The 144,179-nt window shown below is 39.5% G+C and overlaps 1 pseudogene; it reads left to right on the forward strand.

Moving 5' to 3' along the window:
- The first annotated feature begins 7,122 nt into the window (after positions 1-7,122).
- On the forward strand, positions 7,123-9,194 carry LOC109557556 (nucleosome assembly protein 1-like 1; annotated as a pseudogene).
- Positions 9,195-144,179: the final 134,985 nt, after the last annotated feature.

Below are 144,179 nucleotides of genomic sequence, written 5' to 3' on the forward strand. Positions count from 1 at the left end.
ACATTTGCTTCCTGCCTGGCAGAGAGTAAGAGATCATCAGTAAACAGTAGGCTTTACCCTCAAGTGTTTTTCTGGACAGTGTCTCCTGCATATATTACCACATGTATGATATGTAAGATGCTATATTATAATACCCACTTAATTCTATATTCTAAACAACTAAACTAAATCAATCAATATTTAAGAAAGGGTTTGCCCTCCCCTCTGCAGAGAAGATTCAATTTTTGGAATCTGGGATAATTTATGACTAATATGGAAAGAAAGAAGGAAAAATCCTATATGTTAAAATATTTTGGTGCAGGAGAAGGCAACTGAGTTTTATTGATTTAATATCAATAATTATAAATATATATTATTACTTGTATTTTTTGTATTATCTTGGAGAAATTATTTCACAATTTTGAGCCTTGTTTTTAAAACATCAATAAACTACTAGTACCTATCTCATAAGTATATATATAGTGAGAAAGTATGTACAGATTTGATGAAAGACAATAAGTGCTCAATAAAAGCAAAGTATTATTGGTATTGGCTTCCCTGGCGGCTCAGTTCTAAAGAATTTGCGTGCAAAGCAGGAGACCTGGGTTTGATTCCTGGGTTGCAAATATCCCCTGGAGGAAGGCATGGCAACCCACTCCAATATTCTTGCCTGCAGACTCCCCATGGACAGAAGAGCCTGACATGCTATAGTCCATGGGGTCACAAAGAGTCAGAACAAGACTGAGAGACTAAGCACACAGCACACATTATTGGTATTATTGTTATTCTACAGGAAATGGCATGGAAATTGAATTAAGATGTCAGGCTAACCAAAGTTTCCTCTTTTCTTTTTCCATGTCCCTTTTTCCCCTTCTCTTTCTCTACTTTTGTCCAAGATGCTATAGAAAAAGTAATTTTTTAAGAAAATTTATGAAAGTGAAAGTTGCTGAGTCATGTCCAACTCTGCAACCCCATGGACTATACAGTCCATGGAATTCTCCAAGGCAGAATCCTGGAAAGGGTAGCCTTTCCCTTCTCCAGGGGATCTTCCCAACCCAGGAATTGAACCAGGGTCTCCTGCATTGCAGGAGGACACTTTATCTCCTGAGCTATTGTTCAGTTCAGTTCAGTCGCTCAGTCGTGTCTGACTCTTTGCGACCCCATGAACCACAGCACGCCAGGCCTCCCTGTCCATCACCAACTCTCAGAGTCTACCCAAACCCATGTCCATTGAGTCAGTGATGCCATCCAACCCTCTCATCCTCTGTCATCCCCTTTTCCTCCTGCCCTCAATCTTTCCCAGCATCAGGGTCTTTTCAAATGAGTCAATTCTTTGCATCAGGTGGCCAAAGTATTGGAGTTTCAGCTTCAACATTAGTCCTTCCAGTGAATATTCAGGACTGATCTCCTTTACGATGGACTGGTTGGATCTCCTTACAGTTCAAGGGACTCTCAAGAGTCTTCTCCGATACCACAGTTCAAAAGCATCAATTCTTTGGTGCTCAACCTTCTTTATAGTCCAACTCTCACATCCATACACGACTGCTGGAAAAACCATGCCTTGACTAGACGGACCTTTGTTAACAAAGTAATGTCTCTGTTTTTTAATATGCTGTCTAGGTTGGTCACAACTTTCCTTCCAAGGAGTACGCGTCTTTGAATTTCATGGCTGCAATCACCATCTGCAGTGATTTTGGACCCAAAAAATAGTCAGGCACTGTTTCCCCATCTATTTGCCATGAAGTGATGGGACCAGATGCTATGATCTTTGGTTTTTGAATGTTGAGCTTTAAGCCAACTTTTTCACTCTCCTCTTTCACTTTCATCAAGAGGGTCTTTAGTTTTTCTTCACTTTCTGCCATAAAGGTGGTGTCATCTGCATATCTGAGGTTATTGATATTTCTCTCGGCAATCCTGAGCTACTGTAACTGCTCTCAAAAACAGAAAAGGGAGCTCTGTACTTTTTACATATAGCTATTTCTTAATCCCAGTTGTTTTGATCACCTCTGGGCACATATTGGAGTCAGTATGCTTTAACTTTTGTTAAAATACAATAAATTTCCTAAAATATAGCTAAAACACAATAAAATCCTATATAAGTCATTATATTAGGATGTAAAGTGGTTAAAACATCACTTCTGGATAACCAAAAAAATAATGATTGTTAATAAACAGACAATTCATATGCAATAAAATACTGTAGATGCCCTTTGTTGACATTTGGTGCACTTTCCAAAAATAATACCATGTATTCTACCATTCTACCATGTATTCTGACATTCTACCTAGTATATTTAGAATATAACTTGAGAATTTTCCAACACATCATTTTGTTTAAATGTTATATTTGGATTTGGGGAGGAGGAAATGTAAATGTTTCTTATACTCATATATTCTATGTTTTGGGGATATGAAAAACCAAAATTATTTCATTTGAGAAAACAGTAACAAAAGAGATATTTTATAAATTCTAAAAATGAAAAATAAATACTCTTTGGTGAAAAGCACAAATAATAGAGGAGTTAAACAGTAAAGATACAGCTTAAAATAGAGTTAGTGAGTGTGAAAATAGAGCTGAGTAATTCAAATATATGTAGCAAAGGAGTAAATCAAGAACTGTGAAAGATGTTAAATGATATGGAGGATATAGAGAAGGACCAGTAAATATCAAATAAACATTCCAAAAAGAAAGAATAATTAGAATAGGAGATGGTTGATATTGAAAGTGATGATTTTCAAAAAGTGAAGAAATCCACTAGTTCTCAAACAAGCTAAACCCCATTTAGAAACACTATAATAAAATTGTAGAAAGTCAGAGAAAGGTGTTCAGTAATTAGAAGAAAAAAGATTATATAATAAGGAATACAAAGTAAGAGAATTCTCCAAGTAATCAGCAATAGCATAAGAAATCACAGTATCTTCATACCAAGCAATTATATCACTCATATTGAGGGTGAAATAAATAGTGAAATAGGCATATAAAAATGAAGACCGTGAGAACCAAAGACATCACTTCACCGACAAAAGTCCGTATAGTTAAGGCGATAGTCTTTCCAGTAATTATGTGAAAGTTGTATAACAAAAAAAGGCAGAGTGCCAAAGAATTGATACTTTCAAGCTGTGGTGCTAGGAAGACTTGAGAATTCCCTTGGACTGCAATGAGATCAAAACAGTCAATCTTAAAGGAAAGGACTGATGCTGAAGTCCCAAAATTTGGCCACCTGATGTGAAGAGCCAACTCACTGGAAAAGACTCTGATGCTGGAAAGATTGATGGCAGAAGGAGAAGAGGGTGACAGAGGATTAGATGTTTAGATGGCAACACCAACTCAATGGTCATGAACTTGGGCAAACTCTGGGAGATGGTGAAGGACAGGGAAGCCTGGCATGCTGCAGTCCATGGCTTTGTGAAGTGTCAGACACAACTTGTTGATTGAACAACAAAAAATAAAGGTATTATTTACTGTATAAACTAAGGAATAGAGCTGAGAGCAAAATAACAACAAAAGATATACAAAGAAACCAATAAACAGATGATAAATCTTAAGAAGTATTGGCAAAGTTAATAAATCTCAGTTTAAAAAAAAGTAAAACATCAGATATTAATAGAAATGGTGCAGTTTGGAGGAAAATTAATATGGGCTAATTTCTCTGAAAAGAAAATAAAGATATTGAACAATCTTGGACTTTGTTTTAAAATTTTAAATTGATGTAAATCTTTTTTAAAAATTTAAGTCAATCTTAAAAAAAAAGAAAAAATATATAACCTTTAAGTTAGTAACAAAAAAAGAGTAAAGAAAATTTTGTCAATTTATAAGAAGATAAGTAAAAAGAAGCAAAGAGAAAGCACAATAAATAGTGTATATTAATTAGTATGGCAAAAATAATTTCAGATACTGGTAAAAATAACAAATAAAAGATTGACCATTTTAAGTGTGAGAAAAGTAGATAAACTTAAAATAATAGCTACAATGAAATCCAGCTATATTTTTTACGTGATAAATACAGCAATGTACAGAAACATTTAAAAAAGAAAGAACAGTTAAAAGAGATGGGTAAGGTATCTTCTAAAATTTGTAGGCTGTCACAATCATATTAAAATATTATTAGGACTTCCCTGGTGGTCCAGTGGTTGAGACGCCATGCTTCCAGGGGGCACGGGTTCAATCCCTGGTCAGGGAACTAGGATCCCACATGCCATGCACAGCCAAAAAAATTAGCAAATCAAATTCAGTGGTATGAAGAAAAATAATACGTTAGAACCAAATAGAGTTTATGCAAGGAATGCAAGGCAATTTCTACATTAAGAAATCTGTTAATATAATTTATACCACTAATAAATCTTTAAAATTATATGTGCATTTCAGTATAAGTAAAACTTTCATCAATATAAACACTATTCTTTTAATTTGCAAACTATGACTAAAATAAAACTTCTAACCTAAAATAGTTTTTCTTGACCAAATGCACTTTAGGCCTGAGAATATTTAGTAAAAAATAAAATGTTGAAAAATGTAAAAAACTTCTTGGAAGAATCCATTTCTTATATGGTAGGATTTAGACATTGGACCTAATGTGACCCCTCTCCCATCCTATTTGTATAATAAAAACATTAAACTGGTGATTCTGAGTTCCTTTGACAGATGGGTTTCCTCACTCCTCACAGCTGAAATTAACCACCAATTTAGACATGGATTTATAAGTAATAAAGGAGCTCTTGGAATCTGCATCCATTTAATTGGGTTACTTATCTCCTTTGAGGGCTAGCTTTATGGTCTGACAGAAAACTAAAGTGAACACAAACTGAGTTCTGATACAGTATTATTTATAACCCTGGTGAACTGGTAAAGTCAATCTCCAAATTGAGGAAACCTTACTATTCAACACCATCACAAGTACCAGTCAATGTGATAAGATAAGAAATAGACAAGAATTATGAGATTGTAAAGGAAGACACAAAATTGTACTTATTGGCAGACAGCATGATTGTCTACATAAAAAGGTTAAGAATGTATAAATCTATTAAAATTAAAATGATTAAGATTTAAGATTCCTTTTTTCAACAGCCATATTACATATCAGTAGCGTTTTTATATGTTGGAAAAAGGGGGAAAAAACCTTATTTGCAACAGCAACAAATACTAAAGATACACAAGGGAAAAAGTTCTTAAGTGTATAGAAGACCTAATGGAGAATATTATAAATCATTAATGAAAGAAAAGAACATTCAGGGATAGAGGAAATCAATATTACACAGATATTAGTCTCTATAAACTCATATATGAATTCAATGCAATTTCAGTCAAAATTCCATAAACATAGTTTTGTGACATTTGAATAACATTCTAAAATTAACGTGGAAGAGAAAAGAACCAAGAAGAGCAAAGACGTTCTGAACAAAGACAATCCCTTGTGCCTCTTTTTAATTTCCACTTCTCTGCATTCACCCAACCTTTGCCATTCCCAGGCATCCTCTGGCATCTGCTTTTTGTCACCATAGATTCATTTGAATTTCCCAGAATCTGATACAAATTGAACCATACAGTAAGCATGTGGGTGATGGATTCATACATGCATATGAGGTGATGAATACATTCATTATCTTGACTTGGGCAATGATGTTTTCATGAGTGTGTGCATATTCCAAAACTTATTGGATCACACACTTAAAATATGTGCATTTTATTTAATGCCAATGGTATCAATAAAGTTGAAAAACATGCAAAAAATAAGAACAGGTATTTATTAGTGGAGCAACATCAAAAGGTCAGCAAACATGTAATATCATGCACAATTAAACACAAGCACATTGAAGCAACACTGGTGGAATGCTTCACACACTTAGGTTTGACAAAAGTGAAATCTTTGAAACCATCAAATATTACAAAGGATTTAGAAATCACAGTGACAGACTGTATTTTGGAGGGCTCCAAAATCACCACAGATGGTGACTGCAGCCATGAAATTAAAAGACACTTGCTCCTTGGAAGAAAAGCTATGACCAACCTAGACAGCATATTAAAAAGCAGAGACATTACTTTGCTAACAAAGGTCCATCTGGTCAAAACTTTGGTTTTTCCAATGGTCATGTATGAATGTAAGAGTTGGACTATAAAGAAAGCTGAGCCCCGAAGGATTGATGCTTTTGAACTGTGGTGTTGGAGAAGACTCCTGAGAGTCCCTTGGACAGCAAGGAGATCCAACCAGTCCATCCTAAAGGAAATCAGTCCTGAATATTCATTGGAAGGACTGATGTTGAAGCTGAAACTCCAATACTTTGACCACCTGATGCGAAGAACTGACTCATTTGAAAATACTCGGATGCTGGGAATGATTGAAGGTGGGAGAAGGGGATGACAGAGGATGAGATGATTGGATGGCATCACCGACTCAATGGACGAGTTTCAGTAAGCTCTGGAAGTTAGTGATGGTAGGGAAGCCTGAGGTACTGCTGTCCATAGGGTCACAAGAGTCGGATACAACTGAGCAACTGAAGTGAAGTGAAGTGAAGTTATTCATTACTTGGCTGCAACAACTACTGCTTAAGAGCGAACCCTCTAGCAATATCCATGTAGGATAAAAATGCATCTACTCTAACACCTAAAATTGAATATTTCTAACTAAACATGATAGAAAATTTTTTCATATAATTATTCAAAAAGAAATAAAAGAAATAGGTACAAGAATGTATAACACTTTGTAAAAGTAAAAACATATAAACAACTTAATGGAAATGGATAAACAATGTCATATTCACATGTTGTACGTTTTATATAAAACTTGAGATGAATGAACTCAAGCTATGTGTAATAACATGCATTGTCATAGTCTTTTATATCCATCTAAATTTAGAATATAATAATGGGAATAGTTCAAATGACAGGGAAAGGAGTTATTTGAACAATACATTGTTTAAAATTGGTTTTAAATTAAAAAAAAAAGAAAATCCCTAATTCACAACCACACAATAAGTTGCAAATTAATTTAAAAACTAAACACAGCTTTTTTTTTTAGCTCCATCTGCTCGCGGCGCCGCCTCCTGCTCCTCCCGCCGCCTGCTCCTCCCGCCGCCGCCCTGAGTCACTGCCTGCGCAGCTCGGGCCACTGGGCTCCCTGTGCTTGCCACCGGAGAGCCGAGCTGGAAAACGAAATTTGTCATTTTTGAAGATATTTGGCTTTTGTACAACATGGCAGACATCGACAACAAAGAACAGTCTGAACTTGATCAAGATTTGGATGATGTTGAAGAAGTAGAAGAAGAAGAAACTGGTGAAGAAACAAAAATCAAAGCGCGTCAGCTGACTGTTTGGATGATGCAAAATCCTCAGATTCTTGCAGCCCTTCAAGAAAGACTTGATGGTCTGATAGAAACACTAACAGGATACATTGAAAGCTTGCCTAGGGTAGTTAAAAAACAAGTGAATGCTCTCAAAAACCTTCAAGTTAAATGTGCACAGATAGAAGCCAAATTCTATGAGGAAGTTCATGATCTTGAAAGAAAGTATGCTGTTCTTTATCAGCCTCTGTTTGATAAGTGATTTGAGATCATTAATGCCATTTATGAACCTACAGAAGAAGAGTGTGAATGGAAACCAGATGAGGAAGATGAAATCTCGGAGGAGCTAAAAGAAAAGGCCAAGATTGAAGATGAGAAAAAGGATGAAGAAAAAGAAGATCCCAAGGGAATTCCTAAGTTTTGGTTGACTGTTTTTAAGAACATTGACTTGCTCAGTGATATGGTTCAGGAACATGATGAGCCTATTCTGAAGCACTTGAAAGATATTAAAGTGAAGTTCTCAGATGCTGGTCAGCCTATGAATTTTGTCTTAGAATTTCACTTTGAATCCAATGAATATTTCACAAATGAAGTGTTGACAAAGACATATAGGATGAGGTCAGAACCAGATGATTCTGATCCCTTTTCTCTTGATGGACCAGAAATTATGGGTTGTACAGGGTGCCAGATAGATTGGAAAAAAGGGAAGAATGTCACTTTGAAAACGATTAAGAAGAAGCAGAAACACAAGGGTCGTGGGACAGTTCGTACTGTGACCAAAACAGTTTCTAATGACTCTTTCTTTAATTTTTTTGCCCCTCCTGAAGTTCCTGAGAGTGGATATCTGGATGATGATTCTGAAGCTATCCTCGCTGCAGACTTTGAAATTGGTCACTTTTTACGTGAGTGTATAATCCCAAGATCAGTGTTATACTTTACTGGAGAAGCTATTGAAGATGATGACGATGATTATGATGAAGAGGTGAAGAAGCGGATGAGGAAGGGGAAGAAGAAGGAGATGAGGAAAATGATCCAGACTATGACCCAAAGAAGGATCAAAACCCAGCAGAGTGCAAGCAGCAGTGAAGCAGGATGTATGAGGCCTGAGGATAGATAACCTGCACTATAATAGCCTAAACACAGCTATTATTTACTTACAGCCTTATGTTTTTGTATTTTCTTGGTAGACTCAGAAGTTTTTTTTAAAGGAAAGGAACTGATATTTTAAAGACCAAATTTGTTCTAATTAGCATTTTAACTAGTTTTTCTGCCAGCTGCATCAAGTGCACAGAATCTCTCACGCATGTTCGTTCGTTGCTATATAGTTTGGTTCTTCTTGGAGTATTTTTATCATGTAACTGTTAGATTAAAGCTATGAAAATGAACAGAACTGTGAAATGAACCAGATTTTTTTGTCTTGCTAAGTTTTTTCCTGAAGAACCAAAGTATTTTTTCAGCTGGTTGAATGGGTTTAAGTTTGCTTGCAAGAGCTGTGCCTTTCATTACTTTGTTACAGAAATCCAATGACTTGCATTAAGACAATTCATCGTTCAAAAAGCAAAACTTGTCAAGACAAGTATATGGTTAAGAATTTCCAGTAAGCCTACACCTGATAATTTAGATTAACAGGTTTTTGTATGTCAGGTGACACCATTTACTATAAGAAAAGCTTATTAACTAATAGTATGGTTATTGGTTATCTTAGGGAGGTGAATAAAACCTAGTATTTTCAGAAGTTATGCCTCATTATTTTTATTTTAATTGTACTTTTAAAATTTAACCTCCATTAATTAAGCATCTTTTCTTTGTGGTAGGATCTACCTTCTGCTTCCATGGAAAGGATGAATTTACATCATTTGACAAGCCTATTTCAAGTTTTTTGTTGTTTGTTTGCTCATTTTTGTTTTTGCATCCTAAAATAAAAATGTCATATAATTTTAGTTCTCAAAAAAATAAAAAAAAATAAAAACTAAACATAAATATGTAACTTTGTAAATAAAGTGGGTTTTTTGTAATAGGTATAATCATTTGTTTATATTACTTTATGTGATTTTAAATAAAACCTATAACACAATTTTTATTCCATGGAGTAATAAGGAAAAACTCAAACAGAAAAGGTATCAGTGGGATTAAAAACAGAGAACAATAAACATGAAACTTTAAACACAAAAACTATGACCAAATAATTTTTTTTCTAAGAAGCTTCTCATAATATTCTATCTAAAGATAATTTTTTTTCAGGATTAATCTAGACAATCTGGATAATATTGTTTCTATTACCATATGTTTAATGTAATCCATTGCTTTTCCAATCTATTTTATTTTTTCTTTCCAGTTTTATTGAGATATAATTGACATACAGGATCATATAAGTTTGAAGTGTACAGCATAATGACAAAATGAAGAATATAATTTTTACAATTATTTTAGTGGCGAAGGTTTTCCTGAACCAATATTCAGAATCAAAGCAATATTGTTGAATTTGACAACATGAAAATAAAAGTTTATGGACACTTTTGTCATATAAAAATAAAGTACAAGTGGCCAAGAAATATTTAAAACATAGTATCAACTACAGATCACTTCCATATTATAAAAGAACTATACACCCTAATGGAGAATACTATAAAACAGTAATGAAAGGCAGAAAAGAACATTTTTGAGTAGAGGAAATTAATATTGCATGGATAGTCATCTCTCTAACCTCATGTATGAATTCAGTACAAACAACATTATAAGAAAAAAAAATATAAACAATCTATTGGAAAATTCCTGAAAAAAATTTTAGAAGATGAAATAGAAATAACCAATAAATTTATGAAAATATATTCAAATTTACTAACAAACTTATGCAATTTACTACCTATCACATTGTCAAAAAATTTAAAAGACTGATACTACTCAGTATGGAGAAGACAGAGTTGGAACAATTGTCCTCAGGCTTTGTTGTGGAGGTGAGAAAAGTTGGACACACAATTGTAGAGGATGATTTTGCAGAATCACTTAAATATTTAAATATGCATTCCTTTAGATACTTGCAAAAAAAATACAGGGACTTTCCTGGTGGTCCAGAGGCTAAGACGCCGTATTCCCAGAGCAGGGGGCCCATACTGGATCCCTAGTTGTGGAACTAGATCTCACATTCCACAGCTAAGACCTGGCACAGCCATGTGCATAAATAAATAAATTAAAATACACATTTTTAAAATGTAATGGTGTTTTTTTCTCAATTTGGTTATACTTTGCAAGCCCCCATATCATACAAAATGCATATTGATCTCACAGACTCTAATTAATGTAGTTAGTGTGAAAATGTATAAATATTGCAGATACTTTTATTTCATTATGGGCTTGATAGCAAATGATTTAAGCACTATTTAACACTGAGGTATTGTTCATGACCATCTTCTCTCAAAACCCTGAATGATATTTTCATTCTGTCAAAGTCCCCCCAAAAGCAAAACTTTTCTTCAGTATTCATTACTTTCAGCCTGTCCTCCATCCACTCAAGAAATATGTTAATTAAGACATTTAATCTAGTAATGTAACAAGACAGAAGCAACAATAATGACATAGAAGACAGATGTGATTAAATTATAAAGTGAAAATAGACATTCAGTCAATAAAAAAAATACATATCATGCCATTTTATATCCTTGTTGAAACATGACATCCAGCTTGATCATGATCAAGATAGTATCAAGAAGCATCATTCATAATGTTTTAGGAGAACTACAAACCGATATCTCAGGAAATCGTCAGCCGGTGCTTATAGTATGCCCAGGAATAAACTTTGCCCGGAGACCCCAGAAGAAGGACAAAAAGCAGAAAGCAACAAGGGATATTTCACAGCAGGTCAAAAATAACCAGAGTGACTCCTTTTAGTGGGGCTGTTCTTGTAACTTCTCTGAATATAGGTAAATGCTACAGTTCTTTAAAAATTATCACATAGAAGACAGCCTTCAGAATGGGAGAAAATAATAGCAAATGAAGCAACTGACAAACAACTAATCTCAAAAATATACAAGCAACTCCTACAGCTCAACTCCAGAAAAATAAATGACCCAATCAAAAAATGGGCCAAAGAACTAAATAGACATTTCTCCAAAGAAGACATACAGAGGGCTAACAAACACATGAAAAAATGCTCAACATCACTCATTATCAGAGAAATGCAAATCAAAACCACTATGAGGTACCATTTCACACCAGTCAGAACGGCTGCGATCCAAACGTCTACAAGCAATAAATGCTGGAGAGGGTGTGGAGAAAAGGGCACCCTCTTACACTGTTGGTGGGAATGCAAACTAGTCCAGCCACTATGGAGAACAGTGTGGAGAGTCCTTAAAAAACTGGAAATAGAACTGCCTTATGATCCAGCAATCCCACTGCTGGGCATACACACCGAGGAAACCAGAAGGGAAAGAGACACATGTACCCCAATGTTCATCGCAGCACTGTTTATAATAGCCAGGACATGGAAGCAACCTAGATGTCCATCAGCAGATGAATGGATAAGAAAGCAGTGGTACATATACACAATGGAGTATTACTCAGCCATTAAAAAGAATTCATTTGAATCAGTTCTAATGAGGTGGATGAAACTGGAGCCTATTATACAGAGTGAAGTAAGCCAGAAGGAAAAACACCAATACAGTATACTAACACATATATATGGAATTTAGAAAGATGGTAACAATAACCCTGTGTACGAGACAGCAAAAGAGACACTGATGTATAGAACAGTCTTATGGACTCTATGGGAGAGGGAGAGGGTGGGAAGATTTGGGAGAATGGCATTGAAACATGTAAAATATCATGTATGAAACGAGATGCCAGTCCAGGTTCGATGCACAATACTGGATGCTTGGGGCTAGTGCACTGGGACGACCCAGAGGGATGGTATGGGGAGGGAGGAGGGAGGAGGGTTCAGGATGGGGAACACATGTATACCTGTGGCGGATTCATTTTGATATTTGGCAAAACTAAGACAATTATGTAAAGTTTAAAAATAAAATAAAATTAAAAAAAAAAAAAAAACTAGTTTGTCTAGTAAAAAAAAAAAAAAATTATCACATAGAGAGCCTGATCAATGCAACCCAGGAACATGGCTCTCTAACAAACTGGCTTCTACCAAGAAAAGATTTTGCAGAGGATGCAAACAAGCAGCTAAAATTTGGCCTAAAATAAGTTTGGGTTGGCAACAATAGTGAGTGGGGAGTTAATAAAAGAAATTGGGCAATTACATATAAAAATCCAGGTTTTTCAGCAATGCTTAAAAAATTGTAAGATTTGGCAACACTGAACTCACATGGCCACAATTAGTTGGCCCTGAGTAGCACTGACCCCTTTTGGACAGGGGATAGGCAATAGATTTTACATAGCCCTCACTAGTCTGCATAACTAATTTATATTACCTGCTTGGTACCCTTAGGCATTTTGCTTGTGGTCAATTTTTAGACTATTGTGCAGTAATTCTCAGCTCTGTTTCTATAACCAAAATACCCATGGGGTTTTTTAACAATGCAGATACCTGGGTCTCACTCAGGACCTGCTAAAGAGAGATTGAGATTCTATAATGGATAAGGCTAATTATATATTTATAATAATATATAAATATATATTTAAATTTATAAATCCTCAGATCTGTATATTTTTAAACCCTCAGATTTTTAAATCCTCAGAAAACTCTGCATTTAAATAAAAGAATATCCTGTTGATGGAAATTTAAACTAGTACAGCCACTATGGAGAACAGTACGGAGGTTCGTTAAAAAACTAAAAATGGAACCACCATATGATACTACAATCCCACTCCTGGTCATTTTTCTGGAGAAAACCATAATTTGAAAAAATAAATGCACCCCAATTCTCATCACAGAACTATTTGCAATAGCCAACCACCTAAACATCCCATGACAGATGAATGGATAAAGGAGATGTGGTATACTTACACAAAGGAATATTTTGTTGTTTAGGCACTAAATTTGGAGAAGGCAATGGCACCCCACTCCAGTACCCTTGCCTGGAAAATCCCATGGACGGAGGAGCCTGGTAGGCTGCAGTCCATGAAGCCGCTAAGAGTTGGACACGACTGAGCAACTTCACTTTCACTTTTCACTTTCCTGCATTGGAGAAGGAAATGGCAACCCACTCCAGTATTCTTGCCTGGAGAATCCCAGGGAAGGGGGAGCTGGTGGGCTGCCTTCTATGGGGTCGCACAGAGTCGGACACGACTGAAGCAACTTAGCAGCAGCAGCAGCAGCAGCAGGCACTAAATTGTGTCTGACTCTTTTGCAACCCCATGGACAGTATACACCAAGCTCCTCTGTCCATGTGATTTCTCAGGCAAGAATATTAGAGTGGGTAGCCATTTCCTTCTCCAGGGGATCTTCTCGACCCAGGTTTGAACTTATGTTCTTCTACATTGGCAGGCAGATTCTTCACCACTGAGCATCTGGGAAGCCCCAGTGGAATATTACTTGGCGATAAAAAAGGAATAACATAATGCCATTTGCAGCAATGTGGATGAAAGTAGGGAATCATCACACTAGGTGAAGTAAGCCTGACAAATACAAATATCATATGATATCGCTTAAGTGGACTCCAGAAAAATGATGCAAATGAACTTACATACAAAATAAAACAAACCCACAGACATAGAAAACAAACAAGGTTACCAAAGGAGAAGGTGGGGGGATAAATTGAGAATTTGGTAGTAAAATATACATACTACTATATGTAAAACAAATAACCAACAAGGACTTATTGTATAGCACAGGGAATTATACTGAACATCTTATAGTAACCTATATGGGAAAAGAATGTGAAAAAATAGATACATATGTATGTATAACTGAATCAATTTTCTGTACACCTGAAACAACTTCAATAAAATAAATAAATTTAGAGATAAATAAATTTCTAAGACAGTACTCAATACACACTCCTCTCAATTGAGCTTCTGAGAGTTACTAAAAATCTATGAGTTTGAAAACTGCTGAGTTTGAGGCTAGGCTTCTAGAGTTCTAGGCTTCTACAGTTCTTTTTTGGTACCCCATCAGCTGTAACAGCCAGCTAAGCTTTGGGGAGACCCAGCTCCTGTTTACTATGGAACTTGGACACATCAGCATTGTGTTGGGACCAGAGGACCTTCACACTGTGTTGTCTCTGTTTCCTCCAAGACTCACACAAGAGAAGCCGAACAACACCATCCAGAAGAAATAACATCCTGCCAATAAGGTGTTATTTTATTCATTTAGTCAACACATCTATTGAACATCTCCTAAGTGCAAGGCAATGTTTAGTCACAGGGAGTACCACAGTGAAGCAGAGAGAAATCGCTGCCCTCTTGGGGTGAGCATTCTAGTGGGAGGGAGCATGATATAAATGATAAAATAGATAATATCCCATTTGGTGATGAATCACCAAGGAAAAATGAGGGGAAAAGGGAATAAATATGAAGTGTTGGGAAAGTCAGTTTGGTGGTATGGCCAGGCAGGTGAGAAGGCATTTTAGTAAAGATAAGAATGGGGAGACCAGAAGAGCATTTCAGGCAGAGTAAATACCTGTGTCGGAGCTGTCTGCAATGTCCAAGGCAGATCAAGGAGTCATTTGAAATCAACAAGAGAATTAGTATTGGAAAGAGGGTATCTGGAGACAGAAGCATCTACATGTGTGTGACCTTAACATGGTCCACCCAGGTGTGGTGGGTCCTCTCCTTTCCAAGCTTGCTTTTTGTTTGTTTTTAATTTTTATTTGGAGTATATTTGCTTTACAATGCTGTGTTAGTTTCTACTGCACAGCAAAGTGAATCAGCTATATGTGTGTATATATATATATATATATTTATTTATATATCTGGATTTTCCATGTATATATGGATTTTCTTCCCATTTAAGTTACCACAGAACATCGATCCGATAGAGTTCCCTGTGCTATACATAGGTTCTCATAGTTACCTATTTTATACATAGAAGGAAATATATATCAGTCTCAATCTCCCAGTTCATCCCACCCTCCCTTTCCCCCTTGGCTTCCATAGATTTGTTTTCTGTGTCTGTGTCTCTACTTCTGCTTTAGAGATAAGGTCATCTATGTCATTTTTCTAGACCTCACCTATGTGCCTTAATATATATTTGTTCTTCTCTTTCTGACTTCAGTCTGTATGACAGTCTCTAGGTACATCCATGTCTCTACAAATGACCCAATTTCATTCCTTTTCATGTTTGCTTTTTTAAACCCCCTTACACCTCCCATCCTCAAGAGCAAGTTTCAAAAGTAATTTGGGGAAAATCTTAGAAAAACCTTTAGGCGAATCTTAAAGGCTAGGCATTTGTTAATAAAAGCCCAGGATAAACCTTTCCACCTCCTCAGCCTAAAGTAGCAGCAGTGATTTCAACCATATAAGGGGAGCATCTTTCAACATTTCACTTTACCTGGAGTTTGTGAGTATGAACCTTAGTAACCCTTAGATCGGCTTAGGTTCAGAGTCCCTGCTCCACATCATAGTAAACATATGAAAGCACACACAAATACCATGTGATTCTTTTGCCCCAAATTTGACACCTCTATGATTTGAATTTCATATTATTTTTTATTTTGATTTGGTCTTTCCTACTTTCATATTTGGCATACTCTATTTTTCAGGGCTCAGCCATTTTCACATATCCTTGAAAATCATCTTCACATATACAATGTGCCTATAGGTTCAAAGCCCCTGGTCTCGCCCCAAGGGACTGCCCCATCTTAGAGAGACTGCTGCCCACCTTGTGAGAATGTTCTAACCCAAGAGAGAGGTGCCCTGAGAGCCAGAGAGCAAAGTTTCCATAAGTCCCCTCAACTCTTGCGAAGCTCTTGGTGACCCCAGGTGCACTATAAGGTGATGTGAAATTTTACGATCTATCAGACCTGACTCTACACTGAGAATTGCCCTCAGGAAGGTCAGGGCATTTGCAGCTTCTGACACTCCCAGCACACCAAGAGCACAGCAGTGCTTTTCAAACGTCTTAGTCTTCAGACCCCTTTATAAGCTTAAAAAGTATTGAGGACCCCAAAGAGCTTTATTATTTTTTTTTAATTTTATTTTATTTTTAAACTTTACATAATTGTCTTAGTTTTGCCAAATATCAAAATGAATCCGCCACAGGTATACATGTGTTCCCCATCCTGAACCCTCCTCCCTCCTCCCTCCCCATACCATCCCTCTGGGTCGTCCCAGTGCACTAGCCCCAAACATCCAGTATCGTGCATCGAACCTGGACTGGCAACTCGTTTCTTACATGATATTTTACATGTTTCAATGCCATTCTCCCAAATCTTCCCACCCTCTCCCTCTCCCACAGAGTCCATAAGACTGTTCTATACATCAGTGTCTCTTTTGCTGTCTCGTACACAGGGTTATTGTTACCATCTTTCTAAATTCCATATATATGCGTTAGTATACTGTATTGGTGTTTTTCCTTCTGGCTTACTTCACTCTGTATAATAGGCTCCAGTTTCATCCACCTCATTAGAACTGATTCAAATGAATTCTTTTTAATGGCTGAGTAATACTCCATTGTGTATATGTACCACAGCTTTCTTATCCATTCATCTGCTGATGGACATCTAGGTTGCTTCCATGTCCTGGCTATTATAAACAGTGCTGCGATGAACATTGGGGTACACGTGTCTCTTTCCCTTCTGGTTTCCTCGGTGTGTATGCCCAGCAGTGGGATTGCTGGATCATAAGGCAGTTCTATTTCCAGTTTTTTAAGGACTCTCCACACTGTTCTCCATAGTGGCTGGACTAGTTTGCATTCCCACCAACAGTGTAAGAGGGTGCCCTTTTCTCCACACCCTCTCCAGCATTTATTATTTGTAGACTTTTGGATCGCAGCCATTCTGACTGGTGTGAAATGGTACCTCATAGTGGTTTTGATTTGCATTTCTCTGATAATGAGTGATGTTGAGCATCTTTTCATGTGTTTGTTAGCCCTCTGTATGTCTTCTTTGGAGAAATGTCTATTTAGTTCTTTGGCCCATTTTTTGATTGGGTCATTTATTTTTCTGGAGTTGAGCTGTAGGAGTTGCTTGTATATTTTTGAGATTAGTTGTTTGTCAGTTGCTTCATTTGCTATTATTTTCTCCCATTCTGAAGGCTGTCTTTTCACCTTGCTAATAGTTTCCTTTGATTTGCAGAAGCTTTTAAGGTTAATTAGGTCCCATTTGTTTATTTTTGCTTTTATTTCCAATATTCTGGGAGGTGGGTCATAGAGGATCCTGCTGTGATGTATGTCAGAGAGTGTTTTGCCTATGTTCTCCTCTAGGAGTTTTATAGTTTCTGGTTTTGCAGGGTACATAGGTTATGGTTGTAAACAGTTACTGTATTAACAATTAAGACTGGGAAATTTTAAATGTTTATGAACTCAATGATAAATAAAAATAATGAACCCATTACATTTTACCATAAATAACATATTCTTGCAAAAAATAACTATGCAAATAAAATTCAGTGAGAAGATTCATGTTGTTTCATATATTGCTGATCTCTTTATGCCTGAATTGATAGAAAACAGATGAAATCCCACGTATGCTTCTGCATCAGCCTGTTTTACATCGGTTTAGCTGATGCACATGAAGAAGATCCGGCCTTGCAGATGTGTCCTTGGAAAGGTGAGGACCTCACGTATCATGTGAGATGCTCAGTGACCTCAGACCACACTGAGTACTGCTGCCTTAGTGACAAGGATGACCAGGAAGCAGTGCTATGCTTGTCGACATGGGCAGTTATGGTTAAGTGAGAAAGAGAGGTGGGGAACAGTGGAGACAGCTAATACTACACCAGCTCCAAAAAAAAGAAAAAAAAAAGAATGTGCACCGTTTATCAATTTCTGTGATGTAAGGTCCCCCACTCTGGCTCCCACCAAAATGGCTGTATTTAATAACCAGAAATTCCTGAAAATTATACATCAGCTCTAACACCTAGCTGGGAAGAACTAAGATCAAGAGAGTGGTGATAAAGAACTTGTCCTGTAACTGATCGCTTGAAATAATCGTGTAATTAAAATAAAAATAGCAATGAAGCATTAAAAATAAAATGGGGAAATGCAGAGTGTCGATCTCCTAAGTTTATCTCTTTTAAGGAACAAATCGGGCTCCATTTTCAGCAGGTGAGTCAGTCTGAGTTCTGATAGCAAGCAACAAAAATAAGTTGTGTTGATCTTAAAGAAAAAGGGAGCTTTTGGAAGCATATTTGTTTTTGTAGAACTGATGCTAGGACTGGAAAATAGGACGGTCCAGAGACAGAAAGTACAATTGTGCTTCAGAAAAAGAATGGTGGCAGGACATGATACAAGGAAAGAAATGTTTCCCTGAATGGAACAATAAGGGACATAGTAAGATATAGAAAGTAGAAAGGGATTATCAAATGACACTGGGGTAGATAATGACAAAGTGAGAATTGAGGGGACAGAGGTATTTCCCAAGCCCCACCTGGCTATTGATTTCACTTGTACTTGTGACTCTGTTAAAAAGACTCTATATCAACACTAAAATTCCTCTTTGTTTTATGAGTTAATTACTTTAGCTGGAAAATATACACATATAAAATATATAAATCTAAAATGTAGGCATAAATGTAAATACAAATGTGTGCATATGGTGGTGGTAGTTCAGTCGCTGAGTCATGTCTGACTCTTGTAACCCCATGGACCCACCAGGTTCCTCTGTCCATGGGATTCTCTAGGCAAGAATACTGGAGTGGGTTGCCATTTCCCTCTCCAGGGGATCTTCCTGACCCAGGAATCAAACCCTGGTCTCGTGCATTGCAGGCAGATTCTTTACCAACTGAGTTACCAGAGAAGCCCCATAAATGCATATATATGTGTGTATATACATATGCAGTGCAAAAGTAAGCAGCTTAGCAAACAGCATATAATTTATGCAGAAAGAGTTTAATATTTCTCAATCCCTCCTTTTGTGTTTTTTAATATAAATCCAACTCACCTCTTTAAGATATTGTTAAAGAAATGTATATTGAATATTTCAAGAATATGGTTCTTTTCTAATGTAATTTAATATAAATCCAACTCACCTCTTTAAGATATTGTTAAAGAAATGTATATTGAATATTTCAAGAATATGGCTCTTTTCTAATCAGTTGTATCACAGTCATACTAAGAATAAAAAGAAGTAACAAACGTTTGGGTGAGGCCAAAAGTCAAAGTGAAATCACGGGGATATAATCTGAGAGTCTTGTTTTAGTCCCTCTGTCTTAGACTTTATCAATAAGGAGAAAAAATGGAACATTTTTCTATTAAGGACCAGGGAAAGAATTAAACTATAGCTAACTGAAGGCCACATAGGTTTGGTGAGCCTAACTAAACCGTTTTAGTTTTAGTTTGGGGTGTTTTTTTTTTTTAAGTTAAGAGTGACTAATGCTACTTTCTTCAATCCAAGAATAGATATTGTGTTAAATACTTCAATTTGGTATGTTTACCAGCAAAGGGAAAACCAAAGCAGCAAAGACAAATTCAAAAGCAGATGGAAATCTTTGGAGATGGCAGAGTCCTGTGGAAAAGAAGAAAAGTGAGTGTAAAAGGAGAAAACTCAAGAGGGTGTATTCCAGATCTTCCAGGACAGAGTGGAGAATGGTCTGGGGACCACATAAGAAAATCTCGAGCAAACCTGTGCATTTAGCCTTCTCTGCATTTCAGACTGTTCTTCCTTGGAGCTGCCCACAAGAGCTTTGCACTCCAGCCTAGAAAGCAAATATACTGTGAAACAGCAATTCTTACATGGAAACTAAAATTACCATGGTTTTTTGTTTTATTTTTCTTTTTCTTTCTTTCTTTTTTTTTTTTTTTAGTTATTGGTCTTGCCTGGAGAAAATGGTATGGTTCCATCTGTATTTCTTTCTTTCTCAAAAACTTCTCTGTGAGCAGAGGATTTGCAGTAATTGGTTAGGGAGGGTGTTTCCTGAATTTCTTGGAACGTGGTCTTTCCTACACCTGCTCTGGGCTCTGGAGCTCTGCATGGAAACTTCCCATAAAGTCTTTCCATAGTGTAATCTATAAATCACCCTGTAGAGCAATATTAAACTTTAAAAATCAGCTTCGCACCTAGGAGTGCTGGTCAGATGAAGCTTGTCCATGTTCTTTCTTTGGTTGTGTAGGAGGGTGACTTCTCTCTTTGAAACATTAAACTAGAAAGAATGGATAAATGGCTCTTTTAACACTAACCTCTCAGTCATCCGCTTCATCACCACCACAAGTCAGATGAGGTTAGGACATAACTGTAAATATGCTCTTAGCATCTTGGACCTGTTCGTAGCTTCAGTCACCAGATTTCGCCATTAAATATATAGGACACTGAGTTAAATTCAATATTCAGACCAATAACAAATAACTTCTTAGTATAAAAGAGTTGCAAATATTTCTCTGAAATTTAGATTTAACTGGAAATCTTGGATGTGTCCTGGCACCTCTATGCATCACACGTTACAGTTGTCATGAATTATTTGTATAATTATGTGCTTAAGGTCTGCCTTCTCCTTAAAGTCTGTAAGTGCCATGTGACTTAGACTCTCTTGGTCTTAATCACAATCATATTCCCAGCATTTATCCCAAGACAGACACAGGCTGTAAGTTCACAAGGAATTTGTGGAGGTAATGAAGGTCAATTCTGAAAGGCATGGTCATTACACACCCCTGGGAAAACACTGTCAGTGACCAGAGTGATATTACTTTAAGATTCAAGCCAGGTGGTAGATTTGTTCAGAGCCCACTATCACCTACCTCTGAAATAGTTATCCCATTGCTATATATAAAATGTAAAAGAAAAAGATGCTGTGTTTATCCTTCCACACAAGTGAAAATAGTGAACAGCAGTAAACAGGCCCAGGGAAGGAGTAGGAACTATCTAAAGCCTTGGTGCTAGGTGAGATTAACAGGATGACGGATCTCGGTGTCTGGCCCAGCCGAGAGGAGTGATCTACCTTTGGTTTGTCACAAGCAAGTACCAGGTGGAATTCAACTTCCTGATCTCTCAGGGAAGAGTCCTGGTTGGCCCTTAGGTTGGCCACATATGGAACCAGTTTGCCACCTCCCTGTGTGGGGAGGGGAAACCTAATAAGGAAGACATAACAGTGCAAATCCAGCCAGTCCATCCTAAAGAAGATCAGTTCTGGGTGTTCATTGGAAGGACTGATATTGAAGCTGAAACTCTGATACTTTGGCCACCTCATGTGAAGAGCTGACTCATTTGAAAAAACCCTGATGTTGGGAGGGACTGGGGGCAGGAGGATAAGGGGACGACAGAGGATGAGATGGTTGGGTGCCATCACCGACTCAATGGACATGAGTTTGGGTAAACTCCAGGAGTTGGTGATGGACAGGGAGGCCTGGCATGCTGCGGTTCATGGGGTCTCAAAAAGTCAGACACGGCTGAGTGACTGAACTGAACAGTGCAAAAGGTGATGGATTTTTTCCCCATCCATCCACCATTTTATGAATAGAAGCCTCTTTGAAGTGTTGCATGAGTTAGGAGAAGTATAAAATAGTTGGATCAAGACCATGAAAGGCAGTCCATAAATTAAATATTTTGTTAACTTTCAGTTTCTCTTGGTGTAGCTAAGCAAAATCACCTCCATGGTACTTAGACAGGCTGGGACCTGGGACCCTCTGCTGCAATGTTTGCACCTGGACAAATGTCGGAGAAACCATGAGGGACTAAAACTAACTGTGTGCGTGGCAGTTGGGGCAAATTACGGACAAAAAGATACAAAGAGACCAAAAACCTAACTGCTACTTCTGAAGTTCAGTTCAGTTCAGTTCAGTCGCTCAATCATGTCCGACTCTTTGCAACCCCAAGGACTGCAACGTGCCAGGCTTCCCTGTCCATCACTAACTCCCAGAGCTTGCTCAAACTCATGTGCATCGAGTTGGTGATGGCATCCTAGTTATCTCATCCTCTGTCATCCACTTATCCTCCCGCCTTCAATCTTTCTCAGCATCAGGGTCCTTTCAAATGAGTTAGTCCTTCTCATCAGGTGGCCAAAGTATTGGAGGTTCAGCTTCAACATCAGTCCTTCCAATGAATATTCAGGACTGATCTCCTTTAGGATGGACTGGTTGGATCTACTTGTAGTCCAAGGGACTCTCGAGAGTCTTCTCCAACACCACAGTTCAAAAGCATCAATTTTTTGGACCTCAGCGCTCTTTGTAGTCCAACTCTCACATCCATACATGACTACTGCAAAAACCATAGATTTGACTAGATGGACCTTTGTTGACAAAGTAATGCCTCTCCCTTTTTTTTTTTTAATTTTATTTTATTTTTAAACTTTACAATATTGTATTAGTTTTGCCCAACATTGAAATGAATCTGCCGCAGGTATTCCTGTGCTCCCCATCCTGAACCCTCCTCCCTCTTCCCTCCCCATACCCTCCATCTGGGCTGTCCCAGTGCACCAGCCCCAAGCATCCAGCATCGTGCATCGAACCTGGACTGGTGACTCGTCTCATACATGATATTACACATGTTGCAATGCCATTCTCCCAAATCCCCCACCCTCTCTCTCTCCCACAGAGTCCACAAGACTGTTCTATACATCAGTGTCTCTTTTGCTGTCTCGTACACAGGGTTATTGTTACCATCTTTCTAAATTCCATATATATGTGTTAGTATACTGTATTGGTGTTTTTCCTTCTGGCTTACTTCACTCTGTATAATAGGTTCCAGTTTCATCCACCTCATTAGAACTGATTCAAATGTATTCTTTTTAATGGCTGAGTAATACTCCATTGTGTGTATGTACCACAGCTTTCTTATCCATTCATCTGCTGATGGGCATCTAGGTTGCTTCCATGTCCTGGCTATTATAAACAGTGCTGCGATGAACACTGGGGTACACATGTCTCTTTCCCTTCTGGTTTCCTCGGTGTGTATGCCCAGCAGTGGGATTGCTGGATCATAAGGCAGTTCTATTTCCAGTTTTTTAAGGACTCTCCACACTGTTCTCCATAGTGGCTGGACTAGTTTGCATTCCCACCAACAGTGTAAGAGGGTTCCCTTTTCTCCACACCCTCTCCAGCATTTATTGCTTGTAGATTTTTGGATCGCAGCCGTTCTGACTGGCGTGAAATGGTACCTCATAGTGGTTTTGATTTGCATTTCTCTGATAATGAGTGATGTTGAGCATCTTTTCATGTGTTTGTTAGCCATCTGTATGTCTTCTTTGGAGAAATGTCTATTTAGTTCTTTGGCCCATTTTTTGATTGGGTCATTTATTTTTCTGGAGTTGAGCTGTAGGAGTTGCTTGTATATTTTTGAGATTAGTTGTTTGTCAGTTGCTTCATTTGCTATTATTTTCTCCCATTCTGAAGGCTACCTTTTCACCTTGCTAATAGTTTCCTTTGTTGTGCAGAAGCTTTTAAGGTTAATTAGGCCCCATTAGTTTATTTTTGCTTTTATTTCCAATATTCTGGGAGGTGGGTCATAAAGGATCCTGCTGTGATGTATGTTGGAGAGTGTTTTGCCTATGTTCTCCTCTAGGAGTTTTATAGTTTCTGGTCTTACATTGAGATCTTTAATCCATTTTGAGTTTATTTTTGTGTATGGTGTTAGAAAGTGTTCTAGTTTCATTCTTTTACAAGCGGTTGACCAGTTTTCCCAGCACCACTTGTTAAAGAGATTGTCTTTAATCCATTGTATATTCTTGCCTCCTTTGTCAAAGATAAGGTGTCCATATGTGCATGGATTTATCTCTGGGCTTTCTATTTTGTTCCATTGATCAATATTTCTGTCTTTGTGCCAGTACCATACTGTCTTGATAACTGTGGCTTTGTAGTAGAGCCTGAAGTCAGGTAGGTTGATTCCTCCAGTTCCATTCTTCTTTCTCAAGATAGCTTTGGCTATTCGAGGTTTTTTGTATTTCCATAGAAATTGTGAAATTATTTGTTCTAGCTCTGTGAAGAATACTGTTGGTAGCTTGATAGGGATTGCATTGAATCTATAAATTGCTTTGGGTAGTATACTCATTTTCACTATATTGAGTCTTCCAATCCATGAACATGGTATATTTCTCCATCTATTAGTGTCCTCTTTGATTTCTTTCACCAGTGTTTTATAGTTTTCTATATATAGGTCTTTAGTTTCTTTAGGTAGATATATTCCTAAGTATTTTATTCTTTCCATTGCAATGGTGAATGGAATTGTTTCCTTAATTTCTCTTTCTGTTTTCTCATTATTAGTGTATAGGAATGCAAGGGATTTCTGTGTGTTGATTTTATATCCCACAACTTTACTATAATCATTGATTAGTTCTAGTAATTTTCTGGTGGAGTCTTTAGGGTTTTCTATGTAGAGGATCATGTCATCTGCAAATAGTGAGAGTTTTACGTCTTCTTTTCCAATTTGGATTCCTTTTATTTCTTTTTCTGCTCTGATTACTGTGGCCAAAACTTCCAAAACTATGTTGAATAGTAATGGTGAAAGTGGGCACCCTTGTCTTGTTCCTGACTTTAGAGGAAATGCTTTCAATTTTTCACCATTGAGGATAATGTTTGCTGTGGGTTTGTCATATATAGCTTTTATTTTGTTGAGGTATGTTCCTTCTATTCCTGCTTTCTGGAGAGTTCTTATCATAAATGGATGTTGAATTTTGTCAAAGGCTTTCTCTGCATCTATTGAGATAATCATATGGTTTTTATTTTTCAAATTGTTAATGTGGTGTATTACGTTGATTGATTTGCGGATATTGAAGAATCCTTGCATCCCTGGGATAAAGCCCACTTGGTCATGGTGTATGATCTTTTTAATGTGTTGTTGGATTATGATTGATAGAATTTTGTTAAGGATTTTTGCATCTATATTGGCCTGTAGTTTTCTTTTTTTGTGGGATCTTTGTCAGGTTTTGGTATTAGGGTGATGGTGGCCTCATAGAATGAGTTTGGAAGTTTACCTTCCTCTGCAATTTTCTGGAAGAGTTTGAGCAGGATAGGTGTTAACTCTTCTCTAAATTTTTGGTAGAATTCAGCTGTGAAGCCATCTGGATCTGGGCTTTTGTTTGCTGGAAGATTTTTGATTACAGTTTCAATTTCCGTGCTTGTGATGGGTCTGTTAAGATTTTCTATTTCTTCCTGGTCGAGTTTTGGAAAGTTGTACTTTTCTAAGAATTTGTCCATTTCTTCTGTCTCTCCCTTTTAATGTGCTGTCTTGGTTGGTCATAGCTTCCAAGGAGCAAGCATCTTTTAATTTCATGGTTGCCATCACCATCTGCAGTGATTTTGGAGCCCAAGAAAATAAAGACTGTCACTGTTTCTGAAGAACCAGGAGCAAAAGCAGGGTACTGCACAAGACCCCCTGCACACAGCATCACCAAAGGAGGGCAAATCACTTAAACCACCTCTCTGGTCCGATCCCTGAACACACCCCTACCCTCATTCCATTTAAGGAACAAGCTCGTCACCCCCTCCCCTACCCCAGGGAGTGAGCAAGCGAGGCATTCTTGTTCTCACTACCCACTGCTGCACCAGGGGCCCCAATAAAGCTTGCCTGAATTTCTTGTCTAGTCTCTGATCAATTTCTGTTGATTAAAGAGGCCAAGAACCTTGGTCAGTAATAGTACTAATACCTTATATCCTCAGAGGCCCCTAAGGGGTTTTTATGTCTGCTTTGTACATATGTGTATTACCATTTCCAGAGCTCTTTTTTGTATATTAATCATCTCAGTTAATCCTCACAACAATCCTGGGGGAAAAATACTAGTTCCTTTCACAGATGAGGGCACTGAAGTTCATGGACATATCTGGTACTTAGTAAACACTACTGCCTTCCTGGTGGCTCAGTCAGTAAAGAATCTGCCTGCAATTCAGGAGACCTGGGTTAGATCCCTGGGCTGGAAAGATCCCCTGGAGAAGAAATGGCAGACCACTCCAATATTCTTGCCTGAAGAATCCCGTGGACAGAGGAGTCTCGTAGATTATAGTCTATGGGGTCAAAGAGTCAGGCACGACTAGACCACCACAAACACTGCTGCAGAACTCAAACAACAGCACTCAGGCTCCCGAATTAATATCTTGCCACTCTGCAGTGCCCCTCAGCTGGTGGTCCTTCTGCTTCTTTTACTCCCATGGAGCTGGACCCAGTTGTTACAATCCAAGTCTATGGCTCCTTTCCAAGGTGGCAACTCTCTGAAGCCAATCTGAAGAATACTGATGTGTAGATTGGCTTATTAAACCCCAACCATTATCATTTGAGTATGAATTAGGTCATAGTTTTACTGGGGAAGGATAAATGCCTTTCTGTGTGGCCTGCTTGTTTTCTGTGTACTTCCCATCTCCTTTTCCATCTGCCAATCTATAGGGGGAAAGAGCACAAAGAAACAGCTCAGCTGAAGGTGATTTCTGCAGATTCTCAGATGCAAACCTGCCTCCATGGACTAAAATCCTGTGGGTGGAGGTAATAAGCAGGTGGCATGGAGTTGGAGGAAAAGACAGGGAAGAAGCAGAGTCCTTGAAGTGGGGGGAAAAGCAGGTCCTAACTCAAAAGGGCTGGGAATCAGGGAGAAGGGCCCAGCTACACTTCAACTCTGAACCACATTATGAGGAACTTGGTAAGAAATTTGGACCTGTTTGGAGATGTGAATTTTGAGAGAGAGAGATCCTTACCTCCTGCTCAAGATATGGTTGAATGAAAAGAATGAGCCCGCTCTGCTAACACAAACGGGCCACACAGGGATGGAAATTTCAAGGGTCAAGGCAGAACAGTACTTCTATCTATGTTAGTAAGAAACTACCATGTTAGTAAGAAACTGTGAAAGTCAGTGCAAGTGAGTGAAAGTCACTTAGTCATGTCCAACGTTTTGTGACCCTCTGGACTGTAGTCTGCCCAGGCTCCTCTGTCCATGGAATTCTCCAGGCAAGAATACCAAAGTGGGTTGCCATTCCCTTCTCCAGGGAATCTTCTCAACCCAGGGATCAAACCCAGGTCAACCATATGACCAAGCAATTCCATGCCTGGGTATATACCTGAAAAAAATCATAAACACTAATTCAAAAAGATACATACACCCCTGTGTTCATAGTAGCTTTATTTATAGTTGATGAGATATGGGAACAACCTAAGTGCCCATCGACAGATGAATGGATAAAGAAGATGTGGTACATATATACAATGGAACACTACTCGGCCACAAAAAGAATAAAATTTTGCCATTTACAGCAACACTGATGGACTCGGAGGACATTATGCTAAGTGAAATAAGTCAGAAAGAGAAATGCTGTATGATTTCACTTACATGTGGAATCTAATACTTACAACAAACTAGTGAATATTAAAAAAAAGAAAGAAAGAAACAGACACAGATACAGAGAATAGACTGGTGGTTGTCAATGGGATGGGGACCTCTTGTGCAAAGGAAATGTGCAGTAAGGATGCTCCCAAAACAACACCTCCAGGAACATGAGAACCAGCAGTCGAATATCTGCAACCCAGAGGACAGGACGCCTGCCAGAGTTAGGCAAAGATGTGAGGACCCAGAAGCAGAAACTCTCAGGAGAGGATGTGACCCTTTCCCCCAATCTCTCTTCCATATCCCAACACCTGAGGATGTAGAAATAACACAGAAAGATCTAGAAAGGAGGAGGAAACTAAAGTGGGAGTAGACTATAGCCCTCTCTCTTCCAAAGACCCTTGTCACAGAAGCTTGCTCGTAGGCCAGGGCGTACATGTTAGGTTGGATAAGATCTTGAAGTAGTTTTTCCCACCTCAATGGCTTTTTTTGATTATAAATGTTTGATCTTTGTAATTTATAATGCATTTGGACTTCCCCAGTGGCCCAGTGGTAAAGAATATGCCTACAATGCAGGAGACTCTGGTGAAGCAGATTTGATCCCTGAGTCAGGAAGATTACTTAGAGGAGAAAATGGTAACCACTACAGTATTCTTGCCAGGAAAATCCCATGGACAGAGGAGCCTGGCAGTCTATTGGGCAGCAAAAAGTCAGACACGACTGAGTGACTGCACACACACACGTGCACACACACACACATTATGCATTTATAATTGGGATGATAAACCAGTTTTTAAAAAAAATTTGTAAAGAAAATTTCAAACACTTCAAAAACAGAGACAATGTATACAAATGAACTTATTTTCAAAAACTTATTTTCAAAACTTATGGTGATCAAGGGGGAAAGATGGAGAATAAATTGGGAATTTGCAATTAACAGATACATACTACTATATATAAAATAAAAATAAACACAATGTATATCACAGGGAAATATATTCAATATCATGTAATAACCTAAAACAGAAAAGAATCTATGAAAGAACATATATATATATATATATATATATATATGTATATTGTATAAAACCGAATCACCTTGCTGTATACCTGAAACACTGTAAATCAACTATACTTTAATAAAATAAATAAAATAAAGGAAAGGAGAAAAGACACAGAAAAAATTTTTATGAAATAAAGACTATGAAACTACTGCCATATACTATTTACCCAGCTTCAGTTACTATCAATTCCAGCTAGTCTTCCTTCATTTACACCCTGCCCCATACTCTCCTCCCCTTTCATGACTCTCCAGTATTAAGTTGAACCAAATCCCAGGCACAATTTTATTTTGTCTGTAAATAGTTTAGTCTTTATTTCTAAAGATAGAGTCTCTAGACTAACAACTTTTAATTGGTCTGGACTGGACTGGACTCCATGGGATCTGCCTGAGGCACACACATAGAGAATGGAAAAGGGAATTTCCACAGCTAAAGGCCATGGCTAGAATATAATAAAACCATTTAATAATAGTTGTACCCCACTAAGTTTTAGGCTGTTCAATAAAATTATTACAAGTTGAGTATGAATGACTTTATGGGATTCACACAATGAGCTGATTCAGGAGCAGGAAGCTAGGAAGCTGAGGCCCTGGTCTAGGGCAACAGGGCCTTGATCTCCAAGATGGCGATGCCTGTGCTGGGGTGGAGGGAGGGTGGTTAAGAGGACCATGCCCCACTGTGGGGAGACAGCAGTAAATCTGGTTTAGGTTCTACTACTTCTTACTTTGGATTCCAAATTGACATTCAATTTTTATGTAGACATCAAAGTAGCACTATTGTATTAGGGAGTATATGTGTGTGTATGTGTGTGTGTGCACATGTGCTCAGTCAGTAAGTCATGTCCAACTCTTTGTGAGCCCATGGACTGTAGCCCACCAGGCTCCACTGTCTATGGGATTTCCCAGGCAAGAATACTGGAATGCTCTGCCATGGGATCTTCCTGACCCAAGGACTGAACACATGTCTACTCTGTCTCCTGCATTGCAGACAGGTTCTTTACCACTGAGCCACCTGGCAATCCCATTATGGAATACGTATCACATGCTAAATCAAAAAAGAAATATGGATGCAACTTTCCTGGCAGTGCAGTGGTTAAGATTTCACTTCTGGTGCAGGGTGTGCAGGTTCAATCCCCGGTTGAGGAGCTAAGATCCTACATGCCTGTGGCCAAAAAAACAAAACATAATCAGAAGCAATAGTGGAACAAATTCAGTAAAGACTTTATAAATGGTCCACATTAAAAAAAAAAAAAAAAAACCTTAAAAATAAACCAAAAAAGGAATATGGATCATTTCTTCCATTGTGTGTGATGACCAGTCAGGATGAATCGTTTGCAGTGTCCAAAAGACTTCATAAAAATTTTTAAATTCTAAGCTTGAGTCATGTACCACATATATAGGCCTTTCTCCTGTACTACCACCCGCCAGAGCTCAACTAATTATTGTATGTGGAGGAGAGGGTTGAGATTTTGACCAAAAAGTTCTCCAGAATAGTGATTCTAAACCTCAGGGTCCTGAAACACTGAGGAATCTATGAATTAGTGAATTGAGCCTTCCAATCTGTATCACACAAGCAACATCATTTTGGTTTTTATTTAAATCCAATAAAATATGTGGTGTGGAGAATGAGATTCGAGCATAAAACAATACTTTGTATTTTATTCAGTAGATAGATTAGTATCAGTAATCAGCTTTAAGTTTTATAGATTGAATAAATGATATTTTCCCACATATACCCTCCCCTGGCAGTTCTAATATATGTACACATAGTTTTGATTCATTTAAAAAAACATGAGTGGGTTCATAGAATTTTCTGAGTCAGTGTTTACTTAAAGGACACTTGTATCATACTAGGGTCAATAAGATACATTCTGATGTTTAAGGAGTATTTCCATATTAAAAAATATGAAAAGCACAAAGTTATCATGGACTTTGTGAATAAGCATAGAGGAAAAAATGCATGTACTCCAATGTTCTCCATCACCAGAAAGCTGGGAAGCAGAAGGAAAATAGAATATCTGTACATGTGAATTGTGTGTGAATATATATATATATATACACACACACACATATATATATACAGAAACATGCATAACATGCACACACATATAGCTCTATACATATATATGCACATACTACATATACACATATACATGTATATGCACATGTGTATTCATCCATATATAGGGCTTCCCAGGTGACTCAGAGGTAAAGAACCCACCTGCTAATGCAGGAGACATGGGTTTGATCCCTGGTTTGGGAAGATCCCCTGGAGGAGGAAATGGCAACACACTCTAGTACTCTTGCCTGGAGAATTCCATAGACTGAAGAGCTTGGCAGGCTGCAGTCCATTGGGTCACAAGAGTCAGACATGACTGAACTACTTAGCACACACACATACATCCACATACATATGCATGTGAAGTGAAGTGAAGTCGCTCAGTTGTGTCCGACTCTTTGCAACCCCGTGGACTGTAGCCCACCAGGCTCCTCTGTCTATGGGATTCTCCAAGCAAGAATACTGGAGTGGGTTGCCATTTCCTTCTCCAGGGGATCTTCCCGACCCAGGGATGGAACCCAGGTCTCCCACATTGCAGGCAGATGCTTTAACCTCTGAGCCATCTATGCACATATATTCATGCATGTATGATACATGCATATGTAGGTTAGGCACATGGTTCTAAAAGAAACACAATCAAGGAAACGAAGAAAGGAGCAAACACCTGGGTTTTCAGGGAGACTGGAGCTCACAGCAGTGGCTTGGAAAGCTTGTATCATTAGGAGCCCTGATGCTCCTCTTTGGAGGATGAAGGGAGTGAGCATTTTCAATGTCTGGAAAGTGTCATTCACATATTAACAGTGGTCCTCCTTGGGTGGCACAGATATTGAGCAATGTTTATTTACTTCTTAAATTTTCTGTCCTTTTTTATATTTTACAATCAGCATGCATCATTTAGGAAATTAGAAAAAAATCAATCCATTTTAATTTTGAAAAATAATTGTCTTTATGAAAGGTGGATTTGTTGTCTCTCCAGAAAGGAAGCCCAGGCCAGTGGTGGCTGCCTGAGCAGTTGGACCTCTAAAAGTGAAATTCAGGATAAATTGGGAGATTGGGATTAGTATATACACACTACTATATATAAAATAGACAACCAACAAGGACCTACTGCATAGCACAGGGAACTATAATCAATATTTTGTAATAACCTATAAAAGAAATGAATCTGAGAAAGAATACACACACACACACACACACACACACACAACTGAATCACTCAGTTATATACCTGAAACTAACAAAATATTGTAAATCAGCTATACTTCAATTAAAAAAATAAAATAATTTTTACAAAAGCAAAAGGAAGCTCACATACACCAGGGACTCTGTGTTTAAGTCTCAAGAATTTGGGGACTTTTCAAGAAAATCAGATCAACATATTTCTAACTAGTTCAAAATGTTGTTTTCTTTAAGTGTTCTCTGATACATTTGAAATCCTTTGAACATTTATTTCTTAAAATAATTTGTTGTTCCCACTGACAAAGGAAGGTAAATGAGTTTCAGTGCCATACACTGTTAGCCATGACATGAAGGATTTTTTTTCCTCCTGATTGTGAATTTCAGCAAGCATTTTCTCTGCTGCTTTATCACGTGTAGTTGAAAAATAAGCAACCATGTATATCCTATGGTAGAAAGAACAGGGATTTAGAGTGAGATGGCAAGAGTTCAAGTTTCAGATTCAGCATGTAGGGCAGGTTACTTCTCCCTGAGCCTTGGCATCTTAAAATGTGAAAATAGTTCAGAATGTTGCGGGGATCAAAGAGATTTGCATGTGAGAACACTGGGTACAGAAGGAAATCTCTGCCATTGGTGAGGACTCTGTCAGCTGCAAGTACCAAAGCCAGCTGAAACTGGTTTATGCAAATGAAGGAATTTGTTGACAAATCACAGCTGGGAACAGAGCTAAAAGGACCCCCTACTTGGGTTAAGACCTCATTTCTGTCTTCTTTGGCAGGCAGATCTTCATCATGGTGGCCCATAACCCTCCAGGTTGACATCCTACTAGCTTGGTGATTCCCCTTTTCCAAAAGCCCCAGGTACAAAGCTCTGGGCTGGCTCTTGCTGGCTTGAGTCGGGTCACCCTACTGGCTTCCCAGGTGGCTCAGTTGTAAAGAATCCTCCTGCCAATGCAGGAGATGTGGGTTCAGTCCCTAGGACTGAAAGATCCCCTGGAGGAGGAAATGGCAACCCACTCCAGTATTCTTGCCTGAAAAAATCCCATGGACAGAGGAGCCTGGCAGGCTATAGTCCATAGAGTCACAAAGAGTCAGACATGACTGAGCCACTGAACATGCATGCATCCACCCTGTGGTTTGGGGGTGTGGTTCTGGAGATATGAGGATGTGGTACTTACACTGGTCAACTCAGATCATGTGCCCACCCATTGTGCCAGGGGTGGGTTTACATGATCCCTGAGTGCAGAGGACCCCAATTCAATCAGCATGTATTACCAAAGGGGAGAACAAAAGCTGATCCACTAAAATATATTTCAATTATATAATAATTATATACAAGAATTGCTTTTTAAAGAATCATGCATAAGCAATAGATACCATAAAGCTGATGGAAAATAGAAAATACTGACACTGAAAATGTGTTTAGTTCTCCTTGTGTTGAGATGTTCAAGACCATTGAATTCAATGTCATGCCTTTGAGAACTTAATAACCATGTATGATGTCCCATCCCCAGTCAGGAATCCCAGGAGTCAGACTCTGAGATGGAGCTTGAATGTCAGAAGTTCATCAGAGCATGAGCTCAGGACCATCACTTTTGCAGAGTGAAGGAAACAAGTTTCGTTTAAAGCAGAGGTCAGCAAGCTTTTTCTATAAAGGACCAAATCATAAACACTTTGGGATGTGTGGATGGTCTCTGTAGCAACTGTTTAGGACTACTGTCACAGCACAAAAACTGCCCCCAAAATATATATAAACAGATGAGCTAGACTGTGTCCCACTAAAATTTCACTTATGGACACTGAAATTTTAATTTCATATAATCTTTACATGTCACAAGATATTATCTTCCTTTTGATTTTTTTCAACCCTCTAAAGATGCCAAAGCTAGTCTTAGTTCATGGATCACTCAACAGATAGCAAGCTAGATGCGGTCAGTGGGCTGAAATTGTTGACCTTGCTTTAGAGGAAGAAGTTGAAATTGAGATGCAGTCACAAGAGAGCCTCCATCTATCCGCTGGGGAGCCCCAGAGTGGAATGAGCCTGGAGGGTTACCCAGAATCAGGAAGTGAGTTGCCTGGAACTGAGACCTAGGATGTTCCATGTGCTTTGGGTGAAGTGGCCCTCTTAGGTATAGGACAAGTCCCAGAGAGGGACACAGCTGACAGCGGTTGTCTACAGCACTTGAAGAAACTGGATTCAATGCACATGAACTTGAGCAAAGTCTGGGAGATGATGAGGGACAGGGAGGCCTGGCATGCTGCCATCTATGGGGTCGCAAAAAGTCGGACATGACTAGGCAACCAAACAACCACAACCCACTCCAGTATTCTTGCAGAAGAATCCTGTGAACAGAGGAGTCTGGCAGGCTACAGTCCATGGGATCGCAAAGAGTCAGACACAACACAGTGACTGAACAACAACAACAACAACATTATAAGAAGATGGACCAGATTTGAAGCCTGGATCTTGAGAGACATATTGAAGAACTAAACCTGCAAGTTTGAATTCTTCTAAAGAATTCAATGACCTGTTTCTCACCACCAAATCCTCATTTCTTCACCCTTATAATGACATCTTGGCCTAACTCTATCTTTCCTAGCCGCCTCAGTCATTGGAATAGTACTTGATTTGGGAATCCAGTACTCTCCTCTTTTCCTCTCCCTAATGCAGAGTGGAGCTGTGATTGGGGTAGGGGCAGGACCAAGCTCTCCCTCAGTCTCTTTTGGGCACAAGCCCCTCTCACTGTAAGAAGCAGGAAAGGGAAAGAAGAAAAGCTCATGTCCACCCTTTGTGCTGGAGAAAACAGCTGGAGAAAACAGCTGACCCTCTGGAGCACTGGGCACCCCTGGTGATGGAGCTGCATCTCCAGCAGGAGACATTGCACCATGCCTGGGATGATATCCTGAAATCCCAAACTTTCCTATCATCCGCTGCATGTTTCAGTGTTATCCAGCTTCTATATCTCTGTAGAACTGGCACACTACTGGACTTATCTGCACTTATAACTCTCTGAAAATGACATCTCTCCTTAGGTTCTTTTACGTTCTCACAACCTTAACAGTCCAGGGTCAGCTCAGGAAGTAGACTGGCTAAGCAGTCCTACCAGGGGATGAATGGTCTCCCTGTCTTGTAGGAACTCTCTTTCTGAGGAGTTCCTGCCAGGCTTATGGACAAGGAATTAGCAGCCACTTGAAGCCCATTCCCAATGCAAGGCTTGAAGGGAGACAGTAAGCCCTCCACGGGCTCAGCCTCCCCACACTATCCCCCTTCTTAAGGACCCCCTGGTGGCTCTGATGGTAAAGAATATGCCTGCAATGTGGGAGACCCAAGTTTGATCCCTAGATCAGGAAGATCCCCTGGAGAAGGGAATGGCTACCCATTCCAGGATTCTTGTCTGGAGAATTCCATGGACAGAGGAGCCTGGCAGGCTATATAGTCCATGGGGTGTCAAAGAGTCGGGCACGACTAAGGGACTAACACTTTCAGAGTAATGATGGGGAGGTTGGTGGTAAGGCTGCCTCTCTCTCTCCTGCCGACTGTCTGGAAGCCTTCTGGTGAGAAGGCTGGCCAAAACTGTTGGCAGAACTCTGAACATAGAATTTAGGAATTTAGTGCCATTTTCCTATAATTTAGAGCTTTAACTGCAGTTCCTGTCAACAGGGAAAATCCCATTCAACATGCTCTGATACGTTTTTACTTTGTTTTATTTGAGTTGGGTTGGTTTTTTTATTGTTTGTTTTGCCTTAGAAAATAATGAGGTACTTCTAGATATTAAAAAAAAAGGCACCACTCCCCCTGGAAAGCCCATCTTTGCTTTTGTAATCCCTTCTTGGCAAGTACCTTGGATTGTATTCAATGACTGTGTTTTTTGTGCTTATCCTTGGGAAGAGCAAGGTTGTATTTACTTAGATGGTAGACATCTTTCAAAGAAGCTTCTTCTTTTGCGATTGATTTTTAATTGAAAATCACGTACTTGGACATAAAGAATAGGGCATTGCTTTTCAGAGCTAACTTTCTTAGAATTTTGCATTCTATATTCCACTCCTGGAACTGATCATTGCAGAAAGGCTAGTACATATAGTGAGGGAGTCAGTCTCTAATATGCATATAACCAAATGTCTACTAAATCCATGTCTATGTACACAGATTTGCACACACATGACCCCATGAGTGTGTTCTCAGTCTTATACTAATGTGAGTTTTAGTAGCACTGGGTTGGAAGAGAGCTTTCAATGAGAAAGCAACACATATGGGGCAAGAAGTGGAGGAGAGAGGGGAGCTGAGCCAAGTTGCTGAAAGGAAAGTTTTCCCAGAGGGATCTATAGGTTCAGACACACAAAATTCAAAATGCATGCAGACCTCTGATACAAGGGGGACTTGCCTGATAGGAAGAGGAAGCTGATGATGTTCTCCTGGATGATTGAGGACATGCAGGAATCAAAGCAGAGAGCATCCTTCTTTATCGCAGCCTGGGAGAAAGCAAGAATTCAGTCTGTTTCTTCCCTTACTCCTTCATCATATGCAGCATTGCATAAGAGAATTTATATCCATGTTTAGCATTTTTTTAAATTATTATAAATGGGCAGGGCACAGGAGATTTTTAGGGCAGTGAAACTACCCTGTATGATACTATCATGGTGGATACATGTCATTCTGTAGTTGTTCAATACCAAAAAACCAAGAGTGAGTTCAGAGATAAACTATGGACTCTGGGTGTTAACGGAGAAGGCAATGGCACCCCACTCCAGTACTCTTGCCTGGAAAATCCCATGGACGGAGGAGCCTGGTAGGCTGCAGTCCATGGGGTCACACAGAGTCGGACACGACTGAGCGACTTCGCTTTCACTTTTCACTTTCATGCATTGGAGAAGGAAATGGCAACCCACTCCAGTGTTCTTGTCTGGAGAATCCCAGGGATGGGGGAGCCTGGTGCGCTGCCGTCTATGGGGTCACACAGAGTCAGACATGACTGAAGTGACTTAGCAGCTGGGTGTTAATAACATGCCAGTGGAGGCTCATCCACTATAGCAGATGTACCACTGCGATGGGGGGTCAGGATGATGGGCAAGACTATGTGTGTATGGGGGCAAGGATGTATGGGAAATCTCTGTATCATCTTTTCCATCTTGCTGTGGATGTACAACTCTAAAAACTAAAGTCTACTAACAAACTATTACACAGACCTTTCCTTTGTAACATTGGCAAAAGCAAAACTGCCTTTGACTCCATCCAACCCACACTTAAAGCAAGAAGCACTATCACTTAAGACTTGTCTCAGTGTAGGCTTTTGTCAACAGCACCTGCGAGGTCTCTAGACAATTCTCTGCTTTGCTGTTGGATGCCTGCCCTATGCAATTGTGATATAGCCCAGAGATCTAAGAAGATGCGGACACCAGCCCAGCAAAACAAGCAGGGGGCATGTTAATAAGTCATACCCCTTGGCTTTCTCCTAGAATAAGTCTTTTTCTCCGGCCACCATATGGACTTGATTCACCTCCTGGAGAGGAGGGCTGCTGCTCCTGTCCTGCAACTGCTGGGAATTTTATGCCTAATAAAGGCTTCATTTAACACACAAGTGTAACAGACTTGTATGTAATGGCTGGGAGGTCTAGAGATTTGGCATATTTTATATTAAAATGTTCAATTCTTCCATTTGTGTTTTTTAAAAAGGCAAAAATAGTGAAAATGTGTCCATCTCTAATGATGCGTCTACTTGTACTTCTTGCAAATAAGGTACAACATTGAGGGCATTTCACACATAGATGTGGATTTAGTGAATGGGGATAGAACAGTTATGTCAAATTCTGTTAGCCTGTTATTCTTCTTTTTCTCAAAACAATCTTTGACATTGAAAGTGGGTTCCAGAAAGGTGAGTTGTTCCAACAGCACAATTTATACATTGCTAGCTGAACCTTAGCAAGAGCTGCAGGCAACTTTAAGAGATTTAAACAATATAGAGATGGCCTCAACGATGACTTCATTTTTGGTCCCAGAGAGCACTTCCACTACCTCTAGTAAGGTCTACATTTTCGTTTCCTTGAGTGGTTTGCCTCTCAGGCTCAGAAAGATGATTCTTTCTCCATTAGTTTCCACTCCCACCTCCTCATTAACCCTTCAACTTGGAAAGAAAAGAAAAATTGGCAATCTCTGAAAACATTCTGTTTGGGCTTTTGTGTGGTACTCACAGGATGCCTAAATTAGCTCAGAGGATTCTGGGCTGGCAATCCTTATTACATCTATTGTTAACTCATCAGTAGCCCAAAACTGCCTAAACCAAGTTTTCCACTCATAATTAGCCAATGGTTTCATTTGGTGGTTTCTTCCATCAACTAATTACAGCCTTCAAAAGAATGATATCACTGCCTGGCTGGAAGAAAAGTTAAGCTAATTAAAAGCCATTTTCAGAGTCGACTGAAAAGGGATAAAATGAATTTAAGCTATCAAAGAAATCATGCTGCCAGCTTTGGGGAGACAGTGAATTCACACTCTGGAATTCTAAAATTCATCTTTAACCCTGTGCTTCCTCAACTAAGCTGTAGAAATATGGAGTTAGGGATATCAACAAATATCCCTAACTTAACTTTATCAAGTTAAGAAATTTCCCTTCCCACCAAAGTTGTGAGAAAAAAAGGAAAATTTTTCTTTAAACATTTCCATTTAGCAAAACCTGGTTTTCCCAAATCCCATTCTGAATCTCATGGCCACTGAATTACTAAAGAGCTCCTCTGAAGAAGTTTTGTATTTGCTCCTTCTTGGTGCCCCAGGAGTACCACTCAACCAATTCTTACACTCATATCTTGACATGTGATTTTTCATCCCTTAAGGGTTAGGATTCCAATTCAGGTGTAGGTCCAGCAATCCAATTTCTCAGAAGGATTTGATTTTCCACATCAAATTATGGCATAGTGAGCTTCCTTGTCATCTGTCAATTCTGTAAAGGGAACTTAATATTGAGACCAAGTCAGACCCTGCAAGACCTTCCTGGGGACACAGCCTTCCCACGTCCCCCACCTCTCGTTGGTAGAAAAGCTTTACCCTCCTAAACTCCTTCAAGTTTCCGAGTTTGAAAGAGTTTGCTTCAAAAGAGCAAATTTAATCAAAGAAGTGAGAAAATGCAGGAACATAGAAAAACAAAGACAAAAAGACAAAATAATGATAGTTGAGCCATAAAACAAAGTCAAGGACCTTCAGTTCCTCCTCAAGGGCTATAGATAATATACTGACCCATATTCTTGACTCATTTTAGAGATGCTAAAACCCCCAGAAGGGGGAAGAAGGCAACCACATGCTGACCACCAACAGGTAGAGCCCAGACTGGTGGTGGTTTATCATGTTCGACTCTTGTGACCCCATGGACTGCAGCCTGCCAGGCTCCTCTGTCCATGGGATTCTCCAAGCAAGAATACTGGAGTGAGTTGCCATTTCCTTCTCCAAGGGATCTTCCCGATATAGGGATCGAACCCAGGTCTCCTGCATTGCTGGCAGATTCTTTACTGACTGAGCTACATGGGAAGCCTCAGACTAGTTTGAACCAAAAGGTTGATGACATTGACTCCTGAAATATAATACCACCCTGTTGCATTACCGCCAACCAATCAGAAAAATGTCCATAAGCTGATCAGGCACCCTGCAAGCCTCCCCCTCACTTTGCCTTTAAAACCTCTTCTCCAAAAGCTTTCTGGGAGTTAAGGTCTTTTGAGCATGAGCTGCCTATTCTGCTTACACAACACCACACTGAGTAGCTTCAGAAACCCTCACCCAACCAAGAGTCAGTCGATTGGTTATGCTTTGCCCGGGTAAGTGAACTCAAGTTTGGTTTGATAAAAATATTCCCCTTTCTCCAGGATGTTCTAAAGTCTGGGGTTCATGCAAGAACCTCCCTTCCAACTCCCATGTATGCAGGAACAAGAAATAGGAACCCTCTATGGGCATTTAAACTCAAATTCATAGCCCTAATGGAGTTACTAAATTCCAGGGATGGCTGGATAGCATTGTTCATAGCATCCTGTTCTGATGGTCAGCCCATTTCTCCTTTAGGCACACTTAACTGCAGTGGTTTTCAAACTTTTTGGGTTTGTAAATGTTTTAAAATTGTAAAATGTATTGACAACTTAAAACCTTTATTTGGATGAATTATATCTGCTAATAGTTACTGTATTAGAAATTAAAGCAAAAATACTTATTTAATAATTCATTTAAAATACCAGTGACAAATCCATTAAATGTTAACATCAATTATATATTTTTATTTAAAAATGTTTTTCCAAAAGAAACACATTTGTGGAAAGAGTGACATCGCTTTACATTTTTGCAAATATCCTTAATGCCTGACTTACTGCAAAATAGCTGAATTCTCATATCTGCTTCTCTCTTAATCTGTTGTGATACATTGTTTTGGTTGAAATATATAAAGAAAATCTAATCTCACACAAATAAGTAGTTGGAAAAAAGAGGAATGTGTTAGTAGCTTTGCAGATAACTATAGATATTCTCCTTTGATACTACACCTGAACTCAAGGTGTGATTTCTTACAGATTGGTGACAGTATGGAATCTGAAACCCTGATGATGTACCTGTCTACTCTGCAACATTAAAATATGCTTGATCTATCTTACAATTGGGTTAGATCTTGCTTGCATGATTTTATATGCTAAAAAAAATGGTTTGTTGTTTTTTAAAATCTTTATGCATTTCATTCAGAATATAGAAAAAACACATTCATTAAAATCACCAACAATCTCATAAATATTATGAAAGTTTTAATGTCACAGACCCCCAACAAGGAGTCTTTAGTGGTCCCTGGATCATTTCAAGAACCATTGCTTTAAGTGATACAGTTATATTTTATTCACCATTTCTCAGGTTTCAGCTCTTCCATATCTGCAAATTTTCCTAAGTCATAGATACGAAATCTTTTCTGTCAACAAAGAAACATGCTACAGTGAAGAGTTACAAAGACCCATCAATAACTTTAACAATGTCTTCAAGCATAAACTCTCTGCTGGTTCACCATGGGCCAGGCTCTGTTCCAGACAACTGTCTAGTGAGTAAACGAACATGAATTAAATTTATGAATAAAATAGTTTTATTGTTTTCTGTTGGAGATCTAACTTCATTTCTCTCACAATCATCCAATAACTATTGTTCATCAAATAATTAACACCTGCATTTTAAATATACAAGTTGCAGAGGGATATATAGGAATCTGCTGTGATATCTTTACAGCTTTTCTATAAATCTAAAATTACCCAAAATAAAAAGTTGATTTTAAGTTAATTAAAACAGTGTGTTTCCATCATGTTTTCTTGAGTCAAAAGGATTGCATTATGAATTCAGTTTAAGCTGGTAGCTTCTCTTTTATAAAGACATTGACTTTATTTAGAAACTTGGCTTCCAAAATAGAAAAATGATTTGGTCACAAAGGAAGAGAAGGAAATAAATTCAAACTATACTCCTATATAAAATTAAATATTAAATTAAAAAAATTAAAAAATGAATTCAGAAGAACTATAAATTATTAAAACACATATATTATATTAGTATGCATCCTATTACATTTCTCTCTTATTCTGTCAGTCTCTAAACTAAATGTACTTCTTTTAACATTTACAGTAATCCTATGCATTAGGCACTATGAGTCTCTACTCTTCACAGAGCTACTCACAAAGTTCAGTGACTTAGTTGTCAGAAACGGAGCCAGAGCAGAAGACAGTCTCTCTGAATCCAGAGCCCCTGCTTTTAGCCACTTGGCTCCACTGCTTTTACTGATGTGATTTCCAGAAGTGGAAAAATTTACAGCCATCGAAGCCATCAGAGCGAACAGAGAAATGTTTTCATTGTTGTTGGACTCAGTCCCTAATTTTCATGCTACCTTTCTCCTGAAGCCACTTTTAAGGATATGATGGTGGATGATTTGGTTGGGTGTTTGGATGGTGGTTTCACTGGGTGATAAATCAAGGTATCCAAGAGCAGAAGCCTAGAAATCCTCAGAGGGTAAAAACGAGGGGCATTTTAGATACTCTCCTTAGCAGAAGGGAAATAAAACAAATGTAATACAATTAATGTTTACTTTTAAATTTATTTTTATTTAAAATATTTTAAACATTTTATTGAAGTATAGCTGATTTACACCATTCTGTTAGTTTCAGGTATATAGCACAGGGATTCATATATATACATATGAATATACATATTCTTTTTCAGATTCTTTTTCCTCTTGTGTGTTAGTCACTCAGTCATGTCTGACTCCTTGCGACCCCACAGACTGTAACCCCCTAGGCTCCTCTGTCCCTGGGATTCTCCAGGCAAGAATACTGGACTGGGTTGCCATTCCCTTCTCCAGAGGATCTTCCTGACCCAGAGATGGAACCCGGATCTCCTGCATTGCAGGCAGTTTCCTTACCATATGAGCTACAGGAATGTCCCAGTCTTTTTCTTTTAATTATTACAAAATAGAGTATAGTTCCCTATGCTATACAGGAGGTCCTTGCTGGTTATCTACTTTATATAGAGTAGTGCATATCTCTTAATAATTTTATGTTTATTTTTGCTTACACAATGCCTGATAAGTTTTATAAGCAATTTATTCTGAAAATTTTTTTAAATTACTCAAAAACACAGAGAATAGCTATATGAGCCATAATCAGCTAAGTTAAACAATTACCAACATGAAAATAATCTTGTTTTATCATTCACTCACACACTTTTTTGGAAGGATTGCTAAAGCATTTTAAAGCAAATCCCATTTTTAATATCACTTTGCCCATAAGTACTTTGTATCATCTTAAGATTTTTTAAAGATAACCACGGTACATGATCTCATAACAAAATGAACAATTCCTTACATCATTTAATACCCAGTTTGAATTTATAGTCCCCTGATTGTCTCAAACATAACCAGGAGGAAAGGATGAGTAGGGGGAAGCGATAGGGAATTTGTAATCAACATGTACACACTGCTATATTTAAAATGTATAATCAACAAGGTCCTACTATATAACACAGGGAACTCTGCTCAATGTTATGTGGAAAGCTGGATGGGAGGGTAGTCTGGGGGAGAAGGGATACATGTATATGTATGACTGAGTCCTTTTGCTGTCCACCTGAAACTATCACAACATTGTTAATCAGCTATACTCCAATATAAAATAAAAAGTTTTTTAAAACCCATAACATTGCATGGTTAGTTTATTGAAATCAGGGTTCAAATAAGTTCCTTACATTGCATTTGACTGATCAGTCTCTAAGGATTCTTTTCATCTCTAACAGTCTCCCTTCCCCTCATTTTCTCTTATGTCATTTATTTGTTAAAATAACCAGGTCATTTGTCCTGTTGCATTTTCTACATTCCACGTTTGGTTGGTTGCTTCCCTGTGGTATCATTTAACATGTCCCCCTACTTTGTCTATTTCCTCCTAACTGATAATCAAATGAAAAGGCTTGATTAGATGTTAAGGCTTGTTTGCTTGTCCAAGAATATGTCATGAGTGTCTTATTCTGAGTGATGCTAGATGTAAGGATTGAGTCAGTAGGTTCTGGTGTGGTAAGCCTAGTCCAGCCATTATAGAGTTTCCATCAATTTTCCTGATGATTTTACCAGGCAGTTGCTAAATGGCTGCCTGTGTCCTCTTTCACATGATGGACTACAAAATTATCATCTAATCCCATCATTCCTTCTGCTCTTAGTAGCTGGATTCTACAAATTTCACTCTGAAATAGGGTTTTATTTTATTTTATTTCTCTATAAATTAATCTAAGACTTTTTGTCTTTTAATAAGAAGTCTAGACCATCTATTAATATGTTCAGTGACCTATTTGATAAGTATGATCTTTCTTTCTCTCTCTCTTTTCCTCCTTTCTCTTTCTTTCTCTGTTTGCTATATGGACTATTATTTTATTTCCGTTTTTCTTATTCAGTGTCTTGGAATGTATACACGGTAGACAATCTGGAATTTCTTCTCAGGCTGAGAATTCTTGGCATAAAAATTCATATCACACCCCTGTGAAGGAGCCCTTAGAGATGTTATTTGCACAATATGACCCTATAACAGTGGCCTGAGTTGAGTGAACAGATAACTGATTCTAACTGGGCTCATTGAAATTTTTCCCCTGGGAATTTGAAATTGGGACCTTATAGTTCAGTTCAGTTCAGTTCAGTCGCTCAGTGGTGTCTGACTCTTGCTACCCCATGGACTACAGCACGCCAGGCCTCCCTGTCCATCACCAACTCGTGGAGTTTACCCAAACTCATGTCCAATGAGTCACTGATGCCTTCTAACCATCTCATCCTCTGTCGTCCCCTTCTTCTCCCACCTTCAATCTTTCCCAGCATCAGGGTCTTTTCAAGGGACCTTATATGCAGTAGTCAATTTGGGGTTCTCTCTGTTAGTAAGAGGCCTTTCCTGGTGGCTCAGTTGGTAAAAGAATCCACCTGCATTGCAGGAGACCTGGGTTTGATCCCTGGTTTGAGAAGATCCCCTGGAGAAGGGAATGGCAACCCACTCCAGTGTTCTTGCCTAGAGAATTCCCATGGACAGAGGAGCCTGATGAGCTACGGTCCATGGGGTCACAGGACTACAGTCCATGGGGTCGTAAAAAGTTGGACGACTGAGCAACTAACACTGGAAGTAAGAAAATCTATACGTTTGAGCTGTTTTTGCATCTCTGCACCATTCATAGTGAAAACTAGGGAGAAGGAAAGAAGAAAATAGAGGTGCAAGTATAAGTAGACATATTCTAGAAGGTAGAGCAAGAGAGGACGTAAGGCAAGAGAGGGTCGGGTAGCAGGGAGAGAAAAAAGCCAGCCCGAGCCCCCAGGTTACCTGCAGCTCTTCGGGCCCTGAACCTAATGCTTCAAGGCTCTGCTGCCCATCCTCCCTTAGGTGTCAAGAGATCCTCAGCCACATTTCAGGGGAGCCGCCTGGTGTTGGCTCTGGCCAGGTCACATTTTAAGGTAGATTTTTTCTTTCAGAGATGACATGAGTTCCAATAGGATTCATCAGTTCTGACTCACTGATGTGGTGAACAGCCTGCTGCATCCTTCACTTTGGCTCCTGGTTCTCTGGTGCCCAAGCCAACTCAGAAGCTGAAGTTGTCTGTTGAATCTCCTCTATTGGGGTAGAGTCATCCCTTTAAAGAAGGGGCCAGCCTGGCTCCTTTCCTTACACACACCACATCTTATTGCAGGAAACTTGTGCCTTACACTCTAGGTAAATAGGAGCTTAGTTATTACAGCCACAGTCCTCCACTGTCCTAGGCTGCTGGGGCAGCCCTGGGCTGTCTCCAGAGGGGTGTGTGTGGGGTCAGGGTGTGGTCCTTGAAGCTTCACTCACTAGGCTTGAGGTTAAGAGAAGTACCTCCTCCATGGGAGAAAACAAAAGTCCCAGCACCCTCCCTGCTCCTGATAACATTTTGTTCAGAAATCCACTCTGAAATTTTCAAACTTTTATAAGCATCAGAAGGGTCACAAAATTAGCTATTGGCCACCTCCTTTCCAAGTTACACTTAGATGATCAGTTCTTACTTTGGAATGTGAGAATGGAAGGCAACTACTGTCCTCAGATTCCAGATCAACTGTGTATGTTTTTGTTTCTACAAATGTGATACACACATACACATAGTATTTTCTAAGTCTCATCTGCTCATTCAGAACTAATGGTTGTGCTCGCTTCAGCCGCACATATACTAAAATCAGAACTAGGAGTTATTATTTATTCAAAATATACTAAATGAATAGAGTCAACTGGAAATCTCCCAAAACTCATAATAATCTGAGCATTTATAGCATTGATTCATTCTTTGTCTCTCTCACTTAGCTTAATGTTTCTTTAAGGTTACAACTACTTAATGTTGTCATTGCTATTGTTCAGTCACTAGGCCATGTCCAACTCTTGGCAACCTCTTGGACTACAATGGTCTGTCTAGTCAAAGCTGTGTTTTTTCCAGTAGTCATGAATGGATGACAGAGTTGGACCATAAAGAAAGCTGAACTCCAAATTGATGTTTTTGAACAGTGGTGTTGGAGAAGACTCTTGAGAGTCCCTTGGACTGCAAGGAGATCCAACCAGTCAATCCTAAAGGAAATCAATCCTGAATATTCTTTTGAAGGACTGATGCTGAAGCTGAAACTCCAATACTTTGGTCACCTGATGTGAAGAGCTGACTCATTAGAAAAGACCCTGATGCAAGTAAAGATTAAAGGCAGGAGGAGAAGGGGATGATTAAGGATGAGGTGGTTGGATGGTATCACCAACTTGAAGGATATGAGTTTGAGCAAGCTCTGGGTGTTGGTGATGGACAGGGTAGCCTGGCATGCTGCAATCCATGGGACTGCAAAGAGTCAGACACAACTGAACTGAACTGGACTAATATAGCAGGTCAGGCTCCTCTGTTATCCACTATCTTCCAGAGTTTGCTCAAATTCATGTCTATTGAGTCAGTGATGCTATCTAACTATCTCATCCTCTGACACCCACTTCTCCTTTTGCCTTCAATCTTTCCCAGCATCAGGGTCTTTTCCAATGAGTCAGCCCTTCGAATCAGGTGGGCAGAGGATTGGAGCTTCAGCTTCAGCATGAGTCCTTGCAACAAATATCCAGGATTGATTTCCTTTAGGGTTGACTGGTTTGATCTCCTTGCAGTCCAAGGGACTCTCAAGAGTCTTCTCCAGCACCACAATTCAAAAGCAACAATTCTTCAGCCTTCTTTAGGGTCCAACTCTCAAATCCCTACATGACAACTGGAAAAACCACAGCTTTGACTATGCTCACCTTTGTTGGCAAAATCTCTGCTTTTTAATACACTGTCTAGGTTTGTCAGAGCTTTCCTTACAAGGTGCAAGTGTCTTTTAATTTCATGGTTACAGTTACCATCTGCAGTGATTTTGGAGCCCAAGAAAATAAAATCTGTCACTGTTTCCACTTTTCCCCCTTCTATTTGCCATGAAGTGATGGGCCCAGATGCCATGATCTTAGTTTTTTTGATGTTGCATTTCAAGCCAACTTTTTCACTCTACTCTTTCATCCTCTTCCAGAGGCTCTTTAGTTCCTCTTTACTTTCTTCTATTAGAGTGGTTTACAGTAACTGAAAGTAGGCTCTGGCTGCTTGCCACTCAAAAGCCAATAAAGAGGCAAGTTGGTGGAAAGGAAAATTTGCTTTATTTCATTTTTAACTTTTAATTTTGTTTTGGGTTATAGCCGTTTAACAATGCTGTGATAGTTTCAAGTGAATAGTGAAGGGACTCAGCCATACATATACCTGTATCCATTCTCCCCCAACTCCCTTCCCACTTAGGCCACTACATAACATTGACCAGAGTTCCATCTGCTATACTCTAGGTCCTAGTTGGTTATCCATTTTAAATATCGCAGAAGAGAAGCGAAAGGAGAAGGAGAAAAGATATACCCATTTGAATGCAGAGTTCCAAAGAATAGCAAGGAGAGATAAGAAAGCCTTCTTCAGTGATCAATGCAAAGAAATAGAGGAATACAATAGAATGGGAAAGACTAGAGATCTCTTCAAGAAAATTAGAGGTACCAAGGGAACATTACATGCAAAGATGGGCTCAATAAAGGACAGTAATGATATAAGAAGCAGAAGATATTAAGAAGAGATGGCAAGAATACACAGAACTGTACAAAAAAGATCTTCACGACCCAGGTAATCATGATGGTGTGATCACTCACCTAGAGCTAGGCATCCTAGAATGTGAAGTCAAGTGGGCCTTAGGAAGCATCACTATGAATAAAGCTAGTGGAGGTGATGGAGGTCTAGTTGAGCTATTTCAAATCCTAAAGGATGATGCTGTGAGATGCTGCACTCAGTATGCCAGCAAATTTGGAAAACTTAGCAGTGGCCATAGGACTGGAAAAGGTCAGGTTTCATTTCAATCCCAAAGAAAGGAAATGCCAAAGAATATTCAAACTCCTACACAATTGCACTCATCTCACATGCTAGCAAAGTAGTGCTCAAAATTCTCCAAGCCAGGCTTCAGCAGTATGTGAACTGTGAACGTGCAGATGTTCAAGCTGGTTTTATTTTTTATTTTTTTTAATTTTATTTTTAAACTTTACATAATTGTATTAGTTTTGCCAAATATAAAATGAATCCATCACAGGTATACATGTGCTCCCCATCCTGAACCCTCCTCCCTCTTCCCTCCCCATACCCTCCATCTGGGCTGTCCCAGTGCACCAGCCCCAAGCATCCAGCATCGTGCATCGAACCTGGACTGGTGACTCGTCTCATACATGATATTACACATGTTGCAATGCCATTCTCCCAAATCCCCCACCCTCTCTCTCTCCCACAGAGTCCACAAGACTGATCTATACATCAGTGTCTCTTTTGCTGTCTCGTACACAGGGTTATTGTTACCATCTTTCTAAATTCCATATATATGCGTTAGTATACTGTATTGGTGTTTTTCCTTCTGGCTTACTTCACTCTGTATAATAGGCTCCAGTTTCATCCACCTCATTAGAACTGATTCAAATGTATTCTTTTTAATGGCTGAGTAATACTCCGTTGTGTATATGTACCACAGCTTTCTTATCCATTCATCTGCTGATGGGCATCTAGGTTGCTTCCATGTCCTGGCTATTATAAACAGTGCTGCGATGAACATTGGGGTACACATGTCTCTTTCCCTTCTGGTTTCCTCGGTGTGTATGCCCAGCAGTGGGATTGCTGGATCATAAGGCAGTTCTATTTCCAGTTTTTTAAGGAATCTCCACACTGTTCTCCATAGTGGCTGGACTAATTTGCATTCCCACCAACAGTGTAAGAGGGTGCCCTTTTCTCCACACCCTCTCCAGCATTTATTGCTTGTAGACTTTTGGATCGCAGCCATTCTGACTGGCGTGAAATGCTACCTCATAGTGGTTTTGATTTGCATTTCTCTGATAATGAGTGATGTTGAGCATCTTTTCATGTGTTTGTTAGCCATCTGTATGTCTTCTTTGGAGAAATGTCTATTTAGTTCTTTGGCCCATTTTTTGATTGGGTCATTTATTTTTCTGAAACAATTCCATTCACCATTGCAACGGAAAGAATAAAATACTTAGGAATATATCTACCTAAAGAAACTAAAGACCTATATATAGAAAACTATAAAACACTGGTGAAAGAAATCAAAGAGGACACTAATAGATGGAGAAATATACCATGTTCATGGATTGGAAGACTCAATATAGTGAAAATGAGTATACTACCCAAAGCAATTTATAGATTCAATGCAATCCCTATCAAGCTACCAACAGTATTCTTCACAGAGCTAGAACAAATAATTTCACAATTTCTATGGAAATACAAAAAACCTCGAATAGCCAAAGTGATCTTGAGAAAGAAGAATGAAACTGGAGGAATCAACCTACCTGACTTCAGGCTCTACTACAAAGCCACAGTTATCAAGACAGTATGGTACTGGCACAAAGACAGAAATATTGATCAATGGAACAAAATAGAAAGCCCAGAGATAAATCCACGCACATATGGACACCTTATCTTTGACAAAGGAGGCAAGAATATACAATGGATTAAAGACAATCTCTTTAACAAGTGGTGCTGGGAAAACTGGTCAACCACTTGTAAAAGAATGAAACTAGAACACTTTCTAACACCATACACAAAAATAAACTCAAAATGGATTAAAGATCTAAACATAAGACCAGAAACTATAAAACTCCTAGAGGAGAACATAGGCAAAACACTCTCTGACATACATCACAGCAGGATCCTCTATGACCCACCTCCCAGAATATCGGAAATAAAAGCAAAAATAAACAAATGGGACCTAATTAACCTTAAAAGCTTCTGCACATCAAAGGAAACTATCATCAAGGTGAAAAGACAGCCTTCAGAATGGGAGAAAATAATAGCAAATAAAGCAACTGACAAACAACTAATCTCAAAAATATACAAGCAACTCCTACAGCTCAAGCTGGTTTTAGAAAAGGCGGAAGAACCAGAGACCAAATTGCCAACATCTGTTGGATCATTGAAAAAGCAAGAGAGTTCCAGAAAAACATCTACTTCTGCTTTATTGACTATGCCAAAGCCTTTCACTGTGTGGATCACAACAAAATGTGGAAAATTCTTAAAGAGATGGGAATATCAGACCACCTGACCTGCCTCTTGAGAAATCGGTATGCAGGTCAAGAAGGAACAGTTAGAACCAGACATGGAACAACAGACTGGTTCCAAACTGGGAAAGGAGTACATCAAGGCTGTATGTTGTCTCCCTGATTATTTAACTTACATGCAGAGTATATCATGCAAAATGCCAGGCTGGATGAAGCACAAGCTAGAATCAAGATTTCTGGGAGATACACAGATGACACTGCCTTTATGGCAAGAACTAAAAAGCCTCTTGATGAAAGTGAAAGATGAGAGTGAAAAAGTTGGCTTAAAGCTCAACATTCAGAAAACTAAGATCATGGCATCCGGTGCCATCACTTCATGGCAAATAGTTGGGGAAACAATGGAAACAGTGAAAGAGTATTTTTCTGGACTCTAAAATCACTAGAGATGGTGACTGTAGACATGAAATTAAAAATTGCTCCTTGGAAGAAAAGCTATAACCATCCTACACAGCATATTAAAAAGCAGAGACATTACTTTGCCAACAAAGGTCCATCTAGTAAGGCTATGGTTTTTCCAGTAGTCATGTATGGATGTGAAAGTTAGACTATAAAGAAAGCTGAGCACCAAAAAAATTGATGCTTTTGAACTGTGGTGTTGGAGAAGACTCTTGAGCATCCCTTGGATTGCAAGGAGATCCAACCAGTCCATCCTGAATATTCAGTGGAAGGACTGATGCTGAAGCTGAAACTCCAATACTTATGCAAAGAGCTGACTCATTTGAAAAGACCCTGATGTGAGAAGAGAAGGGAATGACTGAGGATGAGATGGTTAGATGGTATCACTGACTCAATGGACATGAGTTTGTATAAATTCCGGGAGTTGTTGATGGACAGGGAAGCCTGGGTGTACTGCAGTCCATGAGGTCGCAAAGAGTTGGACACGACTGAGCGACTGAACTGAACTGAACTGAATCTTCAGTACCAGGGTTGGTTTGTTCCCATTTCCTTGAGACCAATTCTCAGAATTGTGGCAGCTTATGTCATGGATACAATCTGGTCATCATGTAGTTAACTTCTTCTACCTGGTGGGGGTTTCAGTATCTAAAAGACAGCTCACAGGATATGAATCAGAATATTATTCATAGGCCTCGAAGAGTAATGAAAAAGTCCTTGATTTTGCTTAATGACTAAACCATTATTATTTAGTCTTACTAGACAGTTTTCCTTTGTTTCTGCATTTTCTCACTTCTCTGATTAAACTTATTCTTTGGCTAAATTTTTTCCACAGACAAAAGGCAGGCTGATGACATGGAAGGGGAGCAGTGGAAGAACCATAGAGAACTGCTCCATTTCAGTAACGAATCTTCCATTTGTTTATTCCTTAGTATTTACATCATGATTTCACATGAACAATTTCATTGGGTCTTTATAGCAACCCTTTAGATTTAACCTCATTACAGAGGATAAGAGACATTGATCTATTATACAGATCCAGATATTCCTTACTTTACACTGCTTCTACAGCTTAAGTCAGTACACAAATACAGTTTAAAAAAAACGACATGAAGATCCTTGCCTAAAAAAAGATTTTCATCACAAGTCATATTTGTAGTAGAATTAATTCTGTCTCAGTTACTCAGTCATATATGACTTTTTGTGACCCTATGGACTATAGTCCTCCAGGCTCTTCTGTCCATGGAATTCTGCAGGCAAGAATACTGGAGTGGGTTACCATTTCCTCCTCCAGGGCATCTTCCCATCCTAGAGATCAAACTCGCAGTTCCTGTGTCTTTGCATTAGCAGGCAAATTCTTTACCAAATAGCCTTACTTACAGTGGAATCTCAGCCCCCAGATCTGTGGCTAATGGCAGTCAGCAGTGAGGTCACTCACTGAATGGATTAAATGACCTTCTTGATGCCGATGGTGCAGGCTTCCTGATGAGAACAGAGCAGGGATAGGGAGAATGTAAGAATTTTCTTTCTTGAGACCCAAAAGGAAAGCATCCCTGTATTGTAAAGATGTCTGATTTCCCATGCTATATAGGCCTGTGAAGTTATGAAGACCACGTTCATCTCAAAGTTGTGTAAGCAGAATATGAGCTAGGAATACTCTCATTTCTCTGTGTTTCACACCCTGCCATTCCTCCTGAGCCCTTGATCTCACCCTAGCCATCCTTGGTCCCACAAACATGAGTGTGTTTACAACATACACTCAGCCTTTCCTTTCTCTACATCACTTCCAGCTGGAGTTTCCCACCCAACCCCTGTTTTGAGTTATGATGAATAAATACATTTGACGTTGAAATCATTTTTTCCCTTGTGCCTTCTCCCTTGCTCTGAATTCCAACCCCATTCTCAAGACATGATAAATACATGAATAATTCATTACCGGCTGGATTTGTCTTCTCCTTTTGCTGAACTTTTCCCATTTGCAACTTCTGAGCATTTTCCAGCTCTAAGAGAGAACTTCCTGTTCAATTCCTGCTCCCATCTAAGTCACTAACTGTGTTTTGGAAGTTCCTCCAAGTAAGCTGATAAGGGTCTAATATTCTTTAAGTGACTGTATAATATTCTATTCTGCTGATGTTCCAAAATACATTCAACCATTATTTTCATTGATTCATACTATTTTCAAGATTTTTGTCATTATAAACAGATCTGTAATTGACATCTTTTCCCCATATTGTTCTCCATATGTATGCTTATATTTCTGTGGGAGTACTGAGTCAAAAGATATGCCTAGTTTTAATAAAACTCCTAGAGGAGAACATAGGCAAAACACTCTCTGACATACATCACAGCAGGATCCTCTATGACCCACCTCCCAGAATATTGGAAATAAAAGCAAAAATAAACAAATGGGACCTAATTAACCTTAAAAGCTTCTGCACATCAAAGGAAACTATTAGCAAGGTGAAAAGACAGCCTTCAGAATGGGAGAAAATAATAGCAAATGAAGCAACTGACAAACAACTAATCTCAAAAATATACAAGCAACTCCTACAGCTCAACTCCAGAAAAATAAATGACCCAATCAAAAAATGGGCCAAAGAACTAAACAGACATTTCTCCAAAGAAGACATACAGATGGCTAGCAAACACATGAAAAGATGCTCAACATCACTCATTATCAGAGAAATGCAAATCAAAACCACTATGAGGTAGCATTTCACGCCAGTCAGAATGGCTGCAATCCAAAAGTCTACAAGCAATAAATGCTGGAGAGGGTGTGGAGAAAAGGGAACCCTCTTACACTGTTGGTGGGAATGCAAATTAGTCCAGCCACTATGGAGAACAGTGTGGAGATTCCTTAAAAAACTGGAAATAGAACTGCCTTATGATCCAGCAATCCCACTGCTGGGCATACACACCGAGGAAACCAGAAGGGAAAGAGACACGTGTACCCCAATGTTCATCGCAGCACTGTTTATAATAGCCAGGACATGGAAGCAACCTAGATGCCCATCAGCAGATGAATGGATAAGAAAGCTGTGGTACATACACACAATGGAGTATTACTCAGCCATTAAAAAGAATACATTTGAATCAGTTCTAATGAGGTGGATGAAACTGAAGCCTATTATACAGAGTGAAGTAAGCCAGAAGGAAAAACACCAATACAGTATACTAACGCATATATATGGAATTTAGAAAGATGGTAACAATAACCCTGTGTACGAGACAGCAAAAGAGACACCGATGTATAGAACAGTCTTATAGACTCTGTAGGAGAGGGAGACGGTGGGAAGATTTGGGAGAATGGCATTGAAACATGTAAAATATCATGTATGAAACAAGATGCCAGTCCAGGTTCGATGCACGATACTGGATGCTTGGGGCTAGTGCACTGGGACGACCCAGAGGGATGGTATGGGGAGGGAGGAGGGAGGAGGGTTCAGGATGGGGAACACGTGTATACCTGTGGTGGATTCATTTTGATATTTGGCAAAACTAATACAATTATGTAAAGTTTAAAAAAAAAAAAAGATATGCCTAGTTTTAATTTAGCAAATGTTGTCAAATTACTTTCCAAAATGTACTGAAACAATGTGCATTCCAAGCGTAATGGCAAAAATCTATTTTCCTACATCCATGCCAATAATAGGTGTAATTACTCATTAATTTTGACAAATCTGGTGATTACAAATGATATCTGGTTGTTATCTTAATTTGAAATTTCCCTGACTGTGAGAGAAGTGAAGAATATTTTCATGTTTGTTGAATGGATTATTGGATTATTTGTTTGTTTGGGTTTCACTATTCTATGAAGTGTCTATTCATATTACTCATCCATTTTTAATTTGTTTTCTCTATTCATTATGAATATAAAAAACTACTTTGAAAATATGGAGGTTAATCTGTCATCAAAACACAAACATATCCCTATTAACAGTAATTTATTGACTTAGTGTATCTTTTGTTGAATTTTTGTTTTTTAGTAAAACATGCTCTACTCTTTGATAGTGTATTTCTAGCATTTATTTATTTAGTCAACTGGAATTCATTTCTTGTATAACATGTGACATGAAAGTTAGTCTCTTTTTCTAAAGTACTGAGAAATTCCTTAGCAACATTTATTAAAATATTTTTTAATCAAGTGTAATAGCAATATGATTATATAAGAATCCTTATGTATTTTCAGTTCAGTTCAGTCGCTCAGTTGTGTCTGACTCTTTGCAACCCCATGGACTGTAGCACCCCAGGCTTCCCGGTCCATCACCAACTGCCAGAGCTTACTCAAACTCATGTCCATAAAGTCTGTGATGCCATCCAACCATCTCATCTTCTGTCATCCCTTTCTTCCCCTGCCTTCAATCTTTCCCAGCATTAGGCTCTTTTCAAAAGAGTCAGCTCTTCGTATCAGGTGACCAAAGTATTGGAGTTTTAGCTTCAGCATCAGTCCTTCCAATAAATATTCAGGACTGATTTCCTTTAGGATAGACTGGTTGGATCTCCTTGCAGTCCAAGGGACTCTCAAGAGTTTTCTCCAACACCACAGTTCAAAAGCATCAATTCTTTGGTGCTCAGCTTTCTTCATAGTCCAACTCTCACATCCATACATGACTACTGAAAAAACCATAGCCTTGACCAGATGTACCTTTGTTGGCAAAGTAATGTCTCTGCTTTAATATGCTGTCTAATTGGTCATAGCTTTTCTTCTAAGAAGTAAGCGTCTTTTTATTTCATGGCTGCAGTCACCATCTCTAGTGATTTTGGAGCCCAGAAAAACAGAGTCTATCACTGTTTCCATTGTTTCCCCATCTATTTGCCATGAAGTGATGGGACTGGATGCCATGATCTTCATTTTCTGAATGTTGAGTTTTAAGCCAACTTTTTCACTCTCTTCTTTCACTTTCATCAAGAGGCTCTTTAGTTCTTCTTTGCTTTCTGCCGTAAGGATGGTGTCATCTGCATATCTGAGGTTATTGATATTTCTCCAGTGCTGGGGTCCAGCCCCGGTGGATCCAGGGAATTCGAAATGGGGATGGCGTCGGCGAGGATCAGGAAACAATTGCTTAATTAGATGTTAATTAAGGATATAAAGAGTAATAGAATAAGGATAGCTCAGTGAGAAAATTTAGTGGAGAAAAGAGGCTGAATAATTCAGCCAAAAGGTGAGAGAAAGAATGACATGGGGAGACCAAGTTTCGGTGAACAAGGCCTGTACTTTATCTTCCAAAGTAGTTTTTATACCTTAAGTTATGCATAGAGGATAATGGGGGAAGGGGTAGAGTCATGCAGTAAGCCAGGCTTTCTTCCTGCAAACTTATCATATGCAAAAGTTTAGGTGATTTGCATCATCTTCTGGCCTGGAGGCCTGTTAACATTTTAAGACCCTTTCTTCAGAAAACTTATTTTTCTCTAAAGGTGATTAGTCAAGCGCCACCCTTCAAAAGCATTAGATAAAGTTGCATTCCTATAAGGCAAAGGTGTGGTGGGCTATAACAAGAAAAGAATTAACTCAAGGGTCCAAGGTTACAAACATTAAAGCTACTACTTACACCAATTATATTAATCAATACACTGCCAGGGACACAACAGGTAAGGGATATGGAAACTTAGCAGCAAACATTGGCCCAACAAGTGAAAAACCCTTCACCAATACAATTTCTAATCAATCTTTTAACTGCTCAAAGGAATCTGTATTCAGACAGTTTAGAACATCTCATGCCTCTCATGGTTGTGAACTAAAACACTCTTGTCATGCCCAGGAACTTTATTAACTGGAGCTGTAATTTAACTCTTTTTCAGAGAGAGGTGGTGGGGGACAGCCCTCCATAAAGTCAGAGGTGTAGGTGAGAGCACAAAGCAGTAAAGTAGGCAGACTCTGATTCTGGGGGTAGATGCTCGAGAATTTCCAGGGGTACTCCTGAGGCTCAATATGCCTTTGCATATGCCGAGCCTCCTTCCTCATGACTTTTGCCACGGGCGGCGTTCCTCACACAGGCTCCCGGCACTCCAGCAATCTTGATTCCAGCTTGTGCTTCATCCAGCCTGGCATTTTGCATGATGTACTCTGCATATACGTTAAATAAGCAGGGTGACAACATACAGCCCTGATGTACTCCTTTCCCAATTTGGAAACAGTCTGTTGTTCCATGTCAAGTTCTAACTGTTCCTTATTGACCTGCATACAGATTTCTCAGGAGGCAGGTAAAGTGGTCTGATAGTCCTATCTCTTGAAGAATTTTCCACAGTTTCTTGTGATCCACACAGTCAAAGGCATTGGCACAGTCAATAAAGCTGAAGTAGATGTTTTTCTGGAATTCTCTTGCTTTTTCAATGTTGGCAATTTGACCTCTGGTTTCTCTGCCTTTTCTAAATGCAGCTTTCCAGTTTCTGCATTCTTTGGCATTGTCTTTCTTAGGGATTGGAATGAAAACTGATCTTTTCCAGTCCTGTGGCCACTGTTGAGTTTTCCAAATTTGCTGGCATATTGAGTGCAGCATTTTCACAGCATCATCTTTTAGGATGTGAAATAGCTCAACTGGAATTCCATCACCTCCACTAGCTTTGTTCATAGTGATGCTTCCTAAGGCCGACTTGACTTCATGTTCAGGGATGCCTGGCTCTGGGTGAGTGATCACACCATCATGTGTATTTTAGGGCCTATTAATAACCCATTATGATCCAGTGAGCCAGGTATTTTTATAACAAATTTTGACTATTTCAAATCTTATAGGATAAGTTCTTCCTCTCCTCTCTCTTTTCATCTTAAAAAAAAAGATATATAGGACATGCTTTTTATTTTTATTGTGCTTATTGAAGTGAATTTTGGAATAATATTTTCAGACTTCATAATTTTGATTAGTGGTGTTACTCAGATAATATACACTAATTTGAGGCCATCACCATCTTTAAGATTTAGGAACAAAGCTGATTTACTTAGGCAAGTCTTCATTCAGATCTCAAGGTCTTCTTAACTTTTCTTTATATTTCTTATTAGGGTTATTCTTAAATATTTAATATTTTTTGTTGCTTAGTGACTCAAATCCCCCCTACTTTTTAAAGTACATTTAAATATACTTTAACTTTCAGAGAAACTTTAAAAGAAAAATACTAATGATTCAATGCTATGAAGCTGTAGAAGGAAATATGACTCAGAAGAGTTTGGGAAGATTTCAAAAAGTAAATCCTTTGAAACCATAATAAATGATTCCAATGAGACATCTGTTTGAATAGGCGATTGGCTAGCAGCCACCAGCGTATCCTCTCTTGATGTCTCCCCAAAATACCCAAGAAGACACAAGAAAGGTTGAAAACATAAAACAAAACTGCAAACAAGATGCACAGTTGACCTAATGTTAGAATTGGCACTAATTATATGTCAGATGACACAAGATTGAGAAAAAGACAATGAGGGCTTATCTCATGAAACATTTTGGCTTTTCTTCATGAAATCAAAACCACCTGAAAAAAGGGAGGAGATGCTTTGCATCTTCCCAAACACATATCCCAGGATTTAGGGCTTGTACCCAAAAGGGATTGGTATCATTATTCTTCTGCCTCCAAGATGCTGATCTGGAAGTTGATCAGCATCTATGCTAGCTCCTCTACTATTTACTTCTTTCCCTGTCTCTCTTACTTCAATATATCTATTAATACATATTCAAGGATCTACAAAAGTTCAATCAAACCCCAAAATATTGTTCCTTGATAATCCTCAGTAGTCACTTTGTGAAACAATTGCTGTTTGTCATCCCTCTAATCTGTTACTGATCTCTTATGGTCATCTTTCTATATTTTACCAACCAGTTGAGGGCTACATATAATCCCTGAGGAATAAGAAGCACATGAGTTGAGCACCATATTCACTAAGTCTTTGTTTCTCAGGGCATTTTCCAAACCACGGCACAAACAAATAAGTCCAAGAAATGGGTAGCAATCCAAAGGATGGGAGACATGAAGATGGGAGTTTGGGATCACTAAGATGGCTGTGATTTTGGTGTCAGGGCACTGGAGAAGAGAAAGTTGCAGAATGGAAGCTCAAAATGTCTGCTTGAAAGTATTGCTTATTTCTAAGCTGTGCATGCCTAAGGTGAGATCCTGGAAGACTCTAATCAGGAGCTGCTGAGAGGCTAAAAGCTCAACAGGGATTTTAGGGGTCACAGAGTGGGTATATATTAAAATAATTCTGGCTCAGTCAGAGTGGAAGGATCTTGGAGAACCTCAGAGAGCCCAGAAATGCCACACACATGAGAAAGGACTATGCTCCAGGACTAAATGGATGAGGTGAGGTTCCAGGATGCAAATTTACATTATCTTGAATGTGAGTTGTTCATTTAATACTGTGCTCTGGGCAACTCACTAGCCTCACCCTAGTTTTGGCCCTGCAAACAAGGACTTTAACATCACTGTCATTACTATGCTTTAAAAAATAATACACACATAGGAAAAGGATATATAAAATGGTTGAAAAGAAGAACATTTTAATATAGAATTTAAATGCTCACAAAAAACAAAAGCAATATCTGAGAATTAAAATACCTAAATAAAATTAATAGAAATCAGTGAATAATTAATGAGAGTGACAAATTAGTGAACTCAAAAACAGGTCTATAGAAAAATAGCCAAATGGAAGTACAGAGAAGAAAAAAAAAAATTTTTAGATACAGGAATATATGCATAGACTATGTCCTATGGGACATAGTCAAGCTTCTAACATATGTGTAATTGGAGTTACATATTTACTTCACATGTTTACTTCACCAAAAAAGTAAACAGAGAGACTAAGGAATTAAGTTACAATTCAAAAAAGAAAGATAAATAGGAAATCTCTTAGACATTAAAACACATTTGAGAACTTCATGAAATTAAAAGACGCTTACTCCTTGGAAGGAAAGTTATGACCAACCTAGATAGCATATTCAAAAGCAGAGACATTACTTTGCCAACAAAGTTGTGTCTCGTCAAGGCTATGGTTTTTCCTGTGGTCATGTATGGATGTGAGAGTTGGACTGTGAAGAAGGCTGAGCACTGAAGAATTGATGCTTTTGAACTGTGGTGTTGGAGAAGACTCTTGAGAGTCCCTTGGACTGCAAGGAGATCCAACCAGTCCATTCTGAAGGAGATCAGCCCTGGGATTTCTTTGGAAGGAATGATGCTGAAGCTGAAACTCCAATACTTTGGCCACCTCGTGAGAAGAGTTGACTCATTGGAAAAGACTCTGATGCTGGGAGGGATTGGGGGCAGGAGGAGAAGGGGATGACAGAGGATGAGATGGCTGGATGGCATCACTGACTCGGTGGACGTGAGTCTGAGTGAACTCCGGGAGTTGGTGATGGACAGGGAGGCCTGGCGTGCTGTGATTCATGGGGTCACAAAGAGTCGGACACAACTGAGCAACTGAACTGAAATGACTCCTAGGTCAAAGAAGCAATTATATTGGAAATTAGTAAGTATTCTGAGCTAAAAGATTACAAAAACATATTCAGAAATTGTGAGATGCAGTTACTTAGCAGGAATTTATACATTTAAGTGCACATATTTTTTAAAAAATAGAAAGTTTTAAAAATAATAACCTAAGCATTCAATCCAAGAAGTTAGAAAAGGAGAATCAATTTAACCCAAAGAAAGTATAAGAAAAGGAAGAATAAAATTAAAAGTAGAAACAAATGAAATAAAAACTGGCATATAATAGAGAAAATCAACCAAAAAAAAGTTGATTCTTAAAAAAAAAAATTCGATGAATCACTAGTAAAACTGCTCAAGATAAAAAGTGGGGAAAATTACCTGTATCATTCATGAAAAGAGAAGCATTACTACAGATCCTATAGTTATTATTATTTAAAGAATTATGCAAGGATACTATGAACAACTTTATGTTAATAAATTTGAGAATTTAAATGAGATGAACCAATTCTATGGAAAAAAATTACATAATAATATGTTTTTTATGACTTTTTTTCTGAAAAGAAAAAGAAAAATTGTGGTCAGGGATTTTTTTTTTTTTCCCCTGAGAAAGAGTGCAAGGGAATTTTCTGGGATGGGAAAAAGATCTATATTTAGATATTTGTGGCGGCTGCAAAGTTGTATACACGTGCAAACTTTCAACAAGTTGTATACTTATGATTTTGCACAAGCGAAAAATAAAAGCATATAGTGAGATTTCTCTAATTTTGTATCTTAAAGCAATTAATTTTTGACAATGTTAAAACAATTGTGATCTATTTAGGAAAGCACATAGAACTCTGCTCAGCAGAAGCATACACAAAGAAAAAGGCACAATCCTATCCAAAATTGTGGCCAATGATTGTACACTTATAAGTTTTAAGTTCCAGTCAGGGATATTTAAAAAAACAAGTTTTCTATGCCTAGGTCATGAAGACATTTTCTTATAAAAACTTCTATTAACATTTTAGTTTTATCTTTTAGTTTTGGTCTTTTATCTATCTGGAGGGTATATTCCTATGCCACTTTCATAAAGAACTTTCTGGAGTATAGTTGTTTGCAATGTTGTGTTAGGTTCTGCTGTACAGCAAAGTGAATCAGCCATATGTATGTGTGTGTGTGTGTGTGTATATATATGTATATATATATACACACCACCTTTTCCTTGGATTTCCTTCCCATTTAGGTCACCACAGAGCATTGAGCAGAGTTCCCTGTGCTATACAGTAGGTTCTTATTAGTTATCTATTTTACACATAACAGTGTATATGTCAGTCCCAGTCTTCCAACTTATTGGACCATCCTATGCCATTTCAGGCTTTCCTGGTGGCTCTGATGGTAAAGCGTTTGCCTGAAATGCAGAAGACCTGGGATCGATTCCTGGGTCAGGAAGATACCCTGGAGAAGGAAATGGCAGTCCACTCCAGCACTCTTGCCTGGAAAATCCCATGGATGGAGGAGCCTGATAGGCTACTGTCCATGGGGTTGCAAAGAGTCGGACACGACTGAGTGACTTCACTTCACTTTCTTTCATGTCATTTTAGGTAAGGATTCAATTTTTTCATTTTTTGTTTTTTATATAGTGATCAACTTCTTTGCTTCTTCTTGAAATGATTTTCTTCTTTTGTATGCATTAATTTCCATGCACACGTGGATGTGATTCCTCAGTTTATTCTACTTGTTTTTGTGCCAGGCCTACACTCCTGCTCCTCTGTGGCTTTGTGGTGTGTCTTAATATTAGAGAGAGTAAGTTTTCTCAAAGTTATCTCCTCATTAACTTAGCTATTCATAAGTCTTTATCCTTCAAAAGACATTTAGTAAATCAAGTTCCTTACAAAACTTCTGGTCAGAAATTTCAAGTGAGATTATGAGGAATTATGATTACTACTTCAACTCCTATATTTTTCATATTTTATGAAATATGAAACTGGGTCCTTTTTTATAAATTTTCAGCTTATTTTAATAATACATTCCCATAAATCCTGGAGATACTATTATGTTTATTATACATTTGTTGTTCACTTAATCTAATAATTCTCCATTTTGCAATATGTTGTTCCCACTTGATGATATTTTTTAATTGATTATGCTCTTTTCTTGTCTGTTCTTTTGACCTGTGACTTCAAGTACCTTATCCTGTAATGTGCATAGAGAAGGGTCAAAACACACACTCTAGTTCTCACCCTGCAGGTTTAGGGGAGGGTAAGGGGGTGAACCAACAGAACCCCACTGATCACCATCTCTTTGCTGTTATGCCACCAGCCAACTGTTTGGCCAGGAAAACATCCATAAACCCATCCAAACAAACAGCTCTGAGATTTAGGAGGGTGATGGGAGTGGTGAATGTCAAGCCCCAGTCTGGTTGCCATATCTGGTTTCTCAGCTCTGCAAGGCTTCTCTGAAGCTCTGATATTTCCATGTCAATGCATGGTGTACTATTGCAACAATCTTCCAGCTAAATGGGACAGGCAATAGCCTAATGTAATATCCTCTTGAGGTTCATATCTTGACTGAAGTGTGGTTTACATGGGGTATACATTTGTCAAACACTTTGAACAGTACGCTTGAGATCTGTGCATCCCACTATAAGAACACAATACCTGGGAATGACAGGACATCTATTATCATCATCCTTATTTTACTATTAGTGAACAATGACCTGGAAAAACTAGCAATCAAAATGAGCTGTAAACTGAAATAAGAACTATAAATATTCAAAAGAGGGATATAATATTGCATTTGTTAGTCCTTATCACCTTTATTCTGAACCTCCAAAAACTCATAGGAAAAAATATTAGAACTACTGAGAGTTTATTTTAGTTTAGTAAAGGAAAATGGCTGTCTGAGGAGGCCTTACAAACAGCTGTGAAAAGAAGAGAAGAGAAAAGCAAAGGACAAAAGAAAACATGTACCCATTTGAATGCAGAGTTCCAAAGACGAGCAAGGAGAGATAAGAAAGACTTCCTCAGTGATCAGTGCAAAGAAATAGAGGAAAACAACAGAATGGGAAAGACTAGAGATCTCTTCAAGAAAATTAGAGATACCAAGGGAACATTTCATGCAAAGATGGGCTCAATAAAGGACAGAAATCATATGGACCTAACAGAAGCAGAAGATATTAAGAAGAAGTGGCAAGAATACATGGAAGAACTGTACAAAAAAGATCTTCATGACCCAGATAATCACGATGGTGTGATCACTCACCTAGAGCCAGACATCCTGGAATGTGAAGTCAAGTGGGCCTTAGGAAGCATCACTATGAACAAAGCTAGTAGAGGTGATGGAATTCCAGTTGAGCTATTTCAAATCCTGAAAGATGATGCTGTGAAAATGCTGCACTCAATATGCCAGCAAATTTGGAAAACTCAGCAGTGGCCACAGGACTGGAAAGGTCAGTTTTGATTCCAATCCCAAAGAAAAGCAATGCCAAAGAATGGTCAAACTACCACACAATTGCACTCATCTCACACGCTAGCAAAGTAATGCTCAAAATTCTCCAAGCCAGGCTTCAACAATATATGAATTGTGAACATCCAGATGTTCAAGCTGGTTTTAGAAAAGGCAGAGGAACCAGAGATCAAATTACCAACATCCACTGGATCATGGAAAAAGCAAGAGAGTTCCAGAAAAACATCTATTTCTGCTTTATTGACTATGCCAAAGCCTTTGACTGTATGGATCACAACAAACTGGAAAATTCTGAAAGAGATGGGAATACCAGACCACCTGACCTGCCTCTTGAGAAATCTGTATGCAGGTCAGGAAGCAATAGTTAGAACTGTAACTGGACATGGAACAACAGACTGGTTCCAAATAGGGAAAGGAGTATGTCAAGGCTGTATATTGTCACCCTGCTTATTTAACTTCTATGCAGAGTACATTATAAGAAATGCTGGGCTGGATGAAGTACAAGCTGGAATCAAAATTGCTGGGAGAAATATCAATAACCTCAGATAGGTAGATGATATCAACCTTATGGCAGAAAGCAAAGAAGAACTAAAGAGCCTCTTGATGAAAGTGAAAGAGGAGAGTGAAAAAGTTGGCTTAAAGCTCAACATTCAGAAAACTAAGATCATGGCATCCGGTCCCATCACTTAATGGTAAATAGATGACGAAGCAGTGGAAACAGTGGCAGAGTTTATTTTGGGGGGCTCCAAAATTACTGCAGATGGTGACTGCAGCCATGAAATAAAAAGATCCTTACTCCTTGGAAGAAACCTAGACAGCATATTAAAAAGCAGAGACATTACTTTGCCAACAAAGGTCCATCTAGTCAAGGCTATGGTTTTTCCAGTTGTCATGTACAGATGTGAGAGTTGGACTATAAAGAAAGCTGAGCACCGAGGAATTGATGCTTTTGAACTGTGGTGTTGGAGAAGACTCTTGAGAGTCCCTTGGACTGCAAGGAGATCCAACCAGTCCATCCTAAAGGAAATCAGTCCTGAATATTCATTGGAAGGACTGATATTGAAGCTGAAACTCCAGTGCTTTGCCCACCTGATGCCAAGAGCTGACTCATTTGAAAAGATCCTGATGCTGGGAAAGATTGAAGGCAGGAGGAGAAGGGGATGGCACAGGATGAGATGGTTGGATGGCGCCACTGACTCAATGGACATGAGTTTGAGTAAACTCTGGGAGTTGGTGATAGACAGGGAAGCCTGGCGTGCTGCAGTCCATGAAGTCACAAAGAATATGAAATGACTGAGCGACTGAACTGAACTGAACTGAGAGTTTAGTAAGGTTGCCATTTAATCAATAAATCCACACTGATCTATAAATGAGGGCACAGTTCAAATGCTTACAGCATTTTCAACTAATGAAAATAGATGAAAGAAATAAACTGTGAGGAGTTTATGTAGTTTTTTTTTTTAATTGAGTTGTGGTTTAAACAAGTGATATAAACCTCTGTGATACTGAAGATTCTGTTTTACATTTGAAGTAGAAAAAATGAAAATTTATAAATCAGAACGAATTTATTTCTATATATTTTTTTACTTGAGGATGCTGATTTAAGTGTGAAAATAACATATGACATATTTTGTATAAAGTTATCAATATCAAGCTTCATATTTCCATACTAATATGCAGAACAGAATTCAACACTGAATCCTTCAATTGGGTGCAATATTTAATTTTATATGGTTTCATATTTCACGAGAGAAAACAGCTGCTCACAAATTTAGGAAGTTCCTAACCTAACAGAATCTTTGTACAATGCTTTTTCCATTTAGTGCAATCACATTCCAGATATTTGGAGAATTATGGAATTCTAGAGTAATGATGTAAACATGTACCACAATACTGTACTGAGCTCAGGAACTTTCATTTATAGCTGTTCATTCATTCTTTTTCTGGTAAAGAAGAAGTGAAGACTATTGGCAATTTTTCTCAAAACATGACGCTATCACCATAGGCTATGTGGACTGTTTGGTTTAAAAGTTAAGAGCATTGATTCTATGACCAGACAGCTTGAATTCTATCCAGGCGTCAATACTCAGGAAGTGTGACCTGGAGCCAATTTCTCAATGCCTCTGGGTCTCAGAATATAATCTGTAAAGTGATGACGCTTATAGCACCTACATCAGTGAGAAGATTGAATTACTTCAATACATGCAAAGCTCTTAGAACAATCCTGGTGCATGGCAAGCACCATTATTATTAAGAACTGGTTTTTTAATTCAGCCTGTATCCCACTACTTAGGGAGTGTGGTTTATGCTGGTACATTTTTATTTTTTGGAACCTGATTGTAATATAGAAAAGTGGACCAAATCCAATTTCAGTACATCTGAGGGTGTCAAATCATACCTGGTTATCTGTCTTATCAGCTCTTATAGAATGGCTTGAATGTAGGACTATCTCCTAAAGTAAAGGCTGAGTCTCTGATCAGTTTTTCCTGTGAGCTGACATGGGGCATTTTCCGTGGATGGTCTAACAAGTCTGTTCATTTCCAATCCACTGCTGAACCACTGCCTTCAAGCAGACCAGACTACTGTAATGTGTGTCGAAGTCACGAAGACAGCATTGAACCTTTGCAAGGGTCAAGCAACTTAAGCGTATCCAAGCTGCTGTGTTAATTACCCTGCATCCATTACTAATTCATTAGCTTAAGGTAAGTAAATAACGCAGAGAGTAGATAAAAGTTTGCTACCTTAGATAGAAATTTCCTGACAGGGAAAGCAAGAACCCCTAGAAGCATTGTTTGCAGGTAGGCTTACCAATTTTGACCAGTTGTGCTAAATTTCTTAAGACATAACTCAACACACAAAAATAAATTACTTCTTATTTTATGTTGTCATGGACAGGGTGCCAAAAATTTCTCTGGTGCATAAAATTTTTCATTAGCACTCTAAATTAAAATAAGTGACAGAGTGATATTATTACTTTTGTCTTATCAGCCATGATAGAAAATCCCACATGTGATTTTATTTATTTATTTATTTATTTTTTACTTTACAATATTCAATTGGTTTTGCCATACATCAACATGAACCTGCCATGGGTGTACATGTGTTCCCCATCCTGAACCCCCCTCCCACCTCCCTCCCCATACCAGCCCTCTGGGTCATCCCAGTGCACCAGCCCCAAGCTTCCTGGTATCCTGCACCGAACCTGGACTGGCAATTCGTTTCTTATATGATATTTCTTATATGATATGATATACATGTTTTAATGCCATTCTCCCAAATCATCCCCCCCGCCATGTGATTTAAATTCTCACGTCAGTTGTCCTGCAAGTCCTCAGCCATATTTTCAACATGCTAAGGGTATTTGGGGGCAAATTTCAACTTCTTCAGCAAGATGCAATGGCACAGAGTAAAAGTTTATTTCACCCTCATGTAAGTTTTAATGTGTGCAGTGTCCAAGCTGTCTGGGCTGCTCTGCTTCAGGCAGGTATCTGGAAACTGAGTTGCCATCTTCTTTTGGGTATTTTCATTGTTCACAGGTTTAAAATGGGGTTCTGAAAATCCACTGACAGGATGAGAAATTACTGAAATACAGGAAAAGCATTTTCCTTGGCAAGTGATACAGAATTGACATCCATCTCTTTTGATCACGGGCTTCCCTGATAGCTCAGTTGGTAAAGAATCTTCCTACAATACAGGAGATTCTTGGGTTGGGAAGATCTCCTGGAGAAGGGAAAGGCTACCCACTCCAATATTCTGGCCTGGAGAATTCCATGGACTGTATAGTCCATGGAGTCACAAAGAGTCAGACGCAACTGAGCGACTGTTTCTTTTGATCACATTCCACACACTGACACATTGCACAGGTGTCAACTTTACCACGTGGCCACCACTGCCACCAATGAAGCTGGTTCCTCCAGGGCCTGCACCATCTCTTACAGATTCTGTATTCCCCAAATTTAGCAGTTGCCGAGTAAACCTTTAGTTCTGTATTGAATCACCTTGCTGGCAACATACTGATATGGATGGCCACCCATTTGGAGTCTTTTAAAGAAACCAAAAAATGTCTTATCATCACATCCCTGACCCCCACCTACCTCACATGCACTCCAATATATGATGCATGTCCCCTACACTGCAGTGGTTTCAGGAAAAATTATGAATCCAACCTTATGCACATCACCTAACCTTTAGCATGTTCCTGAGGGGATGGAACATGAAGAGTGGGAAGGAAGGATGGGAGAGAGGTGAGTTTGGAGGATGTGTAACATTTGAGAGGAATAAACTCTCCAGTTTGGGTTGGGGACCGTGTGGTCCTGGGGAGACCCTGAGGACCTTCAGTCTCTGAAGGAAGGCCTCAGACTCTCTGAGTACAGTAAGTCCTCTACAAATGAACCTTCAAGTTGATGTGGTGGTGGTTTAGTTGCTAAAGTCCTGTTCAGCTCTTGCAACCCTATGGACTGTAGCCCACCAGGCTTCTCTGTCCATGGGATTTCCCAGGCAAGAATACTGGAGTGGGATGTCATTTCCTTCTCCAAGGGACCTTCTCAAACCTGGGATTGAACCAAGTCTCTTGCACAGTTGGTGATCTACTGCATTGCAGGCAGATCCTTTACTGATTGAGCCATCAGGGAAGCAAGTTACGAATGTTCAAAAATGTGAACATGCTGGCCAACCCCTGTGTGCCAGCTGTTATGCTGTACTACTGTACTTTCCAAGGTATTATACTATAAGATTAAAAATGTTTTCTTTATTTTGTGTTTGTTTTTTGTGAACATACTATTTGTGTTGAAAGTGTTACAAGCCTATGACAGTAGAGTACCACATAGCCGATTGTGTTAGTTGGGTATCTGGCTAACTTTGGTGGATTTATGAACAGATTGGACTTGCAGATGTGCTCTTGGAATGGAACTCATCCATACATAGGGGACTTACCATAGAAACGTCCAGTTGCTTGAGGTAAGCAACACAGTGGGTGTCCAGCAAGTGCAGCTGCCTCTCAGTCCCTGGCTCCTGGTCTCAAGCTTCATAGTCTCTTCGGAGTTGTCACTGATTGCTACCAGAGGGGCACATCACTGTCCTGACACACTGAGGCTTGAGCTTCTTGGAGGGAGAAGCCCAGAGAATAACCTGAGCTCATCTTTCCTCTGGTCAAAGTCCCTGTTTCCCAGCTTGGGTGTTCTCTCTGAAGACCCTTCGCATGTGGCTGCCTGGGGAAAGCCCACTCCTCCACAGGAGACCTCCTCTCTATGCCCACAGCAACCTTCCATTACAGCTTCACTGGAACACAGCCTAGGCAGTACAACTTCCGTTCAAGAAATACACAAAGTCAGCACTCATGGCAGAAGGTCAGAGCCAGGATAGAACAGCCTGTTGCAGGGAAGGGCAGCACCAAATTGGAGGGAGCAGGAAATGAAAGACAGGCAATAAGGTTATGAAATTACCCACCCTCTATCTCAAGTGAGGAACTCAATTGCCTTTCTCTCTGGAATCTTTTATAACTGCCCTATCACTGGTATGGGTTTCCCCAGTGGCTCAGAGGTAAAGAATTCACCTGCAATCCTGGAGACACAGGAGATGCGGGTTCAATCCCTGGATCAGGAAGATCCCCTGGAGGAGGGCAAGGCAACCCACTCTAGTATTCTTGCCTGGAGAATCCCAAGGACAGAATAGCCTGGTGGGCTATAGTCCCTAGGGTTGCATACGTCAGACTCCATAGAGTCAGCATGACTACACGACTGAAGTGACTGAGCACACACACACACACACACACACATATCACTGGTATAGGAAAAAACTAATCTCAGTCTGGCCTTGTAGTTCCCAGACTTGTCTGCCCATTAGCTCATCTGTAATCTTAAAAACTCCCAAAGCCCAGGCCTCATCTGTTCCAGTTAAACACAGTCCCTGGGACTGGGACCTAGGCTAAAGAAGAGTTGAGGCTCCCCAGGTAAGACCAGCACATACAGGTTTGACAACCTCACGTCTAGAGGAGTGGTTCTCAAAATTCAACATCATCAAACTCTCTTGAAAGGCTTCAAACACAAGCTGGGTCCTCTTCCCAGAATTTCTGATTCTTCAGGGCTTGGGATGTGGCCTGAGAATTTGCGTTTCTAACATGTTCTCAGGTAATGCAGCTGCTGCTGGTCTGGGGACCACACTTTGAGAACCACTGAGCCAGATAATTTAAAACTTAGTTTTCAATAATTTTAATCTACATTTGAGATTTAGTTGGCCAACCAGGGGAAAACTGTTCCATCTTTCAGATTCCTGTCTTCTGCAGAGGTGGAATTTTATGATCTATGTTGTAGGGAGGGTTCTTCCATTGGGCCCTCTGGCTCTGCTGCTCCCATCACAGACTCTGCTGCTGTCTGAGGCTTGTGTCTACCAGTGCTGAAGCTGGAATCTGTCCTGGGTTCACTCGGGAGCTTGGTGGTCCATCAACTCTTACCAGTCCTGCCTACCCTGTCGGACCATGCTGCCTTGGCTTGTTGGGGGGTCACTTTGTTTCCCCACCACCACCCCCGCTGCAGACCTAATGGCTGGCCCAAAGCAGATCAGGAATTCTACATCACAGCCTCTCTCTGCTGGACCACACTGCTCTGCCCTGTTAGCTCTGCTTGGCATAGGAGGAGGGCAAAGTCCCTGTGCTCCAAGGTCCCTCTGGACTTTGCATCCTGGAGCAGGGGATGAGAGCACCCTCTGATCATAAGGAACCGCTGGGCCAGAGGGAAACATTCTCAGTGGCTCCAGGGCTCTCAGACAGGGACCTGCAGAAGCTGGGGCTGGTGGCCTGTCCTACTCCCTCAAGTCTGACCTCTGCTCTCTCTCATAATAGTAGTGCTCCAGCTCTGCTCTCTTTACTCTGTGACCTCCCTCCTTAGAGCTGGCTCACTTCTGACATGCAGATGCTATGAAACATTCCTGTATCCTTTCTGTGAAGCACCTCTTGCCTAACCATCACACTGGGGTGTGGTTGGTGGTGCATGTGTCCAGATCACATGGGCTGCTAGTTGAGTAGCCGGCTCTCAGGCCACAGCCCTGACCTACCAAATTAGAAACTCCAGGGATGCAACATAAGAACCTGCACTTGAACGGGCAGATAATTCTATGTACACTCAATTTGAGGCCATCTGTAATAGGCTGTTTAGCTTCTGAGGACAGAAACTGTCTGTTGACAAGTATATCTGCACCATTTGGCACAGAGCACGCGCAAGAGTCACCATACTGACGGCTGGGTTCCAGAGTGGGGATGGGGTGCAGACAATGATGCTCACAAAGTGTGTGTGTGTGTGTGTGTGTGAAAGAGAGAGAGAGATTGCAACACCATCTGAATTCTGTTAGGCTCTGGAACAGATCTCTGCTTTTGCTTGAGCGGTGCTCACCAGAAGTGATGGGATGCTTCAAACACCAAAGTTACAACCTGTTGCTTACATGAGGCGGGACACCAGGAGGTTGAGACCCAGGTAAGGTTAGAGCCAGGATGCCCTTGCTGGGTTTTCCCTTCTCTCTGGGGCAATCGCTGATGGAGTGAGCAGACAAGACTGTGCTCTGCAGATGCCCTCTCCTTCTGTGGTTGCCGTCACAGAAGCTGAAAGCCCACATTACACATCTCCCTTGTGAACACAAATAGATTTTTGTTGGATTAATAAAGGAACAGCACTGTGACAGTTCATATGAACTTTTCAACAGTGCAATGAACTTTTGAAATAAAGAAAAATAGCTGTCCTGTAGATAATACTTCTCATATGCCAGATCCTGTTTCAAAACTTCTATATAAAATTCAATTAAATCTTTGATTTTATATTTTTTCTCTTTTAAATTAAATCTTTGATTTAAAAAATAAAATTTCCCATTCAACAGAGGTGAAGGCACAGAGATGAAGAAACCCTCCCAAGGTCCCAGAGGCTGGGTCTGACCCTAGGCCATCAGTTCTAGAGTCTGGGGACTGGGCTACTTCCCTCTTGGCTCTGTGAACACACATTCCAGGGGATTAGGAACATTTCTGAAGGTCTTCCTCAGCCAGTCCCCTTTTCAAGAGCATATGAGGCTGTCCCCCTGAATCGAATCAAACTAGAAAACCAGGTACAAACACTTCTGGAGACAGAAGCCGTCTTCTATGCTAAGACACGTTTCCTCAAGCATGTTTGTGCCTGTGAGGAACTGGCGGTTGGCTAGATTGAGATAACTGTCTTTTTATTTAAAAACCACACACACAAAAGAACCCCATAGCTCCTACTTAGTTTTCTTTCTCCTGCACTCTATATTTTGTTGAATTCAGGTGGAACTTTGATATTACAAGTTATAGTAAATTTTATAGCTAAATAAACACCCCAATTGCAGGCTTTACTGTGTAGTCAGGATTGTATATAAACATGAGACAGTTTAGTGGAATTATTATAATACCTGTTTGTATTTCAAGATTATAAAAATTCTGCTTAAATAAAGTAGTACGTATAACCTACATAACATTAAATTATGTCATAATCATTCTACAACACACTCAAAATTTGAGGGCATTCCACTGATAATGATGGATTGTTTCAATAATTTGTACCTTTTCCAACAGAACTAGAGAGTCTGTTTTGCTTGTTAAAATGCATAGTGATTTACAATAGTCAAAACTGCATTTGGCAGCAAGTTATGTAGAAGACAAGATAGGTAGGAAATATTTTCTTGATTAGATAATGGTTGGTTGAAATTCTTTCCAGCTTTGGTGAAACAAAAGTTAGCAATTGAAAGCATATCAGATGGTGCATCAATTCCCCATAAATAGAAGACTGTGCAACCTACTTTATTGAAAAAACCTTTATGCAGAGTTAGATTTAATCTCTCAATTTGAGAAGCAGGGCCATGAAATAAGACGTTTGCATGCAAAATCTCCAGATTTCCAATGGAAATATAAAACAAAGAAGCGTTCTGTTCCCTTGGGGATGGCACCTATCTTGAATTTGTTTTTTCTCTGATGTTCTTGTATGGTATTATCAGTGGCTTCAGGGAAGTGAAACAGCAGTTTGCTTCCTGAAGAACAAAGGCTTGAGGAATTAGAAAAAAAAAAAGCAGAAGATAATATATGAAAAGTAGTTTCCCTACTGTTCATTATATTTGTTATGGATTTCCTGAGGAGTCATCATTGTCTCAATAATTTGTCTTGAATGATTTTAATATTTAATCTAGAAACTAAACAGGACCTGGCTTTATGCTTTGTTTTCTCGGTATTTATTTTTCCTAAATCACACTTGCAAATGTTTCTTGAAGAAGGCAGATCTTTATGTGAAACTGAGAAAAGTATGGACATTCAGAGCAAACCATTCATTTTTCCTAAGGGGCTAGGTACTTTACCAAAAGTAAAAGTGACATTTTATTCGTATCTTTACATTTATTTGGTAATTAAGTATTTAGCACATGATATGTGCCTGATAAATGAATAAATGACAAATAAGACATGGTTCCATGGTCAAGGCCCAGTAACACAGTTGTGCTTGACCGGTGTATACTGCAAGCATGGTACCCAGAGAGAAAACGCATCTTTCCAGCACAGGCACCTTATCAACTATATGGCAACCATGTTGATTTCTACTCTTTGTTTCTATAACAAGACAGTCATTTCACAGTCTGTAAAATTTATTGATTTCTATTTTTAATTGTTAAATGTTCCAAAGTTTTACCTACTTATTTACAGCACTGCTTCAAAAATGTCAGGAGTGTTTCACAGTCTGTTTTTATAAAGCCATTTCTTTCTACATTCTTACCTGTGTCTTAAGAGGCAATCTCAGGTAAAGTAAGCATCATTCCTTACCAAAGTGCTTTAGCCAAACAACAGGTTAATCATCTGAAGCCATAATATTATGATGTGCCTGGATGGCTTTCACCAAATACTGTTTCCCATGTACGAAAACCAGGAAATCCTGGAGACATCTCCAATCCAGATCTGATTCCTACAATGGGAATAAATATACAAGATAAGCTTGGGTTTTCTTGAGATTGTGTCAAAAAGACAGACCATTTAAAAATGTTTCCCTAGTGAAGTGACAGTCATTCAGTCATGTCCAACTGTTTGCAACCCCATGGACTATAGTCCTCCAGGCTCCTCCGTCCATGAAATTCTCTAAGCAAGAATACTGGAGTGGGTTGTCATGCCCTTCTCCAGGGAATCTTCCTGAACAAGGGATCAAACCCAAGTCTCCTGCATTGCAGGTGGACTCTTTACAGTCTGAGCCACCAAGGAAGTCCCAAATAGCAGGACAATTTCAGCATCAAAAAGCATTGGTATCCTAAAACAATAAATAAAATGAGACAAAGAAGAAAATCAAGCCCATATACAAGAGAAATGCAAGCAGCAATATAAAAGTCTGAGGTCCAAAATAATAATTCATGTTACAGGTAGTAAGGAGACATAGAGGACATTTTAAGTTATTAGAAGTACAATTCACAATAGATATATATCAATAATAAATACTCATGTGATAATCTTACATCTGGTTTTATAAATCAAAACTGAAAATAAAACATGAGAAAAACCTAATAGTAAAAGATATTAACATATCTCTCAGCTTTTGTCAGGAAAATAGACAAATATTTAAGAAGGCATAAGAAATTTTATTAAAGTAATGAATAATTATTATTTTAAAAATAAGTTTTTATTTTTTTACCTTAAAAGCAGAAAGTATTGTTTTGTTTGCTGTGTCCATGAATAGTTTTCAGAAAATGATTTATTTTAAGCCACATATTAAGTTTTAATTTATTTGGAAAAACACATTCTCTGTCTTCAATAAAATAAAACTAGAGATAATGGTAAGGGTTTAAATAAAGAATTCCTCCAATTAGAAAGTTTACAGTGGTATTCTAAATGACTTCTAGGTTAAAATGAAAATGAAAACTGCATATATAAAAAATTTGTAAAATTTAAAATGCCGTTTCAAGAACTTTCAACAAGATGTTGAAGTTTTTCTCAGAATAAATTACATATCCGTGTGGCTTTATTAGTCTCAAGACATAGTGATGTAAATGAATGCATTATTCAAAGCTCAAAAATTAAAAAAAGAATAAACAATGTAAACTGAAGAATGACCTCAATAACTATAAAATTCAAAAACTGAGAATTGCCATCATATCTAATCCAGATAATACACAAGCATACAGAAGTATACACACATTAGGCACAAGAATGAGAACAGACAGATAAATAGAGGAGAATTTTAAAATTATATTGAAATTATACTGACTTAAAATGTTATAGCCATAGCTCATAAAATAAATCATTTACACAAATGTAAATGTCTGATAAATATATAAATATTTTAAAACCATTAAAATTAAAATGAGACTATTTATATTAACCTTGGATGGAAGCAGACTTTCTGAGCATTACAACAAATGTGAAACCCAAAGTATTAGTGTTCAAAGACTTGAGAGTTTCTCTACAGGCAACTGTGGATCCATGCCGACAGATTCAGTAAGTAAATGGAAGTGAGAAAGAACAAGTGACCCAATCAAAGACCAATGAACATTCCTTTTTTGAAAGTTCCATGCCAACCATTCAATCCAAATTGAGATGGGGATCCCATACTGGATTTGGTGGAGGATATTTCCACCAACACCACTTCCAAACACATTTTAAACAAATTACAATCAAATAGAATATACTTCCTGTGAGCCAGTCAGGTCAGCTGGCTCAGACCCAGTGCAAACAGTTGTTTGTTTTAATAGACCTTAGTGTTCAGTGCAGTTTTAGGTTCACAGCAAAACTGAGTGGAAAGTCCAGAGATCCAGGGACTCAGATGATGTCACCCAGACATGATTTGACTCCCTGCATCCTCACCTTTACTCTACTTGTGTTGGTTTCATTTTCAGGTAAGGTTTTCTCATGCATGGCAGAAGTGGCTGCCAGGTAGCATTAGGCCACACTGTGCCAGTCTTATCCTCCTATAATTCTGTTGTAATAAGGGGGGAAAAAAGTTGTTTTTTAAAAGCAAGAAAACTCCTTTTAGAGGAGAAGCAAGTCTTTGATTAGCAGAACATCTTGATGAGCCTTTGTGGATGCAGAAATACAGTCTGGGGTCATGGCCAATTGGTCTAGAAGGAAAAGAATTACCTATTTTATTATCCAAACCCAGGACACTTTGGAGACAGAAAGGGAACTCTGTTAATCACTTCCCTTGGACTACAGGTATCATCTGGCATTGTTCCCTGTAAACAAAGTTTATGCTCCCCTTCTGAAGAAATGAAGCCAAGAGGTAGCTAAACCACTGTACTTAAAAAAAAAAAAAAAAAAAGATGATATGACTAAATTTAAACTGACTGACTGACTGTACCAAATGTTGGTGTGGACATGTAGAATCTGAAACTCTCTCTCAGTTTCCACAGCTAGTGGAAGTGTGATGGCACAGATTGATATATACAAGAGAACTGCAGGCATAAAACCCAAGATTTGTACTTAAATGTCCATTGGAGTTTCAAAAACATGAACATTCAGGTACAAATCATTGGGTTTTATGCCTGCAGTTCAATTTTGTACCAGAAACGATCCAAATCCATCAGTAGACAAATGGATAAACAAACTGGCATATCCATCCACACAATGGAATGCTACTCTGCAATAGAGACATATAGCTATCGAGGTAAACACAGTGTAGACTAATCTCAAAATCATTACACTGAGTGGAAGAAGCCAGGCTAAGAAAGAACAAATTCTATGATTCCGTTTATTTAAACTCAAGAAAATACAAGCGCATCTATATATAGAGAGAAAGGACATTAGCTGTTACCTAATGGAGGTGGAGAAAAGACTGGATTAAAAAGGGCTCAAGGAATCTTTTGAGGGTGATGGAAATGTTGTTTGAGAGGTGAAGGTTTCTTGGGTGTATGTATGTCAGACCTAGTAGAATCGCACACTTTAAATATGTGAAGTTTTGTGCACTTCAACTGACCACAAAAAGTTGGAAGGCTTCTAAAAAATAAAAACAAGCAGGTTTTTTGGAAACAGAGTTGGAGCAATTTGAGCCAGGGTAAAGAGGAAGAGGTTTAGGGGGAGTGAAGGGGCCCAAGAAAAAGTAGAATCTATAATTAACAGAAGAGATCAGTGCACATTCCCGTGGTAAGGTTGGGGCCCCTGGAGCTGCTGCTGCTGCTGCTAAGTCGCTTCAGTCGTGTCCGACTTTGTGCAACCCCATAGACGGAAGCCCACCAGGCTCCCCTGTCCCTGGGATTCTCCAGGCAAGAACGCTGGAGTGGGGTGCCATTTCCTTCTCCAATGCGTGAAAGTGAAAAGTGAAAGTGAAGTCGCTCAGTTGTGTCCGACTCTTAGCGACCCCATGGACTGCAGCCCACCAGGCTCCTCCATCCATGGGATTTTCCAGGCAAGAGTACTTGAGTGGGTGCCATTGCCTTCTCCGGGGGCTCCTGGAGAGAGAATACCAAAAGGCTTCCAGATGAATGATGTCTGACAATCTGCTGTGATATTCTCTGATGTAACTGCCATACTTACACCCTTCGTCTTTGATAAGAAATGGCCTTGGATGAGAGTTGTTTAGAAGATATAAGGGAGCTGAATCTCTGTAGGTAGATTCAGGATAGTGAGAAAAGAAACATCTAAAATGTGCAATGTGAGAAAAACCTCCAGGATTCATTGGCAGAAGAATATCAGTCTGAAATAAAAAAAGATCAGTCTGAAATGACCCAGTGAAATATCCAACTTTCAAGAATCCCCACTGAGATTTGGAACTTGGCTTAAGATCACAGTACCCAGGGAATGGGGATTTGACAGTGTCATTTGATTGTTGAAGGCTGTTAGTTTCTGGCTGACACTGAGTTACGAAACTATATCAAAGGGCAGTGGTCCCATCATTTCAATCAAGTGCTGCATTTTGGGTCAACTGCTCTTTCTAAGATTTTCACCTGGGGTCAGAGAGATTGAGATCACTGGCTTTCTGCTTCTTAGTCATCAGATTCAAAGGTAAATTGCAATTCAGGGTTAGGGAGAAGTGGTGGGAAATAAGAAGGAAAAACAGTTTTCAATTTCAGTGCCCATGGTGCCTACACTGGAAATGCAGTGCGTGATGAGCAAGATTCTTGAGTCATCTATTCCTAGAGCAGAGAGGCCAGCAGGAACATAGACATGAAATCAGGAAGAGCAATGCATGTTAGCACAAAGAGAAGGGGAAGGGATTTCCAATGTGAATTACAGATAACTGAATCTGGGGGACTTCCTTGAGATATAATGAGGATGAAATTCAACAGATGAATAGGGGAACTTCCTTGGTGGTCCAGTGGTTAAGAATCCACCTTGTGATGCAGAGGGACACACGTTCCATCTCTGCGTCCCTGAATTAAGATCCCACATGCCTGGTGGTAACTAAGCCAGCACGCTGCAACTACTGACCACCAGCACTCCAAAGTTCAGGCACCACAACCAGAGTGTCTGTTCACCACAACAAAAGATCCTGTGTGCTGCAACCAAGACCTGATGCAGCCAAATAAATAAATTAATTAACAATTTAAAACGTTGAATAAGGAATGAAGCCCCACCCTCAAAACATCCTTGCAGACCAGCCCCCATTTCCCTAGTCAATGTAGTTCAGCAAGGCTGAAGACAGCTACCCTGGCGCCAACACTTTTGTGTCAGCCAAGCTGGATACTGTCCTAAGTATTGATGGGACAAAGCAACATCTACTGCTGTGACCTCAACAGTAAAATTTGTCCCTGTCTACCACAGTGGGCTTCTGTGTTCCCAAATGGGGGAAACAGGCATTGGCTGTACATGTGACCATTCCAAATCAGAGCCTACTTCCCTTGGAGTCACAGCATGGGATGGCAAAGAAGGCCCACAGATGGATACAATGGACAATGGCAATGTACTTACTTTCAACTTCCAGACTGAGTCGTAGAATTTCGCTTCCTCTTCTGTTCCTGTATACAAATACTCAGTCATGAATCCAACTATCAGGAGCATTTTTGTCTGGTTCTCTAACTCAACTGCTCTTCTACACGGTAGTCTGTGCTAGACTGTTAGCTGGTGGCCCCCAGTAAAGCATGCCTCCTGGTACCCTCATCCCTATGAAATTCTTTCTCTCATTGATTCTGGGCATCACCATCTGACTTACTTGGACCAGTGGGACATTAACAAGAGTAAGGCAAGCAGGGGATTGATGAGCACCTGTCCACTAGGTCCTGTCTTCCTGAACAGCTCCCTCTTGGCATCCAGCTACTGTACTATATATAGGGAAGGTTTAACTCTTCTGTTGTGAAAGAGGGACCTCGGGGAGAAGAGCTAAGGCATCACAACTCACAATCAGCACTGAGACCTCAGGTGTGTGAGAGAGGCCTCCCAGAACCTTCCAGCCCAGCCTAAGTACCAGTTGGATGAACAGACAAGATGGGAAGAAGCCCAGCAGAGACCAAAGGAGCAGAGAAACCACCTAGCTGATCCCTGCCAATCCACTGGGCAATGAAAGAGAATATACTGTTAAATTGTTTTAGACTTATAAATAGTGCTTGCCTCACAACAACACTTATCACATAGATGTGACTCTCAGAGCTTTTATTCTCAGACTTGGTCACAATGAGCCACCATCAGTTTATCAATGACAACTCAGATTTTCCTACCTGGGTGCTGGTTCCCATGGGCCTTTCTATTCATGGTCCGTACTCTAGTAAATTGTGATTCTATGTATCTACCCATTTAGGTCTCCGATTTGGGGGGCAGTGCTTTCTCCCTGTGACCGCAATTTTCTGACAGATGTGAAAAGAGTTGACTTTTAGTTTTTCAGCCTTTTACTTGTTGTTAGGATAGAGTGATGACTTCCAAGCTCTTTCCATGCCAGGTTGGAAGTTGGAAACTTAACACTTGGTTTTTAATTCAGATTATATTGAAAACAGAATCAAACTACTCATTTAACATATTAATAGTTATCATTTTTCTGTTTTTGTTCTTAGAACAGTTTTCCTGTAGATGCTGTAGGATGCTCTTCTGATAAATGCAGTGTCTCCCAGACTGGCAGGTAATGCTCTCAATTGGAAGTGATCTAAGGGGCCCCCTTGTCACAATACCTATACAACTCTCCCAACCAGAAATGGGCCTCCTTTGCAGGAACAAAACAGAAGTAAGTGGAGATGGATTCTACTCTTCACCTTCCCCAGCTCCACTAGAGGCTATACTAAGAAAGTTAGGCAGATTCAGTCTATCCCTTGTGTCTTTATTTGCTCCACTCCTTCCCCAACCGATTCCATTGATAAAAGTAGAATCTCAGAAAAACTGTAGAAATAGAGGTGCTGATGACAGCTGTGGTTTCACATATGCTTATATCCATTCTTTTTAAAATTCTTTTCCCATTTAAGTTATTACAGAATATTGATTAGAATTTCCATTCTATAGTAGGTCCTTGTTGTTTATTTTAAATGAAATAGTGTATACATATTAATCCCAAACTCTTAATTTATCCCTTCCCCCTCACCTTTCCCCTTTGGTAACCATAAGTTTGTTTTCTATGTCCATGAGTCTGTTTCTGGAAAAACAGCTTTTTAAATGTTCAAAGGGCAAGAAAAGGCCCTAGATCCTAGAGCCAGACATCTCACCTAGAGCCAGACATCTCACCTAGAGCCTACAGCCAGACACTCCCCTAGAGCCAGACATCCTGGAATGTGAAGTCAAGTGGGCCTTAGACGGCATCACTACGAACAAAGCTAGTGGAGGTCATGGAATTCCAGTTGAGCTATTTCAAATCCTGAAAGATGATGCTGTGAAAGTGCTGCACTCAATATGCCAGCAAATTTGGAAAACTCAGCAGTGGCCACAGGACTGGAAAAGGTCAGTTTTTATTCCAATCCCAAAGAAAAGCAATGCCAAAGAATGTTCAAACTACTGCACAATTGCACACATCTCACACGATAGTAAAGTAATGCTCAAAATTCTCCAAGCCAGGCTTCAGCAATACGTGAACTGTGTGCAGAGTACATCATGAGAAACGCTGGGCTGGAAGAAGCACAAGCTGGAATCAAGATTGCAGGGAGAAATATCAATAACCTCAGATATGCAGATGACACCACCCTTATGGCAGAAAGTGAAGAGGAACTCAAAAGTCTCTTGATGAAAGTGAAAGAGGAGAGTGAAAAAGTTGACTTAAAGCTCAACATTCAGAAAACTAAGACATGGTATCTGGTCCCATCACTTCATGGCTGATAGATGGGGAAGCAGTGGAAACAGTGTCAGACTTTATTTTGGGGGGCTCCAAAATCACTGTAGATGGTGATTGCAGCCATGGAATTAAAAGATGCTTACTCCTTGGAAGGAAAGTTATGACTAACCTAGACAGCATATCAAAAAGCAGAGATATTACTTTGCCAACAAAGGTCCATCTAGTCAAGGCTATGGTTTTTCCAGTGGTTATGTATGGATGTGAGAGTTGGACTGTGAAGAAAGCCGAGCACCGAAGAATTGATGCTTTTGAACTATGGTGTTGGAGAAGACTCTTGAGAGTCCCTTGGACTGCAAGGAGATCCAACCAGTCCATCCTAAAGGAAATCAGTCCTGAATATTCATTGGAAGGATTGATGCTGAAGCTGAAACTCCAGTACTTTGGCCACCTCATGAAAAGAGTTGACTCATTGGAAAAGACCCTGATGCTGGGAGGGATTGGGGGCAGGAGGAGTAGGGGACAACAGAGGATGAGATGGCTGGATGGCATCACTGACCAGATGGACATGAATCTGAGTGAACTCCGGGAGTTGGTGATGGACAGGGAGGCCTGGCATGCTGCGATTCATGGGGTCACAGAGTTGGACATGACTGAGTGACTGAAATGAACTGAACCGAACCGAATAAGAGAATGGGTTAACCAAATGGGGTCTGGGTGGTACCTACACTGAAATTTTGTGCATTTTAACTGTATATAAATATTTTTAGATCTGAATTTTTTAAAAATCAGGTGTATTGAGGAATAGTTGAGGTACAATTTCCCCTTATTGTTCAGTTTCATGAGTGTTGACAAATGTATACACCATTATAATCAATATATAGTATATTTCCATCACTCTGAAAAGATTCCTTATGGCTATTTCTGGTCAATACCTTCCTTCCAGCCCATGGCATCCACTAACCTGAGTTCTGTTTCTAGGGTTTTGTGTTTTCTAGGTTGTCAGATAAATGGTATCATACTTTATGCAGAATTTTGTATCTGGCTTCTTTCACTCAGTGTGGTGCTTTTCAGATTCAGTTGTAATGCATTTATCAGTATTCATTCCATTTTACTGTTGAGTACTGTTACTTTGTGTGGATTTAGTACACTTTGTTTATCCATTCACTAGTTGATGTTAGAGTTGGACCCCAGCATCACTCCTCTCCAACCACTAGCTGATCCCAGAAACCAGAGTTCAGGGGAAACCAAGGTGAGGCACTTCTAAAAGGCCAACCTCTCGGGGAAAAAAAGTAGAGTGGAAAAGTATAGAATGGATCTGGAGGGGAATATGCACGCTGTCCAGCGCTCATAACACATGAACCAATTGCACAAGTTTAAATTCTCAACAACCAGGAAATTTTATGAAGTGCTACTCTTCTAGGCTGCCTCTCAGAAACATCTTTTTGCCAATCCTTTCCCTCCTCAACCTAGCTCCAGAAGGATTGCTTGGCTGGATGCAAGCCCTGGGTGAAAGTGTTTTGTTCCTCTAAGATTCTAAGAAGAGCACATTCATATGGACCACTGTAGTGCTCCAAGGCAATTTCCTGGTTCTGTTCTCTTGATCTGTGTCTCTTGCCATGCAAAATAAACGAGAGTTGTGAACTCAGCAGCCTCCTGTGTTCATGCTGCGTACAGTATGTCTGTGCATTGTTAAGCAGCTGCCACAGTTTCCCCCAGAGGTTGCTACAATTCAGGGCTGGATGAGGTAATGGGGATCTTTAGCCCAAGTTAAGCTTGTAAAAGTGCTTTGGGAATCTTTGGAATGAAAAGAACTGTGCATACCCGAAGAGTTCGCTATAATTACACGATGTATGCCCAGGGTTGGGAAAAGATCTCTGCATGGAAGTCTCCCACTAGTAAATATGACGACTTCTTTGCTGGACAAGATTAATCTGAGAACCGAACTGCAGTAAAATAAACTTTAGGCAGTGTTAGTGATGGGAAAACTTGAGATCATTCCCCTACCTACAAGAAGAGAATTCTGATAATTATTACATCATCGAGACTGGAAGAGGGTGTAAAGGCAATAATATGTATGAATTAATTTATGGGGAGTTTTCTGAGGTGTCAGATAACATTCTTGGAATGGCGGCTAGATTATGACAAGGGTCCCTGTCATGAAAGGCTGGTTATAGGGCAATCCGCCTGTAAAAAAAAAAATGCAACTTATCCCTCGTCTGGGTTATATCTTGGAACACAGTCAGGCATGACTCAATTTGTTGAGTGGATTGAGGGGCCTGAAGACAGTGAGAAGGAGGACTGGGGCTTTAAACCAGACCTTCCCTCCTGGAGTGGGACAGGTGGTGGGCAGCTTAACCCAGTTACTGATGCTTGGCAGAAGTCCAGCCCAGCAGGCAGAGTTTAGTTTCCAAGAGAGAGGCAAGAGGCCAGGCCAACAGTCAATTTCAGAGGGTTTACCAGGAGGGTCCTCATGGGATAGAACAGTACAACCAAGAATGGTAGATCATGGAAATCCAAACCTGCAAGGGCCACCATGAATGTCCCTCAGCAAGGGATTCATGCTCAGATTTTTACTTTAGAGAAGGAACACTGGTAGTTATAAGTCAGTGATGGGGGTGAGAGGCAGGAAGTCTACGGAGAAAGACACTAGGTTCAGGGAACAGGCCCAAACCGGCTGTGTTCCAGAATTTCCATGTAAAGTGCATTGGGAAAGGCAGTCTGGTTGGAAGGGGAAGTTTGAGGCTGTCTTTACATAGAACTTTACATAAAGTTGATAACAGTTTTCCATATCACGGAATACATTAATTATGAAAGAAAGATGAATAGAGCCCTACTCATTCACACACGCTTGTACACACTCACACACACATACACATACTCACAAGGCTACCTCCATGCACTACTAGTAGCACAAAACTAGCCATCAGAATTGAAGTCCAAAACTAGGACAGATAAGGAAAGGTGAGGCTGAGGTCAGGATCTCAGCTCAGTCAGTGCTGTCAAGCATCACATGACGCCTAAAAGGCCCATCCTAATATACTCCCTGTTTTCTGACATTCATTCCCAATGGTCCTTTTCCCCTGCATGTACAATACAAGTGAAAGGCTTGTAGAAAGATCATCTTTGAAGCATTCTAGACCAGGAGTTGAACCGGGGTTTCCCGCATTGCAGGCAGATTCTTTACCAACTGAGCTATCAGGGAAGCCCCATATATAGCACAGGATCAATAAATGTCTGAAATTAGATACTTGAGCAGAATGATGTTTTCGAGACTCTTCACATCCTATATATTTCATCCACCTTTTTCCCTAATCACTTTCCCCAGTAATTAATCCCTAACATACTGGCCTGAGAATGTTTCTTGAACCCTATCTAGTTTAGAGGTGTTTAGACTCCAGAACACCTTGACTCCAGAACACCTAAGCAAACACTGAACCTGAAGAAGTGAGAAAACTCCAGCTTCCATTATAGAGCTGGTTTCTTATAACAATGGCCCATAGCATCATCTTCAGGAGAATTTTCTTGACACCCAGCAAGATGTCCCAGTATAGCCTCAAACCATGGACTGTGCTGATGGGTCAAGATTACCTATAAGTTGGAAAGAAATTGAGCTGCCCAGATCTACCCATGGAGACCTAATGCTGTAGACTTGGGGTGGTATCTAGGCACTGAACCAGAGGCAGGGATGCAATCAGTCAGAATGCAAATAAAAGCCATTTTGGAATAAAAATGATTCCTGAGTTCCATGGTGACATATTTTTCCCCATGAATCAATGAAGAGATTTTGAATTCAGGAAACACAGGTCTTTCTCACTGTATTCTGTTCTGTATGCAAAATCGTATAGCCCTGTACACCATTGCATGTTCTCTGTACTTTTCTCCTTATTTGAAAACCCAGCAACCAGGATGTGATTAATGCCATTGCTAGCTTGGCAGAGGCACTTCTCCACAGCAGCCCGAAATAAGGAGCCTCTGGCCCTGTATTGTGTGCCGATTTCAGGGATCTGTCCTGAGTGTCAACTAAATTCGTCTTGACCTCAGAACAGATGTTTCCACTTAATTTTTCAGAGCCATAGATGGTAATCAACTTACAGCAAATCTTGGTCTCAAATGCAGCCACCTGGCTTCCCAGAGCAAAATCGGCAGCATTTCAGCAAATCTCCGGATGGAAAACTTGGAGGAAGGCAGAGAAATGGAATGCTTTGTAAATGCCAGGCATGGTAGGTACACAGAAACAAAAATTGATTTAGATCAGAAAGATTGCAAGATACATTGTTTAATCAAGGACCTTGGCAACCAAACAGGATCCCCTTAGGAGATAAAGCTCGGAGTTCTGGGATGGTGTTCCTACGATTTTAAGGTGCATATAAACCTGAGTTCTTCTTAAGATGCATATTCAGATTCCATGGTTGGTCCTGAGACTGCATTTCTAAAGCCATCCCAGGTAATGCTGATGCTGCAGGTCCAACGGCCACATTTTGGGTAACAAGGCCCAATAGCCACAAGCCTCTGTGCCAGTTTCATTAGACAAATTAGCAGCTTCAGTGAATTATCAGCCAAACCACAGTGACTTTACAGCCAAAAAGGATCTTGACCTTCATCAGGTTCTCTAGGGTACAAAGACCTTCTCATCCATTGAGATGCAAAATAATTTTGTATCTTCTCTCCCTCTCTTTCTAATCAGAGACTTAAAAAAAAAAAATCTGTCCCAACCATGGGGTCACAAGAGTCGGACACAACTGAGTGACTAAAACTTTCACTTTCATAGACTCCGATGTTTTGTTATTGTGAGTTAAGTAAAGGTGACATTAAGATGATTTCTTAATGGAATAAAAATTGAGTCTGCTTCTTAGGCTATGTTTAATTCAAATTTTTGCCATTGATTTTTTTTTTTTTTTTGAGGGGTGGGGGATGTAATCAGCCACATCATCACTTTCAGCCTTTTACATGAATAAAGAGCTGAAGAGGTGGATTTTAGTAAGATCTGGGTGAGTGTTCAAATCAGTGTATACCATATTCAGTCCCCCAATCACCTTGTGACAAATGGCAGCTGGCTCAGTTTCAGACTGCTGCCACAGATCCACATGGGGACTGAATTCATGGCTGAGATGCATTAGAACAACCACGGCAAAGCAACTGAGCAATGGACCAGTGAACGTGACTAATGATGCCAAAATCTCAGCTTCTGTACGCTGGTGCCGAATCAAATCTTGGAGACAGAGTTTTAGATAAAGTAGAAAAAATATAGCTTTACTGATCTGCCAGGCAAATGGGGACACAGTAGGCTCATACCTTAAAAGCTGTATGTCCCAACGCAGGGGGAATTAGCGAGACGTTTTACAGCAGTGGTTCCGCTACCATACCTCTTAGGGGACTCCTTTCTTAGCACATTCCCTTATGGCTCCTAGAACAAAACGACAAAACCACTGCTCAGTCCCACATATAAGCAAACCCTAATGATCAAAACCACCAAGTTCCTGGCACTAAATAGTTTCCGACATTTCTTTTTGACCAATATAAACAAAATGTGGTGTTTGAAAAAAACCTATGTTTATATTGAACACATCAGTTTGTGTATTCAAAGGAAGACCAAAAGAAGGTTGGGAATTAATATACACATGCTACTGTATGTAAGATAAATGACCAACCAGGACCTACTGAATAGCACAGGGAACTCTACTCAGTATTATGTGATAACCTATATGAGAAAAGAACCTGAAAAAAAATGAATATATGTCTATGGATAACTGAGTCACTTTGCTGTACACCTGAAAAAAATCCAATAAAAAAATTTTTTTAATTAAAATAAAAAGACACAGACCACTGCTGCCCAATGTGGCAGCCACCAGCCACATGGATCTATGCCCACATACATCTAAATTCATTCAAATAAGATTACATCAAAGTTTAATTCTTCAATCACACTAGCCACATTTCAAGTGCTCAATATAGAAGGCTAGTAACTATTGTATACTAGCGCACAGGACATTTCTACCATCAGAAGAAAGTTATGTTAGGCAATGTTGGCCTAAAGGGATGTATACCAGATAAGAGGATACCACAGATATCCTCTGATACCACTGATATCCTCTGATACCACTTATATCCTCTGATAACACTGATAAGAGAATACCACTGATATTCCCAAGTATTAGTAGTGATTATCTTTAGAAATTGAGATTGGAGGGTGGAGGAAAAGCCGTTTTCTAATTTATGTGCTTGTTGAGTTCAGTTACTTCAAGGAGTCTTATCTACTTTTATTCTTTTTTAACATGAAAACCTTGAAGTTTTGGTGAGGAATCTAACTTATAATTAAATGTATATTGGAGCCATGCTGGGGCAATGTGTTCTGTTTCTTTTTATACATTTAGAAATCAAGCTGTTTTTCAGTAGAATTAGAGTATGCCCACATGAGTGCTGCTCCATGATCAAAGCAGACTCATTCTCACTGGGTGTTGTTTTGTTTTTTTCCTCTATTTCTATTCTATGGATAAAGGAATGAAGGAACATTAGCTTGGAAGCAAAATTGTACTTTGAACTGAGTTTTGAGCTTCTATTGTGGTTTGCCCTGTCCATCACAGTATAAGGTTGAATGTGACTCTCAAGGAACTTGCAGTCTAGTGGGAAAATTGATCTATAAACATATTATTCAAAACAGAGGGGCAGGCATGATGATGGAAGTATATGCAGCAAGTGATAGGAATCCAGGTAGGGTCATTAGCCCCACTCTGAAGATCAGAAAAGACACAGTTCAACAGACTTAGAAAAGGGTGTGTACATATTAATGAGGAAAAGAAAGGATTTGGTGAAGGAGAAGATATCCATGGAAAATGATATCAGCAAAGGAAGGGGTTAAACCAGAGGGGAGTATGCAGTCCCAGGCAGGGTGGCCCCCATAGGGAGAGGCCATCCTTTAGCTGAAAGGCTTATGCTCTGCCTGAATCTAGAAGAGATAGACATTGGACTCTTCCTAAGAAGATCATGAGCTTCATGCCCAACAACCCTGAGTCTGAATCCTTGATGCTTCTCTTCCCAGCTAATTGAATAAATAACCCACCTCGCTGATACAAGCCTCCTTTCTCTCTGTGCAAAATGCCCAATGATCCCCAGCTAGCAGGGTGAGGTAAGAACCAAGCAGAATAAGGTGCATAAAGCATAGCACACTGCTGGCCCTGATGCCCTATGATGCTCTGCTGCTTTCTTTGTTTATTCCAATTGTACCATTTGATAAAGTGTCTCATTACTGGGACTCATGGAAGAGGAAGAATCTTGATAATATCATCACTGGCATCATTATACTGAGCATCCTTTTGTGCTCAAGGTCATCACAGTACCTGTTTCCATCCTCCTAACAAACACCTGAAGGAAACATTATTCCCCCCATTTTGGAGCAGGTAAAGCTGAGGTTTGGAGTGGTAAAGTAATATTCCCAAGCTCCCATGCCCAAAAGGAAGCCCCAGGAGCTGCAGCAACGTCTGGCTGGCTGGCTGGCAAGCTTCTGTGCACAGTGCTTCTTAAGTGGAGCAGCTGAGCATCATTTTGAGGCAGCTGAGAATCCACTATTATGAACAGATTTTGGAAACAGTTTGAACAACGAAGAATTATCACTCATGATCTCAGTTTCCTGAAGGACTGCATACAGGAATCTGATTTTAAAAGCATAAAGTTTCTCTTAGGATAATATCCTTGTATGACTTAATTTTTCCCCCAAGTCAGAAAGGTCAGCCTGATTTGGACCTTGACCTTGGTCAACCAGGCTTTAGCAAGCCTGGGCAGACTTCCAGCCACCTCAGTCAGCCTCCAGGGGCTCTAGGTGGCTGCAGGGCAGACCCTAGGAGACCCCTGGACTCCAGCTGCAAAAATTCTGATCAAGGAATAATTTGAATATTAATAACAATTGTTGAAGTGATAGCCACAAGCAGTTTCTCTGTTTGACAGTAGGCAACACAGATACATCTTCAAATCCCCAAAGTCCAGGCTCAGGCATCGACCCCAGACAGGTGTTAACCAAGCCAAGGAGCTTACTGGCTGGAGCCAAGAGCTCCATGACCCTCTTAGCTCGGGTGGAGCCCATCCCCCACCCTCTCCTACACTGCCCTTTCCAGGCACCTCCCGGAGGCCCTCTGCCTCCAGTCAGCTTCTTGTTTCAAGAGAGAACAGAGGACGCCCCAAACCAGGAAAGACATTTTTAATCAGTTACCAGACGCCTTTGAACTTCAACAGGAGTCTCCCTCAAGGTGTACTTCAAATTTAAAGTGGAAGCCGCCGAGAGAGGCAGTCTGAGATAATCTGAACCAGAGTGGCAGAGGCCAGCCATGCACGTGTGTGTGTCAGCCAGACCTCACAGCCCCGTCTTGCAGACACAGACATTAGACACAGACTCAGAGCTCCCCACCTGCTCTAAGGATCACCCTGTAATTCTGCTTGGGTGCAAGCAAGGGAACAAGAGGTCACCCCTACTCAGTTCCCATTGGGACCAACATTCCTTTGGGGTCCCAAACCCATGGTTTTGTCATCTACAAGAATGACATGTTGATTATCATTTTTTAAATTTATTTTTAATGAAGTTTAGTTGATTTACAATAATGTGTTAATTTCTGCTGTACAGCAAACTTATATATACATTCTTTTTCATATTCATTTCCATTATGGTTTATCCCAGGATACTGAATACAGTTCTGTATATAGTAGGACCTTGCTGTTTATCCATTCTCTATATAATATTTGCATCTGCTCTGATTGTCATTCTTAATATGGTTGTTTATTATTTGCTATTTGTTATTTCAGGACTAAATAATTTCTCTGAGCCAGCAAACATTGTCCAAAGTGCTTCAGCAACAATTCCTCATTTAACCTTCCCCAAAACATTGCAAGGAAGGTAGCGTCATTCCCACTGTACAAATTAGGAAACCAAAGCTCAGAGAAGTTAAATAAACTGGCCTGGAATACAGTGTGGTGGAATAGGGGTTACTGAGGATATATTGTGATGATTAGGAAATAGGACTGGAGAGCAGAAAGCTGACTTTAGGAAAAAGAATATTTGTTAATTGGCTTTAAGTGACATCTGTGCAATTAGCCCTCATGTTGAACTGCTCTTAATTTCCTCTGGGCCACGGATTTCCCATCAGAAAAATGGGACTCATGGCTCGGCCCTTAAGACAAACTCATTAATTAATTGACTCGTCTATAACCTCAATGTGCAAAGTCTTGACTCAGTTGTGAAGCACTTATATCTATCTGCTCATTCATAAAGCACTTACAAAAGGCATGAGGGCTGTGTGATGTGTGTGCATATGTGAGTTAAAATGCAGCATCTACTTAGCCAGTGGTCCCCAACGCAGGCAGTGTATTGGATACTCTACAAATCACAGTTTAAATGATGGGGGACACTGAAGAAAAGGTATCCCTTTAGAAGAAATAATGAGGTCTTTTTGTCTAATTGCTCATTTATCACAGGATTTTATCTCAGTCTGCCAACCTGCAAAAAAGGAAAAGGCAGCCACAGATTTAGCCTTGTTCATCTACAACTTTAACCAGCATGTGCTTCTAATGAAGCCAAGACTTTCTGGGCTGGAGAATTTACTGGTCTAGAAGGTAACCGAATGTTCTATCACCTCCTCTAATTGAAGAGTAATAAAAATGTCACAAACGGTGTCAATTACCCATTGATGGGTTGCTTTCCTATTTACCTTTTAAGATATCAAGTGGTTCTGGAAAATACTCTGGCTGCATGTTTTTCCTCCCAACTGCCCCCACCCCCAGTAATATATCTTTCAGAAGTGACAAGGAGAGACAGTGTCGCTTGTTGATGTCTGGTCATTAAATATCTGTTGGAATCCGTGACTTAGGTTGGGTCCAGACATTCAATCACAGAATGGGGGGAAAAAGTCAAAATAAAAGCAAAATGTGAGTGTTGGTTAATTATGATCTAAAAGTCAATAAAGTCATCTGATGGCAGATTTAGGGGAACTCATTAGAGAGTGGAATTCAATTGTGGAGAAAAGCAAGCTGCTACAGCTCCGAAGTCAGCCAGTTTCATTAGGGTCCTCAAATGGGATGAGAGAAATGCCTCCTGGGCCTGAGTCCTGCACCCGCTCCCCATCCAATAGATCCCAGGAGAGCATCTGCAAAGTATTTACAGAGATAAGTCAAGAAGTAAGTAAAGAGCAAGATAGCCAGGTATCCAACACAAGCTACTTTCTTCTCATTTCACAGAATTAAATTGCTTGCTTCAAAAAGAATGCCAACCAAACTTCAGGACCATAAAGATTTCAGTGGACGCAGTCTTGCTGGGCCAGCATCAGGCATCTTAAAGCCACAGGCACCAGGGAGACAGTTGCAACCCTTTTGTGTGTGTGACCATTTTGAGAGTTGCTATTAATAAGAAACCAAGTAGTGCTAGGCTGCAGAAAATGACAGTGAGAGCTCCTTGTGAGCCAGATAGTATATATTTGTTTAAGTGTGGAATTCGCTCTGGAACTTAAGTCTCCCGAAGCAAAGCCATAAAACAGGCAGTGTTTATCTTTGGCTTCTTACTGCCAGAATCCTCTCCTTTGAGGGGCCCTCTGCTCCCTGCACGTTTGTCCTCATGGCTCAGAGTCCTGCTCCTCGGTCTCTTGAAACTCAACTATCAATCTTCTGTGAGTCCTGCATCCTTCTCGTGACACCTTGCCAGGCTGTGAGGGAGTGACGAAAAGATGAGTGAACTGCAGCCTGTGTCTCCCGGGATCTGTGAATATTGTTCGAGAAAGAAGAGATGAAGGTATGTCAAGCATCCATCCTACTCTCTGGGCCTTTCCTTAAAAGAAAAATGTCCTCTTCTCCCTGCTTATCAGACAAGGTGATCTGATTTGAGGCTCACAAAATCTGAAACTCAGCCCATTTACCCAGATGGTCATACTTTAAAAAAAAGAAAAGAAAAGAAAGCTGCATGAAATCAGAGCATCTTCTCAAGCAATCAGACCCAAGCAAAGGGTGAGAGGCAAGGTGGTGAATTAGAACACTATGCACTACTGTGTGTTCTTACATGGGCCATTTCTGTTGTCCAGTCCTTAGGAGCCAGATTTTCTCTGCTTTAAAACATGGAAATAAAGAGCTGGCATGACATATTTCTCTGAAGGTGATGCCTTCCCTGGTAGGGAGGGATTTCATGTATCAATATGAAATAGATGGGCCCCAAAATAGAAAAAGAAATGGGCAAAAAGAAGAAATACATACCCATTAAAGGAGAAAAAAATTCAATTTTATTAATACCCAAGTCCAAATTAAAGAACTGTTAAGTGTCATTTTTCATCTATGGATAGTGTCCAAAATTGGCAAAGGATTGATGAAGAGGGGACAGCAGTTTGCTGCTTAGCAGCAAGTGTAAACGGACACAGTCCTTTTACAGAGCAATTTTCTGATCAGTAATCGTGAAAATGTTCATAGCCTTGGGCTTGGTAATTCTCCTTCCAAGAATGTATCCTTAGAAAATAAGCTGAGATGCATTTAAGGCTCTGAGCACAAAAGCATCCAGCACCCCCTACCTCCCCGCATCCCCCCACCCCGCCCAGCGTGACTGCCTTGTCTGGGCTGGGCTGCCAGGAAGCCTCCTGCACCAGCTTACCCCCAGGGAGCAGCTTATACTTTTCAAACACACTGAAGGAATCCAGATGTGCTCCTGACCTCCCGATGGTCTAACCTCATGTCGGCCCTCTCTCCTTTAACCTCGGGGCTATTAGCAGGTTTCTGCCTGTGTCTCTGCCACTTACGCAGTCTGCATAGTGCCCCTCTGTCATGGAGGGTGAGTCATGAGTTCACCTCTTCTTTCACTTCAGTCTCATCGAGCAGAAATTCCTGGAGGTTTTGGTGTGCATATTTCAGCCTGCCCAAGCATCAGCGCTGGGTGCAGTTTTTCCTCTTATTTTTTCTGTGGATTATTTTAATGGGGATCTGGAAGGAGAGGAATTAGACTCTTGTTATGATACCACAGACATCACCCAGAAGTCCTGGGTTCCTTTTCTAAAAACAAAAGAGCATCAGAAGGAGGTGAGAAGGGAGGAAAGGGAAGACCTCCATTTGTGGGGCTCCTCTTCATAATTGCAGATAAATCGCTGCAAGCTTGTCTGTTGGTGTGAGTTATTTTAAACAGTTTGCCAATTGTCTGGATGTTACTGAACGGGGATTCAGTGGGGAGAGGATTGTTAGAGAAAGGAGAGATGGACATATGTCAAACAGAAAGAAATATAGCTGGAGAATAGCAGACTTCTGGGGAAGAAGAATTGAGATGTGATGCCATAATGCAAGAGAAAGGACTGGCTTGCCATGAAGGACCTTTAGAATCTAGAGCCAGGGTAACTGACATCTGGAGAAATCACAGGCATGATGTGCACCAAGAAGCAGAAGGGAGAGAGTTTTCTGAAAGTCTAATTTTGTCCCGTTTGCCATTTTTCCTACAAATCTGGTGGAAGCAATCGTCTCCTTTGCAATCCCTGAATCAAAGGTCCACCTTGATGAATGGCATAAAGTTGTTTACACAAAAACCATTTCTTCATGGAGTTATTAAGTTAGTTGGTTACTTTGAAAGTGAGGAGTAAATAGCCAAATGCGTTCAGAGTTAACATACAGACTTGACAGAACGCAACCATAGTGGTGTGGAGGCAGAGTTGGCATCGCAAACACTTTGTCGTTGTTTAGTCACTAAGTCATGTTCGACTCTTTACGACCCCATAGACTGTAGCAGGCTCCTCTATCCATGAGATTTCCCAGGCAAATACAGGAGCAGGTTGCCATTTCCTTCTCCAGAGAATCTTCTTGACCCAGAAATTGAACCTGTAGCTCCTGCATTGTAGGTGAATTCTTTGCCACTGAGCCATCAGGGAAGCCCAGATTGCTTTCGAACATGCTAAACCATGCAGCTGTAGCTTGTCTTTTAGTGTTCATCTGAGGTCTACAGACCTCTCCTATTTTTCCATCTTCAAATGACCCATGTTTGATCTTCTCTAGAGGGTCTTTGGTTCTATATGGCACATCATAGTAAAGATAGCCATATAGACAGGGAAAATCCAGACTTGATTTGGCACTTATTTTTTTTTTTTTTAAATCACTGAGAACTTTCAAAAAATTGTCACTGAGTTCAAAAAAATTTGTTGTACATCAGTGATGTGCATGTGTGTGTGTAAAAACTGTTTTTAAGACCAGGCTGATTATAGCTGGAAAATGCTTGAGAAAAAACAAAGCTGATCAAGGAAATTCGGGTGATGTTTAACAGCTGTTTCCTGGGTACATATCTGTTATATTTTTTCAGCCACAATTAAATGTGATTTTAATAATCATTTGGTATTTAAATAATATACTATGATTGTCATATGGAATTTTAATTAAATGCACATTTTCTTCTAAAATATGAAGCGTTACCACTGTGAAAAGACCTTTTCTCTCCTAAGAAGATTTTTTTAAGAGTAATGTTCCCTGTGATTCAGTTTAAAAAAAAAAAAAAAAGCAACCTTTTCCAATATTATTTACCCTCCTCCACTAATCCAGCATTTGATGAGTCTTGAGGGAAATGAAAGACAAGAATTTTAAACTAAGTAAGTGTTCTCATAATCTCCAAATGAGGATAATGAAAACAGTGCACAGAAGGATATGCGTAAGATAAAACATGCTTCAAGTAAATAGCATGTAAGAAGCAGAAGTTACTTCCATTCTGTCTCTGTTCAATGCATTTCCTCTACGCCATGTTTGTAAAGCAGTCACATTCCATCTTCTTTACCTTTGTTCGCCTTTCCTTTGGGAAACTTTATATCTTACACATTTTCCCCTCAGCATTCAGAGTCTCTGAACTTAGATCTTAGTTAAAAGCAAGCTTGTAAATGGAACTTGTTGAATCACCATCCATTCTTCCCAGACTGCAGAAAATCAGTGTTTGGGTGCTCATCACACATGTGTGCTAAAAGCCCTTTTATTTTCTATCATTTTATATGATCGTTTTTAAAGTATTATTTTTCTGGTGGTGTCCTTTTATGATTTCTGCCACCTGTTCACCTATTCTTACCTGTGGTCTCAATGTGTCTACTGAACTCTGACCAGCCCAGGATCTAAAGATTGGTATTAAAAATTAAATTCCTAAAGCAGTCAATGACAATTAAAAAAAAACAAAAAACTAAAATGTGTGACTCTTCCCCTTCATCAAGGGGTAACAGCTTCAGCAGCTGCCTTTCCTTTTTGTCCTTCTGTTTGCTCTTTATCTTCTTGGAAATCCAAGAACCCTTTCTGTTAGAAGCGTGTAAACCAGATTTCAGCCTCATTTCAGAGCAAAGGACACTTTGTCATCGAAGTAGTGAATACAAGACAACTTCCAGTTATTTTTTAAAGCCAAAGGTTAACATACTAAAGGGAAAACACTGTTTTCCCAAGCTCTAGTTGTTACAAAATGCCAATAAGCATCTTTCAAATATATTTAATCTATAAAAGCCACAGGACTTTTTTCTAATGTTTCAAGTCAACATTTTCTAGTAGTAAAAAAGTATATTTTCTAAAGTTTGGGGTAATGACATAAAATATACTTAACTGATTTTCTGCCGTTAAGTTTCAACCCTCCTATAGAGAGTCTAGAATAGAATATAACAGATCTCACACTTGTTCACAAGTTGTGCACGAGGTACAATGGAGGTAATTTCAGCTAGAATATTTCACTGGAATTGTGAAAAGTACTGAATCTCTCTCCTATGGCTAGAAAGAGGGAGGAAATTGGGAGAGGTGGGGGAGAAGCAGGAAGAAGTCTTACCTACTCAAGAAGGATTCCTTGAATCTCAGCTTGGGTAAGAAAATGTCTCTCCCTATGGCATAGGGCACCTGATACCAGCTGAGCTGAGAGGTTAAAACAGGAGGTTGAAATCTTCAAAGTATAGAAAGGATTCCACATGAGCCACCAAATGCAAGGGGCAGAGCAGATATCATAGGTTAAAGGATGGAACCAAGGACTAGAGGGCCAGAGAAACAGACCATGGAACCAAGTGCCAGAGCTCTCCAGAATGTCAACCGGGGTCCTTCATGACATTCCATAGAGTCACCATCACAGCACCAGGGCAGAGGGCCAGGATGCAGAGCGCAGGGCAGGGTCTGGGATGCAGCAGCAAAAAGTGAGGATAGAGAGACCTGGAAAGCCCACAGGCTTCATGTCTGAGGCATTGGCAGATGGTACATAGATGTGAAAAGAGAATATAATCTATCTCCTATTCTTCCATACTTCTCTACTGCTAAGGTAAGAAAATACAATTATCAGAAGATGACAAATATGTGGAATAAAATCTAACACACCCTCCTTCTTAGCCCACAGTCAGCACTGCCAACAGACTATGGGACTCTTTGCATAAGCAAGTTTCAGAATTCTTTTCAATACAGTCTTCTTATTAATCTTAAGGACCACTAGGAGTTGACAAAGGGCATCCCCCGTGGCACTAATGGTAAAGAATCAGCCTGCCTGTGCAGGAGACGCAAAAGACGCAGGTTTGATCCCTAGGTGTGGAAGGTCCTCTGGAGGAGGAAATGGCAACCTACTCCACTATTCTTGCCTGGAAAATCCCATGCACAGAGGAGCCTAGTGGCTTAAAGTCCATGGGGTCACAAAGAATCGGATATAAATAACTAAGCACACGCATGCCACCAGGAGCTGACACTTGAGTTAAACCCATTTGCCTTCTCTACTTTATGCTGATCTTTGATGCAGACAGTCTCTGCCTTTCTATCTTCCCTAGTTGCTTGTTGGCTGCTGGTGACATAGTCAGCCCAGTGCTGGGACTGGCTCTTACCAGCTCACATTGCCAAGCATTAATTTTCAGGAAACTTGCAAAACAGTTGTTAGTCACAGCCATCTTTAAGAGTTAAATTATTTAGGGAATTTCCGGGCAGTTCAGTGGTTAGGGTCCAGGCTTTCACTGCTGGGAACTCAGGTTCCATCCCTGGTGAGGGAAATAAGGTCCCACAAGCTGTGCAGTGTGGCCAAAAAAAAAAAAGAGTTAAATTATATTAAAAACAAAGAAATACTCAAAAATCCTCACTTCCTAATTATTTTATGACTACTTGTGAGGTTATTTACATCTATTGTATGGTGAAAATACTATTACCTGTGCTATTGAGGTTATTTATGTTTATTGTATCTGTAATGTAGAAAGAGCTGTCGTATCTATTTTTTTTTATTGCTTTACCATGAAACATCTCTTCCTCACCCCACTGTTCAGTGGCAATATTGGTCTTTAAAAATTGACCTGAGTGTAAATTCCACTGAAATAGGCAAACACTATGAATCAGCCCGCCAAGATAGTCTGTTATTAAACATTTACCAGCACACTATTGAACATAGTAATACTTGAAATTGGGAAAAAGTTGGAGGAGTGGAAGCCAGACATTTGAGAAGACATCATCTGGTGAAAGAGTAGAATGATTCTTGCTGTGAGGATTAGGGTTTGTGTGCTCATCTTGGTGTGCTGCATGGGCAAATCAACAGCATTTACAAGGCTATGAAAGGGTAAACAGTGCCTCTGAAAGCACCGTTCATCTTACCCAATGAAAAAGTGCATCTCAAATGATGGGTTTTTCTGTAAATTGCCATGGAGAACCTTTGAGGTGATTCTCACAGGAGAAACCAATAGAGTACAGGTGGCCAGGAAAAGAATGGAAATTAATATATATCAACATGAAGGAACTACAAGAGGAAAAGAGGAATTGGAGAGAGTAGTGATGATATATGCAGAGTACATCATGAGAAATGCTGGGCTGGATGAAGCACCAGCTGGAATCAACATTGCTGGGAGAAATATCAATAACCTCAGATATGCAGATGACGCCACACTTATGGCAGAAAGCAAAGAAGAACTAAATAGTCTCTTGATGAAAGTGAAAGAGAAAAGCAAAAAAGTTGACTTAAAGCTCAACATTCAGAAAACGAAGATCATGGCATCTGGTTCCGTCACTTCATGGGAAATAGATGGGGAAATGGTGGAAAGAGTGGCTGCCTTTATTTTTCTGGGCTCGTAAATCACTGCAGATGGTGATTGCAGCCATGAAATTAAAAGACGCTTACTCCTTGGAAGGAAGGTTATGACCAACCTAGACAGCATATTAAAAAGCAGAGACATTACTTTGCCAAAAAAGGTCCGTCTAGTCAAAGCTATGGTTTTTCCAGTAGTCATGTATGGACCATAAGGAAAGCTGAGTGCCAAAGAATTGATGCTTTTGAACTGTGGTGTTGGAGAAGACTCTTGAGAGTCCCTTGGACCACAAGGAAATCCAACCAGTCCATCCTAAAGGAGATCAGTCCTGGGTGTTCAATGGAAGGACTGATGTTGAAGCTGAAATTCCAATACTTTGGCCACCTGATGCAAAGAGCTGACTCATTTGAAAAAACCCTGATGCTGGGAAAGATTGAGGGCAGGAGGAGAAGGGGACCACAGAGGATGAGATGGTTTGATGGCATCACTGACACAATGGACATGGGTTTGGATGGACTCCGGGAGTTGGTGATGGACAGGGAGGCCTGGTGTGCTGCAGTTCATGGTATCACAAATAGTCGGATACAACTGAGTGACTGAACTGAACTGAACTGATGATATAAAAAAATAGGCATGGGGAAGATGCCCAAAATAATTATTTTAGAGGAAATATTAATGCAGATGGAAAAACTAAAGCCATAGTATTGCTCCTTTCTTTGCTAATGTTTGACTGGGTAAGCCAGTGGATTTCAATTGTGTTTCCAAGAAGATTCAGACTGTAGGAGAGAAGCTAAGAGGAGGTTCAAGATGACAGAAGACTAGGTTCCACTTACCCTCTTACCAGGACAGCTAGTTTTCTCATTTCCCATTGTGTTTTCTAGTATGATTTCATTTGAAAAGGTGCTGCTTCTGGTTTCCAAAAATGGGAAAAATATGAAAAAAATAAATATTGGGTTTCTATCTCTTTAACTGAAACATAAATTTATAATCAAAGACACTACAAGAATCCAATCAAGCATATTTAAAATGTCATTATTGAAAAATCAATTTTAAATACAACAACTCTAAATTATCTACCTATTCCTGAACCACTGAATAGTGGTGTGTTTCATGCATAGATATTTTTTAATTGAAACACATAATTTTATTAATACATATTTTGACCATCTATTAAAACACTTGCTGAGTTTTTAAAAGTAGGAATCAGGTATGAAAGGCTGAACAAGCAGAAAGGAACCATTATACATAGGGTCTTTAGAATTTGGGTCATAGTTTCAGTTGAAGGTGACATGATTAGATTTGCATTTTGAAAATGGGCTCTGATTCAATGTGGAGAACAGATTTGAATGGGCTAAGAATAGATATGGGAAGATTAGTCAGAAGACAATTAAAATGGTCCAGACTTACTATGGTGGAGATGTGAAGATGCACAAAAGTGGATAAAAAAGATATTTGGGAAGTAAAATGAACAAGACTTTTAAAAACAGAGAAGTGTAGAGAATGAATCTTCAGTTGCTGATCTATACAACTGAAAGAGAGACCTGAGTTATTCAACTGAGACAGGGAATTGTAACTCTAGGGGAGGAGGTAGATTAAAATTTAATTTGAGTGTATTGTCTTTGAGACATCTTTGGGGTATTCAAAAAGGAGATTTAAGATGAGCAGGTAGATATCATGCCTCTACAACTCAGAATGAGACATTATTCTCATATATTTTAATCACGTAACATAATTCATCCATTTAAAGTGTACCATTCACTTTAAATGAACGTAGTAGTATTTTGTAGTATTTTGACAGAATTGGCAATCATTAGTTCAGCTCAGTTGAGTGGTTCAGTCGTGTCCGACTCTTTGAGACCCCATGGACTGCAGCACACCCGGCCTCCCTGTCCTTTGCCAACTCCTGGAGTTTACTCAAACTCACGTCCATTGAGTCGGTGATGCCATCCAACCATCTCATCCTCTGTCATCCCCTTCTCCTCGTGCCTTCAATCTTTCCTAGCAGTAGGGTCTTTTCAAATGAGTCAGTTCGTTGCATCATGTGGCCAAAGTATTAGAGTTTCAGCTTCAACATCAGTCCTTCCAATGAATATTCAGGACTGATTTCCTTTAGGATGGACTGGTTGGCTCTCCTGGCCGTCCAAGGTACTCTCAAGAGTATTCTCCAATACCACAGTTCAAAAGCATCAATTCAGCACTCAACTTTCTTTATACTCCAACCCTCACATTCATACATGACTATTGGAAAAACCATAGCCTTGACTAGATGGACCTTTGTTGGCAAAGTAATGTCTCTGCTTTTTTATATGCTATCTAGGTTGGTCATAACTTTTCTTCCAAGGACCAAGCGTCTTTTAATTTCATGGCTGCAGTCACCATCTGCAGTGATTTTGGAGACCCCCAAAATAAGGTCTGTCACTGTTTCTACTGTTTCCCCATCTGTTTCCCATGAAATGATGGGACCAGATGCCATGATCTTAGTTTTCTGAATGTTGAGCTTTAAGCAACTTTTTCACTCTCCTCTTTTACTTTCATCAAGAGGCTCTTTAGTTCTTCTTTGATTTCTGCCATAAGGGTGGTGTCATCTGCATAGCTGAGGTTATTGATATTTCTCCTGGCAATCTTGATTCCAGCTGGTGTTTCATCCAGCCCAGCATTTCTCATGATGTACTCCGCATAGAAGTTAAATAAGCAGGGTGACAATATACAGCCTTGACGTACTCCTTTTCCTATTTGGAACCAGTCTGTTGTTCCATGTCCAGTTCTAACTGTTGCTTCCTGACCTGCATACAGGTTTCTCAAGAGGCAGGTCAGGTGGTCTGGTATTCCCATCTTTTGAAGAATTTTCCACAGTTTATTGTGATCCACACAGTCAAAGGCTTTGGCATAGTCAATAAAGCAGAAATAGATGTTTTCCTGGAACTCTCTTGCTTTTTCAATGATCCAACAGATGTTGGCAATTTGATCTCTGGTTCCTCTGCCTTTTCTAAAACCAGCTTGAACATCTGGAAGTTCATGGTTCATATACTGTTGAAGCCTGGCTTGGAGAATTTTGAGCATTACTTTACTAGCATGTGAGATGAAGGCAATTGTGCAGGAGTTTGAGCATTCTTTGGCACTGCCTTTCTTTGGGACTGGAATGAAATCATCACCAGAACCAATTTTAGAACCTCTTCATCAAACAAAAAAGAAACCTATTCCTATAAGAAGTCACATCCAATTTCTCCCTCACCTTATACCTCAGTTCACTTCAGACGCTCAGTCATGTTCGACTCTTGGCGACCCCATGGACTTCAGCACACTAGGCTTCCCTGTCCATCACCAACTCTGGAACTTGCTCAAACTCATGTCCATCAAGTCTATGATGCCTTCCAACCACCTCATACTCTGTCGTCCCCTTCATGTACCTAGGCAACCACTAATCTACTTTTGATCTATGGATTTACATATTCTGAACATTTTATATAATAGAAAGCAAAATATATTGTCTTTGTGTCTGGAAATTCAGACTTAAATTGAAGAAAGTAGGGAAAACCACTAGACCATTCAGGTATGACCTAAATAAAATCCCTTATGATTATACAGTGGAAGTGAGAAATAGATTTAAGGACCTAGATCTGATTGATAGAGTGCCTGATGAACTATGGAATGAGGTTCGTGACATTGTACAGGAGACAGGGATCAAGACCATCCCCATGGAAAAGAAATGCAAAAAAGCAAAATGGCTGTCTGGGGAGGCCTTACAAATAGCTGTGAAAAGAAGAGAAGCGAAAAGCAAAGGAGAAAAGAAAAGATATAAACATCTGAATGCAGAGTTCCAAAGAATAGCAAGAAGAGATAAGAAAGCCTTCTTCAGCGACCAATGCAAAGAAATAGAGGAAAACAACAGAATGGGAAAGACTAGAGATCTCTTCAAGAAAATCAGAGATACCAAAGGAACATTTCATGCAAAGATGGGCTCAATAAAGGACAGAAATGGTATGGACCTAACAGAAGCAGAAGATATTAAGAAGAGGTGGCAAGAATACACAGAAGAACCATACAAAAAAGATCTTCATGACCCAGATAATCACGATGGTGTGATCACTCACCTAGAGCCAGACATCCTGGAATGTGCAGTCAAGTGGGCCTTAGAAAGCATCACTACGAACAAAGCTAGTGGAGGTCATGGAATTCCAGTTGAGCTATTCCAAATCCTGAAAGATGATGCTGTGAAAGTGCTGCACTCAATATGCCAGCAAACTTGGAAAACTCAGCAGCGGCCACAGGACTGGAAAAGGTCAGTTTTCATTCCAATCCCAAAGAAAGGCAATGCCAAAGAATGCCCAAACTACCGCACAATTGCACTCATCTCACACGCCAGCAAAGTAATGCTCAAAATTCTCCAAGCCAGGCTTCAGCAATATGTAAACCGTGAACTTCCTGATGTTCAACCTGGTTTTAGAAAAGGAAGAGGAACTGGAGATCAAATTGCCAACATCTGCTGGATCATGGAAAAAGCAAGAGAGTTCCAGAAAAACATCTATTTCTGCTTTATTGACTATGTCAAAGCCCTTGACTGTGTGGATCACAATAAACTGTGGACAATTCTGAAAGAGATGGGAATACCAGACCACCTGATCTGCCTCTTGAGAAATTTGCATGCAGGTCAGGAAGCAACAGTTAGAACTGGACATGGAACAACAGACTGGTTCCAAATAGGAAAAGGAGTACGTCAAGGCTGTATATTGTCACCCTGTTTATTTAACTTCTATGCAGAGTACATCATGAGAAATGCTGGACTGGAAGAAACACAAGCTGGAATCAAGATTGCCGGGAGAAATATCAGTAACCTCAGCTATGCAAAGACACCACCGTTATGGCAGAAAGTGAAGAGGAACTAAATAGCCTCTTGATGAAAGTGAAAGTGGAGAGTGAAAAAGTTGGCTTAAAGCTCAACATTCAGAAAACTAAGATCATGGCATCCGGTCCCATGACTTCATGGCAAATAGATGGGGAAACAGTGGAAACAGTGTCAGACTTTATTTTTCTGGGCTCCAAAATCACTGCAGATGGTGACTGCAGCCATGAAATTAAGAGACGCTTACTCCTTGGAAGGAAAGTTATGACCAACCTAGATAGCATATTGAAAAGCAGAGACATTACTTTGCCAACAAAGGTTCGTCTAGTCAAGGCTATGGTTTTTCCTGTGGTCATGTATGGATGTGAGAGTTGGATTGTGAAGAAGGCTGAGCACCAAAGAATTGATGCTTTTGAACTGTGGTGTTGGAGAAGACTCTTGAGAGTCCCTTGGACTGCAAGGAGATCCAACCAGTCCATTCTGAAGGAGATTAGCCCTGGGATTTCTTTGGAAGGAATGATGCTAAAGCTGAAACTCCAGTACTTTGGCCACCTCATGCGAAGAGTTGACTCATTGGAAAAGACTCTGATGCTGGGAGGGATTGGGGGCAGGAGGAGAAGGGGACGACAGAGAATGAGATGGCTGGATGGCATCACTGACTCGATGGACTTGAGTCTGAGTGAACTCCAGGAGTTGATCATGGACAGGGAGGCCTGGCGTGCTGTGATTCATGGGGTCGCAAAGAGTCCACGACTGAGGACACGAATGAGCGACCTATCTGATCTGATCTTTCAAGTAGCATGTTTCCATGATTCATCTGTATCATAGCGTGTGTTACTTAATCTTTTCATAGCTGAATAATATTCATTGTATGGATATAAAATAGATGCCACATTATATTTACCCTGTCATAGGCTAATAGACATTTAGGTTATTTCTACTTTTGAGTTATTATGATTAATGCAGATACAAACATTTGTTAAGGAGTTTTTGTGTGGACATATATTTTCATTTATCTTGAGTGTATACTTGAGAGTGAAATTGCTGAGTCATATGAAAATCAACATTTAGCATTTTGGGGAAATGCCAAACTGTACTCTGCAGTGGTTATACTGCTTTATTTCTCACCATCTCACCATAAAGTTTTAATTTCTCCATAGCCATGTCAACAATTGTTATTGTCCATTTTTTAAAGTATAGCCATTCTTGTTGATATAAAGTGGCATCTCATGCAGTTTCGATTTGTATTTCCCTAATACACTAAGTATATTATTGGCCCATTGCATATATTATGTGAAGAAACTATTTAAATCCTTTACTCATTTTTAAAAAATTACTTGGCTTTTTACTGTAAATGTTCTCTATATATTCTAGATTCAAGTTCTTTTATCAGATATATGATTTGCAATTATGTTCTCTCACTCTTTTCATTTCCTTGATAGTGTCTTCTGATGCACAAAAATGTTTAGTTTTTTATGAAATCAAATTATTTTTCCCTGTTTTTGTTTATGCTTTCAGAATCACATTCATCATTGGCTAATTCAAGAGCAGAAAGATTTAAATCTATGATTTCTTTTAAGAGTTTTATAATTTTGATGTTACATTTAAGTTTTTGATCAATTTTGAATTAATTTTTGTATATGTGGTTAGGAACAGAACCAACTTTATCCCTTTGCACGTGGTTATTCATTTACCCGTTTGTTTAAAAGATTGATTTTTCCCCACTGAACTGTCTTGGCACCCTCAATGAAAATCAACTGACCATAAATATAACGATCTGTTTCCTGAATCTTAATTTTATTCCATTGACCTTACTATGCCAGTATTGCATTGTCTTTCTACAAAACTGACTACTGCAACTCTGTAGTAAGGTTTGAAATCAGGAAGTGTAAATCCCCCAGTTTTGCTCTTCTGTTTTCAAAATTGTTTTGGCTATACTGAGTCTCTTCATTTCCCTACTAGTTTTAGGATCCGCTCATTAATTCCTGAGACAAAAAAAAAAAAAAGAAGGCAGCTTGGATTTTGATACAGATTTCATTGATTCTGTAGAACAACTTGGGGAACACTGCCACTTAACAACCTCGTCTTTCAATCACGAACATGGGATGTCTTTTCATTAGGTCTTATTTAATTTCTTTCAAAACTGTTTAGTTGTTCAAAGTGTACAAGCTTTGTATTTTTTTTGTTAAATTTGTTCCATTCTTCAATATTTTATTCTTTTTTATGTTATTTTAAATGAAATTTAAAATTTTATTTTTAGATTGTTCATTAGTAGACACGCAATTTATTTTGTTAGGAGAAGGCAATGGCACCCCACTCCAGTACTCTTGCCTGGAAAATCCCATGGATGGAGGAGCCTGGTAGGCTGCAGTCCATGAGGTTGCTAAGAGTCGGACACGACTGAGCGACTTCACTTTCACTTTTCACTTTCATGCCTTGGAGAAGGAAATGGCAACCCACTCCAGTGTTCTTGCCTGGAGAATCCCAGGGACGGGGGAGCCTGATGGGCTGCCGTCTATGGGGCAGCATAGAGTCAGACACGACCAAAGCGACTTAGCAGCAGCAGCAGCAGCAATTTATTTTGTTATTTAGAGCTTGTATCCTACAACACTGCTGAACTTATTTAACAGCTCTAAAATGTTGGGTATTTTTTCTGAATCCCTTAATATTTTCTATACAAAAGATCTGGTTATCTGAAAACAGTAGTTCTACTCTCCAATTTCAATTTGTTTCTTTCTTTCTTTTTTTTTTTTTTTTTTTCTTAATTGCCCCGGCTAGGAACTTCAGTGCAATTTTGAACAGAAATGGTGAGAGCCAACCTCCTGTCCTTTTCCTCTCCTTTATTTTGAAGAGTTGTTTTGCTTGATATAAAATTCTTGAATAACAGTCTTTTTCTTTCAACATTTTTCATGCATTATCCCACTACTTCCTGGCCTCCATGATTTCTGATGAGGAATTAGCTGTAAATCTTATTGAAGCTTCTTTGTACATGATGTTTTTCTCATGCTGCTTTCAAGATTCTCTCTTTTCCTCTGGCTTTTGATAGTTTGATTACAACATGTCTTAGCTTTGGATCTCTTTGATTTTATCCTACTTGAAATTTGTTGAACTTTTTAGATGCATAGATTAATGCTTTTCATCAAATTTGGGAAATTTGGGGCCAGCTTGGTGAGATGTCATTTACACACTTTTCCTTTAGTTGTTTAAATGTAATTTTCTTTAGTTCTTTGAATGTATTTAAAATAAATTAATTAACGTTTTCTCTAGTAAGTCCAGTGTCTAGAATTCCTTAGGACTCTTTCTATTGCCTCTTCTTTCCTATTGGCCATACTTTCTTTTTTATTTCCATATCTCATTTTTTGTGGTGAAAAGCTGGACAGTTTAATTAACAGTATATGCCAGCTGTCAGATTCTTCACCCTCCCAGAGTTTGTTGTCATTGCTGTTTATTGTTATGGTTTGCTGCTAATGTTTTTTGGCACCTTTCCTGAACGAATTCTGTAAACTTTGAGTTGTTTGTTTGGTGTGCCATTGAAATCTCTTCCTGGTTAGCTTAGTGCTCAGCTAATGATAAGACAAATATTTCCTTAAACGCTTGGAACCAGTAATCTCCCAGGCTTTGCAAAGAGCATCTGTGTACATGTTGGAGTATACCTTCTGCCTTTAAGTGGAGACACTGTTGTTCACAGAGGTCATGAAAAATTGTACAAATTCAGTAAATACAAGTGGTTACAAGATAAGAATGAGGAATTTTTGACATCATACTCTTCTGTGACACTGCACATGGTTAAACTTTAATCTTCTGAAGTTAACTCAGAGGAGGAAGGAATATCTATCCTGACTGAAGCTCCATCACACTACATACTAGCCAACATTTAAATATATGTTACTTCATTCTATCTGTACCAAAACACTGAGAGGAATAAGAAATATGGAGATGCTAAAAAAAAATCTGATTAAATCATACTTCTATAAAATACCCAGCCCATAGATGTTCAATAACAATTTATTAGAAATATGAATACAAGTGGCAGAATCTGGCTCTAGTTCTGATGGATGACCATTTTCTCTTCCATAAAACTATCTAGATATATTGATACATATGGAGCAACATATATGATTCTTCATAGACAACTGGTTGCTTGGGAGGGGTTGGGTTCTTTTTTTTTTTGGCCTATTAAAGAAGCAGATGGAGTAGGAAATGGCAACCCACTTCAATATTCTTGCCTGGGAAATTACATGGTTGGAGGAACCTAGTGGGTCGCAGTCCATGGGGTCGCAAAGAGTTGGACACGACTGAGCAACTGAACACGCACGCAATGTATAACATATAATTTTTACTGCTGTGTAAAGAAAGTAAAGATCTTTTTCAAAATATTATAGCTTAAAATTAAAAAAAGAATGGAAGCAGACCCTCGAAGAATCAGATCCTTGCTTTGGTAGAGCCAGGAGATAAGAAAGGCAGGCTATTACAGTGCCCAAAGCAACAGACAAGGATAAAAGCCTGGAAAATGATATATTGTAAAGATAGAGCGCCTGGCAAGCAAAGTCTGTGCTTTCCACCTACATCTAGAGCCCCCTAAAAGCCATTCTTCTGTTGGTCTTAAATTCAACCAGTGATTTCACAACAATCTTTTCTATTTTCATGATCTGAAAAGATGAAAGCTTCCAGAGAAGGTGGGAAGAGTACTTCAAAAGTTCATCTCACAACTCTTTAGGATCAAAGGAGTTTTATTTTCTTGGCAGTGAAGACCTGAAAGGTCAATTAAAAGGCACAATATTTTATAGGGCTCTTCATTGATGGGTTATTCTTTGAGTGCCAAGGGAGGAAATAAATAATATGCCTGACTATTTAATTAAAGCCTGCTCAAAATCTGTGTATGGCTGTGTTCAGAAGCACCTCCGCAGACCTGTTAGTGAAGAGGTCAAAGTTAATGCAGAAGGGCACTTCTACAAATGTCTTAACCATTGTTTGTTATCTGCTTCCAACCTTCCTTCCTTCATCTCCAGAATGTAAGTAGGGATGACAATGCACAGTTACTTGATTTACCTACAAGATCAACATGCAGGACAATGTGAGAATTTAAGACAACTGGTTTTGGAGAAGGGATGACTTTTAATGAGTCAAAATAAATGTTAGTCTGATGAAGAAGGGGGAGAAATCAACAAACGATCAGAGACAAGGCCCTGCAAAAATGGGCTGTGCCCATCAGTGTGGCCTGACCTCTGCCACCTACATATGCACTTTTCTCCATCTCTAATGAGCTCCCTGTGTTCCCCAAGCCAGTGATAGCAGTTATGAAACTCTGCTTTCACACCCAAAATTCCTCTGGAATTCAAAGGTGTGATTCTTTTTTCAGTTGAGTTTGTGCTCCCACCTTCCCTTTCAATAACACTCTGCTTCTCAAACTGTGAACATGCCTTGTTCCTCTGATCCTGTGCCTTTGTGAACCACACTCTTCATTATTTTTATTTATTTATTTATGTTTATTTTTTCATTTATTTATTTTTATTTATGTATTATGCATTGATTTTTAATTTATAGTTTTTCAATTTATTCCTTCATTTACTAATTTTATTTATTTTGCCATACCACATGGCATGCAGGATCTCAGATCCCTGACCAGGATCAAGCCCGTGCCACCTGTAGCGGACGCTTGGAGTCCTAACCATTAGATCAGAGAAGTCCCAGCTCTCCAGTCCTTTCAACCTCCTTGTCTGGTCTTACCCACACACTCATCAGAGTCCCGTCCAATAACACCCTCTTCTCCAAAGTCTTACCAAATAAATCTTGCTCATTGCCTCAACCCTTTAGCCTCTGGGGACACAGAACACTGTCTCACACATGTAAGTCCCTGCTGACCCTTTTTATTCAACTTATATGTTTTCTTTCTACAGGGTTCAAGTACAAACACAGCACTCTGTGGACTTTTCTAGTGATATTTCCAGGGCCTTATGTTTACTTTCTGTGATTTGAAAAACTGAAGGCCCTTTTACATTTTGAGACCATGTTTATTTCTACAAGAGTGAAATGATTGTGTGAATAAATGCACTACAATATAATAAAGTACTAAATAAGTACTCATTTTTGAATGATACAAGTTTTGATAATTTATAATTGCGGTCAAAATATTTGAGGTCACATTCCATTCCAGGTTGGAATGATTTGATTCTTCTTACTATATTTGGTTATGTCATTCACATTACTAGGCCCTATGTTAAGCCATTTTGGTAAGTTGTTTTAAAAGTAAAGGGTTAAAACTTATAACATGGTCTGGAGACAATAACTAATAATTAGGTGTACTGAGAACAAATTATGTGCCAGGCTTGTGTTAGATGCTAGGGGACTATAGGAGCATGACACCTAGATCCAGCTAGAAGTGCGTCTGTATACCAGCTGGAACTTTAGGAGGAGTCTATCACCAGTACCTACACAAGCTGAATTTTGTCCCTCCAAAATTCATACGTCTCAACCACTAGTACCTTGGAACATGACTGTATTTGGAGATGGAGTCTTTAAAGATGTGAAAGTGAAGTCGCTCAGTCATATCCGACTCCTTGTGATCCCATGGACTGTAGCTTACCAGGCTCCTCAGTCCATGGAATTTTCCAGGCAAGAGTACTGGAGTGGATTGCCATTTCCTTCTCCAGGGGATCTTCCTGACCCAGGGATTGAACCGGGTCTCCTTTGTTGCAGGCAGAGCTTTACTGTCTGAAAGGTAATTAAGTTAAAATGAGATCATTAGGGTGGGCCCTAACCTCGTAATCTTGATGTTCTTATAAGCAGAGGAGATTAGGACGGAGACAGAGGGAAGGTGAGATGACACAGGGAGAATATGGTCTTCTACAAACCAAAGAAAGAGGCCTCAAAAGAAACAAACTATACTGACACCTTGATCTTGGACTTCAAGCCTGCAGAATAGTGAGGAAATAAATTTCTGTTATTTTAACCACCCCATCTATGGTACTTTGCTATGGCAGCTCTAACAAACTAAGACAATACCTCTTCTTTCTTCCAAGTTCAAGCTCCATTGAGAGATAGACACAGGAGTCAGTCATATCAACCAGAAAACACTAATGTTTAACCCTTACAGAGCTGGTTGAAGACCATGGTTTTGGTTCTATGACTCAAATGACTTGGTAGTACCCCGTTTTAAATCAGGCAAAATTTCCTACCTAGTTTCAAGGAATTAAGTTCCTTATTATGTGGCAGAGAAAAGATCAGAATGTATGCCTCTTACAAAGAGGAGGATCTGAAAGAGAAAGAAGGAGCTGAGTTCCTTTTCTTCTAGAAAATTCACCATCAACATAGGAGTGAGGGTATAGAAAGAGCCAGGAGTGTTAATATCAGAAGTCAGTAGTCATTTCTATGACTTTCTGTTTCTACGGAAACAGTGGGGCCTAAGTACTCCCCACAACAATTCCCAGGTTTTTTGCTTTCTGAATTCATTTGGCATAAGCTCTAAGAGTATGATCAACCAGGGATATGACCATCTCTCCTAGGAGAGAGATTTAACATCATAGAGCTGATCTATATGAACACACCCCAAGCCCCACTGATTCCATCAAACACTATCTAGGCTACCTGGAGAATGAGAGCAGCCAGAGGCAGTCAATGCAAATTGTCCAGATTGGACAGTCAGGAGGTTAATTGTAGGATTTGTTTATTATATCTGTGTCTGAGGCTGGACTTCATCTATGCTTCTTTTCTAGAGAGAAGCAGCATTTGCATTTTATGATATTAAGTTTGATATTGTGATGGAAAAGAAGATGAGAAAAAGCTATTATAAAGTTATTAAATTTAAGAAAAAAATGAACTATTTGTTTAATAAAATCCTGACTTTTAGAAGAGAAAATATTAACCATAACAAGTCAAGTTTAAGTTAAAACTATATTCACCAAAAAGACATTATGTATTTCATACATTTGAAATTAGATGTTCTTTCAATTTGTCTATTAAGTTCAATCATAAGAAAGACTGTGTAATTATCTTCTTTTCTAAGCTTTTACTGAGAGTAAAAGTGAATAATGGTAAATATAAAAACACTGAGAACAGGAGGGAAGCCATCAAAACACAGGGTTTTGATTAATTTCTTGATGATACAGACAGAGGTAGGACTGCAAAAGAGAGCAGTAGCTAAGAACATGCTTAGGAAGGGCTACAGTAAAAGTGGGAAACACTGATTATCCTCAGTGGAACCAGACAGCCTCCAAGTCCAAAGTCAGAAAGTACAGAAGTAGATGTGAGCCACAGGGGCATAAACCACTGGGATAAGTAATTAATTAAAAACTGACCACAGAACAATTGGGCCCATTCTCCCATTCATAGTGCTGAGAAGTTAGAAATAGTAGCATTAGTTCTCGTAGCAAAACTGGAAGATTATCCTCCAAAGAAAGAGAGCACTTTGCCCTGGAAAGGCTGTGCTCAGTGCTCAGTTGTTAAGTTCTGTCCTACTCTTTGCAACCCCACGGACTGCAGCCCTCCAGGATCCTCTGTCCATGGGATTTTCCAAGCAAGAACACTGGAGTGGGTTGCCATGCCCTCCTCCAGGGGATCTTCCTTACCCAGGGATCAAACTTGCGTCTCTCAAGTCTCTTGCATTGGCAGGCAGATTCCTTACCCACTGAGCCACTCCAAATATTGGCACCTCAAAAGAAAGATGCTCCGTATTTGGCACCAATAGAACGATAAATCTGCCTATATTTCTGCCTTTACGCCCTAGAGCAGGGTTCCTCAACAGTAACTCTGTTAATAATTTAAGCTGGATACTTCTTTGAGGGGACTGTTTTTGCACTATAGGATGTTGAGTAGTATCCCTGGTCTCTATCCTAGTAACACAGTAGTAACCCCATTTGAGACGACCAAAAATGTCTTCAGACATTGCCAAATATTTTGGAAGGACAAAATCATCCCTGGTTGACAACAGCTGCCCCTGAATGAAATCTAAAGATTAGCCCTGCCCACAAACACAGAACTGGAAGTTTAGGTACTAAAGGGAGATAGCAGTTGGAAAAAAACATCTACACACTTTCTTCATAGGTGTGAATGGACAATCAAGAGCACCACATATTTGAGGGAAATAAAGCACAAAATAAAAATACAGGTAATCAGATGCAATAACTGACCCTGGGAGAAACAGATATTTATTATCTAAAGATAAGAGGACAACTTTTCAAAACATGTAACTAATATCCTCAAACTTTTTGAAGATCACTAAAATTTTTTACATTATTTTTAAAAATGACCATCAGAGAACAAGGGGAAATGTGTGGAAATGAAAATGTGATCCCTCCTTTCCAAAAAAATTAAAATGTACACACTTTTTAATTCAAAAGTAGATACCTTGAAACTAGAACAGAAACATCAGAAATAGAAAATATAAAAGAAAAGTTAAGAAAACATCAGGGACAAACTCAAAGTTTGACACCTATTTAACAAGAGTTCTGGAAAAATGGAAAACCAAATGGAGGAAATAAAAAGAAGAAGGAGGAGATTTTCCAAGGCTTAAGAAATATGGTAGTCTTCAAACCGAAAGCAGATTCCACTCTTACACACATCTTAGAACAATAAGGATGAAAAAGTATCCTAAAATCTTCAGAAGGAAGAGGGATATAAGCATTTATTTGCAAATGAACACTAAACAGAATAGTAGAGTCCTTATGAGAATGATAGATGGAAAGAGAATAATGGTTCAAATTCTGAAGGATATGATTTTTTACCATAAAATTCCATGACCAGCACAACCGTCAGGTTTTTTCTATGCACATATTCTGAAAGTGTTACTAAGGGTGTGCTGTCGGGAAATGAACTGGGGATCTAAAAAAGAAAAGGCTGGAGATCTAAGAAAGAGTAGAACTAAGCGTGAAGTGAAATGAAAAGAAATTTCTAAGTGAACTCTATTCAGTCAAAACTGGAAATAATGTCTAAAGTCTCTGAAATAATATCTTTAAAAAGAATTTGAATTCCACTCAACTAATAATTAAAAGTTAGGATACTAAAGCAATATTCCAGAAGATCATTTTTAATATGCAAACATTCATTGGCAAGGGTTACTTTGGCTTTCCTGATTCCTCAGATGGTAAAGAATCTGCCTTCAATGCAGGAAACCCAGGTTCAATCCCTGGGCTGGGAAGATCCCAGGAGAAGGGAATGGCTATCCATCCCAGTATTATTTCCTGGAGAATTCCATGGACAGAGGAGCCTGGAGGGATACAGTCCATGGGGTCACAAAAAGTCTGACACAACTGAGGAACTAACACTTTCATTTGCTATCAGTACAGTACAGTGGCAAAGACCACTTCTCAAAATAGAAGGGAATGCACAAAGTGTGGCTGGGGAATCAATACTGGGATTCAATTAATCTGCAGGTTTTATAATGTCTTGCCTTGGTCCTGTTGGGCTTCTATGAAATATTACAAACTAGAAGCAGGGCAAAGGCTTATAGAGTTTTGCAAAGACAGTGCACTGGTCACAGCAAACACCCTCTTCCAACAACACAAGAGAAGACTCTACACGTGGACATCACCAGATGGTCAATATTGAAATCAGATTAATGATATTCTTTTCAGCAAAAGATGGAGAAGCTCTATACAGTCAGCAAAAACAAGACCAGAAGCTGACTGTGGCTCAGATCATGAACTCCTTATTGCCAAATTCAGACTTAAATTGAAAAAAGTAGGGGAAACCAGTAGACCATCCAGGTATGACCTAAGTCAAATCCAGTACAATTATACACCGAAAGTGAGAAACAGATTTAAGGGACTAGATCTGACAGACAGAGTGCCTAAAGAACTATGGATGGAGGTTTGTGACTTTGTACAAGAGGCAAGGATAAAAATCATCCCCAAGAAAAAGAAATGCAAAAAGGCAAAATGGTTGTCTGAGGAGGCCTTACAAATAGCTGTGAAAAGAAGAGAAGCGAAAGGCAAAGGAGAAAAGGAAAGCTATACCCATTTGAATGCAGAGTTCCAAAGAACAGCAAGGAGAGATAAGAAAGCCTTCCTCAGTGATCAGTGCAAAGAAATAGAGGAAAACAATAGAATGGGAAAGACTAGAGATCTCTTCAAGAAAATTAAAGATTTTTTATTATTTATCTTTTTTTTTTTTTTTAATTCCTTTATTTCTCATGTGTTCCCCATCCTGGACCCTCCTCCCTCCTCCCTCCCCATACCATCCCTCTGGGTCGTCCCAGTGCACCAGCCCCAAGCATCCAACATCGTGCATTGAACCTGGACTGGCATCTCGTTTCATACATGACATTTCACATGTTTCAATGCCATTCTCCCAAATCTTCCCACCCTCTCCCTCTCCCACAGAGTCCATAAGCCTGTTCTATACATCAGTGTCTCTTTTGCTGTCTCGTATACAGGGTTATCGTTACCATCTTTCTAAATTCCATATATATGCGTTAGTATACTGTATTGGTGTTTTTCCTTCTGGCTTACTTCACTCTGTATAATAGGCTCCAGTTTCATCCACCTCATTAGAACTGATTCAAATGAATTCTTTTTAATGGCTGAGTAATACTCCATTGTGTATATGTACCACAGCTTTCTTATCCATTCATCTGCTGATGGACATCTAGGTTGCTTCCATGTCCTGGCTATTATAAACAGTGCTGCGATGAACATTGGGGTACACGTGTCTCTTTCCCTTCTGGTTTCCTCAGTGTTTATGCCCAGCAGTGGGATTGCTGGATCATAAGGCAGTTCTATTTCCAGTTTTTTAAGGAATCTCCACACTGTTCTCCATAGTGGCTGTACTAGTTTGCATTCCCACCAACAGTGTAAGAGGGTTCCCTTTTCTCCACACCCTCTCCAGCATTTATTATTTGTAGACTTTTGGATTGCAGCCATTCTGACTGGTGTGAAATGGTATCTCATAGTGGTTTTGATTTGCATTTCTCTGATAATGAGTGATGTTGAGCATCTTTTCATGTGTTTATTAGCCATCTGTATGTCTTCTTTGGAGAAATGTCTATTTAGATCTTTGGCCCATTTTTTGATTGGGTCATTTATTGTCAGTCAAAAAAAAAAGAAAATTAAAGATACCAAAGGAACATTTCATGCAAAGATGGGCTCAATAAAGGACAGAAATGGTATGGACCTAACAAAAGCAGATATTAAGAAGAGGTAGCAAGAATACACAGAAGAACCATACAAAAAAGATCTTCATGACCCAGATAATCTCGATGGTATGGTCACTAACCTAGAGCCAGACATCCTGGAGTGCTAAGCCAAGTGGGCCTTAGAAAGCATCACTACGAACAAAGCTAGTGGAGGTGATGGAATTCCAGTTGAGCTATTTCAAATCTTAAAAGACGATGCTTATAAAGTGCTGCACTCAATATGCCAGCAAATTTGGAAAACTCAACAGTGGCCACAGGACAGGAAAAGGTCAGTTTTCATTCCAATCCCAAAGAAAAGCAATGCCAAAGTATGCTCAAACTACTGCACAGTTGCACTCATCTCACACGCTGGCAAATAATGCTCAGAATTCTCCAAGCTAGGCTTCAACAGTACATGAACCATGAACTTCCAGATGTTCAAGCTGGTTTTAGAAATGGCAGAGGAACCAGAGATCAAATTGCCAACTTCTGTTGGATTATCAGAAAAGCAAGAGTTCCAGAAAAACATCTACTTCTGCTTTATTGACTATGCCAAACCCTTTCACTGTGTGGATCACAAAAAATGTGGAAAATTCTGAAAGAGATGGGAATACCAGACCACCTGAACTGCCTCTTGAGAAACCTATATCCAGGTCAGAAGCAGCAGTTAGAACTGAACATGGAATAACAGACTGGTTCCAAATAGGAAAAGGAGTACGTCAAGGCTGTATATTGTCACCCTGCTTATTTAACTTCTATGCAGAGTACATCATGAGAAACGCTGGGCTGGAGGAAGCACAAGCTGGAATCAACATTGCTGGGAGAAATACCAATAACTTCAGATATGCAAATGACATCACCCTTATGGCAGAAGATGTAGAGGAACTAAAGAACCTCTTGATGAAAGTGAAAGAGAAGAGTGAAAAAGATGGCTTAAAGCTCAACATTCAGAAAACTAAGATCATGACATCTGGTCCCATCACTTCATGGGAATAGATGGGGAAACAGTGGAAACAGTGACAGACTTTATTTTGGGGGGCCCCAAAATCACTAGAGATGGTGACTGCAGCCATGAAATTAAAATACACGTACTACTTGGAAGGAAAGTTATGACCAGCCTAGACAGCATATTTAAAGCAGAGACATTACTTTGCCAACAAAGGTCCATCTTGTCAAGGCCATGGTTTTTCCAGTAGTCATATATGGATGTGAGAGTTGGACTATAAAGAAAGCTGAGTGCTGAAGAATGGATGCTTTTGAACTGTGGTGCTGGAGAAGACTCTTGAGAGTCCCTTGGACTGTAAGGAGATCCAACCAGTCTATCCTAAAGGAGATCAGTCCTGGGTGTTCATTGGAAGGACTGATGTTGAAGCTGAAATTCCAACACTTTGGCCACCTGATGTGAAGAACTGACTCATCTGAAAAGACTCTGATGCTGGCAAAGATTGAGGGTAGAAGGAGAAAGGGACGACAGAAGATGAGATGGTTGGATGGCATCACTGACTCAATAGACAAGAGTTTGAGTAAACTCCGGGAGTGGGTGATGGACAGGGAAGCCTGGAAGGCTGCAGTCCATGGTGTCACAAAGAGTCAGACATGACTAAGCAACTGAACTGAACTGAGATACTTCACAAAAAAAAGCAGAAATTTATTTCTAACACTTCTGGAGTCCAAGGTCAAGTTGCAGGCAAGGTCTCGTTTTCATGAAGGCCCTCTTTCTGCTTCATAGCTGAGGTCTTCTTGTTGTATGCTCACATTGTTGAAGAAGCTAGGGGTGTCTCCAAAGCCTCTTTTATTAAGGCACTAATCCCATTCATGAAGGTTCTGCTCTCATGACTTAAGCACCTCTGAAAGGCCCCATCTCCTAATACCAACATCTTTGAGGGTAGAATTAGGATTTTATATATAAATCTAGAGGAAACACAAATATTCAGACCATAGCATATTCCAAAAGAAGTGTAAGACCCTTAGGTCTAAAAAATGGACTTAAAATGTTGAGAAGATGAAATTGCATGATAGCACACAAAAGCAACAATTAAGAGTGAAAGCTAATAAGGATTCCATGTTGACAATAGGAAAATACTTAATATTTGTTGAATAATTATGGCTTAGTCACTTTGGAAGCTGTTTTTCAGTCATTATCAGCTTAATCCTCACAATAATATTAAGAGGTAGTTATGATTATCTCAATTTTACTTATTAAGAGATTAAGTAACTTGCCCCAGGTCTCAAAACTGTAAGTAACAGAATCAGCCTTCTCAATCAGGCCTCCTTGTTGTTACAAATTCTCAGCTTCTTTCTCTCCATTCTGCTTGCATGAAAGATGTGTAAAACCTAATTGATTGTATGGGAAGTATCAATTATGACAGAGGAAGGACACAAAATTCATATCAGACACTTCTCTAAAGATTTGAAGCCTCATAGCTGACTCATTCAGAGAATAACCTCAGGAAAAAGAAATATTTCCTTTCCTTTGTACACAACAATAAAAAGTCATCTACAATGTGTATTTGTATACCTCAAGAACAGCTTCATAAAATCAGAGAAAGTCCATGAAAATGCAATTAAAATGAAAAAAGGTCTAGATATATTGTTTTACTAAGATAGACTAAAAGTATTGTGAAATAATTGGTATAAAGAAAATCATGGAGACGGTCAACAAGAATGTACTTCATCCTTCTAGAATGCTAGATCAAGCAGACATCTCACAAAACTTTTCAAAAAGGAAAATTTAGGTAAAAGTAAAGGAAGAAAAGAAAGTAATACAATCTTAAAATATACATTTTTTTTTTTTAAAGACACATCTCTCCTAAAAGGATATACAAATGGCGCTGAAACCCCAAAAGAAATTCAGCCTTAATAGTCATATGGAAATGCAAATCAAGCCATAATGAGATACTTCTACACATCCACTAGGATAGCTGTTATCAAAAATACAGACCAAAAAAAAAAATACAGACAATAACAAAAGCTGACAAAGATGTAGAGAAACAGGAACCCCCATACATTGCTGGTAGGAAGCTAAAATGGTGAAACCACTCTAGAAAACAATTTGTCAGTGCCTCAAAAAAATAAATAAATAAACATAGTTACACTATGACCTAGAAATTCCATTTTTAGATGTACACCAAAATTAAATGAAATATGTCCACAGAGAAATTTACACATAATTGTACAGCAGCACTGTGCATAGTAACAAGAACCAAAATAGTCATCAACAATGAATGGCTGAACAAAAAGTGGTATAACCATATAATAATATATTGATTAGCAACAAAAATAAATGAATAACTGATATATGTTACAATATGGATAAAGCTTGAAAAAGTTATTCCAAGTAAAAGAAGTCAGACACAAACACCACATATTATATGAATATATTTACATGAAATGTCCAGAATAGGCAAATCCATGGAGACAATAAGATTAGTGATTGCCTAGAGCTAGAAGGATGGAGAAGGCAATGGCACCCCACTCCAGTACTCTTGCTTGGAAAATCCCATGGACAGAGGAGCCTGGAAGGCTGCAGTCCACGGGGTCACTGAGGGTCGGACACGACTGAGCGACTTCACTTTCACTTTTCACTTTCCTGCATTGGAGAAGGAAATGGCAACCCACTCCATTGTTCTTGCCTGGAGAATCCCAGGGATGGGGGAGCCTGGTGGGTTGCCGTCTATGGGGTTGCACAGAGTCGGACGCGACTGAAGTGACTTAGCAGCAACAGAGCTAGAAGGAAGAAGGAATGGGGAGTGAAGGAGAGTGATTCCAAAATTAAATTGTGCACAATTCTGTGAATGTACTAAAAACATTGAATTGTGAAGTTTAAATGGATAAATTTTATGGTATAAGAATTATATATTAATAAAAGTGTCATTAAAAGTAAAGGATGAAAAAAAAAAGAAAAAAAAAGTAAAGGATGATGACTAGCCATTATAAAACTCTGAGTATATAAGAATAGAGGGGCTTCTCAAGAGGCACAGTGGTAAAGAATTCACCTGACAATGCAGGAAATGCAGGAGATGTGGGTTTGATTGATAAAAAAAAATTCTGGAAGTAATAAGTGATTATAGCAAGGTTGCAGGACACAAAGTTAATGTATAAAAGTCAATTGCTTTTCTATTTAACAGCAATGAACGACTGGGATTTGAAATTAAAAACACAATACGATTTATATTAGCACCCTCCAAAATAACATACTTATTTATAAATCTGAAAATATATATATAAGATCTATACAAGAAAAACTGCAAAACTCTGATGAACACAATAATAAAAGAACTAAATAAATAGATACCCCATGCTCATGGGTAAGAAGACTCAATATTGTCAAGATGGCAGTTTTTCCCAACATGATGTATAGATTTGATGCACTACAAATCAAAATCTCAGCAAGTTATTTACTGCATATGGAAAAATTGTGAAGTTTATGAGGAGAGGCATAAGAATGAAAGCAGCCAACACAATATTGTAAAATAAAGTCCTGACACCTCCCAGCTTCAAAACTTACTGTAAAGCTACAGTAACCAAGATAGTGTGATGTCAGCAAAAAAAAAAAAAAAAAAAAAAAGAGAGACAGCTAAATCAATGGAACAGAAAAGAAAACTCAGAATCCCATAAATATTAATATAGTCAAATAACCTTTGACAAAGATCATGAAAAGACTTGGAGGAAACTTAAATGCATATTCTCAGTGAAGAGGCCAATCTGAAGAGGCTACATGGTTCCAACTTTACGACATTCTGGAAAAGAGAAAATTGTGGAAACACTAAAAAAGATCAATGGTTGCCAGGGGTTAGTGAGGAGGGAAGGATGAAAAGGCAGAGCACAGAGAATTCTTAGGTTAGTGGAACTAATTTGTATGACATTATAACAATGGATATATGTCATTATACATTTTTCCAAATCCATAAAATGCACATCAAGAGTAAACCTAATGTAAATTATGGACTCATCAGTTTTAACAATTGTCGACTCTGGTTGGGGATATTGTTAAAAGGGGAGTCTATGTATGTGTGGGGACTGGTTCAGTTCAGTTCAGTTGCTCAGTCATGTCCAACTCTTTGCGACCCCATGAATCACAGCACACCAGGCCTCCCTGTCCATCACCAACTCCCACAGTTCACCCAAACCCATGTCCATTGAGTCAGTGATGGCATCAAACCATCTCATCCTCTGTCGTCCCCTTCTCCTCCTTCCCTCAATCTTTCCCAGGATCAGGGTCTTTTCAAATGAGTCAGCTCTTAGCATCAGGTGGCCAAAGTACTGGAGTTTCAGCTTCAACATCAGTCCTTCCAATGAACACCCAGGACTGATCTCCTTTAGGATGGACTGGTTGGATCTCCTTGCAGTCCAAGGGACTCTCAAGAGTCTTTTCCAACACCACAGTTCAAAAGCATCAATTCTTCAGCACTCAGCTTTCTTTATAGTCCAACTCTCACATCCATACATGACTACCGGAAAAACCATAGTCTTGACCAGACGGACCTTTGTTGGCAAAGTAATGTCTCTGCTTTTGAATATGCTGTCTAGGTTGGTCATAACTTTCCTTTCAAGAAGTAAGTGTCTTTTAATTTCATGGCTGCAATCACCATCTGCAGTGATTTTGGAGCCCAGAAAAATAAAGTCTGACACTGTTTCCACTGTTTCCCCATCTATTTCCCATGAAGTGATGGGACCGGATGCCATGATCTTAGTTTTCTGAATGTTGAGCTTTAAGCCAACTTTTTCACTCTCCTCTTTCACTTTCACCAAGAGGCTCTTTAGTTCTTCTTCGCTTTCTGCCATAAGGATGGTGTCATCTGCATATCTGATGTTATTGATATTTCTCCCGGCAATGTTGATTCCAGCTTGTGCTTCCTCCAGCCCAGCATTTCTCATGATGTACTCTGCAGAGAAGTTAAATAAGCAGGGTGACAATATACAGCCTTGACGTACTCCTTTTCCTATTTGGAACCAGTGTGTTGTTCCATGTTCAGTTCTAACTGCTGCTTCTGTATATAGGTTTCTCAAGAGGCAGGTCAGGTGGTCTGGTATTCCCATCTCTTTAAGAATTTTCCATAGTTTATTGTGATCCACACAGTCAAAGGCTTTGGCATAGTCAATAAAGCAGAAACAGATGTTTTTCTGGAACTCTCTTGTTTTTTCGATGAGCCAGCAGATGTTGGCAATTTGATCTCTGGCTCCTCTGCCTTTTCTAAAACCAGCTTGAACATCTGGAAGTTCACAGTTCACGTATTGCTGAAGTCTGGCTTGGAGAATTTTAAGCATCACTTTACTAGCATGTGAGATGAGTGCAATTGTGTGGTAGTTTGAGCATTCTTTGGCATTGCCTTTCTTTGGGATTGGAATGAAAACTGACCTTTTCCTGTCCTGTGGCCACTGCTGAGTTTTCCAAATTTGCTGGCATATTGAGTGTAGCACTTTTACAGCATCATCTTTCAGGATTTGACTGGGAATAAATGCAAAATATCTTTACCCTCCATTCAATTTTGCTATGAACCCAAATGTCCTCTAAAAAATCAAAGTCTATATTTTATTTAAAAAAGAAAAAATCATCTTATATGTTACTTGAATTATTTCCTCCAGGAAGTGACAGAGGCCAGAAATAAAGGCAAGTCTAAGCATAGTGAGGTAATAAATGGCATATGATGTGTTATTATGGAAAGTTCGACTATTTCAAAAATGTCCGTAATATTTAGAAGCTGAGCCTTCTAAAAATCATCCTAATGATCTCCCACAAAATATTTCCTTTTTTGTTAACTTTATGCAAAAATATTGTGCAGAGTAAATCACTAGATTGACGTTGAATAATTCTTGCTCTTTATTTTCACTACTCCTCAAATTGCCCCAGCAGAATCCAGAAAAGTTACTCATTTCAAGGAGAGAAAAAAGAAAGAGTAGGTTTTCTCTTCTTGGTGACATGCACAATAATATAATGCAGAATAGCAAGGGACCATAGGACACCTGAGAATTCTAAAAGTTTCTACATGCAGACTTTGAAATGAAATGAAAAATATCACAATGCAGGTAATACAATCAAAGAAAATATTTTCTCCTCACTATTTACATTCTTTCACACTCAAGAAAAACAGAACTCTCATAAACATGCACTCAAGACAAATTTTATGTGAACAGAAAATCAGTTGTCCAAGGTTTTTTTTAAAGAAATCATTGCAATATTATTTCATTAATGTTGGAAGAATGATGAGCCATTGTTTGTTCAATGAACATTTAAGTAGTATAGTTTACCAAAGAGTCTCACCAGAGAGCAGTTTTATGTGTGCAGCACAGCTGGAAGTAAAAATGCACACAAACGAGAAAAAACAAACCACTGAGTTATTAAGCTGAGACAGTAGAGTAGCAATGAAACTAGTCTGGATTTTTTTTTTTCTTTTCCACAGAAAGATACCATTTGGTTGAATAAACAGTGCATTCTTTGCATTTAAATAAACTTAATTTTAAACAGCAGAGGGAAGAGGAGAGATGAAACTAAACCAAACATAAAACAAAACCAGAGATCATTAAGAAAGGGACTTCAAACCAAATTTTTATTTAATTAAGACAACACCCAACAATAGAAATCTGGGCAGGATATTGACAAAAGAAACAAACTTAAAAAAAAAAAAAATCTAATCGATTGAGATGGTTGGCCTCCAAATACCTATATAAATGGAAAAGATTATTGTGTGCCCCAGTGGATTGATATGGCAAGGGAAGATTTTTCCTTACAAGATGCAGAGGTTTCTTACAGAAAGTCTGAAAACAATAGGCGCTTCCCAGCTCTCTAACTCATAAGTAGAACCCAGGAGGTTACAAAAACAAATGCCACATTCTTCCAAGTCTAAACAAACTCCTTTGAAGTGTCATCAGCCATATGAAATGCACCTCTGTTCCTTCTGCAAAGAGAGCATAGGAAGATTACAGAAAGAACTCCTCTGAGGAAGGAGAGAATTTCTTGCATATTTTGGAAATCCATGACTGCCTCAAGGGACATCCATTATCCTAATCTTACCCAAGTCTGGACTGCTGCTCAAGCTCTGGCCGAAAGGCAAAGCTTCTCCAACATGTTCTAATTACTGGATTAATTTTTGTTCACTCCGTCTTTGCTGACTCATCACCTCCCTTAGCACAGGATACAAGTACTACCCAGAGTAAACTACCATCACAATCTGCCTCTTTTCCCTTAAGGAAATGTCACTTTCACAAGCTGGATAGTAGGGGATAAACAGGAAATGCAACCAACTACAAGCTTTAGAAACTACTTTGAAAATATATTACCTGACCAAGTTAAAAGTAACCAGGCATACAAGGACCTAAGATACCATAAGTGAAAGACAGCAGGAAAAAAGATAGATGATAGGACAGATGTTGCAGGTATACAAATCAGATTTTTAAATAATGTTCCTTACTATGTTTTGGGCTTCTCTGGTGACTCAGATAGTAAAGAATCTGCTGGCAATGCAGGAGACACAGGTTCCATCTCCGGGTGGGGAAGATCCCCTAGAGAAGGGAATGGCCTCCCACCCAAGTATTCTTGCCTGGAGAATTTAGTGGACGGAGGAGCCTGGTGGGCTACAATCCACAGGGTCCCAAAGAATTGGACATGACTGACACTTCCCACTTTTCACTATTTTCAGAAGATAAAGTGCAGATATAGATAGCTGATAGGGTTTGTTTTAGTATTGAAGTTCCATGTCCTAGGAAGCACCTCATTTCTGGCAAGAGGTTTATCATCCTAGAAAAGACAATTTTGAAAAATTTAGCAAAAGAGTTGGAAGCTGTTTTTAAAATGTAAGTTCTACAAATTAAAAATACAATAACTGAAATTAAGAACTCATTAAACAGGATTATAGCACACACATACTAGAAGAGAGAAACAGTAAACTAAAATTTGGTCAGAAAGTAAAAAGATCCAGAAGGAAGAGAAAAAGAGAGAGAGAAGTATAAAGAACAGAGAAGGGGACTAAAATACATGTAATTTGATTTCCAAAATAGGAGAGTAGATAAAGTGGGTTGAAATGAATATTTTGAAAGATAATGATTGAAAATATTTTGAAACTGAAGAAATACTTAAAGTCATAGATTCATAAAGAGCTATGAACCACAGGCAAGATGAAATCCTAGGCCCATCACAGTAAAAGTGCTAAAAACTAAGGAAAAGAGAAAGCTTTAAATCATCAAGGAAAGAGACAGGTTGGTAGTGACACCTCAACATCTAGCTTCTAAATAGACACAATACTATCTGGAAAACAATGGAAATATACCTTTGAGGTTGTAAAGGAAGGAGACTGATCTCAAGGAAATAGGATAGTATCAAACATCTAAATCTGAATCTCTTTAAAAAAATACTTCAAAAACTACAAAAATCATCAAAGAAAGCAAATTAAGCCACCTATTCCTAGAACATGACTAAGAAACAAAGCATACTATAAACACAAAAGCCCCTGTGAATAAGAAAACAAGCACTGCAAAACCAGCAGAGGCAGCTCCACTGCACGTGCTGGAGCAGCATCACAGAAAGCCCGAAGAAGTAATGAAACAGGAAAGTGCATCCTGGTGTTAAAAATGATGACTGGGAATTAAAAGGCATCACCACCCCCCTCCGAAAAATGAGCTCAACTGGGAATGGAGAACTAGTAAATATACGTCTAAGGCCTAGCGGATCTCTCTGACAGATGGACAATTAAAAGGAAAAGAGTGAAGGACCAGAGGCTGGGGACTCAGGAAGATAGGCTGATTTGGAAGTGCTGGTAGTACTTGGTGGTCATGAGAAAGGAGGGATTATAAGCAGTGAAAATTAAGGGCTTACAAAAGAAAAAATCACAAATTCAGAATATATACCAACTTCTTTCCCTGCCCCCAAAAGAAAAGGGAAGCATCATCCTTTTAAATTGCACATTATTATGCTAAAGAAAAGGGTATTCTTGTACTAATACATCAATTAAGCCACCCAAACCTATCATATCTTTCTACTATTGTTTGTCCAGAGAAAAAAATAAGGCATTTCAAAAGGAATGAAAAACAGCAAATAACATCCATACAAGCTAATAATACAAGAAAACAGAAAATAAGAATCAAATATTTCAGTTGATGAAAATTCTTACCATGAAACAACCACAAAATACAATAATACCCCAAACTAAAATAAATATCTTTAAGCAAGAGGATATATGTATTTTTCAGTTATAATGGGAAAGTTTCAAAACGAAAAGAACATAAAAACATGATCATGTGAAACAGGAGTTGACAGAACTCAGAAAATTTTTTCTTTTAAAAGACAAAACCCAAACGAGCAGAAGACCTAAACAGACAATTTGAAAGCATCAGTTTTTCAGTGCTCAGCCTTCTTTATGGTCCAGCTCTCACATCCATCCACAACTACTGGAAAAACCATAGCTTTGACCATATGGACCTTTAGCAGCAAAGTGATGTTTCTGCTTTTTAATATGCTGCCTAGGTTTGCTATAACTTTTCTCCCAAGGAGCAAGGGTCTTTTAGTTTCCTGGCTGTGCAGTGATGAAAATGAACAAATTATAGCTATGTGCAGCATCACTGATGAGTTTAGCAACAAAAGTCACACACGAGTATGTACTATATGAATCCTTTTATATAAAGTTCAAAATGCATGCAAAACCAAATTTTAATGAATACAAGAAAAGCAGAAAAGTGGTTATCGTATTAGTCAAGATCTCGGTTATCTCTTGGAGGAGAGAAGGGTAGTGATTGACTTCTAGAGTGCTAGCAGGGTTCTAGTTTTTCCCTGAGTGGGGAAAAACTGCTGCTTACTTTGAGATACAACATTGAGCTGTGCTTTTACTGATTTGTACAACTTCTGCTGAGATAAGAAAAGAGTACAGGTGGAATTGACAATTTACTTCATAATAACAATGTTAAAATAGCTACATATGCTTTTGATACATAGTTCAAGCTGTACAATAAAGGAAATATGATGAAAATGAAATCTCACTAGAGACAACCACAGGGAACATCTCCCATATATCTTCCTAAAGTTTTTCTATATATAAGCAGATTAAAAAAAGAAAAAGGGAGAGGGAAGGAAAGACGCAAGGGAGGAAAGAAGGAAGGAAGGAAAGGAGCGAGGGAGGAAGGAATGAAAAAAGGAGGGGAGAGGGAGAGAGAAAAGGAAGAGAGAGATAAAGAAGGAAGGGAGAAAGAAAGGAAGGAAGACAGATATATGATAAATAGAAAGATGATAGATAGAATAGATGATAGAGAACATAAATGAGAGACAGGAGAATAGAGAAATGGAGGAATAGAGAATAATGGAGAGATAAATGTTCTACAGGGAAATCATACCATAAAAAAAGAGAAAATACTGTATTTGTACTGTTTTGCATGATACCTTTCTCACTGAACTATACATCTTGGAGATGATTCCATATAATCACATATAACTATATCATGTTCTTTCTAGTGGCAATATTATACTTGTATAGACAGACCACAATTTCTTTACCCAGTCACTACTGATGGAGATTTAGATTGCTTCCAGTCACTTTCAATATAAATAATTTTAATTTTGAAATGAACACCATTTTATATGTATATATTTATATATATATATGTGTGTGTGTGTGTGTGTGTGTGTATATATCTTGCAGTGCCGTATGAAAATATGTGTAAGTAAGCTTCTGCAGATTGAATGCAAATGGAGAAAGGGACAGCAGAGGATAGGATAGTTAAATAGCATCACCAACTCAATGGACATGAATCAGAAATCTCTGAGAGACAGTGAAGGATAGGGGAGCCTAGCCTGAGGCAGTCCACAGGGTCCCAAAGAGTCAGACACAAACTTAGCAACTGAAAACAAGCTTCTGCAAGAGGCATTGCTCTGTCATAGGGCACGTTATAATTACAGATCTCCAAAACATTGAATCCATTTATGTCACACCAACAGTGTGTGAGAACTCTGCTTCTCAACTCACACTAATATTCTGTATTACTTCATGTTTTTATCTTTGCCAAATGAATATGCAAAAATCGGCTTCCAATTATTAATGGCCTCTAGTTAATTTAATAACACTTCTTTTGTAAAAGGTAAGTTTGCATATCTTTTCGTCTTTATAAACTAGTTTTTCTGTGAACTAGTCATCTAGATATACAGTTCTTTGTTTCTAAAGCCACAAGTTGTAAAATGAGATACATTAAAATCTTCCTCCCATCCTTTGTCTCCCCCACTGTCTAGTGGCCTGCTTGGCCTCTTCCAAAATTCTCTGTGTATTGGATTGGCCCAAAAGTTCATTCAGGTTTTTCCGTAAGATGTTATGGAAAAACCCAAATGAGCTTTTCGCAAACCCAATGTACTGTGGGGAGTTGTGTTTCTCTTTTTTTCCCCCACCGAGTAGCATACCATACATAATCTTCTGTGCTTAAACCAAAGATTTTCATCCGAAACTGACCAAGTGGAGGCATGCAAGAGACACAATAATTCCTACCATCTAGATACAGCAAAAGAGGATTAAATGAGCATGGCAGGAAGAAACCAGAAGAAGAAGATCTAAGAAGTGTTTTTCCTAAAGACTCGGCCCTGAAGCTATTTCTTTCCACCAGAAACCACGGGAATAAACAACCCCTCCCAAAGTGCAATCCAGCAGACATACAGCCCTGACCTGAGTACAATGGGAGGAACACAGCACAGACGTGGGAGTCCTAGACAGCAAGGGGACAAAGGATGGCCAGTCTGAGGCCAGACAGGTGAGAAGGCAGCTAGCAGGGTCAGAAAGGCAGCACACAGGAAGCGGAATTCTGACTCATGAAAGCCGACGTCAGCCCTTCTCTTGGGTGCAACGTGATGAAAGAGGGAACTGCAGAGGCTCAGAGCAGCCAGGGCAACAGCAGTAGCAGGAGTCAGAGAAGCACAAAACGTTCTATGACAAAGACTTGGCACTGAGAAAATGCGGAGCTGCACGAGATCCCGGAACAGACAACATGAATCAGGCGCTGAGGGCGGGGCTTAGTCCCACACCACTAACCCAAGCTGAGACGTGGCTGCCAGGCACTGTGATCCCCAGTAGGGATGAGTGATTCAACAAGATCTAACCTGCACTCTGCCTATTGTAATTAGCTATATGCGGGTCTAAATTAATTAGGAGGTAGATTTTTATGTCCTCAGCCATAGGTTTATGTGATACTGCTCAACTTAGCTGCTTTTCCTGGTTTTCAATATTCCTAACCAAAGAACTTCATCAGTTGTTGGAAAACTGAAATCTGTAAACTGATTATCCAAACTGATCATCCAGTTGTGCTATGAATGCTTCAATGGAGCTACTTTTACATTAGTTCCTTCTTTAGTCCTTCAGACATTGGTCAGTATTAAGCACCTTCTATGCTCCAGGCAAAGTGATAGAAGCTGAGGGCATGGCAAGGGAAGCAAACAATCCCTACTCTCCAGGAATCCAATGTTATGTGTGAAAGTGTTAGTAGCTCAGTTTTGTCCAACTTTTTGCGACCCCATGGACTGTAGCCTCCATCCATGGAATTCTCCAGGCCAGAATACTGGAGTGGGTAGCCATTCCCTTCTCCAGGGGATCTTCCCAACCCAAGGATTCAACCCAGGTCTCCTGCATTGCAGCAGATTCTTTACCATCTGAGCCACCAGGGAAACCCCATTATGGGTGTAAGAGAAGCAAACAAAAGCAAACCATTAAAATTCAGTACAGAAAGTTCTGCAATAAAAACATTAACTGAGTGCTTACAGAGAAAGAAGTCACCACTTCTGCCTTATGTTGTCAGGAAAAGAGTCCCAGAGGAAATGAAATATAAGCTAAGTCTTAAAAAGAGACTTTTACCAGTTTACTAGGCAGAGAAATAGGGAAAACCATTCCTAGATGCAAGAAGAGCGTTTTATAAATGCAGAGTCATATCTGGGCATTGTGTCTCCAGGGAAGACTCAGAAGGTCATTGTAGCTGATGCAATGGTACATGGTGAGAGGAGAGGTATGGAAGTAAAGGAGAGGCCAAAATTGCTAACCCATCTGGGAAACTAGTAAGACTCATACCAAATGGAATTGAATGAGAGGAATGAGTGGCCAAGTACCCACCTAGGCAAGAGATGCAATCAATCACAAATAACCCTGAAGGCCACCAGTGATGCGGACCCTTGGGATGCACTGTCCAGCAAGGAACTGCCTGGAATGGGATTTTGCACATCAGTGCCGAACAGCAATTATCCCTCCCATCCTTACCCTTCACCAGTAGTTCTCAACCAAAGCAGAGTGGGGAAAAAACATCACAATTCTGGAGACTATGGGTCTACCTTGTAGGTAGAGCAGGCTTCCCTGGTAGCTCAGCTGGTAAAGAATCCACCTGCAATGCAGGAGATTCCGGTTTGATTCCTGGTTTGGGAAGAGGAGGGCATGGCAACCCACTCCAGCATTCTTGCCTGGAGAATCCCCACAGACAGAGGAGCCTGGTAGGCTAAAGTCCATGGGGTTGCAGAGTTGGATGAGACTGAGCAATTAAGCACAGCACAGTAGGTAGAGCCCAGCGATGCTACTAAACATTTTGCCATGTGCAGGACACCCCGCACAGCAGAGAATTATCTGGGACAATTGTGCCAGTGGTGAGAAATCTGCCCTACACATCAGATCAGATCAGTCGCTCAGTCATGTCTGACTCTTTGTGACCCCATGAATCGCAGCACACCAGGCCTCCCTGTCCATCACCAACTCAGGGAGTTCACTCAGACTCATGTCCACCGAGTCAGTGATGCCATCCAGCCATCTCATCCTTTGTCATCCCCTTCTCCTCTTGCCCCCAATCCCTCCCAGCATCAGAGTCTTTTCCAATGTGTCAACTCTTCACATGAGGTGGCCAAAGTACTGGAGTTTCAGCTTTAGCATCATTCTTTCCAAAGAAATCCCAGGGCTGATCTCCTTCAGAATGGACTGGTTGGATCTCCTTGCAGTCCAAGGGACTCTCAAGAGTCTTCTCCAACACCACAGTTCAAAAGCATCAATTCTTCGGCACTCAGCCTTCTTCACAGTCCAACTCTCACATCCATACATGACCACAGGAAAAACCATAGCCTTGACTAGACGAACCTTTGTTGGCAAAGTAATGTCTCTGCTTTTGAATATGCTATCTAGGTTGGTCATAATTTTCCTTCCAAGGAGTAAGTGTCTTTTAATTTCATGGCTGCAGTCACCATCTGCAGTGATTTTGGAGCCCAGAAAAATAAAGTCTGACACTGTTTCCACTGTTTCCCCATCTATTTCCCATGAAGTGATGGAACCGGATGCCATGATCTTCGTTTTCTGAATGTTGAGCTTTAAGCCAACTTTTTCACTCTCCACTTTCACTTTCATCAAGAGGCTTTTTAGTTCCTCTTCACTTTCTGCCATAAGGGTGGTGTCATCTGCGTATCTGAGGTTATTGATATTTCTCCCGACATAGCAGAAATATTTTAGCCACATAGAGGCACTATTACATAATGGTTTCATCCTTTTTAAATCCAAGACATACAGTAAAATTATTTAAAGCAGCTTAATACTTCTTCTATCCTCCTACCTTTTCCTCCTCCCTGACCTTGAACTTTAACTTCCTGAACTACTGGTTCATCTTCTGACACCTACTTCCGCAATCTGATATCCTCTCTTCCGTTCTTGGCTTCCTTCCCTTTTCCATCCTTAATAATACCTTGCATTATACTGTCTTCACAGTGTTTAGTGTGCTTTCACCTGCATTTGGTACTTACATCCTCACCAAAGTCCTCTGAGGATAAGATAAGCATCATCAGCAAATCTTGTTGGTGAGGAACCTGGATCACAGGACTAGCAGAGGTCATAGTCAGACCTCCAGTGTGGACTGACTCTGGCATTAATGCCCTCTCCCCACCCACCCACTGCAGCAGGTTGCCTTCAGACTTTTTAATATGAGGATAAAAACTGCCATAAAGGTGGGGAAGGACAAATAGGAGGCTGAAATTAATATACTTGTGTATAAAATAGGTAACCAATAAGACTTCCTATATAGTGCAGGGAACAATACTAATATTATGCAATACTAAAATTATGTAATAACCTATAGTGGAAAAAAATCTGAAAAAGAATATATATATGTACACACATATAGATATAGATGTAAATTGAATTGCTGTGCTATACACTTGAAACTTATGTGATATTATAAATCAACCATACTTCATTAAAAATTGTTTGGAAAACTTGCATAAATTCTGACCACTGTGTAGCAATTTTAGTATTTTATGGGTCTATGTGTTCAGTGATATTTTATTACACAGTGAGACTTAACAGTTCCATTCACTGGGTGTCATATCTTTTTCAGGATCATTGTAAGTGAGAGCGACTCTTGCTTTCTCTTTCTTCTGCTTAAGGACTGGAAGCTTTCTGAACAAACACTGTTATGTGTAGGATACTTGATGAGTATCTTTCCAGCCCTAGCCACATTTCTGTAGGTGCTCCTTCACTTCCTCAAGATCTCCATGGTTCAGAGGGAGTTGTTGGTAGCCATGGCTGACTCCTTTTGGTACAGTCAATGAGTCCAGGGAAGTAGAGATGGACCAAACTGGGCCAGAGTCCCTTTCCTCAAACTTGACATTGATACCACAGGTAGTGTTTAACCTCTCTCCAGGTGGCTACAACACTTAATCTTGGGAGGTATCAGTTTTCATGTATTTCTAGCAAGTGAACCTGCACCAAAAAAAGTAGTTTGCAGAAACAGGATAATGAAGCAGATGGCCAAACATGAAAATAAATGGGTATCTATATATATAATACAAAAGAGAGAAATTAGACTCCTCCCTTACACCACACATAAAAATTAACTCAAAATGAATCATAGAATAAGTGTTAAGTGCTAAAATTCTTGGAAGAAAACATATGAGTAGAATACTTAAAAGCGGCTAAGAGAGTAATTCTTAAATGTTCTCAGCACAAAAAAAGATAGTAATTATGTGACAAGATGGAGGTATTAGCTAATGCTATGGTGGTAATTATTTTGTAAGATGTAAGAGCATAAAATCAGTACATTGTACACCTTAAACTACATATGTTTATATGTTAATTATATCTCAATAAAGGCAGAAGAAAAATATATATAATTACATCTTTGAGGCCTTGGGGTAAGGAATAACTTTTCAGAAATGATACTCAAAGCACAAACAACAAAATAAAAATAAATAAATTGGACTTCATTAAAAACTTTTGTGTTTCAAAGGACATTGAAAAAAGGATAAAAGACAATGAGAATGATAGAAAATGTTTGTAAACCATTTATCTGATAAAGGGAATATATCCAGAATATATCATAAACTCAGCAATAAAAAGACATCTCAATTGAAAAAGAGGCAGATGTTCTAAAAAGTTATTTCTCTAAAGAGGAGAATAATAACAACAAGAACAGGCAAAGATAATACCATTGGTCATCAAAAGCTAATCAAAACCATTAGAAGGTAGCACTTCACACCCACTAGGATGACTATAATCAAAAAAGGAAAAAATAATGATCATTGGCAAGAATGTGGAGAAATTGGAACGTTTTCTTGTATGTTGCTGGTGGGAATGTAAAATGGTTCAGACAGTGTCTTAGTCAGTTTAGGCTGCTGTAATAAAATACTACAGAGTGTATAATAAAATACTATAGAGTGGGTGGTTTAAACAAAAGACACTTATTTCTGGAGGTTAGGAAGTCCAAGATTAAGGTGCTGGCAGATTTGGTTTCTGGTGAGAATCCACTTCTTGGCTTGCAGACAGATACTGTCTGTCTAAGTCCTTACATGGCAGAGAAAGAAGGAACTCAGGTCTTTCCTCCTCTTCTAATGAGGACACTAATCCCATCCTGAGAGTCCACCCTCATAACTTCATCTAAACCTAATTACCTACCAAAGGTCCCACCTCCAAATACCTCCTAGGCATTCACATTGAGAGTTAGGGCTTTAACATTTGAATTCGTTTGGGAGAGAGGAGACACAAATATTCAGTCCACAACAGCCACTGTGGAATAGTTTGACAATTCCTCAAAATATTAATTTACCATGGAAGTGAAAGTGCTAGTCACTCAGTCGTGTCCAACTCTTTGAGACCCCATGGACTCCAAGAACTGTAGCCTGCCAGGCTCCTCTGTCCATGAAATTCTCCAGGCAAGAATACTGGAGTGGGTAGCCATTTCCTTCTCCAGGAGATCTTCCCACCCAGGGATTGAAGCTGTGTCTCCTGCATCGCAGGCAGATTCTTTATAGTCTGAGCCGACAGAAAAGCCCAGTACAAACTACCAATTCCACTTCTGCTTATATATCCAAGAGAAATGAAAACATACGTCAACGTGGAAAGTTGTTTACAAGTATACATAATAGCCTCAAAGTGAAAACAACCCAAATATCCATCTACTGAAGAATGACTATAAACTGTGTCATATCCATACAATGGAATATTATTTGGCAATAAAAAGAAATAAAATGCTATAAAATCCTATAACATGGATGAACTTTTAAATCATTATCGTAAGTGAAAGAAGACAGAACAGGCAAAGCTATAGAGACAGAGAGCAGAGCAGAGGTTATTGTGAACTATGGGGACTTAAAGGAAAATGAGGAGTGGCTTCTATCAGACATAAAAGACTTCTTTTGGAGATGATTAAAAATCAATTTTAAAGATCTGAATCAATTCTAAAATTGAATGTCATGATGGTTGCACAACTCTGTAAATATACTAAATACCATTGAACTGTAAGCTTTAAATAAATGAATTGTATAACATGTGGATGATATCTCAATGAAGCTGTTAAAAAAAAAACGCAAAGAGAACCCTGATGGTATTCCCAGGATTTCCCATTCCTGAAAACCAGCCCTTAGGATATGTGAGACATTGCTGTTTGCTAATAATTGTGTTGTTGTTTAGTCACCAAATCGTGTCCAGCTGTTTGAGACCCGATGGACTGCAGGCCACCAGACTCCTCTGTCCAAGGGATTTCCCAGGCAAGAATACAGGAGTGATCATCATTGAATCAGTGATGCCATCCACCCATCTCATCCTCTGTCGTCCCCTTCTCTTCCTGCCTTTAAACTTCAAAAAGGGTCTTTTCCAATGAGTCAGCTCTTCACAAGTGGCCAAAGTTAGAGCTCCAGCTTCAACATCAGTCCTTCCAATGACTATTCAGGACTGATTTCTTTTAGGATTGGCTGGTTCAATCTTTTTGCAATCCAAGACACTCTCAAGAGTCTTCTCCAACACCACGTTCAAAAGCATCAATTCTTCAGCACTCAGCATTCTTTATGGTCCAACTCTCTCATCTGTACATGACTACTGGAAAAACCATAATTTTAACTGGACAGACCTTTGTCAGCAAGCTAATGTCTCTGCTTTTTAATATGCTGTCTAGGTTTGTCATAGCTTTTCTTCCAAGGAGCAAGAGTCTTTGAATTTCATGGCTGAAGTCACCATCAGCAGTGATTTTGGAGCCCAAGAAAATAAAGTCTGTCACAGTTTCCATTGTTTCCCCATCTATTTGCTGTGAAGTGAAGGGATCGGATGCCATGATCTTCGTTTTTTAAATGTTGTTTTAATCCAGCATTTTTCACTCTCCTCTTTCACTTTCATCAAGAAGCTCTTCAGTTCCTCTTTGCTTTCTGCCATAAGGTGGGTGTCATCTGTGTATCTGAGGTTATTGGTATTTCTCTCGGCACCCTTGATTCCAGCTTGTGCTTCATCCAGCCCAGCATTTTGCAGGATATACTCTGCATATAAGTTAAATAAGCAGGGTGACAATATACAGCCTTGTACTCCTTTCCCAATTTGGAACCAGTCCATTGTTTCATGTTTGCTTCTAACTGTTGCTGCTTGACCTGCATACAGATTTCTTAGGAGGCAGGTAAGGTGGTCTGATATTCTCATCTCTTTAAGAATTTTCCAGTTTGTGGTGATCCACACATGCCGGGGACCAGCCCTGGCTGATCCAGGGTATTCGAAGGAGAGACGGCATAGGCGAGGATCAGGATACAATAGCTTCAATTAGATATTAATTAAAGATATAAAGAGTAATAGAATAAGGATAGCTCAGTAGGAAAATTCAGTGGAGAAAAGAGGCTGAGTAGCTTGGTTTACACGGGAGACCAATAAAACTTCAAGACAAGAAGTTTGCACCACTTACGTAGGCCGCAGGCGTCCTTCCGTTCTCCCGAAGGAGAGGAGACACTGAGGCCTCCCCGGTCGGATCTTAGAAGCCCAGGCATAATTAGTAAGCATGGTGGGTTCCGCGCTCCAGATGGAGACTCAGCCAGAGGGAGAGAGAGACATGGGGAGACCAGTATTTCGAGAAACTGATCCCAATTCTTTATTTTCCAGAGTCTGTTTTTATACACTAAGATGTTATACAAAAGTCACGTGGGGACAGCAGTCCTGACTTTTATTAAAGTCAGGTGCTTCACACAAATGTATACAGAGGTCTTAGGGGTGTTACATCATCTTCTGGCCAGGGGGGCCTGCTGACAATTTACGACCCTCTCCTTGTGACAGCGGTCAGTCAATCAGGACACTTATTTCTCCAGGGCTGATTATTCTCAAAACAGATGCCACCCAAATAAAGTTACATTCCTACAGGGTGAGGGTGTAGTGGGTTTTAGTTAAGGAAAGAATTTACTTAGCCTAAGGTCTAACGTGATTAATATCAAAGGTTAATACTTATTTCTTCTATATATTCATTAATGTGTGTAAGGGCAGGGGATGTGGAGACTTAGCAACAAACATTGGCTCAACAAATGAAAAACCCTTCACCAATACAATTTCTAATCAGCCCATTATACTTATACTAATAGTTTTCTAACTTTTCTAAGGAACCTGTTTTTAGAAGGTTTAAAGCATCTCGTGCCTCTCACGGTTGGGAGGCTGTGAGCAATCACATGTGGCCGGACGAGCCTGTCAGGCAGGCTAGAGAACCTTCAGAGGAGTTTGTAGGTTAAAACACTCTTGTCACACCCAAGAGTTTTTATTGACTGGAGCTCTAGGTTAACTCCTTCTCCGAAAGAGGTGGTGGGGGACAGCCCCCCGTAAAGTCAGAGGTGTAGGTAAGAGCACAAAGTAGTAAAGTAGGCAGGCTCTGGTTATGGGGGTAGATGCTCGAGGAGTTCCAGGGGGACTCCTGAGGCTCGATCCCGCCTTTGCGTATGTCGAGCCTCCTTCCTCATGACCTTTGTCACGGGTGGAGTACCTCACTCTGGCCCCCAACACACACAGTCAAACGCTTTAGCTTAGTCAATGAAGCAAAAGTAGATGCTTTTCTGGAATTCTCTTGCTTCTATGATTCAACAAGTGTTGGCAATTTGATCTCTGGTTCCTCTGCCTTTTCTAAAATCAGCTTGTACATCTGGAAGTTCTTGATCACATACTGTTGAAGCCTAGCTTGGAGGATTTTGAGCATGACCTTGCTAGCATGTCCATGTGAAATGAGTGCAATTATGCAGTAGTTTGAACATTTTTTGGCATTTCCCTTCTTTGGGATTGGAATGAAAACTGATCTTTTCCAGTCCTGTGGCTACTGCTGAGTTTTCCAAATTTGCTGGCATTTTGAGTGCAGCACTTTAACAGCATTATCTTTTAGGATTTTAAATAGCTCAGCTGGAATTTCATCACCTCCACTAACCTTGTTCATAGTGATGCTTCCATAGGCTCACTTGACTTTGCACTCCAGGATGTCTGGCTCTAGGTAAGTGATCACATCATTGTGGTTAGCTGGGTCATTAAGATCTTTTTTGTGTAGTTTTTCTGTATTCCTGTATAATATTCTTGCCACTTCTTCTTAATCTCTTCTGCTTCTGTTATGCCGATACCATTTATGTCCTTTATTATTTCAATCTTTGCATGAAATATTCCCTTGGTATCTCTAATTTTCAGGAAGAGATCTCTACTCTTTCCTATTCTGTTGTTTTCCTCTATTTCTTTGTATTGTTCACTTAGGAAACCTTTCTTATCTCTCCTTGTATCCTTTGGAACTCTGCATTCAAATGGGTATATCTTTCGTTTTCTTCTTTGCCTTTCACATCTCTTCTTTTCTCAGCTATTTGTAAGGCCTCCTCGAACAACCACTTCTTTTTGCATTTCTTTTTCTTGGGGATGGTTTTAATCACTGCCTCCTGTACAATGTTACGAACTGCCGTCCACAGTTCTTCAGGCACTCTGTCTATCAGATCTAATCCCTTGAATCTATTTGTCACTTCCACTGTATAATCGTATGGAATTTGATTTAGGTCGTACCTGAATGGTCTAGTGATTTTCCCTACTATCTTCAACTTAAGTCTGAATTTGGCAATACGAAATTCCTGATCTGAGCCACAGTCAGCTCCCAGTCTTGTTTATGCTGACCATATAGAGTTTCTCCAACTTTAGCTGCAAAGAATATAATCAATCTGATTTGGGTATTGACCATCTGGTGATGTCTATGTGTAGAGTCGTCTCTTGTATTGTTGGAAGAGGGTGTTTATTATGACCAGTGCGTTCTCTTGGCAAAACTCTGTTAGCCTTTCCCCTGCTTCATTTTGTACTCCAATACCAAACTTGCCTATTATTCCAAGTATCTTGTGACTTCCTACTTTTGCATTCCAGTCCCCTATGATAAAAAGGACATCTTTCTTTGGTGTTAGTTCTAGAAGATCTTGTAGGTCTTCATAGAACCATTCAACTTCAGCTTCTTCATCATTAGTGGCTGGGGCATAGCCTTGGATTATTGTGATATTGAATGTTTGCCTTGGAAATGAACCAAGATTATCCTGTCATTTTTGAGATTGCACTCAAGTACTGCATTTTGGACTTTCGTTGACTGTGAAGGTTACTCCATTTCTTCTAAGGGATTCTTGTCTACAGCAGTAGATATAATGCACATCTGAATTAAATTCTCCCATTCCCATCCATTTTAGTTCACTGATTTTTAAAATGTTGGTGTTTACTCTTGCCTTCTCCTGTTTGATTGCTTCCAATTTACCTTGATTCATGGACATAACATTCCAGGTTCTTATGCAATATTGTTCTTTATAGCATCAGGCTTTACTTTCACCATCAGACACATCCACAACTGGGGATTGTTTCTGCTTTGGCTCAGGCTTTTCATTCTTTCTAGAGTTATTTCTCCACTCTTCCCCCTTAGCATATTGGACACCTACCGACCTGGGGAGTTCATCTTTCAGTGTGAAAGGCATCTTTATGCCTTTTCATACTGTTCATGGGGTTCTCAAGTGAAGAATACTGAAGTGGTTTGCCATTCCCTTCTCCAGTGGACCACAAAACTCTTCATCATGACCTGTTCGTCCTGGGTGGCCCCACACAGCACAGCTCATACTTTCTCTGATTTAGACAAGACTGTGATCCATCTGATCAGCTTGGTTAGTTTTCTGTGATTGTGGTTTTCATTCTGTCTGCCCTCTAATGGATGTGGATAAGAAGCTCATGGAAGCTTCCTGACCGGAGGGACTGGATGTGGGGAAAACTGGGTCTTGCTCTGGTGGGCAAGGCTACATTCAGTAAATCTTTAACTCAATTTTCTGCTGATGGGCATGGCTGTGTTTCCTTCCTGTAGTTTGGCTTGATACCAAACCATGATGGGGTAATGGTGACCTCCTTCAAAAGGACTTATGCCTGCACTGTTGTAGTCAGTGCCCCTGACCCCATGGCAGGCCCCTGTCGACCCACGCCTCTGCCCAAGACTCCTGAACACTCACAGGCAAGTCCAGCTCAGTTTCTTGTGGATCACTACTCCTTTCTCCTGAGTCCTGGTATGCACAAGACTTTTATGCCCTCCAAGAATCTCTGTTTCCTCAGTCTTTTGGAAGTTCTTTAATCAAATCCCACTGGCCTTCAAAGTCAAATTCCCTGGGCATTCTCAGTCCCTTTGCTGGATCCCCAGATTGGGAAATCTATTGTGGACCTTAGAATGCTTGCAAAATGTGAGAACTTCTTTGGTAAAATTCTCCAGTTTGTGGGTCACACTTCATCCTAGGGTAAGGAAAAGATATTAATGGGGCTTTGGCAGAAAAATATGTGATAGTATTGCCATGAAACGAGAACCAAATGGATCCCAGATCAAAGACAACCTGAGGGGAAAAGGGAGACCAGTTTGAAGGATATTGCATTCCTCTTCTTGGGAGGTGATGTGACCTAACAAAGCCAGAAGAGTGGGAATAAAGGGGAACAATTCTCTAGGGTGTTTTGCTAAAGCAGGGCCATGTTAATAAGCACAGAGCTTTGCCAATGACCATGAAGTAAAGAATTAAGGGGAGACATTTTCTCGGGTGGGTCCATGGTAATGAATTCACCAGCCAATGCAGGAGATACAAGAGATGCAGTGTCAATCCCTGGGTCAGGAATGTCCCCTGGAGTAGGAAATGGCAACCTGCTCCAGTAGTCTTGCCTTGAACATTCCATGGACGGAGGAGCCTGGTGGGCTACAGTCCTTGGCATTGCAAAGAGTTAGATATGACTGAGCAACTGAGCACACACACATTTTCTTAATTAATCAAGATCATCTCTTCTGAGTAATTGATGTTAGAGTTGTTCTAATTGAGACATAATTTACATACAGTAGAATGCACTCTTTCTAGTAAACAGTTCTGTTAATTTAACAAATGGACACAGTTTACAACTACCACCACAATCAATACATAGCTCAATTCCGCACTGTAAGAAATTTCTGTAAAGCCTCTCCCCATTCCCAGCCCTACTAATCTTGTTTTCTTTTCCTACAGTTTTGCTTTTTATAGAACATCATGTAAATGGGATCATAAAGTATATGACTTCGAATCTAGCATCTTTTCCTTATCACAATGTATTTGACATGCTTCCATGATGCTGTGTGTATAAATTCAATTCCGTTCAGTCGCTCAATCGTGTCCGACTCTTTGCAACCCCATGAACCGCAGCATGCCAGGTCTCCCTGTCCATCACCAACTCCAGGAGTCTATCCAAACCCATGTCCATTGAGTCGGTGATGCCATCCAACCGTCTCATCCTCTGTCGGCCCCTTCTCCTCCTGCCCTCAATCTTTCCCAGCATCAGGGTCTTTTCAAATGAGTCAGCTCTTCGCAAGAGGTGGCCAAAGTATTGAAGTTTCAGCTTCAACATCAGTCCCTCCAATGAACACCCAGGACTGATCTCCTTTAGGATGGACTGGTACGAAGTCAAGAAACTCCTGGAGTAACAAGCAAATTTGGCCTTGGAGTACGGAATGAATCAGGGCAAAGGCTAATCAAGTTCTGCCAAGAGAACACACTAGTCATAGTAAACACCCTCTTCCAACAACACAAGAGAAGACTCTACACATGGACATCACCAGATGGTCAACACTGAAATCAGATTGATTATCTTCTTTGCAGCCAAAAATGGAGAAGCTCTATACAGTCAGCAAAAACAAGACCAGGAGCTGACTGTGGCTCAGATCATAAACTCCTTATTGCCAAATTCAGACTGAAATTGAAGAAAGTGGAGAAAACCATAGACCATTCAGAAATGACCTAAATCAAATCCCTTATGATATACAGTGGAAGTGAGAAATAGATTTAAGGGACTAGGTCTGATAGACAGAGTGCCTGATGAACTATGGATGGAGGTTCGTGTGTATAAATTAGTTTGACACTTTATTGATGAGTAGTATTCCAATGGATGGATATAGCATTGTTTTCTTATTTTTTGCCTGTTTAAGGACATTTGGGTGACTTCCAGTTTGGGGCTATACACATAAAGACTTTATAGGTATTTATATACAGTCTTTCATGTGACCATAAGTTTTAACTTCACTTGGTTAAGTGACTAAGAGTGGCTTTCTGGTTGCTATGGTAAGTATTATGTTTAACTTTAGAAGAAACTGTCAAACTGTTTTCCAGAATGGCAGTAGCATTTTGCAACTCCACCAGTATTGTATAAAAATTCCAGTTACCCCAATCCTCTCCAGGATTTGGAGTTAACACATTGTCAATATGTTTGGTTTTTCATTTTGTTTGGAGTTGCTTTGCTTTTAGCCATTCTAATAGGTATATGCTAATAACTCATTATGGTTTTAATTTGTAGTTCTCTAATGCTAATGATGGGCTTCCCTGGTGGATCAGATGGTAAAAAAATCTGCCTGCCAGTGCAGGAGATCTGGGTTTGATCCCTGAGTTGGGAAGATCCCCTGGAGAAGGGAAAGGCTACCAACCTCTGTATTCTTACCTGGAAAATTTCATGGACAGAGGGTCCTGGCAGGTTACAGTCCATGGAGTTGCAAAGAGCTGGACATGGCTGAGCAACTAACACTTACTTACTTAATGCTAAGAATGTTGAGTACCTTTTCATGTGCTAATCTGCCATTAATATATTTTCCTTGGTGAAGTGTCTATTTAAACCTCTGCTCATTTTTTTTAATTGAGTTGTTCAATTTTTCATTATTGAATTTTGAAAATTATCTATGCATTCTGGACACAAGACTTGTGCAAGATGTTTGCTTTACAAATATTTCCTCCCTGCTTGTGGCTTATTTTTCATTCTCTTAATTTGACTTTCAGAGAGCAGAAATGCTTAATTTTGATGGAACGTAATTTATCTTTTTTTTTTTCTTTTATGGATCACTCTCTGGGTATCGTATCCAAGAAATCTTTGCTCAACCCAAGATGACAGAGATTTCGTCCCATGTTTTACTCTGGATATTTAATAGCTTGAGATTTTATGTTTAGATTTATAGTCTATTCTGAGTTAATTTTTGTATATTGGACCTGATAGTAGGTGTTTATCTACAATCTATAAAATAGACTGTAGTTAAACACATTTTGTATTTCTACTTCTAGTCATTTCACCTAAAAAATAAAGAAGGAAGTTCCTTCTGTCCAAATTTTCTGTAGATCAAAAGTAGAAGAGATAACATTCGGTCAGATCCCAGATAACCTACAGATATACTTAAAAGAATTCTAGTAGATGACTGGGTTTTCTAAAGATTTCATTGTTTATCCAGAGTAAATAATCAGTGAGTCTAGTTTTATCATTATAGCTTATTTTTTATGATTCCTATAAAACTATTCTAGAAAAAGTCTAAACTCAAGATAACTCTTTGGTTTCTGTTTTTTGAATCTCCGTCTTAAAAGTTTTGCTCTCGTGGCAAGTTTATCTTTTGTATGTCTCCCATGCTATTCCCTGAGAAATGATTAAGAATTAAATAAAAGGCCTAAAATTCCCCACAAAAATCTAGCATTGTTTACTCCTCTGACCCCGAGCTCTTAGCCCTGGTGATACATTAATTAAGAGGGATGCTGGTCGGTTTTATAACTAAAATGGTTGATATTTTGAGAAATAATTCTCACCACTTAAACTAGATAGCAAAGCAGATAGTAGTAATAGGCTTATCTACATGATTCAACAATAACATCTGAGGTGTTTTGTTTTGTTTTGTTTTGAACACGATAGAACTAAATGCTTCCAACTAGAGGAGAACACATTTGAATTTCAAGCTAAAAGTGGTGTGTTTTGTATTTGGACCAGTATTTTAAGTTGAGGAGTTGCCAAAATATGGGGCAGAATTTACTGGGCTGTTCATTGTAAAAGCCTTTAATTATCATTGCCATTAGCAGAGCTAGACCTTATAAGGGGCAGGCCAAGAGGCTGGCAGGCTTCCAGTTTAAAAAGGATAGGAAAAGACTACTGTGACCATGAAATAGAGAAGTGGGGAAAACTTTATTTTGTGGAGTTCTCTCAGAGAAAATGACATGACTGTAAGAACTTTGATGGACCCATCAAAGGATGTGCTGAGCTAAAGCTCCTGAGGGTGGGTGGTGGAGGTGGGGAAGGTCCATGATAACATGAATATGTAACTGCCTGCTAAGGTGGGGAGGTTCATCTTTTTTCCTGGGCGAAGTATATGCATAAGACCCTGGGTCCCTGACAGTCCCCTCTGGCTACTCAGCCTTTCCCATAAATTCATGTCAAATACTCAGTTTTAAAATATCATATAAAGGGCCCCCAAATTATTAGTCTGTGTGGAGATCACATATGGCCAGCTCTACCCTTTCCTTGAAGTAGTGAATGACATTGCTGAAACCTTAATCCAGATAGTTAAACGAATTTGAGAGCCGTATAGAAAAGACAGATAGTATGCCATTCAAATTTTTTTTATTGGAGTATAATTGCTTTACCATGTTGTGTTAGTTTCTGCTATACAACAAAGTGAGTCAGCTATGTGTATGCATATATCCCCTCCCTCTTGAACTCCCTTCTGCCCACCCCATCCCACCTCTCTGGGTCATCACAGAGCACCAAGCTGAGTTCCCTGTGCTATATAGCAGCTTCCCACAAGCTATTTATTTTGTGTGTGGTAGTGTGTATATGCTCTTAAACTGCCACTATTTAAGCATTGGTTAGGAGAAATGTTTCATCTGGAATCAAAGGATAAGATTGATGGTTGGTTGGCTGGTTGGTTTGGGGGCTGTGTTAGAATTGGAAGAATAGATGGGAGTGTCTACTTGCAGCCAACTAAAGCCTGATTATCTTTAAGAGGTAGTTGTGGATGCCACATTGAGAGCTGTTGGAGTCTGCACTCATGATCTGGGTGACCAACTGGAATGAAAAAGGAACTTTACACATCTTCCTATAAATGATGACTGAGAAGCTACTCATTGCTCAAAGCTCTGGGGATATAGGTAGAAGTTGGCATTACCCCATTTTATAGAATGGCTAATGCTGCAGGGGTGTGTAGAGATGAGCTGGGCTGAGTAATGTCACCCAAGCATTCCTGCTGAACATCTGAGTCTCCCACAAATCCCTGGGGAAGGGGAGGAGAGCTGATCTGCTCCTCCTTGTCACTCTGTCTCTGCAGCACCTAAGGAAAAATGATTCCATGGGAAGTAAAAACTGTCCAAAAGGGGGAGTTGAAATGGCTGGGGAGTGAGGGCTACACAAATCTGTCCAGGGCTAGTATTTGCTGAAATATTTCCTGGAACAATTCAGTAGTGGCTTCAGGACTTGGAGTTCAAATTAGCTTCAAATCTCCATCCTACAGTATTTCTTACTGGAATAGACAATTTGAAAGGTTTCCTTTGATTTTAGGTTGGCAGCCTAAAATTTAAGTTCTTCTGTAAAAGCTTATAGACACACACATGACAATGTTAAGAATGACTATGATCCAAGCCATTTGGTAACAGTGTCATTATCCTCAGAAGCCAGCTTATATTTGTTGTCTGTATTTATTCTAATTCTGTGAGGAAATGTAAAGCATGTACTCATATTGTATTGAGATGAATCATTCCCATGACAAGAATCTGAAAGTTTTACCAACTACTGGGCATCTAAACCTCCGTGGGCTGCCAAGAACGGCTACTGACAGCCACTGGTGTGGACTTCGGCAAACCACACACCCTCTGATGCTTCTTTGCCCCATCTTAAAGTTGTGCCCTAACATTTACAACAGCTACCTTCTACAGTCAAAATACACACACACACACACACACACACACACACAAACACATGCGAAGCAGGCTAAATAAATAAAGATAAATAAGGTGTCATGCAGTCAATGTGGATAAAAGATACCAAAAGACCATAAAAGGACATTAAGGAACCAACCTTCCATCCTGCACACTCAATCAGGAGAGAACTGAGCACCTCTGATCATTAAATAATATTGTCCTGGACAGAAGCCAGGGTGCCCAAGACTCTTTTTCTGCAGCACCATTAAATGTATGAGAATCAAAAGAAGGTAATTTCCCAGCTACAGTCAGCCCCTTCATTACAAGCCAGCTCTGGGGGTAATTAGTCTCTTCCTCAGAATTATTTCCTCCCCTTACATCACCCCTACCTTACATCTTGGCCATGACTTACCCTCCAGGAAGCACAGAACTCCTGCGGTCACCCCCTCCATCCCCAAGAGAGCCCTGCCTTTCTGTTTCTTTGCTTGTTCTAGAACAACTCTGATTTACTTCTGTCTTTTTTCCAGCTAGTCCTCCTAGTGCCAATTATTGAAG

This window comes from Bos indicus, chromosome 4 (assembly GCF_029378745.1).
Source record: "Bos indicus isolate NIAB-ARS_2022 breed Sahiwal x Tharparkar chromosome 4, NIAB-ARS_B.indTharparkar_mat_pri_1.0, whole genome shotgun sequence".
NCBI lineage: Eukaryota > Metazoa > Chordata > Mammalia > Artiodactyla > Bovidae > Bos > Bos indicus.